At 45.4% G+C, this 138,496-nt stretch overlaps 1 protein-coding gene and 1 long non-coding RNA gene across 2 annotated transcripts; one reads left to right on the top strand and one right to left on the bottom strand.

Annotated features, from left to right (window-relative positions):
• The first annotated feature begins 22,253 nt into the window (after nt 1-22,253).
• On the top strand, nt 22,254-73,493 carry LOC121443031 (prefoldin subunit 1). Its single transcript, XM_041644719.1, has 4 exons — nt 22,254-22,378; nt 26,160-26,326; nt 44,754-44,838; nt 73,148-73,493. Exons 1-4 carry the CDS (start codon nt 22,346-22,348, stop codon nt 73,229-73,231), a joined length of 369 nt encoding a protein of 122 aa, XP_041500653.1. The 5' UTR covers nt 22,254-22,345; the 3' UTR covers nt 73,232-73,493.
• Nucleotides 73,494-74,540: 1,047 nt separating this feature from the next.
• LOC121443015 lies at nt 74,541-130,083 on the bottom strand. The gene is made up of 3 exons (XR_005973619.1): nt 129,939-130,083; nt 112,161-112,378; nt 74,541-75,015 (listed from the first exon to the last, which is right to left on the bottom strand). It is a non-coding gene; the product is annotated as an uncharacterized LOC121443015 (long non-coding RNA).
• Nucleotides 130,084-138,496: the final 8,413 nt, after the last annotated feature.

The following is a 138,496-nucleotide window of genomic DNA, read 5'->3' as shown; positions in this document are numbered from 1 at the left end:
CACCCAGTTCTGGCGGGGGGGCAGAACAAGTCATCCTCTGGAGGGCTGTCGTGATGGGTTCGGTAGGTGCCACAGAGGCCTGGCAACACAAGTTCAGTCCTCAGAGCCACACAAACGTGGAGAGAGAGAGCTGAGTTCACAGAGTTGACCTCTGACTTCCGCAGGCACATGTACCACATACACGTTATACAGTCGCACACATAACAATAAAAAGATCATCTCCAGTTACATACCAAGTACAGACCCAGCCTGAGTCACTTGAGACCCTGTCTCAAAAGAGCAAACAGGACCTGGAGAGATGGCAGTGAAGTGCCCTGGTTGTTCTTCTGGCTCTGGGTGCAACTACAAGATGCCACGAGGCCCCTAACAACCATCTTTAATTCTAGTCCCAGGGGAGCAGACACCATCTTCTGGTCATTAAGTGAGCTGCATGCAAGTGGTACACAGACTCACATGCTGGCTAAACACTCAAATTAGAAAGACACACTGGGAGCTGGGCTGTGGTGGCACACGCCTTTAATTCCAACACTCGGGAGGCAAAGGCAGGTGAATCTCTGTGAGTTCGAGGCCAGCCTGGTCTACAAAGTGAGTGCCCAGGTAGGCTCCAAAGCTACACATAGAAACCCTGTCTCAAAAAAAAAAATCTTAAAATAGTTTTTTTTTTTGGTTGTTTTTTAAAAGATGGGGGGTCTCTGTATAGTCCTGGCTGTCCTTGCTGACCTGGCACTTTCTCTGTAGACCAGACTGGCCTCAAATTCAGAGAATTGCCTGCTTCTGCCTCTTGAGTGTTGGAACTAAAGACATGTGTCACCATGTTTGGCAAAATGATTTTTTTTTTCCCTGGACAAGGTCTCTCTGTGTAGCTTTGGTTGTTCTGGAACTCACTGTTTATACCAGGCTGGCCTTGAACCCACAGATAAAAATGAAAACAAAACAACAACAGATGGGGTAGGAAAACATCTGACTCAATTTTTCTAAGGCTTCATTTGATTGCGGCAACAGCTCAGAAAGATCAGCATTATAAACGAGGATATCAAATGCTAAAAGAAACGAGAAGTGTGGTGGTTTGAATAGGAATGGCCGCCATAGGCTCAACACTTGACTGCTTGGGAGTGGCGCTACTTGAGAGAGGTTGGGTAGTGTGGCCTTACTGGAGTAGGTGTGGCCTTTTTGGAGGAAGTGGACCTGTCACTGGAAATGGGTTTTGAGGTTTCAAGGGCCCGAACCAGGCCCAGTCTCTCTCTCTCTCTCTCTCTCTCTCTCTCTCTCTCTCTCTCTCTCTCTCTCACTTCCCACTGCCCACAGATTTGGATGCAGAATTCTCAACTACTCTCTAGCTCCATGTCTGCCTGGGTGCCACCATGTTCCCTGCCATGATGATATTGCATTAAATCTCTGAAACTGTAAGCCATCCCCAATAAAATGTTTCCTAAGTGTTGCCATAGTCACCGTGTCTCCTTACAGCAATAGAACACTGACGAAGATGGTCTGCAAGGCTCATGGATTTGGATACTTGGTCTCCAGTTAATAGACTGAGAAGGATCGGGAGGTATGACCTTGTTGGAGGAGGTGTGTTACTGGGGAAGCCCATGGCATGCCTAGTCTTTCTGTCTCTCTGCCTCCAGATCAGGGTGAGTTCTCAGTCACCACTACACCATGTCTGTCTGTCACCATGCTCCCTGCCATGATGATAATGGACTAAACCTCTGAAGCTGTAAGCAAGACCCACTCAAACGCTTTCTTTTAAAGATTACCTTGGTTATGGTGTCTCCTCACAGCAAACTAGCTCTCCTTCCCTCATTACAGGCTTTAAAAAGGGGAATTCTCTATACCTGGTGGTGGAGGCCTAGAATCCCAGCTACTCAGGAGCTAAAGCAAGAAGTCCCAAAGTTCAAGGCCAGCATAGGTAACTTACTGAGACCCAGTCTCAAAACTGGAAGTAGAGCTGGATTGATGGCTCAATGAGAGCATTTGTTCTCTCAGAGGACCTGGGTGTGACTCCTGGCACCCATTGGTCGCTTGAAAACATCCCTAACTCCAGTTCCAAGGACTCTGACTCCTCTTCTGACCTCTGCTGGCACAAGATGCAAATACACACATACAGGCAAAACACTCACACACATAAATAAATGAACAGATAAATAAATACTTAAAATTATTTATTTATTTATTTATTTATTTATTTATTTATTTATTATGTATACAACATTCCTTCCATGCCTGCCTGCATACCAGAAGAGGGCACCAGATCTCATTATAGATGGTTGTTAGCCAGCATGTGGTTGCTGGGAATTGAACTCAGGACCTTTGGAAGAGCAGTCAATGCTCTTAACCTCTGAGCCATCTCTCCAGACCCAATACTTAAAATTTTAAGTAAAAAAAAAAAACCTTAAAAGTAAAAAGAATACTGGGGATACAGTTCAGTGGTAAAGTGCTTTGCTGAGTGTGTACAAAGTTCCGGTTTATCTTCACTACCACACACACATGCACACACAGGCACACATGCAAGCACACACACACGTACATACATGCACACACGCACACACACACATACATGCACACACGCACGCACATGCACACACATGCACATACACACACACGCACACACACAGGCACACACATGCACACAAATGCACACACATGCACACACATACACACACATGCACACACAGGCACATATGCAAGCACACACACATACACGCACACACACAGGCACACACAGGCACACACATACGCACATACACACACACACGCACATACACACATGCATGCACATGCACCCCCACCCCTCACATGTTCACACACACACATGCACACACACATACATACACACAGAGGAATTCACATAATACCCACATATAAAAATGCAAACAGTAAAACCAATATACCGGGCAATGTAGCCCCCAGCCTGGCCTTTGGGTTCTCCTTTCCAGAAGCAAATGCTGTGATCACATTTGTACCCAGGGTCTTCTTGTTGCTAATGTGCATGAAAGCAGAGGCATCTATGTGATTGGTAAGTGGCCGTCTTCTCTGTGAGACAGGGGAATGCTGTGTCTGTCTGTTCATTGCCTTCTCCCCAGTATGTAGCACATAACTAGTAATGTACAGGTGTTGGGTTGGGTGAACACCTAGTCTGCTAGTTCTTGTGCATCTTTTGGGCCCCATTGAGCACCCCACATGCTAGCTTTACTCATGGCCCTGTAAATACTTCATCCAGTGAAACTACAGTTCTGGTATCCACCTGTCTTCCGCCAACAGATTATGAATGAGCCTTGGAGGCAGGGACTATGTTTTCTCTTCTATAAGTCTGCACTAAGCATCCGGGAATGCCAATGAACACCTCCTAACTCCCTAGCCATCTGACCATTGGCTTCTTTGTATTTCTCTTCTCCAGCTCTGAGATTTGCAGCCCGCCCTTTGCAGTTCACCGTGGTTATGGCCCTAGTAAGGACTAGCATTTCCCTCAAAACCCCTTAGAGAGGTACTCAGCCCTACTGAAGTATGACTTCAGCCTCATTCCTTGTCTTAGTTACTGTTCTGCTGCTGTGAGGCAGGGGCTGGTGGATCTCGGTGAGTTCAAAGTCAGTCTCGTCTACATAGTGAGTTCCAGGACAGCCTTAGAATCCCTGTCTCAAAAAAACCCAACCAACCAACCAAAACAAAGAAAAGTTGGGTTGGAGAGATGGTTCAGTACTTGAGAGCACCAGCTGCTCTTCCTGAGGACCCAGGTTTGTTTCCCAGTACCTGTATGGTAGCTCACAACCACAAGTAACTTCAGTCCCAGAGAACCCGAGATTCTTCTGGTCTCTAAGCGCAATAGACACACATGTGGTATATAGACAAGCAATTAAAACACCCACACACATAAAAAATAAAAACCAAAATAATCATGCAAATACACTAATAGTGGGAGTTTGAGGGATGACTCATAAGTTAAGAGAATTTGTTGTTCTTACGTGGGACCTGAGTTCAATTCCCAGCACCTGAATGACAGCGCACAACCATCTGTAACTCCAGTTCCCAGGGACTTGACACTCTTCTGCCTTCTGTGGGCACCAGGCAAGCACATGGTATACAGGCACACATGTAGGCAAACACTCATACACATAAAACAAAATATTTAAGTATAAAAAAAGCTAACCTCCCCCAAAAACAACAATGATAGAACTGGGGTGGTAACTCAGTTATACTTGGTTGGTGGTGAGTATGCATCATGAGGCCTTGGATTCCATCTTTAGTTCTGCATAAAACCACGCATGTTGGTTCATGTCTGTGATCCCAGGACTTGGAAATGGAAGCAGGAGGAGCAGTAGCTCAAGGCCAGTCTTGGCCACATAATGAGTTCAAGACCAGCTTAGGCTACATGAAGCCCTGTCTCCCAACCCCCCAAAAATGTCATGAAGGAAAATCAGAATGTGTTTTTGAGAAGGCAGCTGGAGGACTGAGAGTCAGCTAAAGGTCCTTCATGAAACGGGTACTGAGTTGAGATCCACAGGTTAAGTTGTAAGGGGCCAGGCCAAACGCAAAGAATACTCTAGAAAAGGATTCAGTATACAGAAAACCTGGAGTCAAGAAGCTGCTTGACAAGTCCTAGGAAAGCAAGGGAAATGAGATGAGGGGACCACCAATGTGAAGGCCAAGATGTCTACAGCCAGTTTTCTAGGAATGAACCTGAGCCTATGATGGATGGTAAGGATGACAGGGGACTCAAGAGATGCTGTCTCAGGGCTGGAGAGATAACTCAGCAGTTAAGAGCACTGACTGCTCTTCCAGAGGACCCAGGGTCAATTCCCAGCACCCACATGGCAGCTCATGACTGTAACTCCAAGATCTGACACTCTCCTACAGACAAACATGCAGGCAAAGCACTAATGCACATAAAGCAAAGATAAATAATTTTTTTTAAAAAAGAGATGCTGTCTCCTCCACTGCTCGGGCAGTGCCTAGCATCTCATGAACACATTCTTGCCGCATGCGTAACCAAGCAAATTTAGTGCCATGAGTAGGTTTTGTTAAGACGTTGAGATTGCCGAGAAGTAATGGCTTTGTGTTAATGCTCTGCTGCCCACAGGCTGAGGATTTGCAGACCCCAGAGTGCCAGTCAGAAGCCTCAAGGGTGAGCTAAACACGTCAGCAGAAAGCTGATCTGCCTGGGTGTGGTCACAGTGCCACGTCACAGGGCCGTGACCGCCTTTTGAATACTTCTGTTTTCTCTAGGGTTTCTTGGGTTAGCTGTCTTTCCAAGAATTCTAATCCTCCTCTGCTTGTCATAAACCCTGGAAGTATTTACACCAGAATAGCTTTCGAGGGCCAGGCTCTGAGGTGATTTTGAATTCTCCTTGCTGAGAAAGCACCTCCGCTACTCACTATTGACCTCAACTACTGCAGCTCCCAAGCCTGGTGAACTCGTGAAACAGTAGAATCTCACCAGCCGTGGTGGCGGCACACATCTTTAATCCCAGTCCTCAGGAGGCAGAGGCAGTAGGATCTCTGTGAGTTAGAGGCCAGCCTGGTTTACATAGTGAGTTCCAGGCCAGGCAGCCAGGACTATAGTGAGGCCTTGCCACAAACACAAACAAACAAGGCAGATTCTCTGGACCCTACACACCTCCTGCAGATCCAGGAGGGGCTCAACACTTCTCAGACTCCTCTTGACCTTTAGACCCTGCTTCCTGGTCTGCCACAACGTGAGCAATCCATGTTGTGTGCCCTTGCTCCTAGGGATTCTACAAAGTGTTCCTGCATGAGTGGACTGCAGTCTCTGAAACTGACCCAAAACTGAACCTTAAAAATTAAATAAAATAAAATAAAATAAAAAAATAGTGCTCCTGGGTCAGCAAGATGGCGCTACAGATAAGCCTCTTGGCATTCAAACCTGACCTCTATTCCACTCCCCTGAAAATGAAAGGAGAGAACCAATTCTACAAACTTAATCTCCGACCTCTGCACACACACTGTGGCACTCTGTGCCACATGGACTGTGCCCCCTCATCATACACTTGAGTATACACTCATTGATAAGAATAATAAATAAGACTAAATTCTGTTGGTAATTTTAATAACGAATCATGTCCTTGGGAGCATCATTTTGAAGTAGTAATTTTAAACAAATTATCTTGATAGCTGGTGTATTGGTGAATGCCTTTAATCCCAAAACTCAGGAGGCAGAGGCAAGTAGATCTCAGAGAGTTAGAGACCAGCCTGGTCTACAGAGTAAATTCCAGCACAGTCAGAGCTACATAGTGAGACCTTATCTCAAAAAACAAAACAACGATTTGATTATTATTTTATGTATATGTAGTACATGTGTATATATGTATGATGTTCGTGCACCACACATGTGCCTCCTGCTTGAGGAAATCAGAAGATTCCTGGAACTGGAGTTAGAGAGGGTTATAAGCTGCCGTGTGATCACTGAGAATTGAATACAGTCAGTCCTCTGCTTGCCAGTGCTCTTACTTGCCTGCCGAGCCATTTCTGCAGCCCCTGAAATAATAACCTGGGGATTATTAGGACCTTTTTCAGATGGTAAGGAGACTAGGCCTGTGGTGGTTTGGATAAGATTGGCCCCATAAGTTCATATATTTGAATGTTTAGGGAGTGGCATTAGGAGGTATGGCCTTGTTGAAGTAGGTATGTCACTAGGGATGGGCTTTGGGGTTTCAAATGCTCAAGCCAGGCACAGTGTCTATCCCTCTCTTCCTGCTGGCTGCAGATTCAAATATAGAACTCTCAGTGGTGTGGGACAATGTTTTGTATTTTGTCAATTATATTTTAAATAAATGCTGATTGGCCAGTAGTCAGGCAGGAAGTATAGGCAGGACAACCAGACAGGAAGTAGAGGTGGGCCAATGAGAACAGGAGTATTCTGGCCAAGATCATGGTGTCTCTTGACAGTAATAAGACACTGACTAAGTCAAGGCCCACCCAGATCCAGAATAGCATCTGTAGGCACACACTTAGCATAAACTGCTGAAGATAACCTAACTAGGCTGGTGTGCCCACAATACTCAGAGTTCCCAATGAATCAGTCACCTGGTCTCTCTAGGGAGCTGAGCCCTGGAGTGATGTGGGATTCCCCTCTGCATACTGTGAATATGTTTTATTACCGTTGGTTAATAAACAATCTACTTTGGGCCTATGGCAGGGCGGAATACAGCAAGGTGGGAAATCTGAACAGAGATATAGAGGGAAAGTAAGCGGAGTCAAGGAGACACCATGTAGCTACTGAACCTTACTGGTAAATCACAAGTCTCATGGCAATACATAGATTAATAGAAATGGGTTAGTTTAAGATATAAGAGTTAGTTAATAAGAAGCCTAAGCTATTGACCAAGAAGTGCTGTAATTAATATAGTTCCTGTGTAATTATTTCTGGTTTGGGTGGCCAGGAAATGAACGAGCAGCCTCTGCCTACAAATGGCACCCAAACAATTGGGGCTAACATGCATGTTCTGCCATCCACTTCAGGTACTGTACGCCCACTCAGGGTTAGGAGGAAAGTACTGAGAGCACAGTAGCAGCTCAGCACTCTCTGCCTGGACATCTGGCCTGATCAGGTCTGCTAGGCATGCACAGGCAAGAGAGCGTGGCGGATTCCCGCTGCCATACACAGAGATATTTCTAGGTTGCTCAGTGCGCTGTATGGAAGATTTAGCTTTTACTCAAACAAAAAGGGTTTATGTGCTGCATGGTGCTTCCCAGAGTTGAGGTGATGAACACAGAAGTCCCAGAGCTGGCAGTAAACATACCTTCACCATATTGAAAGGCCAAGAGAGGTGGAGCCAGCATCCATGGCTGCTGCAACCACACTGCTTCCCATTTTAAATGTTCCTTGTCAGAGAAGGATTTCAGATACACAATAGAACAGATTCAGACATAAAAGACCTCTATATGAGACACAGTGCAGTTAAAAATGTACGTAGGCTTGGGAGAGAGGAAAAAGAGTATAGACAGTTATAAAGAGAAGTAAAGCTTTAGAGAGACAGTAAAAGTAATATAAAAGAGTACAGACAGTCATAGATTAAAGGAGTAAAGAAAAATAAGTCACATAAAGATACAATATACACAAAGAGTCTGAATTATGTTATTATTGTGTTTTCTTTGAATTTGACTGCAGAGAGACATTTGATTCTTTGTGTTGCCTTCCCCTGGTGCTCTGGGCTCAGGGTACTTACTGTTCAAGGTCCACTCATCTAAGTGCCATCAGTGGTAGGTGACTGCAAGTAGGAGCCCTCTAGACACAGACAGACTTCCAACTAAACTAATTTCTCGGTTGAGACAGCAGCCTCATCAAACCTCCCCCAAGAGAGGGTGGAGTACAAAGAACTCTGGAAACAAACCCAAGGCTCTGGGACTCGAGTCCTAACTCAGACATCAATTCTCTTTCTCTTGAGAAAGTGTTGCCTCACTCTGTAATCCAAGCTGGTTTACAATTCTCTGCATAATCAGCCCAGGCTGGCTTTGTCTTGATTGGCAATCCTCCTGCCTTGGTCTTCTGAGGAGTAGAATTACAGGCATAAGCCACTCAACCCTACCAGTTCTTTGAGTCTAGGATTCCTTTCCAGAAATTGCACATAGAGCCATATACTTCAGGGAGCAGAACACAATAGAACACAATGTGGCAAGGTCTGACATGGTCCTTGGAGAATTTTCCTCCTGGGTCTACATGGCTTTCTGTAAGACTTATGAGGTCACTGCGGGTATTTCTCCTCAGCCACTCAAGTTTGCCATCTTCTCAAACCCACATGGACGCCTTTGCCTTCGTTTCTGGGACAAAAGGAAGTGGAAACTTCCACCTCCCCTCATCAGCGACTGCCTCTGTCTATATACCTATATCATTTATATCTATATCTACTGTTTTTCCTCTGGGTTTTTTTTTTTCAAAGACAGTGTCTCTCTGTAGCCTTGACTGTCCTGGAATTCACAGAGTGTCTCTGTAGACCAGGCTGGCCTGGAACTCACAGAGATCTGTCTTACTCTGCCTCCCAGGTACATGTGTCCGCCGTGGCTGAAGTGTTCCAGTGTTTACCTACACTTGTTAGGGGTCACGTATAAGAATTAATAACAAGCCGGGTGGTGGAGGTACATGCTTTTAATCCCAGTACTCAGGAGGCAGAGGCAGGTGGACCTCTGTGAGTTCGAGGCTAGCCTGGTCTACAGAACTAGTTCTAGGATAGCCAGAGATACACAAAGAAACCCTGTCTCAACTCCCCACCAAGAGAATTAATAACAGAATTGACGGGTTTGGGGCTTATTTTTTAAAATCTAAATTTCTTGATTAGTAAGTATTAATCCCCCTCCTTTTTCCCCCCTTTTTCCAACTTTAAATGCTTTTATTTAAACACTTACAACTGGGGTTGGGGTATCTCAGTGATGGAGTACTTGCCTACTTGTAGGCAGAACCCCCATTACTGGCTCTCGCCTCTCGTGGGTCTCGTACCCTCACTTCTCTGGTGACCAATGGGCTAAAATCCAGTCTTTGCTGTACTCTCTTTCCTACCTCTCTTGCTTACACAGGCTTAATCACCAGGCTGATTTAAACACTAACTTTCTTTGGAATTTTCACAAGCAGATTGACGTGGCAAAATGCCAGGGAAAAGCCACCGTCAGTTCCTGTTGGTGACGACTCACTTCCCCTCCTTGCAAAGTTTCCTATGACTGTTTTATTTGGTAGGCACAGTGACAACCCCTTTCCGGGCTGAGACCTTGCCAGTCCCAAATTTACTTTGTCTGCTGGAAGGGCTAACTCATACTGCCTTAGCAATGTGTCACGTGAGAAGGGTCCTTCCTCATCATCTCTATGTCTTAGACTGTCAGAGAGCTACCATATAAGCTCGCAAATGTTCTCAGCCCTTGCAATCCCCTTCTTGGGCACACTGCCACATAGAATTCAGTTTCATAAGTACAGACTGCCCATTCTTTCGGGCTGGGCAGTTATGGTACCAGAGATCAAATCCGGGGCCTCATGTTTGCTAAGCATATACTTTACCAGTTAGCTACCCCCAGCTACTTGCCCCTTTCTTGAGGATATTGGTAGGTGGCCCTCTTGGGAGGTCTTACAAGCCTCAGTTCCTTGTAGTTCAATTCTGTATGACAGTGGCTACTCCCCGGCCACAGCACCACGTTTTCTTACTATTCTCGGGTGAGGTAACTGAGAGCTTGGAAGTGAAATGTCAACAAAACAAAAACAAAAATAAGAAAGAAACCAGGGGATAAATGTTCATAACAGCTATAATTTCAAGTTATTCACAGCAAGCTTAGTGTTGCAGACACCGTTCTAAATATTTAGCATATGTAAGTTTGTTTCGTTCCTACAAGGAGCATGGTAGCTACTACACTGCTGTTCCCACTTTTTCATACGGAAAAACTGAGGTGCAGAGCAATAAATAATTTGTACACCAACATGTATGCCAAGATGTCTGGCCTGAAATCTTCCAGAGAGTCTCTGGCCTCTGCCTCTTGTGCCATAGGAGTGCTGAGATTACAGCCCAGTGCCACTGCACCCCTTTTATGTGAGTTCTAGGGGGTTCATGGTTTCACAGCAATTCCCCCCAGAGCCATTCCCCAGCATTGGAATTCTCTTAACCCCTATACCACACTGCCCCTCCATAAAGAGTTGTGATGGGAATTCTTATGTAGAAATATCAGGAAAGAGCCGTGGTCATGGCGCATGGCTTTAATCCCAGCACTTGGGAGGCAGAGACAGGCGGACCTCTGTGAGTTCAAGGCCAGCCTGGCCTACAGAGCAAGTTCCAGAACAGCCAGAGCTACACAGAGAAACCCTGTCTTGGAAAAAAAGAAAAGCAAAGAAGAAAGAAAGGAAGGAAGGAAGGAATAATAGGAAAGAAGCTTAGTGTGCATGCTGGCTGTCATGGTTAGGTTCCTATTGGTGCAGTAAAACACCATGACCAAAAACTATGTGAGGAGGGAAGGGTTTATTTCATCTTACTGGCTACAGTGGGGCATCTAAGAAAGTAAGGGGAGGAACTTAGGCTGGAACTGATGCAGAGGCCAAGGAGGAACACTGCTTACAGCCTTGCTCACAGCTTGCTCAGCCTGCTTGTTCATACTACCTCCCACCACACCTACCCAGGGATAGCATACCACCCACAGTGGGCTGGACCCTCCCACACCAATCATCAATCTAGAACATGCCCCACAGGCTTGCCCACGAGCCAATCTGATGGGGGCTTTTCTCAATTGAGGTTCCCACTTCCCAAAGGACTCTAGCTTGTGTCAAATCGACATGAAACAAGCCAGCACAGCTTGCGTAAGACCAGCACTTGGGAAGTATGGGCAGGTTGGAGGGTAGCCTTGAGTATGGGCCATCCTGAGCTCCGTGGAAACCCACTTCAACAAATAGCAAAGTCATGTGTGTGCATTAGCAGAGAAAGCGTTTTATTCCTAATTCTTAAATAATGCTCATTGAACATTGGGCTGTGATAAAAATATCCTCACTAAAGGTAACTTAGAGGAGAAAGGGTTTATTCCTGCAACCGTTCCAGGTCCTAGCTGATCACTGTGGGAAAGACAGAAAGTTTACCCAGCTTTTCCCATCGCATCTAAGAGCAGAGACAAATGGATGCCCATGAGTTTGCTTGCTATTTTATTTTTGTCATCTCAGTTTCTCCTCTTTTTTGTTTGCTTTTTTAAGACAGGGTTTTTCTGTGTAGCCCTGCTGGAAGAACTCACTCCGTAGCTCAGGTTGATTTTTTGAACTCACAGAGCTCCTACTGCTTCTGCTTCCCAAGTGTTGGGGTTAAAAGCATGTGCTATTTTTTAAAAATATAAATGTAATTTATTTTGTTTTGTGTGCATTGGTGTTTTGCCTGCATGCATGTCTGTGTGAGGGTGTCAGATCTGCTGGAACTGGAGGTGTAGACAGATCTGAGCTGCCATGTGGGTGCTGGAATTGAACCCAGGTCCTCTGGAAAAGCAGCCAGTTTTCTTAACCAATAGGCCATCTCTCCAGCCCAGTTTCTGCACTTTATTTATGTTTGATTTTTCGAGACAGGGTTTCTCTGTGTAACAGCCTCGGCTGTCCTGAAACTTGCTTTGTAGACCAGGCTGGCCTTAAACTCATAGAGATCTGTCCGCCCCTGCTTCCTGAGTGCTGGGATTAAAGGTGTCCGCCACCACCACCCGGTAGTTTCTCCACCTTTTAAAAAATGTTTTTTAAATTTTATTTTATGTGTATCAGTGTTTGCCTGCACGTATGTTTGTACACCTTGTGTGTACTTGGTGCCTACAGAAGTGAGAAGAAAGTGTTGGATCCCTTGGAACTGGAGTTACAGACTCCATCATGTGGGTCCTGGGAATTGAGCCTGAATTTGCTGCAAGAGCAGCAGACAATCTTAATCCTCCAGTCATCTCTCCATTCTTATGCAGTTAAGAACACCCTGCCACTGGGTAGTGTGACACAAGCCTTTAGTCCCAGCACTTGGGAGGCAGAGGCAGGCAGATCTCTGAATTCGAGGCCAGCCTGGTCTACAGAGTGAGTTCCAGGACAGCCAGGGCTATACTGAGAAACCCTGTTAAAAAAAAAAAACCCGGAAAAAACCCCACCCTACCTAGGGAATGGCTGCCCAGAGAGGACTGTACTTTCCTATATCAATTAATGAATTAACATAATCAAGACAATCCCCCACAGATGTACACAGGCCAATCCAAACTAAACAATCCCTCATTGAGATTCTCTTCACATGTGATTCTAGGGCATGTCAAGCTGGCAATTAGTGCTAACCACCACGGGCCTGTGTATGCCAGGCAAGAACTCTATTACTATGCTATAGTTTGAGCCTGCTTTAAATTTTATTTTGAGTCAGGGTCTCAATAAGTTTCCCAGGCTGGCCTCAATTTGCAATCCTCCTGTCTCTACTTCCCCAGAATCTGGGGTTACAGACCTGTGCTACTGCGCTGGCTTAAGTTTTGTCCTTGTTGTTCTTATTAGTAATAGTAGAAGTATTTTGTGTGTGTGCGCGTGTGTGTGTGCGTGCGTGCGTGTGTGTGTGTGTGTGTACACGTGGCATGCATGGTGCCACAGTAGGAGAGTGGAGCTCAGAGGACAGCTTTTGGGGCGGGTTCTCTCCCTCCACTCACTGAGGCAGGATCTTTGTTTCCACCGTACGGCAGACTCCAGACTAGCTTGTCCAAGAGATCTCAGGTCAGTCTCTGATCTCTGTCTCCTGTGTGTGTGTGGTCGCACATGGCTTTTGAACATGGATTTCCAGGTGTCAGGATTTCCCTCTTAAGCACTGATACACGCTGAACCACTCTGCTCATAATAATTTCCCAATAATTTAAATCACGTAGAAGTGGTTGTGACAAGGCAAACCCGAAAGAGAACTAGCCCAAGAGAGCACAGGATGTTTGGAAAATCTGACGGCCCCTGGTGATAGCCTCTTCTTCACCTACCGTAGTTCTGGCCTCTTGGTGTCTGGGCAGTGCCCCAGCTTCTGAGATCTGGTTTCTCGTCTTCTGGGAATCACATTACACAAAGCACCTATGGTCACCTTTAAAAGGGTAATATGACCAGTGACCGACCTGCGCACAGCCTCTGTGCTGTCAGCAACACATGAGAGAACTCTAGCTTTTTAGCTTGGCTCGGAAGGCCCCCCCAGCTCTGGTCCTCAGTACCGATTTGTCCCTTCTCCTTAGAGATTAACATGTTCCCCTCATCCAGACATACCAAACCGTGATTGCCTGAGCCATGGTCTCACTGTGTGTACACGTGTGTATTGTGTGTAGTGTGTAGGTGTCATGGAACACGTGTGGAGATTTGTAGGAGTCACTTTTTACATTCAATCCTGTGATTCCATGGGTTCAAACTCAGGTTTCCTACCTGCCTTGGTGGCAAGGGTCTTTGCCCACTGAGCCACTGTCCCAGACCCTGGCTTGGAAATGCTTGTGGATTTTTCTCTTTCTTATTTGCTGTTTTGCTCTTGTTTAGTTTTGTTTGTTTTAGCTTTTACATTCACTTACTTATTTGAGTGCATTTATGTGTTGGTGTAAGTGTGGATGTCAGGGGCCCGCTTGTAGGAATTATAGGTTCTTTCCTACTGTGTGGGTTCCAAGAACCAGATTCAGGACGAAAGGCTCGGTGGCAAACACACTGAGTCCTGAGCCGTCTTGCTGGCTCTCAGGTGTTTCTTTGTGTCCCTGACTTCAGCAGTCAAATATTTCTCTTGAGTCACTGAAAACCGTAGCTGAGCATTGAGTCATCAAGACCTCAGTTGCAATAAGGGATCATTTAATCCAACATTTTCCTTACCTTTCCAGATCTTTCCATTCTTCAGTGTCTTATAACTTCCACGTCTGTAGTTCAGGCCCCCTGACTCACTGACACGTCCTTTGTGGCTTTAGACGAAGAAAACCCAGGAGCCTTGGAAATTCACTAAAATGTTCTGTGCCTCAGTTTCCCTACCATCACAGAGCCACAGCCTTCATGTTGTCGCCTCAGTCCTCAGGTCACTACGATATTATATATTCCATGCTGCCAGGCCCAGCACCTTTGCGACACCTCTTCCTTTTGAAGACATGCAGAAGGCTTGCCTCTGTCCCATCTCATCCACCCAAACATGGCTGGAAAACATCATTATTATTACCACAGGCAATTATGTGCCTAGCTAAGCATCGCAAATTCTGTTACTGTGACAGAGAAATTGAGGACGGATATGTAGTGGAAGTGATCAGTTCTGCTCTAAGTTTTCTGTTTATGAAGTCATTTCCTAGTTTACCGTGTAACTTGATTTCCACATTGTCCAACTATCTGCCCATGGCTCGTTCAGTGTGAGAGTAGTTTAGCTGAGTGGTAAGAGTGTATGTATCTTAATTTATAACTTACAAAAGAATTATTTAATTAGGGACTTACAGTTTCAGAGGGCAAGCCCATGACTCTCATGGTGGGGACCATGGTGCTGGAGAAGTAGCTGAGAGCTCACATTTGGCCCACAGACATGAGGCGGGGGTGGGGGGATATTGGGAATGGCAAAAATGATATGAAGATTCTTCTATATCAAGAAGAGGTGATTCCAGGAAATAGAAAACAAGGGTGTATAGAGAAAGGGTTCCCAGCTATCTTCTTGTTCTTGCAGGGATTAAATGTCTGGCTCATGGTAGGCAGACACTCAGCCACCAAACTATATAGATGCCTAGACTTACCCGGGAATAGTGCAGGAAAATAAGATATTTGTGACAGATAAAGGAGAAAGGATAGTCTTAGAAGAATCAAAGGCACTACAAGGGGCAGCTGGTCACGTGGTGTTCTCAGTCAGGAAGCGGAGAGAGAAGAGCGCTGTGCTTGGCGCCCTTTCTCCTTTTCATTCAGTTCAGAATCGACACCCATGAAATTGTGCTGCCCATGTTTAAAATGGCTCTTTGCACCTCATCTAACCTAATCTAGATAGTCCCTACTAAGCAGGCCTAGAAACATGTTTCTGTAGTGGTTCGAAACCCATCAAGTTTCCAATCAAGATTCACTTTGTGGATATAGCTAGTTGTTTGCTTATTTATTTATTTTGAGGCATGGTCTTATTATGACAGTCCTGGCTGACCCAGAACTTGATATGTAGACAAGGCTGGCTTTGAACTCAGAGGGAACCCCTTTGCTCAGCCTCTGAAATGCTGGGGTTGGAGGTTACACCACCATACCTAGACCATATCTATTCATTTCTTTTTCTTCTTTTTTGAGCCAGGGTTTCTCTGTGTAGCCTTGGTTGTCCTGGAACTCGCTCTATGTAGACCAGGCTGACCTCGAACTCTCAGAGATCCACCTACTTCTGCCTCCTAAGTGCTGGGGTTGAAGGTGTGAGCCTCCATTGCCCAGCTTGTAATTGTTCTAATGCTGTGAAGAAACACTATGACCATGCAACTCCTATAAAAGGAAGCATTCAATTGGGGTCTTGTTTACGATATCAGAAGCTTAGTCCCTAGTGACACACTTCCTTGAACAAGGTCACGCCTTCTAATTCTTCTAACCAATCAAAGAGAGTTTCATTCCACGGGGACTAAGCACTTACATATATGAGCCTATGGAGGCCCTTCTTCTTCAAGCTACCACACTCAGGAAGAACATATGTGCTCTTAACTTCAGATCCATCTGTCCACCCTCATCTGCTCATTTTTAAACAACAAATTTTTATTTTTATTCTATCTGCATTGGTGTTTTTCCTGCATGTATGTCTGTGTGAGGGTGTCAGATCCCCTGGAACAGGAGAGTTGCCATGTGGATGCTGAGAAGTGAAACTAGGTTCTTTAGAACAGCAGCCGGTGCTCTTAACCACCGAGCCATCTCTCCAGCTCTCCGTCTGCTCATTTTATTGTGGTTCTTCCTTATTTATTTAATGAATTTTAAAATTTTATATTAAAAAACATTAAAAATTACATTTAAAGAAACTGTGTGTGTGATGTGTGTGTGGTGTGTGCGTGTATGTATGTGTGTGGTGTGTGTGTGTGGTATGTGTATGTGTGTGGTGTGTGTGTGTGTGGTATGTGTGTGTATGTGTGTGGTGTGTGTGCGGGCAAAGAGATTAACGTGAAGATCAAAGAACATCTTGCAGAGGTTTGTTTTCTTCTACTGAGTAGATCTAGGGATCAAACTTAGGTTGTCACCTTTACCTGCTTAGCTGCATCATCAGCTTGCTGTTTTGTTTTTTTTTTAACTGTACAGACAAGAAAGAACTAAAATAAGGTACTGGGTCCCTCCCCCACTTCTCTGTGGGCCCCAGAATACACACGGTACACATAAACTCACACTGGCACACACACACATCAATTAAAAAAGAAAGAGCCAGTGTGGCAAATGCCTTTAATCCCAGCTCTCCAGAGGCAAAGGCAGGCAGGTCTCTGTGTCAGGATAGCCAGAGCTATGTCTGTGCACCATATGCTTGCAGTACCCACAGAGACCAGAAGAGAGCGTCTGACCCCCAGAACTGCAATTACAGAAGGTTATGAGCTGCCATTTGGATGCTGGGAATTAAACCTAGGTCCTCTGGAAGGGACCCAGGGCAGTCAGTGCTCTTAGCCACTTAACTATCTTTCCAGGCCCTGTAATTTAAAAACAAAAACAAAATACAGTTTGGGAGGAGGGGCAGGTTGAGACAGGGTCTCTTGTAACCTGTACTGATCTGGAACTTGCTAGGGATACAGCCTAGACTGACCTTGAACCTCTGGTCTTCTGGCCTGCTCTTCCAAATGCTGGAATTACAGGCAGGAGTCACTACTTCCTGCTTCTTTTAAAATATAATGCAGTTAAATTCCATTTTGTGCTTAATATCTGTAAAATCAGAATAATCTAAAAAGTCATTGAAGTTGAAATTGGTTTTAAAATAGAAGTAATATCTAACATAGACTGTAAAATAATTTTTGTTTGTTTTTTGAGACAGGTTTTTTTTCTGTGTAACAGCCCTGGCTGTTCTGGAACTCACGCTGTAGACCAGGCTGGCCTTGAACTCACAGAGATCCTCCTGCCTCTGCCTCCTGAGAGCTGGGATTAAAGGTGTATACTACCACTGCCCAGCATAAAACAATTTTTATATATTCAGCAATTTTATTTTATGCGAATTGTTTTATTTCTAGATTTGCTTTTTTTGTTTTTGTTTGTTTTTATTTTGTTTTGTTTTATCGAGACAGGGTTTCTCTGTATAACAGCCCTAGCTGTCCTGGAACTCACTCTGTAGACCAGACTGGCCTCGAACTCACAGAAATCTGCTGAGAAGCTAATAGAAGCTTCTCATGGTAGCTCTTATAAAGGAAACATTTAATTGTGATAGTCTGCTTACAGCCCAGAGGTTCAGTTCATCATGACAGGGGCCATGGCAGTGTGCAGGCAGACACAGTGCTGGCTACATCTTGACCAAAAGGCAGCAGGAAGTCAACTTACACACTGGTCAGTATCCCGAGTATATGAAACCTCAAAACCTGCCCTTACAGAGACACACCTCCTCCAACAAGGTCATACCTCTTAAAGTACCATTCCCTATGAGATTGTGGGATTATGGAATTATGGGGGACAATTACATTCAAACTACCACACCCCCCATCCCACTGCCAAAAAAGGAGCCCATTAATATATGCCATTTGATATAAAGCACACATCAAAATATAGTTTTTTTAGTTTTATCTATTAGCTTCTCATATTCTAATTTTTAACAAATCTAGAAATAGCTGGACAGTGGTGGCGCACCCCTTTAAGCCCAGCATTTGGATGGGCACACGCTGCCCTTTGCACACAGGTGCACATACACCCACATGCACACCTGCACATGCTGCCCTCTGCATACAGGTGCACATACACCCACATGCACACCTGCACACGCTGCCCTCTGCACACAGTTGCACATACACCCCCATGTACACATACACACGCTGCCCTCTGCACACATAAGAATTTGGAAATAAGCAATATGAAAACATATAGTGGCTTCCAATCACACTCAAAATGACATTCTAATCTAACCATACGAGGTCTTTCACCATCCAACCTCATCTGTCTCTACACTGATATCTTCTACCATCCTGCTACATTGATTCTTTTTATTTTCTTAACATGCCAACCTTGTCCCTCTTTAAACCGTGTTTGTGAGATTATGCGTGTATGTGAGTGATTGAGTGCATGCAGAAGACAGAGGACAATTCAGGGTATGGTTCTGTAGGTACCACTACACACACACACACACACACACACACACACACACACACACTTTTAACCATGTATGTTTGTGTCCGTCTGTCTGCCTATATGCCACATATATGCGAGTGTCTGTGAACACCACAATCATTAGATCTCCTGAGATGGAGTCACAAGCAATTATTATAAGTCTCCTGATCTGGGTGCTAGAATTTGAACTCAGGTCCCCTTAATTGATGAGCTGTCTCTCCAATCCCCCAACTTTTTATTCCTTCAAGAGAAGGTTTCTTCCTGGAACTCTCCAGATAGCCTGGCTGGCCCACAAGTGCTTAGTCTGTCTCTACCTTCCCAGTGCTAAATGCTCTGATTTATTATTTTCATTGATTCTGGGCACCAAACTCAGGTTCTTATGCAAGGCAAATTCACTTTACCAAATGAGCTATCACCTCGGTCCCAAATTCTCTGCTCTTTTCTTTTCCTCTGTCTAGAACGCTCTTTTGACAATTCTTTGCTGGCTCCATTTATTATTATTATTATTATTATTATTATTATTATTATTATTAATTTGTTTTTTGAGACAGGGTTTTTCTGTGTAGTCTGTAGTTCTGTCCTGGAACTTGCTGTGTAAACCAGGCTTGAACTCACAGAGATCCACCTGCCTCTACCTTCTGAGTGCTGGAATTAAAGGCGTGCACCACTGCCTTTTTAATATTTTTAATTTTTCATGTGTCTTTGTATTTCACCTTCATATATGTGTGTTTACCTATATGTGTCTGCTGATGTGGAGTTACAGACAATTGTGTGCTGCTATGTGCTCTTGACAGCTGAGCCATCGCTCTAGTCTCATCCCTACACCTACACACACACACACACACACACACACACACACACACACTCACAGACACACCTGATAAATATAGTCTGGAGCTCATAAATTTCAGCTGGGCTGTGGTAGCACATGCCTTTAATCCTAGCACTCGGGAGGTAGAGGCAGGCAGATCTCTGAGTTTGAGGCCAGCCTGGTCTACAGAGTAAATCCCAGGACAGCCGGGGCTACACAGAGAAACCCTGCCTCAAAAAACAAAACAAATTCCCCACCCCCTAAAAGAGGAAGCCATTCACAAAGATGTTTCTTTTATTCTTGTATTTAAACCATATCGCCCTGGATGGTCTGAACAAAGATTAAGCGGATCTATCTCCCCAGTGCTAGGATCAAAACATTCCAAGAGAGAGCCAGCAGATGTTCTCAATAAAAGAAGTCGCATCCAGGAAATCTCGGGTTTGGGGCGTTGTGAAGAAAATCTACAGCACTTACATTGAATATGCTCTAATTGCACTCAGTATAAAGTAATTTCGAAATTATGGAAAAGAGCAAATGGATTTGAAAATGACCAAGTGGAATTTTTTCCCCCTGATTTTTGAGGCAGAATTTATCTTTGTAGCCCAGGCTGGCCTAAGTAGAATTTTAGAAACTACAGTTTAACAGGACTTGGAGGTGCATAGCTATGATGCTGGTATTTGGGAGGCTGAAGCAGGAGGATTAGCTTAAGCTAGCATGGGCTACAGAGTAAAATTCTGTCTCAAAAGAACAAAATAAAAACTAAATTAAACATTAAAGTTTGTGGTTATTGAAGTAAAAACGCAATGGATGAGTGAAATGATAAAGGAGACACAGTTGAAGAGATAATCCTTAAACTGGTGAGGTGAGTTATAGGAAACCGTGTTCCAGCTCAGAGATCGGAAAGTACCCAAGTGTAAAGCAGAGGTTGGGAGATGTGGGTGCTTCAACATACTTCTCGTTAGACACTGGCTGTGTATTCGCTAGAATTATATAAGTCCTTACATTAAAGAAGTATATGGTGTGCCAAGCAGAGATGAGAGAATGACAGACAAAGAAAGCCAAAATATATTTCTGTATAAGATCCCAGTTGGTATCCTGCCCCTTTCTCTTTCCTGGCATGGTGTTCCAGCTTACACTGGCCTGGAATCATGAGCAGACTGCCCTTAAATTCATGGTGATCCTTCGGCCTCAGCTTCCCGGGATCACAGGCACAGGCTAGCATGCTTGACCCTCATCTGCTATTTTTTCATTTTTTTTTTGAGACAAGTCTCATGCAGTCCAAGCTGATCCCCAACTCTCTATGCTTCTGAGGATAACTTGAACTCTTTTAATTTTAAAAAGATTTCTTATTATTATTTTAAATTATGTATTTGTTATTTGTGTGTGTGTGTGTGTGTGTGTGTGTGTGAGAGAGAGAGAGAGAGAGAGAGAGAGAGAGAGAGAGAGAGAGAGACTATATGAGCACAGGTGCCTGCAGAGTCTAGTGTTGGATTCCCCTGGAACTGGAGATAAGCTCATTGTCAGTCTTCTGACATGGTGCTGAGAGTCAAGCATCAAGCTCTGGTCCTCTGGAAGAGGAGTACATGCTCTGACCCATCTCTCCAGTTCCTAGTTGTAATTTAAAATTTGCATTTGTTGGAAACAACCTAAATGCCCCTCGACCGAAGAATGGATAAGGAAAATGTGGTACATCTACACAATGAAGTACTACACAGCAGAAAAAAATAACGACATCTTGAATTTTGCAGGCAAATGGATGGATCTAGAAAACATCATATTGGGTGAGGTAACTCAGACCCACAAAGACAAATATATGCACTCACTCATAAGTGGTTTTTAGACATAAAGCAAAGAAAACCAGCCTACAATTCACAATCCCAGAGAACCTAGATAGCAGAGAGGGCCTTAAGAGAGACATACATGGATCTAACCTACGTGGGAAGTAGAAAAAGACAAGCTCTCCTGAGTAAATTGGGAGCATGGGGACCATGTGAGAGGGTAGAAGGGGAGGGGAGAGGAAGGGAGGGGATCAGAGAAAAATGTATAGCTCAATAAAATCAACAATAAAAATTTTTTTAAATTGCATTTATTTATTGTATATGTGTGTGCATAAGCCCGTGCAGGGGCGCAAACATGGAAGTCAGAGGATAACTTGTGGGAGTCAGGTCTCTGCACCACTTGGGTTCTTGGAATTGAACTCATGTAGGCAGGCTTGGGGGCAAGCACTTTTATTCCCTGTGCATCTTGCTGATCTGATCTTGAACTTCTGATCCTCCTGCCTCCACCCATTTAGCGTTTGGATCACAGGCATTCACCATCACGCCTATTTTATGCGGGGTTGTGGCTCAATCTCATTGTTTCACGTGCGCCGGGCAAGTACTCTGCCAATTGAACTGCATCTCCAGCCAGGAATCTGATTTCAACTATCAAATACGGCTTGTTTTGAAAAGTGCTGTGGTTAGAAGATCTTTGAGGAGTCTTTAGCAGAATTAAGTTTCGGTGATTGGAAGCTGGGGCCTTTATACATCCCTGACAGCACAGGGATTACCTGAAGGACTGTGCTTGATGGGTATGAACACACCTGTTCCAATCCCGCAGCTCAAACGAAGATATTTGCCTAATTGTGTGTGGAAGGTAACTAGGAGCCACACCTGAGCGGTTACACGTTTATCAAATTTTATCGGAGTTCCCAATGTTTAGAGCCACTTGTCTCATGACCGAGTGACGGAGTGGAGTAGATATACATTGTGAGAAATCTGGGGTAGGGTTTGATTTATACGCAGGCGCAGAAGGAAGCCTCGCAATTAAACCTGAAAGCGCCCTTCTCCCATCCCTTTCCGGCTTGCAGCTAACGCAGGCGCACAGAGTGCTCCAATATGGCGGCCCCCGTGGATCTGGAGTTGAAGAAGGTAACGGGGGCTTTTGAGCAGACAGAGCCGTCTGTTTGAATGATGAGGCGAGTGGGGACAAGAAGAGAGAGGGGCCCGGAGTCTCGCCGAAGCACAGAGACTGTAGGGGCGGGGGCTGGCTTCCGGAGTCCTGAGACGGGGTCGCTCCGCCTCGGCGGGCCGGGGTTCCCGGGGGCTCTGGCTGGCAGGAGCTGCTTAGGGCGGCTGGGTGAGTGGGCTGCTGTGTGTCCTCATGTCCTGAACGCCAGAGTCATCTCTCAGCCATTCGGAGCCGTCAGGGATCTAATTTAAAAGTAAGAGCTAAAGACAGCGTCTCCCACACATGCCCTTCAAAGTGCTTGCTGGAGCCTGGGCACCTTCTGTAATTCGGTTTCCTTACTTGATTTGAAAAACTACTAGTTCAGCCTTTGCTTTTAGGACATTTATTCTTTACCGTCCCTTGAAAGGCCCTTGTTTCTACACCTCAGAAAACCAGACACTCTTATATCAATGTTCTCATCAAGGCCTTAATCCTCCAGGGCCGTTCTCCTTTTTAAAGAACTCCCCCTCCCCGAGTACAGTAAAGTTTTCCAAATGAGCGGTCAGAGGAATTGGATTTTTTTTTTTGTTCTACCCTTTACTTACAAATGATAATTTGTTGTTATTTTGTTTCTTTTTTTAGAGACAGTATCTCAGTCTGTCCTAGATTGGCCTGGTACTTACTGTGTGTCCAGGTTGGCCTAGAACTCCAGGCTGGCTTCCTGCCTCAGCCTCTTGAGTTCTGGAGTTACAGTCTCTAGTCAAATGCTGGTTAATTGGAAACATTTTTGCCACTTAAAAGTCTTAGGACCCTAACACTACTAAGAACTCCTTTGTGGAGATTTGGCAATAATTAGAAAGCTCCCTATAATTCATTAAGTTTAAATCTACTTTTCTAGAAAGGTAACCTTCTAGTGTTTTTTTTTTTTTTTTTTTTTGGTATGTGATTTGTTTGTTTGGTTTGGTCAGACCCTGTACCCCTAATTTCTTTTGTGCTGCTACCTCCTGAATATTAGGGTAACAGATGTGTGCTAAGGTCACTGGCAGGAAAAGGCCTAAAAGATTGAACCCCAGGCAGCAAGATGGGTTAGTGGGTGAAGGCTTTTGCCTGTTTAAGTTCTGTCCCTGGAACCCATGGTGAAAGAGAGAGGAGCTCAGGGTTGTTCTGCAATGTCTCAGAGGCAGCACATTGGCCCGTACTCACTCAAACACACAATGTCTCAGAGGCACACCGCAGCACGCTGGCCCGTACTCAGGCACACAATGTCTCAGAGGCAGACCGCAGCACGCTGGCCCGTACTCAAACACACAATAATAAATTCATTTCAAAAGTAGCAGAGGCAGGCGGATCTCTGTGAGTTCGAGACCAGCCTGGTCTACAGAGCTAGTTCCAGGACAGGCTCCAAAGCCACAGAGAAACCCTGTCTCGAAAAACAAACAAACAAACAAACAAAAAAAAAGTAGAGTTTAGAATTTGGTATTATCATAACAGTATGTTTTCTAGGTGAGCAGCATATATTAAAATATTATATATTTTTATTTATGTGTGTGTGTGTGAGAGAGAGAGAGAGAAAAAGAGAGACATCTTCAAGTTGCTTAGGGGAGGTCAGAGAATAACTTATGGGAGGTGGTTCAGGTGGTTCCTGGGGATTGAACCCTGGTCATCAGGCCTTTAGGCAAGAAGAGCCTTCTCACTGACCCAGATTCTGCTTTTGTTTTGTTTTGTTTTCCCTTAAAGACAGGGTCTCATGTAGTCTGGGCTGACCTGGAACTTGGCTATGTAGTTGGCATGCAGCACTTACCCAGTCTCCCCAGTTCCAGGAATTGCACCCAGGGCTTCCTGCATTCAAGGCAGGGACTGTTCATCTTTTATTCTGAGATAAGGTCACTCACTGGGACCTAGGGATTGCCTCTTTGACTAGATTGTCTAGTTAATGAGCTTCAAGGATTCTCTTTTTTTTTCTCTGCCTCCATGCCTAGCATTCAACAAGTTGTATTTTTATGTATGTGGGCATCTTGCTTGCATGGATGTCTGTTTACCATATGTGTACAGCCCCCTTGAGCCTTGGATCACCCTAAAACTGTAGTTACAGGTGGTTGTGAGCTGCTATGTGGGTACTAGGAACCAAACCCAGGTCCTCTACAGGAACATTGAATGCTCTTAGTCCTTGAGCCCTCCCTCCACTCCCAAGCTCAACTTTCTTTGTGGGTCATGGGGAGTGAACCTTAAGTCAACTGACTGAATGTTTCCCGAGCTCCCAGTAACATATTAAGTAGCTGCCTCTGGTTAACCTCTGTTTAAGCAATGGGACAGCTGAAATAGCTGTTGTTGCTAATAAAAGAAGTCACTTGTTATTGTTCTGGGGATGCTAAGTATGTGGGTCTTGCTCTTTGCCATTCTCGACTTGAAACTTGTAAACTTAATCTTACACAGCATTCTCTCATGCTGTAAATTGCAGCTCTTTATTTATTTATTTATTTATTTATTTATTTATTTTGTTTTTCGAGACAGAGTTTCTCTGTAGCTTTGTTGCCTGTCCCGGGACTAGCTCTTGTAGACCAGGCTGGCCTCGAACTCGCAGAGATCCGCCTGCCTCTGCCTCCCGAGTGCTGGGATTAAAGGCGTGCACTATTTTTTTCTTTTTCCTTTTTGAGACAGGAACTCACCATGTAGCCCTGACTAGCTAGAACTTACTGTGTAGACCAGCCTGGTCTTGAAATCACAAGAAATCCTCCTGCCTCTTCCTACCCTTAGTGCTTGGATTCAAAGTGTGCACCTCTATCCATGGCATGTAAATCTCAGATGTATGTGAGTGTGGGTACACACGTCATGATGCTAGTGTGTGGTCAGAGTGTGAGGAGGTCAGAATATAATTTTGGGGAGCTGGTTTTCTTTTATCATGTGGATTCAGGTTCCAGAGATGGAACTCAGGTTATTGGGCTTGGTAGTAAGAACCTTTGCCTGCTGAGCCATTTCATGGACCTCTGTCTACCTACCTGACTGTCTGTTTCTGTCTGTCCATGTATCTATCCACCCATCTATAGATCTTTTTTTTTTTAAATTGCATTTGTGTGTGTGCGCGCGCGCTCTCAAGGGTGAGTGCTGATATGGTGTGCCAGGGTGCACACGTGGAGGTCAGGGGACAGCTTGAGGGAGTCAGTTCTCTCTTACCGTGTAGCACCCAGGGATCAAATTTAGGCCCTTAGGCTTGGTGTCAAGTGCCTTTATCTGCTAAGCCAATCTCACTGACCCTAAAAAAAGTTCTTTTTTGGGACAAGGTGTCTTATAGCCCAGATGGCCTTGGATATCTTGTGTCTGAGTCCTCACTACTCCCAATCCTCTGCTTCTACCTCCCAGCTATTAGTGTTACAGGCCTGAGACACCAGCTCTTGAGTCTCCAGCCAGGATTTTGAAATGATGTGAAGTGCTTTGAATTCTAGGTATATAATACAGATGTAGTGAATTGTTCCTTTTACAGTTCTTGCTTTGGATCTCTGAGCTTTATCCCCTGAGTATTTTATTTATTTTTATTACTCTTTAGTTATTTGAAATACGGTTGTTATTTAATGGACTTTTGCTTGTTCATTTGATCACGTTGTCTGAATAGGGTACCTTTAGAATTTAGCATAGTATTAGAATTCTGTTGACTCTCATTTGTGCTTATTTGGTAAGTTTGACAACTTTGGTTAGTGTGTTCTGTTTTAATAAATCTGGCTTTGACCTAAATGTTTCCTTTCTAAATCAGGGTCTTGTTTTCCTTAGGCCTTCACAGAGCTTCAAGCCAAAGTTATTGATACTCAGCAGAAGGTGAAGCTTGCAGACCTACAGATTGAACAGCTAAACAGAACGAAAAAGCATGCGCACCTCACAGACACAGAGATTATGACGCTGGTAGATGAGACCAACATGTATGAAGGCGTTGGAAGGATGTGAGTAAAGCACGGCTGTCGTCCTGCTTTCGTGTGAATTAAATGGTGGAATTGTTTATTTTAAAACTTGGGTTAAAACTTAGGAAAGCTTCCTTTTTTTTTATTTTCTTTTTAAGGACACGGTTTCTCTGTATATTCCTGGCCATCCTGGATCTCACACTGTGTATAGCTCTTTTGTCTGTCTCCCATGTCCATGGAGTTTTTGGGTTCCCTAGGAACTAGAGTTGTAGGTGTTTGTGAGTCTCCTGATGTAGATGCTGGGAACTGAACTTGGGCCATCTGCAAGAGCAGCTAGGACTCTTAACTGCTGAACCATCACTGCACCCCCTCTCCTTTTAAAAAAGTACTATTAATTATGTATGTATGGTGTGTCTGTGTATTGGTCTGTGCAAGTGAGTGCAGGTGCCCCCTTTGTAATAATTATCAACTATTTATTTAAAGAAAATTTAATGAGAGGAAATTGAGTTTGCTGAGAAAGGAAAAGCACTCACTTGCACTTGAGAATTTGAGTGGGCTAATGAGGGGGGAAAGGGCTTATTAATATAATTAACCACTATGTTACAATTTTTTTTCTATCACAAACATATTCTCCTTATAAGAAAAATTAAGTCTGCTTTATATTTCTGAGAAAATGAAGAATGGGAAAGCCCTTGTGTATGGGCCACATTCCATTACAGTTAGCTAAAGGGGAAGAGCTGATTTTTTTAAACTGGGGAGTAGGGGTTTCTGTGTCTGCATTGATGTTATGTTCTTACAGACCGTTCCTTTAAGTTTGGAGATCTTTAGAATGGAATCTGACCTCGGTCTCAGGATGACTTCTTTGTGATTGACTGGAAGCAAGCATAACATGTGTAAAATTCTGTAATGACTTTAGAATGACATCATGACAAGGTGACCCTTTCCGTGACAAATTCATTCTTTCTGCTAAGAGAGAAGTGATGATAAATTTTGGATTTGCTTTTTCAAATGAACCACATGCATTTTCTTTTATGTTCACATTTTTCATTTTGTCGTATTGTAAGAGAGTGTGAGTCCCTTTTGTGTTTTTTGTTTGTTTGTTTGTCTTTATTTTTGAGACAGTCTCACTCTAATTTTGTAGTGGAGGGTGACTGAACTCCCGGTCTTCCTGTCTCCATCCACCACGTGCTGAGGTTACAGGTGGAGGGGTGACTGAACTGTTCCTCCGGCCTCCATCCACCATGTGCTGAGGTTACATGTGGAGGGTGACTGAACTCCTGGTCCTCCGGCCTCCATCCACCACGTGCTGAGATTATAGGTGGAGGGTGACTGAACTCCCGGTCTTCCTGTCTTCATCCACCATGTGCTGAGGTTACAGGTGGAGGGTGACTGAACTCCTGGTCCTCCGGCCTCCATCCACCATGTGCTGAGATTGCAGGTGCTCAGTGTTGGCTCCAGTCTGTGAGGTTGTTAATGGTACTGAAAAGAATGAGAACAAAATAGAACCCTTGATTGTGTGTCTGTGTAGTGTGAAATACATTGCTGGCATTCACCGGAGGTAATTTTATCCCTCAATTTGAATATCCTTAGGTCTTAACAGTAATGCTAGCCTGTTAGTATCCTTGGATTTCACATTATTACTTTAGCCTTTGTTTATAACAGCCAAAGATTTTATTATTATTATTTTTTAAATGTTCTCTCTATGGAGCTGTGGAGTTCTGACTGGCCTGGAACACACTATGTACACCAAACTGTCCTTGAACTCACAGGGAACCATTTGCCCCTGCATCCTGAGTGCTGGGATTATACACGTACCCCCATGCCCAGCATTTTGTTCTTTCTTGAGACAGGGCTTCATGTAGCTGAGGCTAGCTTCCTGCTAGTTTCTGATCTTGTATCTTCCAAGGGCTAGGATGATTGGGATGTGCTGCCCTGAAATTAATGTTTGCAATTAAAAAAAGTTTTAATTGTTTTATGTTTGACTTAAAGAATCAAAACTAGGTGGGAAGTAGAAAAAGACAAGATCTTCTGAGTAAATTGGGACCTTGGGAGAGGGTTGAAGTGGAGGGGAGAGGCAGGGAGGGGAGCAGAGAAAAAGTAGAGCTCAATAAAAATCAATAAAATGGAAAAAAAAAAGAATTAAAACTAGGGCTTTATTCACGTCAGACAAGTCCTTAGCCACTAAGCTGCATCCTCAGCCCTGAAGTTTTGTATCTAATTAGAATAATGTCATTTAGTAAACATTCTGCATATGAGGTAGGAATTACTGTTTTCTCATTCTGTCCAAAATTCTACCGATAGGTTGTATTTCATGCAAAGAGTGTAAGGCTTATGTCTAAGTAGTTAATGATAGAGTGGTATTATTTCATACGAGCTCCGTTTCTTAAGAGAAATGTGTGGTTTTAGAGTTTTGGATGAGCCTTGGTTTTAAGATGAGCGTCTTGGTGATCTGCACTTGATGCAGTGTGAGTCTGCCCTGTGCTGCGAGGCACGTAGGGCGTGTGAGGTAACCGCATCTGCTGTTGGCCAGCGTATTGGTGCCTCAGAGCAGGAGAGACTTGCTGAGTGCCAATCTGGTCATGAGGATGTTCTCTTTCCTGATGCCAACCCTGGAATACCTACTTCTGAATTTATGGTCTTGAGTAATCTTGAGCCTAACATTGTTTTTTATTTCTTTAATCCTAGCCTTTACCTTCCTTTTGAATGCTGCTTGAGAATTCTAATTACATGGGTTTACCCCCATTTTTATTTTTAAATGATTTTAGAATCTAAAACTCTGCTTTTTTTTAGAGCCAGCCATAGGTTTTTCTACTTTTCTTTTAACCCACAACTACTATTTTTCTGTTTGTTTGATCTTTTTTATAGTGCAGTGTATTGAACTGTGAGCCGCATACCTGCTAGACAGGTGCTATATCACTGATCTACATTCTCAAGTTTTTTGTTGTTGTTGAGATAGGGTCTCTTGTAGCCCAGGCTAGCCTGAATTTATTATTGTAGCCTTGATCATGTTGAGCTCCTATCACCTACCCTTTGCTCCCAAGAGTGCGATTATGGGAGAACTAATCGTACAGTACCGCTCATCCTGTCTGCTGACATCCGTTCCTCACAGTGCCAGAATCGATCTTTCCTCGCAGAACCTTTATTTATCCTCTGTTACTGTGGGAGAAAGTCTAAACTTGTTAGCCTCACATTCATGACCATATATCCTGTTTTTTTGTTTGTTTGTTTGTTTTTTTTTTTTTTGGTTTTTCGAGACAGGGTTTCTCTGTTGTTTTGGAGCCTGTCTTGGAACTAGCTCTTGTAGACCAGGCTGGTCTCGAACTCACAGAGATCCGCCTGCCTCTGCTTCCCAAGTGCTGGGATTAAAGGCGTGCGCCACCACTGCCCGACTATATATCCTGTTTTTAATTGGCCCATCTAGCCTCAAGTCCTAGGCATTTCGTCTCATGGCCCTGCTTTTTTGTGTTATCTGTTTAGATGGATTTTGAGACTTTGTGGTTTTTAAGTATGCTCTGATTTAATTTAAAAAAAAAGTATGCTCTGATTGATGATTGATTGCTGATGTCTGTCATGGCTGAGGGTAGGAGAGCACTGGCACGTGTACCAGGCGTTTTTACCTTTGTTATATGGGTATTTTGGTTTTTTCTTCCATATATGTCATGTTTTTGTCCTTTTTTTTCGGAAAAGCTTTGCTCATTCTGTTTTTGGCTTTCATATTCTTCTTCCCTTTGTGAAAGGAGCTTGAATACAGCTCAGATCCTGGGATGTCTGGATTTACCCACTCTTTCATCAGCAACACCAGGTTTTTGTTTTGACTCTTAGTAGAACACACTGAGTGTGTCATATGATTTCCCCAATGAGATCAACTCTTTTAAAACCCTGTCCATAGATTACTTTTGACTTCTCCATTCTCTGAATAATGTTTGGTGCAAAATACATGTTAAATAAATATATATTGATTTGAATTAAATTGACTATTTTTCAGCCTAGGATTTTTTGAGTCATTTTTGTTTATGTTGATGTGGAATCTCAGATAGCCCAGGTTGGCCTTAAACTCTGTGTAGTGAGAGTGGTCTTGAACTCCTGATCCTCTTGCCTCTACCTTCTAAGTGCTAGGGTTACAGGCCTGTGCTGCTATGCCTAGCTTCTTGATTCTTTAGAGAAAAGTTATGCTTAAAAAGTGTGAGAGGTTCAAGAATTAGGGTTTATAATCCTATTTTAATGTATGATTTGGTCAAGATGAGATTATAAAAGTAATATGTAAAGCCATGTGTGGTGGTAAATGCCTTAAATCCCAGTACTTGGGAGGCTGAGCAGGAGGATTGAGTTTCTCGTCCAGTTTGGGAGACAGGGAGTTCTAGGCTCGCCTGGTTATACAGTGAGACTGACTTAGAACTGACAAAGGAATTGTTTCTTAGCATTGCTTGATCTGCCTTGATTACTGCTAGGATTACTTCTTTTGAGAAAGTTGACTAATTTTCATTGCCAGTCAGTTTCAGTGTGTCAAAACGGACAACAAAGAAATCCCTAAACCTTCAGAATTATGCTGTAGGCACAATTCCTGGGTAACAAAGGCTGTTCTATACAGTAAATTGCGTCTGACTTTCTTCATCTTCACATCGATGGAAGACAGAGTTTCCTTTTTAGGGTATGTGTGTATTTAAACAGATCTTTGCAATCCCACATGTCCTTCGGCTTATATTTAGAGAGATGGTTGACAGTGTTCAATAACTTCTATGTGGCTATTTTGGGGTTAAAGTCAGGAAAGTCAAGCTGCAGGGTCAGGGAAGAGGAATTCTCTTCACTGTAAGCTCTGAACCTCATTGCTCGAAGCTGTAGCTGTCCGTCTTTTGGGACGGTGCCAGCACATTTTCATTCTCTTACTTCATATTCTTTGGAGAGGCTGTTATGTAGCCTGATACTACTACCACCGATTCCTGGTTCTGCTGCTTAAGCTGTTTGTGAGCTGACCTCACCGCGCTGCTTTGAGAAGTGTGATGAAAGTCACAACTGTGGGACGGTCTGTCTGGAGATTTGCAAGGGTTTGTCTCTGCATCTTCCTAGTGTGCAAGGAGGAATCCAGATTTCAAATAAAAGGGATCTGAATATTTCTTGTATCTTTTTCACAAATAAGAAACAATTTTTAATGTGAGTTTCTTTTTTACTTATATAGGCTCAGGTGAGTTTTTAAAAATAATCTTAATGTTTTGATAAGAATTATATTTAAGTATGCACAAATAACACTTAGCCATGCTAGTGTTTGAAAAGACTGTATATTTATAAACAATAGGTGCAGTTCTGACTGTGGTTTGATGTGAGGACTAGCGTGACACACTGTTGACCAGTGCATAAATAACATTTCTAACTTTCAAAACAGATAAATTGGCCTTTTATTTATCTTTTTTTTTTTTTAACATGGGAGCAACTTGAGTAGATTAGCCTTTGAAAAGAATGATAAGTCCCTTTTTAAAGCTTGAAACTGACTAAAAATAACTTGGTGCCATATTTAGACCAATTTAGAGGTATGCTACCGTTCTGTGGGTATTTTTTACATTAGGAACTAAGAATGAACAATGGTATAAATCCACCAGCTGGATAAGCGTCTAGCAATGCAGAGGTTGCTGGTGGGGAGTGTGGCTATTTCTACTTGTTGAAGTAATTTTACGGTTGATCTTTGTTGGCTGAAAGATCTAGAAGTATAAACGCAAGTTAAATGCTGCTTAGGTAGGAAGTGAAATAGTAGGTGCACTCTTGATAGCCAAGAGATACTGCGTAAAATGCATCCAAGCAGATTTTCAGCTAATCAGGGTAAAGAAATCTAAACTCTTCACCGCCCCTTGGTCGATTTGCCCTTTGTCCAAAATTGTAATGTTGTTCGTGCTGTTGTTGTCTTACTCTTTCGTGTGACAGTTGACTTGTAATTTCACTTGTGACATCTGGTAAAGGTAGGATAGTCTACTTATGTTAAATATTAATAGGTAATAGTTGTGCTATCTTAGGATTGTAGCCCTTTTATAATTTCATGTATCTATATTGAGTTTATCTTCCAGTTTAAATGAGGTAATTTTAAAATTTAAGAAAGTAATATTTTACTTCCAGGAGATAAGGAAATAAAAATTAAAAAGTATCGCACAGCAAACATTGTTGGCATTGTTCATTCTGCTGTTGTGATATAATAAACACAGGCTATGCTATTGCTCTCACCAGAATCAGGTTAAGATATTTGTTTATTATTACGTTTTAAGATTTGTTTATTTATGTATTTTGTCTGCACGTACACCTCCACAAGAGAAGAGTGCATCAGATCCCATGGATCCACAGTTATAGCCAGTTGTGAGCCTCCGTGTGAATGCTGGGAATTGAACTCAGGGCCTCCGGAAGAGTCGGCTTTCCAGGCTCAAGTTTAGGTACTTGATGCTGAGTACAGACGGGGAAATGTGTAGATTACTTTTGGCAGGAGAGCCCTATTGTAAATACAGTTGTGTGACTTCCTTTTATATTCTTTCCTGAGGGATTAACCTGTATTTTAGGATTTAGAGGCAATGCAAAGATGATTTTCAGAGGTAATATTTTTGCTTTTTATCTTTTTGTGTAAAACATTTTTATTTTTAAGAGAGGTTCTTACTGCTCAGCCGCTTTTCCTAACAGAACACGGACTCGCCCTTCTCAGGCTTTTATACAGAGCCATTTAAAGTCATTGCTTTTCTCGCTCAGAGTTCTGAGGGAAGAAAAACAATTTTCCTGCTGTGTGTTTGGGAAAAATGACTTCAGTTTTGTTGATGTCGAATATGTATAGAACCCCAGATGGGCACATCTCTGGAGAGAGGCGACCTTTGAGTAATCTTAATTTTCTTAAGTTGCCAATGATTTAAAACTTGATGCTATTATGACTTGTTCTCCTGCTGTGTGCAGTGACATAATTGTTTTTAGGCTGCAGCGCTTAGCAGACATTTGCGTAAGACTCACATAGTCATGTTTCTTCTGCAGAAGATTCTTTAATAATTCCTTCCTGTCTTCCTCCCGAGTTCTCCAGAATGTGAACATTCTCACTGGAAACAGAACATTAACTTAGAAAATGTTGTGTCGTTAGAGTCAGTTGTCAGAAAAAGAAGTTTCTTATCTGAGACATGCTAAAATGAGTATTTATTTAATGTATCCTTGTTATGGCATTACTTATTTTTAGGCTTTAAGTTTTACTTGTTTTTTATTTTTTAAGAATCTATTGCATTCATTCTGTTGTGTAGCATCTACAGTTCCTGACACATACAGACCTGACCTAGTGCTTGGGAGCACTGGCTGCTGTTCTTCCAGATGACCAGGGTTCAATTCCCAGCACTTATGTGGTGGCTCGCAACCATCTGTAACTTCAGGGGATCTGGTATCCTCTTGTGTCCTCCATGAGCTCCAGGCCACATATGGTACACAGCCATACATATAGGCAAAACATGCCTACACATAAAATAATTAGAAATAGCTTTTTGAAAAAGACCTGATACGTGGTTGGTTTGTTTGTTTTGTTGTTGTTGTTGTTGTTTCCACAGAAAGGATTAAACAGTCTGCCTTTGCAGTCACTCAACGGCACAGTGCCACGGTGTGTCTAAGCTGATGGCAAACAGGCATCTGTACCACCACTCACAAACACTCGCAGCCACCCGTGTTGCTTTGTCACTGGGGAACTGTGCTCTAGCTGACTGACTTGAGAAGAAAACAGTCCATTTTAAGTGTACTAAAGAATTTTCTGATTTTAACTGCTGCTTGTGTCATCGTGACAGATTTAGGAGCAGCTTGCAGTCTGATCTGAATGGGAGGGCTGCAGTGCTGTGTCAAGGACTGTAGCCGATTCAATCAAACTCCCGAAAGGAAAGAACTGACCCAGGGTGTGAGACTAACGATTTGTTAGTATTCTTTTTTTCTTAATACTTGTATCAAAAAATTGCTGAGATCTAAGAGTGATGGCACACCCCTTTAACCCATTGCTGGGCGCATGGAACCGAGACAGAAGGATTGAGTCTGATGCCTGAGAGAGAATATCTCATTGTCTTGGTCAGGAATTCTTTTGTTGTTGTTGTTTTAGTTATTTTATTGTGCTATATATTTTTTTCCACTTCCCTCCCCTCCTACCCTCTCCCATGGTCCCGATGCTCCCAAATTACTCGGGAGTTCTTTCCTTTTTCTACTTCCCGTGTAGATTAGATCCACGTATGTCTCTCTCTCTTAGGGTCCTCTTTGTTGTCTAGGTTCTCTGGGGTTGTGAATTGTAGGCTGCTTTTTTCCTTTATGTCTAAAAGCCACTCGAGAGTGAGTACATAAGATATTTGTTGTCTTTTGGGAGTCCGAGTTCCCTCACTCAATATGTTTTCTAGATCCATCCTGGTCAGGAATTCTTATTACCTCTCTTGTTTAAAAAAATTGCGTGTATGTGTGCATGTGTGTGTGTGCGCGCACACGTGTGTCAGAACATGTTGTGTTCCTGCAGTTGCAGGTGGTTGTGAGCTGCCTCATGTGGGTACTGGGAACTGAACTTGGGTCCACCGAAGGTACAGCAAGCATTCTTAACCACTGATCCATCTTTCCAGCCCCTGTCTCTTTTTAAAATTAATGATTTTAATTAATTAATCTCTTGTATATGGGAACACATGTGGCAGTCAGAACAACATGAGGGAGTCACTTCTCTCCTTCCATCACCTAGGTTCTGGGCCTTGAAGTCCTGTGGCCAGACTTGGTGGCAGACTCCCTTACTGCTGAGCCATCCTTGTTTTGAGGCATATCCATTACCTTGAAATGGATCAGGTGTTTGGAAGACATTATCCTTTTGGCTTCAAAGAGGACTTAAATTATTCTGATATCAAAACTTTCAGGCATCTAGAGCCTAGTATTAAAAATCTATTTCTAAATAGGTAAGATCTCATGACTGCTGTCCGCCCATCTTTTTATGTTGGCCGAGAGTAAAAGATTTGGACGGCAGTGTGCATCCTATTTTTTGTTTTGTTTTGCTTCGTTTTGAGATATGTTCTCACACTTTAGCCTAGTCTGGCTTGGAGGAATTCACTATGTAGATCAGGCTAGTCTCAAACTAACGTTGACTTTCCTGATACAGATTCCCAAGAACTAGGATTGCCAAACCAGCTTCCAATAGGCATCCTGTATGTGTGTTTCTGACTGACTTTTGATGTGTGTCAAAAATAACTTTTTATAGGGGACTGAAGTGATGACTTACCCGTTAAGAGCACCGGCTGCTCTTTCAGATGACCCAGGTTCAATTCCCAACACCCACATGGCAGCTCACACCTGTCTGTACTTCAGTTCCACAGAGTCTTATACCTTCACACCAATACACATGAAATAAAGTTAAATAAATTATTAAAAAAGCTTTTTATGACTTTCTGCTCTTTTATCAATTTTCTTTCTGTATATGTCTTTCAGTACTCATAGAAGATTAACTTTCTTATTATCCTTGATTATACCTTTTCCAGTGTTTTAACCTCCCAGTGAAATAAAGATCATGTCTTAGATAAAAGAAGCCAGCTTTTTCACTACTTACTTCAGCATCTGAGGCTTGACAAGACCAGAATAAGAGTGGTCAACATCAGAGTGATTGTTTACCAGAACACTTAGAATGCCAGAGAGTAACCTAAAATAAACACCTGTTTTAAAATAGATTAACGTACTACAGCTTCCATTTCAGGTGCAATGGTTTTGACTTAAAAATAGACAATGTTTTTAAATTAGTACAAACTGAACCTTGCAGTGTTCGCTGCTTCTCTAGAACACAGAATGTTTGTAGGTGGGCTGGGGTCCTCAGGAGCGCGAGGTGGGTGCTCATGCCCTGCAGTGAGTGCTGAGTCTCCCCTGTCCCCGCAGGATGGGACGGAGTCCAGCTGTGCATTCCTTCTCGGTCCTACCATCTGCTTTTCTTTCACATCTGTAAACATTAAGTTGACTTTGGGTTTACTGTGTAGATTTTTTTTTCTCTTTTATATTTGTCTTACTGGAATTACCTACCTCTCCTTCTCTCTTTGGAGACAGAGTGTCGTATGTAGCCCAGGCTGACCTTGAATTTACTGTATAGCTGAGTGTACATGTTCATGTCTGCCTCTATGTGAAGATGTGGGTTCTCTGAAAGAGCAGCAAATGCCCTTAGCCACATGAGAACCATCTTTCTACCCCCCCCTTTTTTTTACATGACAAGATTTACTGAACCTAAAATTGATCAGTTCAGCAAGATTAGTTGGTCAGTTAGCTCTGGGAGCCTCCTGTCCCTGTCTGCCCAGCCCTAGGGTTACAAGGTGTGCACCACAGCCTGGCCTTTTACATGAGTGCTGTGGATCTGAACTTGGGTCCTTGTGCTTGCAGAGCATGCGCTTTACCAACCGTGCATGTCTCCTCTTGCCTCTCCGTCCTAAGTGCTGGGTTCATAGGCGTGCACTGCCATAACTGGTTTGTGGTTTGGGAGTTTGAACCCAGGACTTTTTGCATACCAGGCAGGTCCCTCATGACTCAGCTACATCACCAGCCTTCAAATGTCTTCTTATATATCGAAAAGGCCCACAGTTTTATCTTTAACTTAGTCTGCCTCCCTGAATGCTGAGCTTGCTTATCCACCTGTCTGGTGCACCTCTCTCTTGGTGCTCTAATATGTATCTCAGAGTTAGCTTGGCCAACATAAAGTTCTTGTTCATTATGAGTAAGCCGTGTTGCTTAGTCTTTCCCATTTTAGCAAATGACTTTTCCATCCTTTCAAGTGCTTCCAAATCTTTGGAGAGTTACCTTTTTATTTGATCTTATAGTCAGCCCAGTAGCAAATAGTATTGGTTTTCTGAATTTAGCCCATAATCTGAGCTGTTCTTAACACCACACCAGTCTAAACTACCGTGGATTATAACGCTTGCCTACTGTGTGGGCTCCATCTTACCATTATATAGCTGTGTTTCGTTTCCTTTCTTTCTTTCTTTCTTTTTGGAGGTTTTTGCTTTTTTTGGAGACAGGGTTTCTCTTTGTAACCTTGGTTCTCCTCTCCTGTAACTCTGTAGACCAGGCTGGCCTTGAACCCACAGAGATCCATCAGCTTCTGCCTCCTGAATGCTGGGATTAAAGATCCGTACCACCACTGACTGCTTTAGCCTTATTTTCCTTAAGCACTTTTTAAAAATATTTATTCATCACTTTATTTTATGTGTATGGACGTTCTGCTCACATGTATGTTTGAGCACTGTGTGCATGCCTGGTGCCCATGGAGGTCAGAAGAGGGTGATGGATCTCTGTAACTAGAGTTATAGATGGTTGCGAGCCACCGTGTCAGTACTGGGAATTGAACCCAGTTCGATTGTTCTGCATGTGCTTTTAACCACTGAGCCATCTCTCCAGCCTCTGTAGCATTCTTTTCAACTGAGCAGTCAAAAATGTAAGTCAGATAACTATAGTATAAGCCTTTTCATTAGACAGATTTTACTATGTAGTCCTTGGCTGGTCAGGACTATGGTGCAGTCCCTTTGTAGACCAGGCTGACCTTGAATGCACAGAGCTCTGCCTGCTGGAATTAAAGGTGTGTGCCACACGCAACCTGTTAGTGACACTTCAATACAAACATGCAATATGCAATGATTGCGTTAGGGAAATTGGCACATCTGTTTCTTTAGATATAATTTGTTTGGGGAGCTTTCAAAATCACCTAAGAGCTATGAAAGATTTCATTGTATGTTATTTCTCCTTATTTATCCCATAATAAGACATTTATACCATCCTCTGTAGAACTTAGTTCTGCCTTTGTGGAAGAGACAGTGGAAAGAACGGAAGAGCCTGAGTGTAGGGGAAAGGGCTGTGAGGCTGTGAAACGCATCTAGAGTGCTGTAGTTTATTTGTCCCCGTGGGGGGTGTGTGTGTGCGTGTGTATATATGTGTGTGTGCGGGTGCGCGTGCCATCAGGGTTAGGGACATGCAAGTATATGGAGAGCAAAGGATAACTTACAGGAGTTGCTTTTCTCATCCCACTAAGTGCATACCAGGACTGAGCTCAGGTTGTCAGTCTCCTGCTCACTGTCTTGCTAGCCCTAACTCTCTTTGTAGTAGAGGATGACCTTGAACTTCAGACCGCCCTTCCCTCCACTACCTGAGTGTTGGAATTATAGGCCCCAAACCTGGTTTATGTGATGATGGTGATTGGACCCAGTGTCTCTTACGTGTAAGGAGCTGTACCCCTAGCTCCAGTGCTCCCTGGCATGTTTTCTCAGTTCTCTGTGTAGTCTGGGCATTGATTCTTTGACTTGACAGTTGAAAATATTTTTCTCCCTCTGCAGATTGGTTCATCTCTGTTAGTTATTTTCTTTGTTGTGCAGATGCTTATTAGTGTCATGAAACAATCTCTTGTTTCCCATGTCTTTGGTGGGTCCTGTCTAGAAAGTCATTCTGTCTCTTTATCTTTTATTTATGTGAGACAGATGTCCTACTTATCACCACTCAGGTTGGAATTTACTAGGTATCCTAGTAAATCCTGGCTTCAAATTTATAGCAGTCATTCCTGTATCAGAATGTTCAAGTGATGGGATTACAGGGAAGAGTCACTATCACCAGGACACCCAAATTGTAATAATGCTTTGAATAATTTCCTCTGTTTACCTCCAGTAGTTTAAGATTTTTGCGTCTGTGATGCCTCTAGATCTTTGATGCAGTTTTGTATAGAGTAAGAGATAGGAATCAAGTTTGATCTATTGCGTTTGTATTTCCAATTTTCCCAGCACCATTTATTGGGTAGGCTGTCTTTTCTTCGGTATATATTTTTGGTGCTGTTGAGAATTAGTTGGTTATGGACAAGTGTAGTTCGTTTGTTTTTGAGACAGGGTAAGTATAGCCGAGGTTTGCCTGGAACTCTCTGTGTAGCTAGGCTGTCCTCAAACATAATCCTCTTGCCTTCCCCCTTCCAAGTGTTGGAGATTGAGCTCAGGATCTTGCACATGCCAGGCAGGGCAGGCACTCTGCCCTAGAGCTCTGTCCCCAGCCTTGGCACTTCTTTTGGTGGAAGAACTGTTTGTAGCATTCCTTATGACACATATTTGCCAGGATAAATATTCTCAGCCTTTGTTTGAATTTCTCTTTTATTTCTGAAATATATTTTCACCTTGTATATAATGCTGGTTAATACTGTTTTTGTACTCTGAAAATGTCATACCATTGTCTTCTCCTTGCATAGTTTGTTATAATTCTTATCTCTGAATATAATGTGTCATTTTTCTGGCTGCCCTCAAGACTGTCATTATCTTTGGTTTGCAGTAGTTTATACTTTGTTCTGTTTTTTTTTGTGAGTTTTCATTTTTGAAACTGGCTGGGACTCTGAGTGTCCTAGTGGTGGTTTAGGGTGGTGGTCTGTTTGTTTTAGAAAGTGCAAGTTCATGATCTCTTTAAAGGTTTCTTTCCTTCTCTCCTTTTTTTGTCCTAGGTCTAACTACATGAGATTACTTGAGGACTTATTTTTGTGTGTTTTATTACTCATTTTTTCTTGCTTGACATCAATAAAAGGTTGATTGTTTTTGTTTTTATTTAAATTTATGTATGTGTATGCCACGTGTGTTCGGGGCCTGCTTAGGCCAGAAGAGGGAGTTGTATCTCCTGGACCTTATTGTAGGTGGTTGTTAGCCATTGTGGGTGCTGGGAATGTAACTGTTCATCTTTCCAGCCCCTATGGTAGTCTTTTTTATTCTTTATTTTTTTGAGAGTGTGTGTGAGATGTACGGCAGGGAGTATGCAAGTGAAGAGACTACTTTGTAGATGGTTTCTCTCCCAGCTCAGGCCCTCGGGCTCCCACAGCAGTTGCTCCCCCCCCCCCCCCCCCGAGCTTTCTTGCCACCCTCTGGAGTGCATCTCATCTGCCTTTCTTGGCGTTAGCGTGGGCTGTGCCGCCTATCTAACTATGTCAAGTTTTGACTCGGCATATTCGGGGATCTGTAGTTGTCGACTACTTTGAGAAAGCTAGCTATGGTTAACGCATGGCCCATGACTGGGTGCTGGAAACCTGAGTGGGAGCAAAGGGAGATTAAGAAAGACAGGCACAAGTAACGTCAGGCTGGGCCTGGGCAGGCCTGCATCCACAGCTGGGTATTCAGTGTTTATTCTGTACACTGTGAAGGAAGAGGAAGGGGGCTCTGATCTTGGTCTCTGTGGGGGAGTGGTGGGGGTTGACCACGCAGCCATCCAGGAGGAGGAAGTTGAAATTGGCAGTTTTTGCATATACTGTTTTTACCTAAAGATTGGCCGGCCATCTCTCAGCATTTGTATTTGGACTGGTGGAAACCTTGCCCTCTGATGAATCTAAGGCATTGGCATCCTGACACAGCTGTGCTCACACAGAGGCACACTCGCTCACACAGAGGCACACCCGCTCACACAGAGGCACACTCGCTCACACAGAGGCACACCCGCTCACACAGAGGCACACTCGCTCACACAGAGGCACACCCGCTCACACAGAGGCACACCCGCTCACACAGAGGCACACTCGCTCACACAGAGGCACACTCACTTGAACTTTAGAGACCTGCCTGGCTCTGCCTCCCAAATGCTGGGATTAAAGGCATGCACCACCACAGCCCAGCTTAGATTAATTTTTATTACTTTAAATTTTGTGTTTGTGTGCTTTGAGACAGGGAGGTGTACACATGTGTCAGAGGCCAGAAGTGCTGCTCTTGGAGCTGGACTTAACAGGTGGTAGTGAACTGTCTCACATGGATGCTGAGAGTCAAACTCAGGTCTTTCACAAGAATGATATGCTGTCTTCATGACTGAGCCATCTCTCCAGGCCGTGTGTGTGTGTGTATGTGTGTGTATGTGTGTGTGATCTTATTTTATATGTATGAGTGTTTTGCCTGCATTTATGTATGTGCACACATGCATGTCTGGTGCTCTCAGTTTGGAAGAGGGCATCAGATCCTGCAACTGGAGTTGTAGATGGTTGTGACTCATCATGTGGATGCTAGGAATCAAACCCGGTCCTCTGGAAGAGCATCCAGTGCTCATCATGTGGATGCTAGGAATCAAACCCGGGTCCTCTGGAAGAGCAGCCAGTGCTCTTAGCCACTGAGCCATTGCTCCAGCTCCTGGGTCTATATTTTTTTTTATTTGTTTGCTTGTTTTGAGAGAGGGTCTCACTATATAGTTCTGGCTGTCCTGGAATTTACTGTGTAGACCAGACTAGCCTTAAGCTTACAGAGATCTGCCCACCTCTGCCTCCCAAGTTCTGAGATTAAAGGCATGCGCCTTGCACCTGACTTGTTTTACAATATTGAGGAGAGGCAGTGGATGTTTTTGAGTTCAAGGCCAGCCTGGTCTACAGAACAAGTTACAGAACAGCTAGAGATACACAGAGAAACCCTGCCTCAAACAAACAAACAAAAAGGAACCTCACCTGTCAGTCCTGTGCTATGATCTGGATCACAGCCTGTGGTGTCCTCAGAGGGGAGGAGTCAGGGAAGTATGTTATCCAGGTGACTGCACACAAATGAGGAGTTAATGCAACAGGTCACACAGGACATTGACTTCAGGTCTTTTGCAGAGCAGTGGCTCTATTACAGGTCATGTGACCCCAGCTGTCACCTGCACACCAGCTCCCCTCTTTTTTTTTTTTTTTTTTGGTTTTTCGAGACAGGGTTTCTCTGTGGCTTTGGAGCCTGTCCTGGAACTAGCTCTTGTAGACCAGGCTGGTCTCGAACTCACAGAGATCCGCCTGCCTCTGCCTCCCAAGTGCTGGGATTAAAGGCATGCGCCATCATCGCCCGGCCTCCCTTCATTTGTCACAGAATTCTTTCCCTTTTTTCTTTTCGGTACATTTTCGACTCCAGAATCTTGTTTTTTTGAGACAGGATTTCTCTGTGTAGCCCTGGCTATCCTGGAACTCACTCTGTAGACCAGGCTGGCCTTAATCTCACAGAAATTCACCTGACTCTGCCTCCTGAGTGCTGGGTTTAAGGTGTTCATCACCATCCAGCCTCAACTCCAGAGACTTTATTATCTATTTGTTTATGGGCACAATTAGGCAGGATCTTTGTGAAATTCTTTTAGAAGCTGTATGTTTAATACTTGTGAAAATAAGATACATCATCTCTAAATTATTCACTGCCCCTTAGGTCATAGATAAATTATCTCCTAAGGACTTTTCAGAAATACTAGCTTTTTGGAGGTCTTTCTAGTAGCTGTATAGAGTATCTGTGCCTCTTTTTGAATTGAGACTCAAACAACTTTCCATATATTTTGTATTTGAATTTTGTATGTAACAACCCTTTTTTTTTTTTGAGACAGGGTTTCTCTGTGGCTTTGGAGCCTGTCCTGGAACTAGCTCTGTAGACCAGGCTGGTCTCGAACTCACAGAGATCCGCCTGCCTCTGCCTCCTGAGTGCTGGGTGTAACAACCCTTTTTGGTAAACATTTGGGCTTATAAAATTCTCATCTTGTTTAATATCTGGATGGCTGAGATGTTTTGAGCTCGCGGTCGTAGACTGGCCTGTGAAGTTGGCCTGGCTAAGATAGTGACCTTAAGTGTGTGTGGCCATGGACAATGTGTTTCTGTTGTTTACTCTTCTTGCTTTCTAGTGACTTTATTTTCTGCTCAAGAGATTTAGTATCTGTTCAGATAACTTTCTTTTTAAAGGCCACATAAAGTAATGACCTCTAATCTTAGCCTTGAAAAATTCCCAGACCTATCATTTGAGAATACTACTCAATGGTAGGCAACCAGTGCTGTTAGAAAATGTGTATTTAATTTGAAAATTACTTCCCTGCCTAAAGGACTTTGATTAGCCAAATGGTACATGAATGGTGTAATTGACAGCTCCTGGGCTTGGCCTTGTGTGATGCTTTTCATGTCCTGTCACTAAGACCAGTGCAGCTCAGAGCAGCTCTTCCTGAAGAGCATCACCTGGTTCTGAACACCAACCCTTCCAGTGCGACACAGTCTTATCTGAAATAGCACTTGTCTCTTGGATCCAGTGAAAACGTTTAGAAATGATGGGTTCTATAGGGAAAGACCTACAATTAATGATTTTTTTTAAATGAGTGTGAGCAATATTTCCAGGAGATAATAAACAATCATAGTTAAGATAGCTGAACTAGGGGCTGGAGAGGTGGCTCAGACATTAAGAGCACTTGTTGCTCCTACAGAGGACCCTGGTTCATTTCCCAGCACCAGGTGGTAACTCACTACCGTTTTTAACTCCAGTTCTAAGGCAGCGATGTCCTCTTCTGACCTCCATGGATGCCAGGCACACATGTAGTGTACACAGATACACACAGGCAAAATGTTTATACACATAAAAGTAAAATAAATCTATAAAAAAGATATATGGGCATGGGATTGTATTACTATGTACGGTCAGGTCTATTCATGACGGAGAAGACATTTTCCCCGGGGTCAGGGCTCTAGTTGCTCTGGTGGACTCCTTCCACTTGTCCACTCTCCGTGATAACAGCTTCTCGGTGAGGTCCCGCCTAGGCACAATGTTGTTGCTTCAAAGTTGGCAGAGAAGATTACAAATGGTTATTACCTTGATTTGTTTGACTTTTTTTTTTTGTTAAAAAGATAATGTTTAGTTCTTTGCTGCTGAATCCTTAAGTGCAAAGGGGGAACCGTGCTCTTAAGTATTTGCAGCTGTTCCTTGAAATCTGTTTTAGCCTAGTTAGACAATCCTGAGAGTGGTTTGAGTAACGAGTTTTTCTGTGGTTCCAGTAGAAGAGAAATCCTTCATTCAGCCCTCTTCTTGAAGCAGTGAAATGGTTTGTTCTTCTTTTTCCTGAAGCAAGAATTATGAGCGTAACGCCGCAGAACAGACTCTTAATATATAAAGCTTCCCCGTATTTACCCTCAGCACTGGTAAATAATGTGCCTGACTGTGAAATGGAAAAAGTTAAAGCTTTCTATTTGTGCATTTTGAGCTTTTCAGAGGTATTACATACTCTGGGAATAATAATAAAAGATACTAGGGCTTATACAGTGCCTTTGTGTGTGGAGCTCATAGACACACTAAGGCATTGATCCTAGCACAGTACTTGATTGTGACTTTGAAAGGTCATGAGTTACGGCTGCTGCAGAAAACTCGAAAAGATGGAAGGACACTGCAGTTTACAAATACTGCTTTAAAGTCTACACAAAAGTCTACAGCTCAAAGTTACCAGGAATTTTGGTAGCTTATATGTTGACTTTTTGATAGATTTTTTTTTTAATGCTTTTGCCATTTTTTCCTATCCGTAAATATTTTCAATGTCAGATTGTCTTTTAAATAGGAACACAGAATGCACTTTTAACCCTTTCTTTTTCCTTGGCTAAGACAGCTTATAACCATTATGGTTTCCAGAGTATTTAATGTAACAGGGTGTTTTTGTTTTTTCTTTCTTTTTTGGTCCTGAATCTAGTGTTGAGTATTTGTGGGTGTGTAACTGTTGATCTGGAATGCAGTAGCCATGTGCCATCATTTTCAACGCTTTTGTTTTCTAGGTTTATTCTACAATCCAAGGAAGTAATTCACAACCAGCTGTTAGAAAAACAGAAAGTAGCAGAAGAAAAAATTAAAGAACTGGAGGTATGTCCACATGACAACAGCAGTCAGCTCGTAGGGAAAAGACGTGATAACTCCTTTGTGTTGTGTTAAATGAGAACATGACCGACAGAGTTTAGGTCATGGTTTCATTTTCTCTAATTTACTGTAATTGTTAAAACAGTATATTCATAGCAGTATTTGAAGATAAGAAACGAAACTTTTTTTTAAAACTGTAAGCAGGTTTTTTTGTAAATTTATTTTATTATTATTGTTTTATGTTCATTGGTATGAAGGTCAGATGCCCTGGAACTGGATTTACAGACAGTTGTGAACCGCCATGTGGGTGCTGGGAATTGAACTCAGGACCTTTGGAAGAACAATCAGTGAGCTGAGCCATCTCTCCAGCCCCCTGTAGGCAGTTTTTAAAGATAAGGTGTTGGTCTGAATGTGTATTCTCCATTGCCTTTTACTACACAGTTTCTTTAAAACAAAACAAAAACAAACCATAGACAAAAGAGTAGTGTGTTGTTTAGGCTGTGGCAGGTGGAGAGAATAATGGACAATAGTCGCAGCTGCCAGAGGGTCTTTCTATACTGTCTCTTTTACACGCAACTCTTTTATCTTAGATTTAGACAATAACAAAGTAGGGAGCCATAATTAATAAACAGTCTGAGTGATGGTGTGTGCTCCTACGAGGAAAACAAGCATCTTTAAAATGTGGGTAAAAGATAATAGATTAGAAAGTGGTGGGAAGCTCAAGCTTATTACAGTTTTCTTATGGTTGAGACCTTTGATGGGATTTTTTTCCTGGGGCTTTGGTGAAGGGCCGGTCCTGTACATCACAACAGTTAGATTGGCTGTTTCTTAGGTACCAAGATTTCCTGTGGCCGGGGTGGATATACTATGACTTCATAGGTCAGGTGACCTAATTTCTGTCAGTACTGTCGAGGCAGTGGTTTAGAATATGACTCAACCCTCTGCTGAATTGGGGAGACACCCCCTCTAGTCAGTGGGGGTTTCTCAGGGCACTGATTTGGCATAGCCTGGGAGTGTGGAAGAGCTTCTTAGATTTACTTTAGTTTGACTGATAATTTAAACTAACTTGATGTATTAGTGGCTTGGAAAGATGCAACGTAAAAATAAAACAAAAACCATAAGGAAAAAAATCTGTCAGCCTACAGTAACCAGTTTGTTGTTATAGCCTGTTCTAGTGCCTTTGTGCCTCAGAGCTGCTTTAGAGCAAATATTCTGCCTGTTAGTTTCACTCAAGAAAAAACAAAAATATCTGAAAAACCCAAATGAAACTATTTCATATAGATTAAACAAAAAATTGTTTTCTGCAGCTAAGTGAATACATTTGAAAATTGTTCTGATGAATAAATAGCAGAATGCAAGTTTTTTCCTTTGTGTGTGTGTGTGTGTGTGTGTGTGTGTGTGTGTGTGTGATGTGTTTGTGTGCATGTGGGGGCCTGAGGTCAACCTTGGTATTTTTCTCTGTCACTCTAGTTTTTGAGACAGTCTCTCACTGTAGCTGGAGCTCACTGATGTGGCTAGATTGGCTGCCCAGCACTCCAGGAACCCTCAAGTCTCTGCCTTCCCAGCTGTGATGGTACAGGTGCTGGGGATTTGAACTCAGGTCCTCATGTTTGTACAGCAAACACTTTACTGAGCCATCTCCTCAGCCCCACGTGCTTAAATGCTTTATGGAAACAAACCAGAACTAAAGTCGTTCTATGTGTCTAAATTTTGTTGTGTTATGGCTTTCAAGACTAAGTTTCATTTAGTTCATACTGGCCTTTAACTTGCTGTGTAGCCAAAGATAACCTTGAACTCCTGATCTTCCTGTCTCCGATTCCTAAGTTGTGAGGTTGTGGGTATATGCCGACACTCCTGGCTTTTGAATGTAAAGCTGTCTATTGGATTGTTAAGCAGGGTCACTGTATGGAAATGATGTTTTTCTTTCCTGTGGTGGTGGAACATGCATGTGCTATGGCTTGTGTGTGGAAGTCAGAGGACAACTCAGAGCTGGTTGTCTCCTTTTGCCCTGTGGGACCTACAGATTGAAGTCAGGTCATCAGGCTTGTTGGCAAGTGCCTTTACCAGAAGAGCTGTCGCGCTGCCCCCAGGTTTTTTTTTTCTTATAATCCGTGTTGAATAAGTTATAAATATACATTAACTATTTGTGCAAAATTTAATGTTTTTGTGTACTATGACACTTGAGCGGTGATCAGGGTCAGCTTTTGGGAGTTGGTTCTGTGGGTTTTAGGGCTAAAACTCAGGTGGTCAGATTTGGGTGGCAAGTGTTACACTCTCTGCTCTTATTTTTTTTAGCTTTTATACTTAAATATGCTCCAGGGGCCTAGAGAAGTAAGTGTTCATGAGTTTGAGCATGAGCAGCTCCCACAGGACACCTCTGTTCAGTCCCAGCACCCAGGGCAGCTGGCTCACAACCACCTATGGAGTTCCACTGCCCTCCTCTTGCCTCTGTGGACATCTGCATTCTCCTCTCTCTCACTCACTCTCTCTCTCTCTCTCTCTCTCTCTCTCTCTCTCTCTCACACACACACACACACACACACAGGTTACCAAGGTAAAATTGCCATAGATGATTTTAGCATATTGCTCAGTTCTAACGAGCATAAGGGAATTTACTTTGTAGAAGCTTTTCTTTCAGATCTCCCAAATACTGCTGGATATTTTGTTTAGTAGAACCAAGTTAGGGCCTTTGGTGCCTATCTGAAAGGCTAATTAAAGCTACAGAAAACTATCAGGGCTAAATAACATCTACTCTAGGCAGTTAATTTTCTTCTTTCAGATCTTTAATTTTATATGTTATTTATATTATAAAAATTATACATCTACACCATAAAAAGCAAAAAAACTCGAGCAATAGAAAAAATTAAGCATGGAAATATAATCTCCTTTTTTTCCTGTATCCCTCCAAATGTTAGTGCACAATTTGATATGTATTGTTTTAAACTTTGTTCAGTATAGATATTTTTATACATAATACATACATACATACATTTAAAAATAAAACATTATTCTATGTCATTTGATAATTATTGATGGCTTTCTGATTTAATAATGTAAATTTCTATTTGATTTTTTATTTTCCATTCCTCCTACCTTATGTCTGCCTTAGCATACAGACAAGCCTTGAAGATATCCCAGATTTTGGTAACAATAAAGCATGTATTTTTAAGCATATATTATAAAACTATATTATTAAGGCTAAAATGATTTTTTTTGTTTTCCCAGTACTTACAAGAGTTGTGTTTGCATTATACTTTACCCTAACGAGCATCCTATATCATTTTATTTAGAAAATGCATATGGCAGACTCCCTATGAGAGAGGCCTTACCCTTTTGGAGGAGTAGCTGGGAGTAGGCTGGAGGGAGGCAGGGGTGGGGGAGCAGGAGGAATGAGGGAGTTTGAGGTATCCCAGAGATTACTACAATATGACACAGACAGAAGTTAGCGTACACTGTTGAAGACATGCTAATGGTATATGTGCCCAACACTGGCTTATAACAAACCTATGAGTGTTAAACGATGCTGTTTCAGTGAGATGGTAAAGGTGATTGCTGCCAAACCCGATGGCAATCCCTGGAACACACAGAGAGACAGAAGAGACCAATTCTGAAGTCGTTCTCTTGATCTCCATGGTGCCCGTGTGTGTGAGAGTGCACTCTCTCTCTGTCTCTCTCTCTCTGTCTCTCTCTCTCTCTCTCTGTCTCTCTCTCTCTCTAATTGTAAAGAAATGCCAGTAAAGAACAGAAATGCAGTGGCCACAAAACAGTGGTGTGAGCCACCTTCACTTTCCATCTCTGCCTGTGACCTCTGGTTTTGGTTTTTCAAGACAAGGTTTCTCTGTGCAACATTCCTGCTGCCCTGGAACTCACTTTGTAGACCACGCTGGCCTTGAATTCTCAGAGCTCTGCCTCTTTTGAGTGCTGGGACTAAAGGTGTGCACTACCACCACCTGGCCAATGACCTCTGTTTTTACCATCAGCCTACACGTGCAAGATCTTTTTCTTTCCTGAAGCAAATTTTCCTGAAAAAATCCTTATGAGCTTTTGTTTTGATTTTGGATTTGGGTTTCGGGTTTTTGAAACAGGGTCTCTCTGTGTAGCCCTGGCTGTCCTGGAACTCACTCTGTAGACCAGACTGGCCTCAGAGATCTCCTGCCTCTGGTTTCACAGGGCTGGGATTAAAGGCGTGTGCCACCACAGCCTGCCTCTTAGGTGTTTTTTTTTTAATTGCACACATTAATCGTCTGTTCCTGTACCTGAAACCCACTTGGGTACTAGAACAGACTCACATTAATTTTAATAATTCTCTCTTCTTATTTTTCTTCTGCATATTCAGTTAGTGATGAAAGATTGCTGGGATCTCCTTCTCTAAGGGTATTTAGGAATGTGTCTTTCATCCGCCAGTCTAGTGGGCAGTGATATTAGAGGCTGTGCGGGAGTAAGTGTCCATGGTTACTGCATGCACACTTCAGGGCATACGCTTTTGATTTAGGGCTGTCTCAGCTCTTCTAAAAGTAGCTTCCCACTTATTTCTAGCATCCGCTGTTAGAGTCGTCAGTCCAATTGTTGTTAATTTGTCTCCTGTGCTGTTCTGTGTTTCAGTGGAGCTCTTTCGGGGTCTCTGGTTGGTGCACTGTTGAGGCTGATCCCCATCGTGGTCTCTCTGCTTTTAGGCACATCTCTATGCTCTTCTGCCACTTCCTTTTCCTTCTGTGTCCAACAGGGTTACCACCCTTGCCACCACCCTGGTTAGCTCAGCAGTGACAGAGTAAGAGTGAGGAAATGCAGGCCTCTGGTCCTTGGCTTTGTGCCATTTCTGAGCAATAAAGCGTTGCAATATTAGGGTTGTTGAAATATTTCCCCAGCCCAGGCTATACGTAAAATCCAAAACATTTTATTAAATTCTGAAAGTGGAAGAGAACTGATGCAGGAACCAGATAGGAGGCATCTGTGATGCTACAACTGGCTTAGCTCTGATCCCTGATGAGAACATATTTTGGGGGAATACCTACAATTTAAGGAAATTTTACTCTCCCCACTGAGGATAATTTTTTCCAGAGCACAGGTGGCACTTGTGGTGGATGTCCAGTTTTGCTGTAAATATTTCATTTTTGAGCTGGCAGTGGTTCTGTGATGGGACCTGTCTTTGGAGGTCCCCAGAATGCTTTAAAAACATTTAGCACGAGGGCTGGAGAGATTGCCAGTGCTTAAGAGCACACACTGTTCTTCAGCAGGCCCTGCGTTCAGTTCCCACAGCTCTCCTCAGGCTGCCCACACTGCCTGTAACTGCAGCTTGTGGGCTTGACACCTCTGGCCTCTGCCACAAGCTGCACCAGCATGCACACCCCCATTATAATAAAATAATTCTTTAAAAATAACTCAAAAATCTTAGGCATGGAATATGCCCATTTCAGCTGCTTGAATAACTCAGCTTAGAACCCATTATAATTTTAGTCTAATTAATTATTTTGTAATGACATATGGAATTCAAAGAAATATGTATTAAATATAGTTTAAGAATTATAAAGCAAATACTGATAATAATTTTAAGGCTGAGAAATCAGATATGGGCAAGACACCAGAGGTGCCAGAATGTTTGTTTTTCACTCCCTGGTCACACTGCACCCCCCTTGCCCCTCCCCACAGGCAGCTGCTCTTTTTGAGACAGGGTCTCACTATAGCCCTGGCTGGCCTGCCACTCATTATGTATATCAGACTGGTTTCAAACTCAGAGATCCTCCTGTCCCTGCCTCCCGAGTTCAGGGTTTAAAGGAAAGTGCCACCATGCCTGACAACCATCTCACCCTATTTTCCCCCTTTTATTCTCAAGACAAGGTTTCTCTACATAGCCCTGGCTGTCCAACTCCTCTGTAGTCCAGATGGTCTTGAACTCAGAGATCTGCCTGCCTCTGCCTCTCAGTGTTTGGATTAAAGGCATGTGTCACCATGTCTGACTTTTTAAAAAATTAATTGGTTAATTATTTTCACTACCCTAACTTTTGAGGTAACCATTTAATTTTTCAAAAAAGATTTGTTTTGAGGCTGAAGAGATGATCCAGCACTTGCTGCTCTTGAAGAGGATCCAGGTTCAGTTCCCAGACCCACATGGCAGCTCACAGCCATTCATAAGTCCAGTTTTAGGGGATCTAACATCCTTTTTCAAATTCCAAAGGCACCAGGCATGCATGTAGTACACATGCAAAATGTTCCTACACAAAGATAGTTATTTTTAAAAATCTAAAAAGATTTGTTTTTAAGTTTTATTTTATTTATACGTGTGTGTGTGTCTGTGTGGGTATGAGTGTGGGTTTGTGTGTATGTCAGTGTGGGTGCGTACATGAGAGGGCAATTGCCCAAGGAAGCTAGTGTCAGATCCCCTGGAGCTGGAATTACAGGCAGCTGGGGGGCTCGGAATCAAATTTGTTTCCTCTGCAAGAGTTGTCAGTGCTTTTAGCAGCTGAGTCATCTTTTCAGCTCTATTTTCCTCTTTATGGACCCAGAGAGATAGTTCAGCCATTCAGAGCACTGGCTACTCTTCCAGAGGACCCAGGTTCAATTCCCAGCACCCACAATGGCAGCTCACACCTATATGTATCTTGTTTCTAAGGGATCTTGTGCCCCCTTCTGGCTTCTGTGGGCATCGGGCACGTGGTACACAGATATACATCAAGGCAAAGCACCCATAGAATAAAAGTATTAATATTATTACCTGCAAATGTATCCTAAAAATAATGTAACTTAACCTCTTTTTGGACTTTGTTGTGTGTGAAGTGTTTGTTATCCGAGGTGACTTGTTATCCTCCTTGCTGTCTAGTATCACATTGTATAGAAGTTCTAGGGCACAGTCCATTCCTATCCTTACAGACCTCAAAGTGCCTGGCAGTTTATAGCATACTCATGCTGAGAAGGGGACTTCTTTTTGGAGACTACCTTTATCTTCACTCCAGCAGAACTTGAGTCCTAGAAAGGAATATATGTCAGAAATTGACTCCACAAACTTCTAACTTTCAGTACTAGCTAGACAGCAAGGCACTTATGACTTTATTTGTATTTTTTAATTTTTTTTTTTTTGAGACAGGATTTCTCTGTGTAGCTTTGGTACCTATCCTGGAACTAGCTCTTGTAGACCAGGCTGGGCTTGAGCTCACAGAGATCCACCTGCCTCTGCCACCAAGTACTGGGATTAAAGGCGTGTGCCACCACTACCTGGCTATTTTTTTATTTTTAAAAAATGCAAAGACCAAGTTTCCAGCCAAGTTCCTTTGTTTTCGCTTGGAATTTTGGGCCATGTGATGCTTTTTTTTTTTTTTTTTGGTTTTTCGAGACAGTGTTTCTTTGTGGCTTTGGAGCCTGTCCTGGAACTAGCTCTGTAGACCAGGCTGGTCTCGAACGCACAGAGATCCGCCTGTCTCTGCCTCCCGAGTACTGGGATTAAAGGCGTGCGCCACCATTGCCCAGCCATGTGATGGTTTTTAGTGCTTCATACATTGAGATTTCATACATGGCTGGTTATTTCTTTATGGAGTTCATTTGCATTCTCAGCATTTACAAAAATGTTCATTTTAAAATAGTTTTTGGTTGTTAAAGACGTAAGTGTAAAAGAGCCTAGTTGATGGTGAACTCTGTGTGATCCCCGTGTCCTGGTGTCATAGGCGGAATGTACTTCATGCTCACCTGGCCTTCAGAAATAGTGTAGGCATCGGTCCCTCAGTGCCCACATGTGTTCTTGTTCTAATCACGTGTTCCCTGCATCATTATTCCCAGTGCCTTAGTGTGCATGTGTTGTGTTATAGTTGGTAAAATTTGCCCAAATAGAAACTTTGGTATATTTCATATCCTCAGTAGAAATATTTTTGGTCTGAGGAGAATTTAGATGTTAACAGTTCAACGGACTGTTCTTTTTAACTAGTCGACTCTATTATTTATCTGTCTGTAAAACACACATTACAGATACTTTATATATGCTCATCCCTTTGATTGGCTCTACTCTCTGGTGGTAAGCCTTCATTTTGCTGCTAGGTTTTCCCTTCAGTAACTACGTGTGCATCGCAGTGAACCCAGAGGTGGTTTCCTGCATCTTGGCTCAGTTGTTCTCTTCTCACGGATCTGAATCTGGGTGGCCTTGTTGCTCCTCTCGTACTGTTGGTGCCACAGCAGTCATTCTGTTGAATGCTTCAGAGGATTATTGACCTCAGCCTTGGCTGCTACACACTTTATATGTCCAGTCATAGATACAGACTCCTGGCTTCCTGGGCCTCAGGTCTTTTTTGGGCTACCTAGAGGCTTGTTTCTTTTGATGAGTTCCTTTTTAAATTTTCCTTCATGATAGTGAGCAGCTCCTTGGTGGTGTAACCATGTGGACTTCCACTTACCCTCATTCTCACTCGGTCAGTTGCTGTTCTTACAGTACAGGGGATCGCCAGCTTCAAGCTACAGATACTGACCAAGCAGGTGCACTCTGGAAGGTAGAGGCAGGGGGAATCAGAAGTTGACGGTCTTCCTTTGTTATGTAGTTCCAGGCCATCCAGGACTCCATGAGAACCTGAGACAGACAGAAAGGTGCTGTCCAGGAAAAGCCAGAGTGTTCATTCCTCAGTGAGGAGAAGGCTCTGTCTGCTTTAGTGAGCGCATCTGTGGCAGGATGGTATCTCCCTCCATAGTTTGGTGGTAACTTAAGTCAGAGGTGTTCCTATGATGGTTTAAAAGTAGTTTGTAATGGGGCTGGAGAGACGACTCAGCAAAGGGGGTGCTCATTGTTCTTGCAGTGGCTGTAGTTGGGTTCCTAGCCCCTTCGTCAGGTGGCTCACAGCCTGGTGTGTGTGTGTGTGTATGTGTGTGTGCGCACATTCTCACATGAACCCATGCACACTGAAGTACACGGGCAGAGGTCAGTAGATGAGGGGAAGTCAGGTCTTTTCCACCATGTGGGATTTGGGGTTGAAGTCAGGCGTAAGCAGCAAGTGCCTTTAACCACTGCTGGCTAGTCCTAAGTTTTTTTTGTAAAACAATTCAGTTTTATTTACTTCAGCTTTGTTTGGTTTTTGAGATGGGGGTCTCTGTAGCCCTGGCCCTTATGAACTTGCTAAGTAACCAAGACTGTCCTTGAAGGCCTGGTCCTTCTGTCTCAGCTTCCCAAGTGCTGGGATTACAGAGATATGTCACCACACCCAACTTCTGCTTTTGTTTTTAAGAAAATAGATGTGAGCGTGGAACAGAATTCCAGTTCAGGAAACCGTATCAGTTTCCACTGGTTTCTATACTGCAATACTATTTTTATCTGTGACTCCAAAGGTTCAGATTGTGTGATGCTGCAGAGATGTGGGAAATGGTTCTCTCTTGTGGTGACTTGGTTGTTGTTTTTTGCTGGTAGTTTTTGATAATCCCCCTCCCTTTAGCTATTCTAGGCCTGTTTAGTTGTCAGGCGTCTCCACTAAATTGCTAAAATAACAAATAAGGGGAGGGAGTTCTAAGGCCTTTGCTGATGAGCTGCATAGGATGGTGCTCAGTTGAGTTCCTGGGAAGGAAGGTGAAAACAACCTGGTGCCATTCCCATAGGATGTTTGTTTAAAATACTGACAAGACCGTTGAGTGCTCCTTTTTCTCAAACCCCATAGGGCTGTATACTCACATCCATTTACAGTGGAGAGCCAGAGCCAGGGGCTCACAAAGCTTGCTGTGACTCCGTCTGTGCTGGAGATTAACATGCATTTGTGGTCTTGTGCCTCTGGCTTTTGATAGTGGGGATGCACTGCGAGAGCGTGTGTGTTGGGAGAAGGCAGGCAGAGGGTTGGTGGTTCAAATGGGAGAGCTAGTGTCTGAGAAGGAGATGCACTTAGCCCTAACCAGGTGTTTGAGTCAGGTTGATTAAAGAAGTTAACCACACATGTGCCTCCAATACACCTTCCTGCATTTAATTTAAAACTTGAAACATTATTTATTTTGTATGTATTTGTGTGTGATCATGCACAGGCGCCTGCTTGCAGTCTGAAGACAGCTTGGCCGAGGAGTCAGTTCTGTCCTCCTACCATGTAGGTCCTGGGGACCAAAAGCCAGGCTTTGCTGCAGGCACCTCGACTCACTGAGCCATCTTGCTGGCCCTTCCTGTATTTGATTTTTTTTTCTTTTTCAGCAGGTTTTAAAAATTAACTAATTATTCTTAAACCCTGGCCACAGTTTCCCCTCCCTCTTCTCGTCCCAGTGTGGGGGGAGGCGGCGAGGGGCCCCCATCCACTCCTCCTCCTTTTCTCTTCAGAAAAGGGCAGGCCTCCGTGACTGTGGACAAAACACAGCAGTAGACTAAGCACCTCCCCATGTACTAAGGCTGGGCAAGGCGACCCAGTATGAAGAATAGGGTCCCGAAAGCCAGCCAGAGAGTCAGAGACAGCCACATGGAAAACTGTGCCTGGGTTTGTCTGGATCTCTGCTCTCCATTTCTCCTAATCAAAATAACGCTGTACAAGAGACCCAGCAGTCTGTGTCTGTGAAGCTGTTGAAGGGTCCCCGCATGTCTTCCTGTCCCCCGTGTGTCACAGAGAGAGGTGAATTGGGTGAAAACCAGGAAGGCTTTGTTAGGCTTCTGGTGTTCTGAGTTTTTCTTGACTTGACTGACTGAGGACTTGCTTGGGTTTTCATAGTCTAGGTTGCTAAAGTCTCATCTGAAATCCTTTCTTTGCATAATTCCTGTTTTGATTTGGAGTGGGATAGTGTCTGAATCTGACCATTTTAATACGAGAGCCAAAAAATGGATTGTTTTCTTTGCAGATTTTTTGGACAGAAGGCTTGAGTGTGTCTGAGGGAAGCCTGGTGTTCACATGAAGCTTGGATACTGCAGGCTTTGGGAGTGTTTGCTTTACCACCCCCCCCCCCATTTATTTATTTATTTATTTAAATTTGAGACAGAGTCTCACTATGTAGCCCCGACTGTCCTGGAACTCGCTATGTAGACCAGGAGTGTTTGCTTTACCACCTCCCCCTCCATTTATTTATTTATTTTTGAGACAGAGTCTCACTATGTAGCCCTAACTGTCCTGGAACTCACTATGTAGACCAGGCTGGCCTCTGAGATCTGCTTGCCGATTACTAGGACTAAAGGTGTGCACCAGCACGCCCAGCTTTTACTCATCTCTTACGTCTCCTGCTGGCCTCAGCGGATAGTTTGATGAAGGCTTCTGTGCCATCCAGGTGGTAGGTTCTGCCATCTTGGACTGTGGCGGTGGCAGTGGATAAATATGAAGGCAGAGAAGATGACTGTGTCTGAGCGCGGAAGAGAGGAGTCAGGCAAGGCTGGGATTTTGTCCTGTGTCCTGGAGTCATCTCTCCCTCCTGCACTTTACATCCTTCTCCTGTTGGAGAGGGTCTGGGACAGGTTCACAAGATGGAGACATTCTCCAACCTTTAAGATGTGGTGGAAGTTTTTGGTTTTGTGTTTTGAAGCAGGGTCTTGGGTAGCCCAGCCTGGCCTACAGACTCACTGTGTAGCTGAGGAAGACTTGAACTCCTGATCCTTCAGTCTCTACCTGCTGGGATTATAGACATATAGACAATTGGAACTCTGCACACACAATTTAAGCACTCTGGGGAAAGTGTCACTAATGGACTGTGGGCTGGCTGTCACCTCCCCACAGCTGGGGGGCTGAGATGGAGGGATCTGAATCACAGATGATGTGGGCAGGGCCGTGTCAGAGTGGAAAGGTCTAGGAGAAGGGAGCTGAAAGGAAATGCCTGGCATTACTTTCACTCGCTTGGTCTGAGTTCTACTTCTGAGTAAGTAGCTGTTCCTGGTGCCAGTGACTCATTCGCTGTGGTTTGCATACACTGTTCCATGTGCCCTGGGCTCCCAGAGGTGATCCACTGTAGATAGTCCACGTGTTCATAGGAACAGATGTTGCTAACCTCTGTACACCAGTGTTTCCTAGTCAGTCTTGAAGTTTCAAAACTAATTTTAAAAGTACTAAGCCTTGCACATGAGTAATTTATTATTTACTTATGATATGAGCCCGACACCTGTTTTTTGTTTGTGTTTTTTTCCTTTTTGATTTTTTTGAGCCAGGGTCTCAACTAGATAGCCCTAAGTGTGCTGGAACTCACTATGTAGACCAGTCTCAAACTCACAGAGATCCACTGCCTCTACCTCCCAAGTATGGGATCAAAGGCGTGTGCCACTGTACCTGTGTACTGATCATGCGTTTGCCATCAAATGTTTATAAAAGTTTTGTTTTTAATTGGAAAATCAGGGCATAGAGATATGCAAATTTAAACAGCATTTGGGACTGGGATGTAACTCAGTTCTCAGTTTGGTCAGCAGTGCCACGTAGACCAGGTGTGGGACACAGGCTTGCAATTCCAGCACTCAGGAGGAAGGTCAGAAATTGTGATGTTGAGAGAAGCATGGGTCATGTGAGACCCTGTCTCAACCAGCAGACGTGTACTCGTCACCCAGAGCTAACAAATGAAAGCTTGATTGTTCCCTCGTGGCAGTACCGGAGATTGAACCCTGGACCTTGCACAAGCTAGGCAAGCCATTCCCCAGCATCTAGCTGTAATTTTGGTTTTTACAGAAACCAAAGCTAGATGCAGAAGCACACACCTTTCAGTGCTCCGGAGGGGGAGGCAGATCTGTTGAGTTCGAGACCAGTCTGGTCTACATAGTGAATTCCAGGCCAGTCAGGATTACATAGGGAGAGAACAAAATGACCTAAAAAGAAACCCCAACAACCCCTCCACACACACCAGCCCGCCACCATTGCCACCACCGCCATCACCACCACCACTGCCGTCACCACCACACAACACTGATGAGACTGGAGTCTGAAAAGCTCTCTCCCCAGTGGTATAGCCTCGTTGTTGTTAGCCAGAAGCAGCTACTGTCAGGAAGGAGACCCCACAGCCCCTCCTAGTTCATTTGTTTGTTTGAGTGGCCAGGGAACACTTTTGTTGGCTGTGTTGATGCTGTAGATACATGATGGATGAAATGCCGTTCAGATCTCTGAACGACTTTTTTTCCCTCAGTAGCAGTTTTAAAGCCCTGTCTACATAAGTAGATGTAACTTGTTGACATTAAACTGTTGTAGTAAATTCCACAAGAAAAAGTAACTTTCTGTATTTTGTTTGAAGAATCTACTGTTGAAACTATAGTTTACCTCACTTAATTGTGCCATGGGGCCCTGAGACTCCTCCAAGAAGGATAAACTCTAGGGCTCGCTGCTGGACTGGAGGATATAAGTGTGGTATCTGGTGCTCTGATTTCTTTACAGCCATGGAGAATGGAGAAAACCATCTCGTGAATTGGTGTCCTTTGCCCATAGTTGGGAAATAAAGATCACATGTGCTTGGCAGGGCTAGGACCAATTCAGAGAAAGAGAGGACATCAGATGGGAAGCCAGAATCCTGCCACCAGACCCCAACGCATGCCATCATTCACTTTGGCTCTAAAGAATGAAAATTATTCCAAACATTTCTCTCTCTCTCTCTCTCTCTCTCTCTCTCTCTCTCTCTCTCTCTCTGTGTGTGTGTGTGTGTGTGTGTGTGTGTGTATCTTGGTTCTCTCCTTTCTCTCCTGCTCTGGGTTCCAGAGATTTGTAGCAAGCACCTTTCTTTACTCTGAGTCCTCTTACTAGCCCAAGAACTGGGATTCTTATGGAATGCTTGAATGTTCTAGGATTTTTGATCTTTTTATAAAATTATAATTCTCTTAAAACTTCAGCTCTGAGTAGAGATTATGAGTGGTTTCTCCAGAGCCTGGCACCTAGGGGTTGAAGAAAGGGCAAAATGAAACCACCCCTTGAATCATGCTTGCATAGAGAACTGTGCCAAGGACGCTTTTATTACTCCCAAGTCATTATAAATTTAATTGGTATTATGTCAGCTATTTAGATCAGAGCTAATAGCATATGAAACTGCAGTCTGTTTACACCAGTTCCATGGTAGCACGGTGGGTGTGGAGCTGGGGACAAATGACAACTGTGACGTTTGGTCCATGAATGATTTCATCATGGTCTGAACTCTGTATCAATCACCCTGGACGGAGAAGTGGGTGATGTGGATCTGGTCTTTCTGTCAGAGCACTTGGCTGGGAACAAGGTCTTGGTTGCTTGTCTAGCCTAGAAGTTTAGTTTAGAGACAGCAGTGTCTCCTGGGGTGATACGGACAGGTATAAGTGAGCCTCCTTCCCTTTCTATTTGATGAAGCAAAAGCCAAGGTTTTTGGAAAGCTTTATAAATAGCCCTTTGATATCGGAGTCGATTTGTAGTCTCAGTTCTGCCCTCTGTTGACCCACACAGATCAGCCAGGCGGTGCCTGTGACTCATGCATCTGTGCCGTGGCTTTGAGCTTGTTTTCACCGTTTCCAGGTCCTTTTATGGGCTTCCGGTGGCCATATCTCTATTTTTTCAGTTGTATAAATATGTTAACTCAATTGGGAAGTAGTAATGTGATCACATGGAAGTTTCCTTGCCTTTGTTTGCTCATTGCCTCTCTGAGTTCCCTATTAATTCATTAGTCTAAATGCTTAGAGTTTCTGCTTGCAGTAGTAAAGTTAATTTTCAGAAATCAGCGTGTCGGTTTGTCTTCCCTGGCCACTGTGTGCGTGGTTCCCTTAAATTTCTGGGTGGCTGCAGATTGCTTGGGGTACAACTGGGGTGGCATCCGCTAGGTGCTCCTTCTCTGTTGCACCTGTTCCAGACAGAGGCTGCAGCACAGTGCCTCACCTGGATGGTGCATCGGTTTGAGAATACCTTTTTTAATTGAGATAAAATGCATCTGAGCTAAAAACTGTTGTATAACCGTCACTACCGTGATTCCAGAAGTCTTCCCAAAGGAATCCGGCTTGCATACTGGTTACAGTTTCCCACCATTGAGTCTCCATTGGCAGCCATTCATCTGTTTTCTGTTTCTAGATTGCCTGACTTTCTTTAGAAATTTTCATTACACTTTTATTTATTATGTGTGACTTATGTGTAGGAACACTTGTGCCGTAGCATCTGTATGGAGTCAGAGGACAGCTTTGGGGGTCTGTTCTCTCCTGTGGTGTGGGTTCCAGGAATCAAATACAGGCTGTGGTGGGGCTTGGCACCAGCCACCTTTACCTGCCAAGTAATCACCATGGTCCTAGATTGATTATTTTTGTTGTTTGTATAACATAACTTTTGGGGGTTAGCGTAATTATTTTCAGGGATTATCTGTGATATAGCATTTACCAATACTTTCCCCCTCATTTTGTCTGCATAGTAATCCATAGACTGAATATTCCATAATGTCTTAAACACTCATGGGCATGCGCACTGTTCCTGCCTTGGCTAAGGACAGTCCCAGCAAGCACCTTGGGTTTCTTTCTCTTGGCATCACCTTCCTGTGAAAGCTGGCAGGTCATATGACTTACTGTCTTAACTTCTCCCCAACTGTTGCCCATGGTATCTGCACCCCTTATGTTCTTGCCATCAACACAGAAGGTTCCAGTTTTTCTGTATCCTTACCAACACTTGTTATTTTGAAGATAGTGAAATGACCTCTCATTGTGATACTAGATGTTTGTGGTATTTGCAATTTTGTAATAAATAATGATGTCGAATTATTTTTTCATGTGCTGATTGACCATTAATATGTCATTTTAAAAAGAAAATTCTGTTTTCACATTCTTCGATTTAACTTAACTTTTAAATTTTGTTTATTATGTATGAAGGTGTGTATGTGTTGTGTGGAGGCCAGGGGACAATTTCCACCACGTGAGCTGGGATTGAATTTAGTTCATCTGGTTTGGTAACAAGTTAGTGCACTACCCACAGAGCGGCTCCCCGCTCCCTTTGCTTGTTTTTGTTTTTGTTTTTGTTTTTTTAATTGCTCTTTTTGCTATTGAGTTGTAGGAAAACAGCAGTTCTTGATTTAGTTGGAGCAGAGAGCCTGGCCACAAGTTCACACACCTGCGGGAGTCCTGTCCCCAACTGAGCTGAGTCAGTCACACCCCCGCCTCTAAGAATGTGAGGTGTTGGCCCTGCTTCCTCTCCCAGCTGGGCACACCCTGTGCACTCTGCTTTACTGGGCCTTCAGGCCAAACTCTGCCGTGAACACTTGATTTCTGGCTCCTGCTAAGACGGGCAGGGTGCACACGGGCGGCCACTGCTCTTGTGTTAGTGGAGTGAGAGTCCTTCAGTTCCTTTTACTGAGATCCATGTTTCCTTCTTTTTAGAAACCTTAAAGCAATTGCTGTGCATATGTGTCTGTGTGTATGTGTAGGTGCCCAGGGAGGCAGGAAAAGAGCGTCTGAGCCTCGGGGGCTGGAGTCACAGTAGTCACCAGACAGTGTGGGTGCTAGGAACTGAATTGAGTCCTGGAAAGACAGAAAGTGCTCTTAATTGCTGAGCCATCTGTCCAACCCTATGAACCGTTTCTTAATCTTAGAAAAGCAAATATAATATATATTAAGAAAATCCTTGATTTTTTTTTAAAAGTGTGTCTCCATATTCTTGATTATATACCAAACCCTTGTATTTTTCTCCTGGAAAGAGACCTGTGGTGTGTAGGTTTGTAAAGTTTGTCAGCTGAGACAGGCAATCCCGCAGGGTTTCTGTGAGGATACTGGTGGTTCTCTGTGCTGCCTTTTGCTGATCTCCAAGTACTTAATGGGATTCTCAGCCTTGGCCTTGGATGGTCTCTGAGGACATCTTCTTGGCTGCTGTATTTCCTGAGCAAGCACTTCTGGCCTTCTCGGCACTTCTCTGTCTGGTTATGAGCATGCTTCTGCAGTGGTCCTGAGTCTGACAAGGCCCAGGGTCTCTCAGGGAAACATTTGACAACTACAATATTGCCTCATTTCTTTCATGAAACATAGGGGTCAGGCCTCAAAGTAGAAGATATCCTAGAATCTATATAGCACCCTCCTTTCCCACACAGCCCATCTTCCCTCCATCCATTCCTCCTTCCCTCTTGTCCCTCCTATGTGTGACCCTACTTTCTTCCTGTCCCCACCTCCCAGAGTGTGTGTGTGTGTGTCCGTTCGTCCCTACCAGGCACCGCCGGTGACATTGTCACTGCTCCTGTCAGATCTCGTGTCTTCCTAGGCCACTTTCCTCTTGTTTTTTCTCCTCTTTAGCCTGTTAGTTCCTCATCTACCTCCAGTCAGAAGCTGTTGAATTTCTTTAAGGTTAATCTTTTATACTCTATAGTGTCATCCTTTCTCGTGACTTCCAATGTCACTCATATCTTAGTTTGCAGGAATGGGTTCTTTTCTGTCATGTGAGTCTTGGGAATCAAACCCAGGTGGTCATGGTGGCAGGCACCCTTACCTACTGAGCCATCCTACTGCCCATAATCTATAGATATGTGTGTGAGAGAGATTTTAGTTTTTCTCTTTTGGTGGTCCTGGGAACTGAATCCCGGGCTCCACATGTATTAGGTAGGTACTATGTTCTGAACTACATTACATCCTCAATCTCCCAAGTTATATTCTCAGCTTTCTGTTTTTTTGAGACAGGGTCTCTTGTATCTTGCTAGCTGGAAGTCACTGTGTAGCTCAGGCTGGTTTCAGACTCACAAAGCTCTCTCACCTCTGCCTCCTGAGTGCTGGCGCTAAAGGTTTATGTTTTGTTCACGTGTGTGCAGGCGCTTATGTGCATGTGGAGGACAGAAGTCAACTTTGGGTGGCATTCCTTGTATTTTGGACAGGGCCTTTCATAGGTCTGGAGCTCTCCAGGTAGATAGGTTGGCTGGCTTGTAAGTAAGCCCCAGGGGTCCACCAGCTCTGCCTCCAGCTTTGGGGAGCGTGCCGCTGTCCATGGTCTGGCCCACGGGTGCTTGGATTGGACTTGGGTTCTCAGGCTCGCACAGCAAGCAGTCCATTAACCACACCTTCTCCCCAGCCCCAAACTGATGTCTCTGCCGACTTGAGGTCCAGTCTGGTTTTCACCTCACATCCACCTAGGGCGTGTTATAGGTGCCTTATACACAGTATGTTGAAAATAAAATTTGTAATCTTCCCTTGCAATCCTGGTCCTGGATTCCTAAGCTCAGTAAAAGGTGATGCCAGCCAGCCAGCATGCAAGCCCAAGCAAGGTGGGGGGTCTGGAGAACATTCCTGTCCCGCCCTCTCCCCCAGCATCTGATACCTCATGCAGGTTACAGCGAAGGTTTGGGTGAAATTCTATTGTTACTCTTCCTCACGATGTTCCTTAAAATCTATTTTTCTGTTTTCTTTTTTTAAATTTTATTTTATTGATTTTTATTGTGCTCTACATTTTTCTCTGCTCCCCGCCTCTCCCCTCCCCAAATCTCTCTCTTCTTTATATTTACCGTTCACTGTCACCACTAGGATACTGTCCCTTTTTTGTTTGTTTTTGAAACAGGGTTTCTCTGTGTAGCCCCAACTATTCTAGAATTCCTTTATAGATCAGGCTGGACTTGAACTCAGACAGAGAGCCTCCTGTCTCTGCCTCCTGAGTTGCTGGGATTAAGGTGAGCACCACCCCTGCCTGACTTGGGGGAGGGTACGGGTAAGACACTGTCTTTTAAAGACTGCTGCAGCGCCCTGGTAAATTCCCGCACTTAAAATGTGTGGTCTGTAATCCTGTACTTCACAGCATCTCTCAACCATAGAACTCAGACATTCTATCTGCACATCGCAGATAGGTCCAAGATGCTTAGCCATGACAGCAGCTTCGCTGCGGACAAAGAAACACTGTCTTGAGCACACCTGTTACCTGTTTATGACTCATGGCCTTCTGAGGGAAGCTGTGTTTTCATTCTGAGCTTTAGTCAGAAGGAGATTCTGTGAAAAGATTTGACTTTTCTTAGAGTTTAAAACCTTGTGGCTTTATTTTGCATTTAAGATAAATACTGGAACTTTGGTGGCTTAAGTCCCTGTATAATTGGTTGGGCATGGTGATCTATGCCTTTGATCCCAGCACCCTGGAGACAGAGACAAGTAGATCTGAGTTCCAGGGTAACGGGCTACATAGTGAGTTCTGGTATAGCCAGAGCTATGTAGATAGACCTTGTCTTAAAAAACAAACAAATAAGAAGACCCTGAAGCAATTACTTTTATTGTTCTGTTATTAAGTAAAGCTCATGGGAGTTGGATATCAGGGTAAAAACCTGATTGACCAGAGAAGCGACCAACCAGTGGCCTTCCCCCACCCTTGGTCCAAAAAAGGCCTGTGAATCATTCTAAGCTCCTCCTACTACTTTCTGTGTCTTTCTTTATGTCCTGGGTCCTCCAAAACCTCTAAGACTAATTCTGGTCAACTAGTAGCTAACACTGCCCTCGGATTCAAGGTAAACTTTATTGGTAGTCTCTGGAGTGTCAGAGTGTAAACAAAATACCCCACACAAGACTCTGTCTAAGACTGATTCTCATTTGCCCATCTCTGTGCTCCAGTTTTGTTGATACCCAGTTCTCTGAACACATCTGCCCTGGTCTATGTTCAGAAGCACCTCTGCAATAGTCTTGCTTACCTCTGATGCTTCCTCCTGTGGACTGCTTTTCCTCAGAAGCCTATTACATTCTGTGTGGTTTTAAATAAGAAATGGCACACATAGGCTCATATATTTGAGTGCTTAGTCGTCAGGGAGTGGTACTATGTGAGAAGGATTAGGAGGCGTGGCCTTGTTGCAGGAAGTGTGTCACTGGAGGTAGGCATTGCAATTTCAAAATCCACACCAGGTCAAGCATGTCTCCACCCCACCCCTCTTTAAAACATCTTTAAAATTCACTTTTATTTATTGTGTTTTGGAGAGTCATTATCAATACCAGAAGTTCACTGTTGCTTAAGTAGGAGACTGATTTTGATTCCTACAGAAAGGAAGGGACGCTGTCCGTCTTAATAGTGGGGAGGGTGCATCTCACACATGGGTTCATTAGATTCAGCAGCAGAAAGCATTGATCGTTAGATTTTCTTTCTTCTGGTGAGCTGAGGGAGACTGGAGAACGAGATTCAAGAAGACAGAGACAACGAGTATGAACCAGTTTTGGAGCGTAGACAGGTGGACACGCTGAGGACTTTAATAGGGTTTCTGGCCAATGAGTATCCGTTGAGGGTCATGGTCTGTGGAACTGTTCTGCACATTGAAACGTTTCTTCCAGCAGTACCTAGCCATTGCAGGCATGCATAGGTGATTGCTTTAACATAGGCTAGTATCTTCTAGGCAGCTGCAACAGAGGGAGAGGGCAAAGGAGAAAGGGGGGGCAATAAAGTTGTTTTTTAAAGATTTGTTTGTTTATTTTATGTATGAGTGCTCCATATGCTTGTGCACCTTTAGGCCAGAAGAGGGCATCAGTTCTCCTGTAGATGGTTGTGAGCCACCATGTGGTTGCTGGGAATTGAGCTCGGGATTCTGGAGAGCCCCCGGTGTTCTTAACTGCTGAGCCATCTCTCCAGTCCCATTTTTTTGTTTGTTTATATTTGAGACAAGGTTTCTCTGTGTAATAGTCCTGGCTCTCCTGGAACTCTCTTGTAGACCAGGCTGGCCTCAAACTCAAAGAGATCTGCCTGCCCCTGTCTCCTGGGTGCAGGGATTAAAAGCGTGCGCCATCACACCCAGCTTGTTTTTGTGTTTTTGAAAATTTAAAATTCCTTTCTGGTCTGTGGCATATAAGCTAGGTAGGTAGGGAAGGGACAGGGTGGCACACTGGACCGTGAGAGTGACTGAAGACGTGCTGGAGCAGACGCAGGCACTGGTGTCCGGGAGGTCTCGAGGTGGTGGTGAGAGTCCAGCCTGGAGGGGCACAATCACTGAAGGTGTGGAATCTAGTGGGTACCCCGAGCTGTGTGGAATATGGGGGGGTGTCAGTGGGTTGTCATCTGCTTTCCAGTTGAAGTCACTTGATGATGCAACCTCCGTAAGCAGAAGGCAGAGAGCCCCCCAGTGAATGGGGCCTCATCCAGGCAGCTGGGAGTGGGGTGCCGTGAATGTCTGACACCAGGACATTTCCAGTTGAAGGAAAAAGTCGGGAAAGCTGTTCCATGAAGCGAGCTGAATGAATGAGTTCATGGAAATGGTCGTGTTTGTTAGTGTTCATTGATTAAAGTCACTGTTACTCCACCTGCTCTGCTCATTCCACCCTGGAAAGCTCCGTCTTTTTGAGGAGAGAGGCTGGCAAATTACAGCTGCCGAGCAGATCTGAGCCTCAGTCTGTTTTCCAAGGCCTGCTGTGCCGAATGGTGAGACCACCCCACTGACTCACACACTGTTGGTGGCCGCTTTCGTGTTACAGTAACAGACAGCCCCATACAACATAAACTATTTATTATCTGGCCTTTCATTGGAAAATTTTCCTGGCTCCTGATTTGGAACACTGGCTCTCAGGATTCAGCAGGTTTTGGAATCACCGGATGGCTGTAAAAATACAGATTATCAGACTCAACCCAGGGTTTCTGATTTAGTGAGTCTTGGTTGGGGCCCAAGAATGCGCATTTCTGACAAGTTCCCTGCTGATGCTCTGCTTCTGGGGTGGAACCACACGAGAAACCACTGCTCTCCGGGTCCCTTCTCCCCTAACCTTTGCTGAACCAGTGTCCCAGCCTGTGTCAGTGCCTGCCAGTGGACAGGATTTCTGGGCTTTCATCCTCACTTTTAAGCCAGTGTTGCCTGCTGCTGATGACTGGGTGAAGCCTGCTCATTGCCATTGCTTTGGACAAGCTGGCTTCCTGGCCCTGCACTCCTTGTAAGCTTTCCTTCACCCTTGCCCCCCAGCTTTCTTGGAGCTTAAATGGAACTCTTAGGCAAGGCAGCAGTGTTGTGATGAGGTCGCTTGTTGGTTCCCGACTGCTCAGCCCCAGAATAATCGCACAGAAACTGTGTTATTTAAGTCACTGATTGGCTCATTAGCTCTAGCTTCTTATTGGCTAACTCTTACATCTTAGTTTAACCCATCTCCATTAATCTGTGCATCACCACGAGGTCGTGGCCTATCAGCAAAATTTCAGCGCCTGTCTCCGGCTGTGGCTCCATGGTTTCTCTCTGACTCTGCCTCCTTTCTCCCAGCATTCAGTTTAAGTTTTCCCTGCCTACCTAAGTTCTGTCGTATCAACAAGCCAAGACAGTTTCTTTATTCACCAATGGTATTCATAGCAGTAGAGGTCACATGACCTCAGGGGGACCTAGGGTCTAGCCACTGGTTTGGAAGAAGAAAGCCCCCCCCCCAATCCCGAGTTTATGCTCTGATATGCTGGAGTATAACACGAAGGGGGGCTGCTTATTGGGGTTTCTGTCCCGCCCGGTACCCCACAGCTGGCAAGCCCCAAATAAAATCACACGGGGGGGGGGGCTGGAGAGATAGCTCAGTGGTTAAGAGCACTGACTGCTCTTCCAGAGGTCCTGAGTTCAATTCCCAGCAACCACATGGTGGCTCACAGCCATCTATAATGAGACCTGGCACCCCCTTCTGGCTTGCGGGCACACATGGAAGGAATGCTGTACACATAATAAATAAATATTTTTTTTTTTTAAAAGAAAATCACACAGGAATCTCTATAAGTTATAAAGCTGATTGGCCCATTAGCTCAGGCTACTTATTAGCTCTTGTAGCTTATATTAACTCATTATTTTGATCTATTTTTTGCCATATGGCTCGGTAGCTTTTTCAGCTGGTAGGTCACATCCTGCTTCCTCAGTGGTCTGCACAGGACTGGGAGGAATCAATTCCTCCTTCCCAGAATTCTCCTGTTCTCATTGCATCATTTCTACTTCCTGTCTGGTTTTCCTGACTATACTTCCTGCCTGGCCAATCAGCATTTATTTAAAACATGATTGACAGAATACAGACAATTCTCCCACACCACTGGAGCAGTGTAGCAAGCGCTTTGTCGTGATGGGTTGAGTTGGACAGGGAGCAGAGGATCCAGGTGGCTTGGGGTATGACCCCAGATGGGAGCAGCATTAGCTTCTCTGCAGGAAAACTACAGTCTGTGTCTACTGAACAAGTTATGGGCTCCTTCCTGTCCTTGAGCAGAATGGCCTCTAAAGGCTGTTCCTACTGTAGTTTCTATAAGAATGCAGGCACCGTACCCTGCTAAGGTGCTTGTTCTCTTTGAGCTTGTCCCTCAGAGCTGTGGTTCTACAGTCACCGTGGGACCAGCATCTTCAGTGGGAGTTCACGGGTGGTCGGTACCTGACTCTTCTATCACATCCTGACTTTTCCTGTCTTTGTTACACTCTCTTCACCAGGTCATCAGACATCCTTGCTGTCCCAGAGATGCTCCCACTGCCTCCTAACTTCCTGTCCTGCCTGTCGTCTTCCTTCCTTTTTCTTCCTCTCCCCCTTGCTTTCCACATTGGCTTCCTGTCTGCCAAGATAGACTCCCTTACCTTTAGTATATCTTGGCCTTTTTCTAGCTTCATTATGGTGGGCACTGCCCCTTGGACCAGCTACATGTCTGACCGAGAGTGGTCAGAAGTCTGGGCTGTGCTTTGTGTGCCTGTTTGTGCGTGTCCTTCAGTGTGAGAGACTGGAGGCCAGAGGTCTACATGGCGTCTTTACTAGCTGCTCTCCACCTCCTCCTTTGCAGCAGGGCCTCAGCAAATCTGGCCAGTGGGACCCAGAGGCAGTCCTGTGTCTTTCTCTCCCACAAGGATCGCAGGCATGGGCCACCACACTCGCTTTTTAAGTGTGTGCTGAGAATCCACACACCACCAACAGAGCCCCCTCTCCAACTCCGTTTTTGTTATTTCTTTTTCTCTTCTTTTCTTTTTTAAAGTCACAATTGGGTGCTGGGTTATGTATGGTAGGCATGAGCTGTCATACTGTTCTTTGGACTTTTAATCTGGGATGTCAAGGGACAGAGGAGGAAGAGATAGTCTTTGCCTTCAGTTTTCTGAAGCTGGCGAGGGTCTAGAGAAACTAGAAGCTGGGGTTCACTGTGAGGAGAAAGTAGATGGCCAGAATAGGTCAGACTCAACAGAAGGCCTCTGAAGACATGGATCTCACAAAATATCTCAGGCAGACAAGACAGCCCTGCCTGTTGTCTCTGCAGCCTGGATAGGAAGCACAGGGCTAGGTGGAGGCCTACTGTGGCGCCGAGGAGAAGGGGCAATTTGAGAGGCATATTCAAGGGACACATGGAAAGAGCCGAGGAGCGAAGAGGGGAGCTTATAGTAGCTGGTGTGGCGGTACACAACTGTATTCCCATCATGAGCTCAAAGGCAGCCTGGGTTAAAAAAAAAAAAACACAAAAAAAAAGGCTACCTTGTCTTTTTTTTTTTAAAAAAAAAAAAGACAAAACAAAAATCTTCCTTTTTAAACCCTAAGGCATGACAAACAGGAAGGGGAAAGTACAGATTTAGAAGAGAGTTCCTGAGAGAGAGAAACCTGGAGAGTCACGGGGTGAATTACCTCAGGAGTCTATCTGAGAGATTGTGTCATGTTGGGAAAGTTCTGAGTACTTGAACCTTGTCCCTCTGATGAGACTGAAAAGCCAGCCTCAGACTATCTCCCAGAAAAAGAACCTTGGATCTGTGAGCGAGAACTCCAGCAATATCACGTCCCTGGCCATGCTGAACCCACAGGAAGTCTCAGAAATTCTTATCAAAAGAAGGTCCCATAAGAATGTCGCTGCACCCACAGCTCTGTGGTTTGGTGGAACCAGAGGATTCCCTAGGGAAAGGGCTCTGAGGGGAACTGGAGAGGCAGGAGGCAGCTGCTGTGAGGGACAGCACATGCCTTTCCCAGGACTGCTGCTGGAAGGGGTGGGTTCCGGGGGCTCCCATTGTCCAAGTTCACAGAAGCCCCAAGGCAGGCACCAGATAGTGAAGTATCTTCCAGACTCCAGAGTCTAGAACCTGGGGACTTGGAACGATTTGTTTCCTAAGCTATAGCAGTTAACTTGACTTGAGAGGTCAAGGCTCTGATGTCCCTGTTGGCATCAGTGAAGATTTAGTTTTAAATCTATATATATCCAGGGGCAAAAGGTTAGGGACTAAAACCCAAACAGGAAAGGCATTGTGAAGAATGATCACTTTCTGCCTTTGCCCCTTCTGGTACGTGTTCCCTGTTTGTTAAACTTGGAGGGGAGAAGGAGCAGAGAGTGTGCCAGGGCCCCGAGACGTTGGCAGCAGGAGCTGCTGTGCACCAGCCATTCGAGACTCTAGGACCCAGGCACAGACAGGACCAAGTTTGCCCACTGGATGTGTCTTCCTCAGATGAGCTGACACTTGATAGAGGCCTGGAGCTGGGTTTGGGAGGTCATCAGGTCATGGGGGTGGAGCCCTTTGAATGGGATTAGTGTCCTTATAAGAGACCAGGGAGCTCACTTGTGCACTGCTAGGAGGAACTATTGTCTGTGACCAGGCAGTGCCAACCAGATCCTTCATCAGCCTTGGTCTTCGCCCCAGCCTGCAGAACACTGGTATTTAAAAGCCGCCCGGGCCATGCTGTTTGGATTTATCAGCCCACAGACAAAGTAGCTTTGCCTTTTCCTCTAAGGTGGGAAGCTATGGAAGAGAAGGCTTTGTGGAAGGAAGACCCCAGCCACCGGGTAGAGGTCAGGAGCAGAAGAAAGATACTTCAGAGACACTTCAGGAAGTTCCAGATACTTCTGAGGCAGGGCTCACAGGTGTGTGGACAGTGCCTGCGTTTGCAGTGTCACAGCCAGTTCAGGACTGGAGCTGACTTCCTGACCTCTCAGGAATAAACTAGTCGGGAAGTGGTTAGCTAAGTCTTGCTTCCTTCGTTTTCTTTATCCTCTCCTATGGTTTCATTTGTATTTTTGGTTGAGTTTCTCACAGTTGTTTTTGAGAGAAGTATGATCCCAGCATTTAAATGTTCAGAGGCATTTCCCAGTTGATGCGGCCGGAGGTGTGACACATCAGGAGGTCCTCTCGGCTCAGAGGAGACTTCGGTATGGACTGTGTCTGGGACACACATCTTCTCAGGTGCTGTGTAGATTTCTTAGCTACATAAGAAGTCACCACAAATTCATAGATTTAGGACAGCAAAGCAACAATTTGTTTCCCATTTCTTGGTGGCTGAGTCCAGAATTAAGGTACAGTGGGTCTGCCCTTCCTCTGGAAGGCCTCAAAAAGTGCTTGCTTTGCTTTTCCAGCTTGTAGGCAAATCATTCAAGTCTCTACTTAGAGCACACATGGCGTTCTGCCTCTGTGTGGGACCTGTCTGCACTTCACCTTCTTTCAAGCACATTAGCTGGATTTAGAATCCATAACGGGATTGAATCTGGAGACTTCGGGGTGTGTGTTCAAGAGTATGTTCATGGGAGACAGGGCTGCAGGGAACCTTTTGTGAGAGCTCACCTCTCAGCAGGTGCCATGGTCTAGGTTGGGTGTCATTGGGCTTAGTTGTACTTGAGGCTGAGACAGAAACTATTGAGTTAGTGGTTGGCTGTTTTTAGAATTGCCCATTAAATTTATTTAAACTGAAGATTGAAGGGCTGGGTTTGATGGTGTGCACCTATAATATCAGCACTTGCAAGACAGAGGCAGGAAGACTACTACAATACACTGGTAGCCCAGGTTACACAGGGAGATCCTGCTTCTAAAAATAAAAACTAGGGTGGTTGTGGTATACGCCTTTGATCCCAGCACTTGGGAGGCAGAGGCAGAGGCAGGTGGATCTCTGTGAGTTCAAGGCCAGCCTGTTCCACAGAGGAGTTCCAGGACAGCCAGTGCTACACAGAGAAACCCTGTCTCAAAAAGGAAGTTAAAAAGAAGAAACAACAAAAACCAAAACCAGCCAGCCAAGATTTAAAGAGAGAAAAGCTTATTTGCATTATCTTTTAAAAAGATGGTTGAAGGAAAAAATGCTATGGGATAAAAACATTTCAGTGCTGAGGATTATGACCCGCGTTTGTTCAGATGCCTGGGAAGGGCAAGGATGTTCTAAGTTTATGGTTTTGCCATCTGTGACTTCAGTTTGTCGGAGCAAAGGCAACAGACCCAGGTCCCTAAGTGCTAGCTGTGGCAGGGAAAGCTCTGCTTTCTCCACGGCCTGGTCTGTACTTCTGTGAGGCTCGGCCCCAGGTGTCCAGGTGGTGTGTGGCACTGTGACCAGCTCTACGTGGGCACATTCTTCAGTCATGAGCCAGCAGTTATCAGTGTGTGCCTCTTACACTCAAAAGTGAACTCTAAGGCTTGTTTATCAAGGGAAGTTCAATCCCCACTCTATCAGTGATAGGTTGTATCAGGGTTAAGCAGTGTACTTAAGCAAAATTCCTTAGCAACAGTACACATTTGGGGCCGCTGAATTGTCTTAGTCCTGATGGCTTTTATGGTGCTCCTGGTGTTGTAAGGAAGTGGGTGCAAGTTGGCAGATGGGAGATGAGTCAAGGGACTGGGGTTTAACTGGAAGGTCAAGCTGGAGGCAGGCTCACACAGGAACTGGTACAGATTTGTGTCACTTCTGCAGAGCCTTGGAATGCATTGTTCCATAACTAACTGGCCATATGGGAGAAGTTTAAGGCAGAAACCTGCAGACTGTACATCAGAGGTTTGGTGCAAATGACCACCTTGTAGATATGCTTTTTCCTTGTCTGTACCTTCAGTTTCCAAGCAAGCGAGGGCCTGTTGAGCAGGTCGTAATGTCCCTGGAAGCACGGTGATGTGTGGCCCGCCTGCTGTCTGCCTTAGATTTTCTCTGGGTCATGTAGGCACTTTGGGTGAAGGCAGTGGTGGCACCAAACCCCAGTGGGGCTCTCTCAGTCATATGTACCTAGGAGGGGTGGTTCTGAGTATCCTCAATGGGCACTGTCATGTCTACTAAGTGGAAACACAGCCACAACTCTGTTCCCTGGACATGAGCACAGGGCAAATAGTGTACACACGTCATTTCCTCTGACTAATCTTTGTGGTCCTGGTCTGTCTTCTGAAAGTAGTTATGTTTCTTTGTTGAAGTTGAGATTTTTAATTTAGGACCCAGATGGGACAAGAGGCGAGCTTCCATAAGCCTGCTTTACTAAATGGTGTGTCATTGTTCTGGATCGTGGCGGCATCAGATTCATTAGAAAAGCAGATTGCTCCCTGACTCAATCTGCCTGCCTGAGCTGTGTTGCTGCCACTGCTGCTTTGGGCTCGCCGCACAGTGCGTGCATGCTGTCTGCCCTATACACCAGAGGCTGGGGGTGCCTGGCTCAGGCCATGGAAAACCCTCAGAGGAGACAGCCCAATGTGGGGCAGGAGCTTTGTCCTGGAATTTTCTGGCCTTCATCTAGTGTAACCTCATGTACTTCATTCTGGGGGAAGGGTGCTATGGCCTGCCCTCTGCAGGGCATCTGTGCTTCCTGTACCAGGCTAGGTCTGCTGCCTCTGGGGAGCCATCATAACCTGTGGCTGTAATACCTACGCCGGCTCACTTTGGTCCTAACCCTTCTTTCTCATATTACAGCAGAAAAAGTCCTACCTGGAGCGGAGTGTTAAGGAAGCCGAGGACAACATCCGAGAGATGCTGATGGCACGGAGGGCACAGTAGGAGCTGCTGGCAGTGTCCTCCCCTCCTGACCCCTGCTAGCCTGCCAAGGCAGGGGCTCTGCGGGGTTCGGCCCCACGGTCTCTCCAACACCTTGAGCCCCCTTCAGGCCCCACCTGAATGTTGGCACCCCTGCCCAGGACACTGTTCTCCAGGGGGCAAGCCAGGAGCTCTCAACAGAGGGAAGTCTGGAGGGCAGGTGGAGATGGCTGCCCGAGCCTGTCAGTAGGCATGTGGGTTAGACCAATAAAAAGCTGTGTCTTGCTCTGTGACATCTGCATTTCTCCAGCTGAGGGAGAGAGTAAGTGTCTTCCTCAGCTCTTATCCCTTTCCTCTTCTGGTCCTTACGGGTAGCTCACGGGCCTCTATGTAGGGCACAGGAGGAAGAAGAGAGTTGACAGGTGAACAGAGCCACAGCTGGCCTCAAGATTTCTTCCTTGTTTCCTCTCCAAATTCCCAAACCAAGTTCAATAGCAAGTAGCATCTCCAAGGCTCTCTCTTGTCTGGCCATGGTGGGCCAGTGGTCCTGCTTTCTAGCACCCCAAAGGGGGCAGTGGTTTGGGGGAGATGGCTCACACATTCTCGGGACAGCTCATTCATTTTGTTCAGCTTTCAGGAATTATATTGTACGTCAGTTAAACACAACTATTACTGAAAACTAGGTGTAGACTTAAGTATTTAGAACAAAACAGTAAACATTAGAATTCATCCCTTCCTATTGCTCTACACTTGGCCACTGCAGGGATTCAAGATCAGTTGCTGAGTCCAGGCAGGGTGTTAAACAGGGTGGTGGGCTTTGTGCCTCAAATTGGGGGTATTGATGTTGTGTATAATGATATAAAATTGTGGGTTGTTTCTCGGAGATATGATCTCATCTAGCCCAGGCTAGCTCATACTCACTGTTTAGCCAAAGGTAACTTTCACTGGAAGCACATCTCCCACCCCACCCTCCACTGCTGCTCTGGGCTGCCAGCAGCCAAGGAAACTCTTGACTTGTTTTTTGACAGCTTAGCGACACCCTGTGGCCAAATGTGAGGTGAACAGGTTGGCAACTAGTTTAGGAGGGGAGGGAACAGGAAGGCCCTGTGATTGTGGACTAGAGAGCAACCCTGGGCAGTCAGTCACCCAAAAGTCCCTTTCCCAGGGCCCCGGGCAAAAGCAAGTCTGAACTGTGTTGGTGAATACGCCTGCCTAAGCCATCTCTGAGGAGGTAGCTAGAATAGAAGAAAAATTCTTCTTTATGGTTCGGGCAGTGGTCACAGCTGACATGCTTACTTCTTAAAAGCTCTGGTGGATGGAATACAGCAGAGACCAGGTTTTGGACAGATTTATTGAAACATACAGGGTGTGAGCAGAGATATAGTGGTGTGGCACACATTGCCATTACCTTGGAGTGTATAATTTAAACATTATAAATATATATTTCATAACTAAGCCTTTGGCCAAAAAGTAACATTATTTAGCACATTTGTTAAGGATCAGTAAGAAATGACTTTTGAACATTAAAAAGATCAAGTCACTGAATTAAATAGCAGTAACCTTTACTAATCTAAAACTCCATAGGATTCAAGGTAGCGGTGTCTGCGCAGAGCTAGCCACGTATTACAGCAATCAGAAGAGATGGGAGCAGGCACACCTGTCAGAGGTGCCACAGAAGGGCCAGCAGGAGAGCTGGGCTCATCAGGTGAGCATGTCCCAGAGGCAGCAGCAACAGAGAGCTGTCCAGCAGGCTGTGAGGCAGGTGGATGGGCCCAGGTCATCTCTTCTTTGGTCTTCCACCACATACACTGGAGAGAGAACAGAGAGGAGAGTGAGAATGGTCTGGTGTAAACCTCCAGGACCAGTGCAGGGTGTCAGGGAGGGGCTCTGCAGCCTGCTTCTCCTGCCCACTACTTCCTCTCCCCTATCACTCAAGGGGACAGCATTCTTCCTCCTAGGATGAACACTAGGACACTACAGAATGACCCTAAACCAAGGCAGTGAAGCTGGTGGACCTCAGGCAGCTAAGAAGACAGGAAGTGCTGTCCCCTGCTCTACAAAGGTTGTGGGGAGGGGCACTCCTTCAGATCCAGCTAAGCCCAATAGAATTCAAATCTGTGCCTTAAAGAAGTAATTGGGAGTTTAAAACAAACAAGCAAGCAAGCAAACAAACAAAAACTTGAGAGCTGCTCAGCAGCAAACTACATTGTAAAGCAAGCAGGGAGGGCAGCCAGGTCAGGTGGGGGAGATGGCTGGAAGCTTTCAGAATGGAGTTGGATCTAAGCCTACAGTAGGCACAGCTCGGTCTCTCTCCCCATGGCCCATTCTAAACACTGGGGAGCAGCTGCAAGCTACTTTAACCTTAGAACTCATCAAATCCATAAGCAGTAAGGACTTCAGACTTGCAGAGGAGTACGGATTTTATGAATTAGGCCAGCTCTCCTGCAGCTGGCCTTCAGCTCTAGTCCTGTGTTTTCTATTTTTATATCTTGGCCACTGGAGCTGGTATAGGAGAGTGCCCTGGCTTGCTAAGATCTGGCACAGGTTTAATGCTAGACCACTTGGCCCCATAGTCTCCAGCTACATCCATTGGGTAGTTGCTCACAATGCCAAAACTTAAGTCAAAAGCCTACCGCACAATGCCATCCAACCTCTACCTCTCTGAGGGGCAGACATGGGGCACCAGGCACAGGGCCTTCCCTCCTGTGGGGACCAGTGGACCTTGAGCTTGCTCAGCTAAGTCAACACAATACCAAATCCTGTTTCCTTCACTGCCGCCTTCTCCAGATCAGCCAAGGTCATTCCTGCCAGCTCTCATTTCTCACTAATTCCTAGAAACCTGGTAACCTAAAGATTTCCAGACCATTCTTCTCAGACTGCTGACGGATGTCAAAAGATGCCCAGGGCACCCTTTTCCAGAGGACAGAACCTTCCAAAGCCCTTCTGACTGCCCTTCCCTCACACTGAGGCTAGGAGGACCGGGATGGGGACAGGGTGGGGTCTACAGGTCTCCTACCCACCTCTTTCTTGCTTTCAAGTTAACGAAAGCAGCAGTGGCCCAGGAGTAAGTCTAAAGGAAGTCCTTCCAGATCCTTGTAGCATGACTGTGGGCCTAGAAACGGTAAATCTTCCAACAGTTACCTTCTAGACGCCCACCTCCTCATGGGGCTCATTGCATTTCCAGAGGGTGGCTCCTGTACTGAATAGCAAGGCCTGGTCTCTGCCTCAGGATTTCTGTCCACCTAGGGGCCGCGTGGCTCTGTCTTCCATGTTGCCACTGTTCCTGTCACCTCTGTGAGGGAATCTGCCTGAGAATCCTCACATCTTCCCAGTATCGAATCAGTCACGTATTCTCTGCTTGGTGGGCACTTACTGAAGCTGAGCTGGGAGTACCAGTCAGTCATACAGAGATGGCTCCAGCCCAGATGGACTGTCCTGGTAGCTGCCTTCTATAGCCAAAGCAGTGCGTGTGTGCTGCTGCTGAGAGCCTTTGTAAGTGGTGTTAGCCCTGTGGGGTTCTTTCTTCCACACCCCTCTCAGCCTTTCTTTTCTAAAGAAGAAAAAGGGGAGCTGGGGGTACAAAGCAGTGGGCAGGCTGCACCTGGCCCGGAAAGGTGCTGGCGCTGCAGAGCTTGCTCGGCTTGAGAGCATCCTTAGAGGTCAAGTGCTGCCCCCTGGTGGCCAGACTTGAGACAGAGGCTGGTTCTAGGTTCTGTGTACATTCACATCAACCAGAGTACTAGCCTTGTTCATTCAGTAGGGACAGAGATCATCCTGTTCGGCCATTAGTAGAGCAGGAAGGGTCTGATGATCAGGCTGGGGTGACATCGGGTCTAGGCTCCTTTACTGCTTTGCCTCTTTTGTTGAAGCCATCCCTCTCCCTTGAACCAGCTGTCAGTAAGTATTCTCAGCCCCAGCCTTGTATGGGGGCTGCAAAGGGACAGATACCTAGAACTTTGCAATCTGGGTGCAAATGCAAGAGTTGGTGCTGAGGTAGACCAGAATGGTCAGAGCGGCCCCAGAGGCCTGGTGCAGAGCACGTGGGGTGGGGTGGGGGTGGGGGGGGCTCGACTGTTATGGGAAGCGCGGTCACCCACGTCTTGTCTTTGTGCTACAAGGAAGGTCAGTGTTCTACTCACCAATCCCTGGGTCTTTCTCCAGGGCCACCCAACACCTCATACCAGAAGTCCCTTGGTCCCTGGATAGTCTACAACCTCACAGGTGTCCCTTACGAGGGCAGGAATGAGTCACAAGAACGAGAACAGAGGCCTTCTCAGGCGATGGCAGCCTGACATCCGAAACCTCACTTGCTCTGCTCTGCCCTTCTAAATGATTAATCAGAGGCTCTGGTTGCTGCTAGAGTCTACAAGTCCCCATGCATGCCTGTGGGCGCATCTGAGCAGACTCAGACAGTCTGCCCTCACGCAGGGTTGATGCTGCAGGCCTTTAATACAAGAACATGGACCTGCAACAAGAAGTGAGACTGTACCTTGATATGTCATGTTTCAGACCAGGGACAGGCTGGGGGTGTCCTCAATTTTAAGGACCACATAGCCACAGTATCTGCTAAGAAGCCCCACCAGTGGAGTCTCAGCTGCCACCATCCCACATAAGGCATCTAGATCAACAGGAGGCCCCTAAGCAGCCCAGCCTTCTGGGGTTTACAGGAGATGCCCGAACGCCTTTCTACTGCGCAGACCACGAGGCAAGTAAAGGAGACAGCCTATGCATTTTCATTATAAATAGAACCTCAAGCCGTCACAGGATGGCCTTCACCCCTCATGCAGGGAACGGGAGGGCACACAGCTTCAAGGGGCTCTGCTCTGCCTCACCTTTTGGAGGCTATCCATTCCAGTGACATCTTTTGCTTTCCAGCACAAAGGTGTCCTATTGCTGACAGCAATGTTGTGAACAATGTTCACAGGCACCTGCTTGGCCACAAGTATGTGAGCAGGTGGGGGCAGGGTGACCAGGATTGTGGAGGGACAGACTCAGCTTTGCCCCACCCCACCCCAGGCTCAGCTGGGCAGCTTACGTCTGTAATGTTTACCCTGGACAGGAGAGGTTAGGAGACCCTCCCACACTCCTCTCTGCCTCTCCCGTAGGATATGGTGCTGTCAGGACTTGGCATAGCCTCAGCCAGGTTCTGTGACCACAGCTACCTTTGCCGCTGAGCAGGACTGTTCCCAGCCTCTTGTGCCTTTCCAGCCCCTATATTTCCTTTTTCACTTATATACCAACCACAGTCTCCCCTCCCTCATCTCCTTCCATCTTACCCCCCCCTCCCATACATCGCTCCTCCTGAGATGCCCTCAGAAGCTTCAGTTCTGGTCTCATGCTCTCGTCTATGAAACATAAATTTCTACCCTCAGTGTAAAATACCTGAGGTAGAGCAGGGAGTCCTCTGACCATGAGTGTTCGTGGACTGGTCTGGGAAGGTAAGAGTGCTGATCTGGGCATGGGTCCTCTGCCTAGCTTCAGTGAGTGCAGCTGCCACTATGGTTTCTGAGAGGCTGAGGAAACAAACCTAGTGAACCCCTGGGTCATCATTCAGACGAGCCCCAAACAATCTCACCTTTGTCCAAGGCTCAGTAACAAGCTCAGCCTGGTAGTTAGCAGTCCACCTCAACACTGAGCAGAACACAATGGCCTCACTTCTGGATGGATAAGAACACTGAAGGCTGGATGGCAGCACGTGCCTATACGCTCAGCACTCAAGAGGCTACACACGGAGCCCTAGCCAAACCCCTAAGCCACAACTGAGCACTGTGCAAACAGTACTGGCTTAATATGTAGGACTGCACCACCACCCTCTAGCCAAGTATGAGGACAGGGCTGGCTGCAGAGTCTCAGGCAGCGGGAGCCTCCGAACCAGAGATGCAGGTGTAGAACTGAGATCACTTTGGCCAGTCATATGGATTTGGAGTGTCACACAAGAAGTCCGACAGGAGCCGGGCGGTGGTGGCGCATGCCTTTAATCCCAGCACTCGGGAGGCAGAGGCAGGAGGATCTCTGGGAGTTCGAGACCAGCCTGGTCTACAAGAGCTAGTTCCAGGACAGGCTCCAAAACCACAGAGAAATCCTATCTCGAAACCAAAAAAAAGAGAGAGAGAGAGAGAGAAAACAACAGAAATAATGAATTAGCCAAATAAAAAAAAAAAAGAAGTCCGACAGGGACTCCACAGTGAGTTAAAGGTGGATCCTCGCCTGTCCATTCCACCCGACTCCCTCCTAAACTTGGGCTCCGCACGTCAGGATGGCTTTCCTCATAAGACAAGCCATCTTGCTACATGGACTATTGCTCTTGTGACAGGAGAAAGCTGTCTCCTTCCTGTCTCCCTTTGAGGCCAGCATGGTGGTCAAGATCTTGCTAGTGCCCTGCTCCAGAATGCTTGAGTCAGCCACAGAGAAACCCTGTCTCAAAAAAACAAAACAAAACAAATACACCCAAAACCAGGATGCTTGAGTGGGGGCCCAAGACCTGCTCTAGCAGTCACCCATGACAGTAAATTTCCTAAGTGCCTGGTGAGTGGATACCCTGCTGGCCCTTCAAGAGAACTTGCTTAGCTTTTCATCAGCTTTTCCGACTCCTCATGGCTTGATGCTCTGGAATAGTGGTTATGTGCATAGGTTCCAATCCCAGTCCTGACTCTGCCGCTGAGTCACTAATGACACAGAACAAGTCACAGTGCTGACCTCACAGATCAGAAAGTAACATAGGAAGCCGATTATCACAAAATGAGGAGGTAGAGTGTTTGCTGGGACCTGGCATGGGGCCAAGAAGGGAGGACATCACAAGGAGCTACAATGAGGTGACACTCTATGGGACAAATCATGAAAATACAGGTTTTCTTATCCTGGGTCTGTGAGGGGAGGGGCTCCTATCAGCCTATATGAAGGTGTGTTTGTGAGTGTGGTTCCATGTTATTAAGGACTAACAGCAGTCTAGGCACAAGATGAAGCAAGTGTGTGTGTTGGGAAGGGAACATACATGACCTGCAGTCATCCTTTGTGTGCCAGGGTAGCAGGCAGGTACATACAGCTTTAGCTAGTAGATCCTGCAGGGACTGGGAGGGAGGAGGACTTCATAGACACGGGACAACATTTTCCTGGCTGTGGTGAATACAGATATCACTAACACGCCAATACTGGAGTTGTGAAGAACACAGGAACCCAGGCAGTCGACGTCAACACTTAAGGGGCAGGCAGCTGGCTCAGCTGGCAAAGTGCTTGTATGTGGGGACCCAAGCCAAGTGTGATGGTGGTATGTGTCTGTTATCCGAGCACTGGAGGAGGAGACAGGACAGTCTAGAGCGCATATCCCTCAGCTTGTTTGTTTCACCTTAGTTCTTAATCAGGGTCCTGCTGCACCTGAAGCTCACCAGGTAGACCAGATGGGCAGGGCAGTGCACTATAGAGAGTCTCCTGCTTCTACCTCCTCCCCAGTGCTGGGTTTGGATTACAGCTGTATGCTACCACACCCAGCTTTGTGAATGCTGGGAATGGAACCATGGCCTTCATGCTTGCAGGGCAAGCACTTTACCGACTGAGCTAGCTATGAGTTTGGTTTTTTGGGACAAGGTTTCTCTGTGTAGCTTTGGAGCCTGTCCTGGAATTAGCTTTTGTAGTCCAGGTTGGCCTCCAATTCACAGAGATCCACCTGCCTCTGCCTTCCAAGTGCTAGGATTAAAGGCGTAGGCCACCACTACCTGGCTTAGCTATTTTTCAAAGGTTAATCAAACTTGAGTAGTCTGAATGAGAATGTAAAATCTCAGCAAGCCTTAAGTGTGCAAGAGGCTGAAGTATCTGAAGTTCTTCCTGTTCTCCAGTAAAGATGACATTCTTCCGCGATAAGCAGGTGCTATTCCATTTAAACAGAGAAGGTTAGGGCCTTTGTTGGGACGTGGGGGACTTGACAGGACTGAGTTGAGGTCCCAGACTTACTCTTCTCTGAAAAGCCTCTGCCTGCTCTACTGTGAATGAGAGGACAAAGTTGTGGGAACTACTGCCCAGGATAAAGATGCCGCTGAAGAGAAGGCAGTACACAGCCTCCCTGAGTGTCTCAGTCTTCTCAAGCACCTTTCACAGAGTGTCTTTCTTTGTTTCAATTATTTTTTTATTACATTTTTAAATTCTGGGAGTAGGGTGTATGCGCCCCCCCCCCCCCGGTGTGTGTAGGTCTTACCCACTGAGCAACCTTGCCAGTCCAGAGTGGCTGTATTGATCTGGTAGACATTACACTGTTCGGCCTGACATACTGGAGAGTGGAGGCCCTCGGAGCAGCACAGTACATGCAAATCTTGGCCTTGCAAATTCTGCAGCCAACACCACAGCAAAGCCCTCACGGTGCCACGCCCTGTGCACCAGCTGCCCGGGACCCTAAGCAGATGTGTGTATAGAATGAAAGCTTATACTCTTGACTTAAGTAAAACAAAGAATCCATTTTGCTTTTGTAAGCCTGAGAGAATTTCCCATGCTGATGAAAGAAGGAAACACGCCACAAAGAGAATCCCAAATGGCCACTTCCTGCTCCAGCCTTGGCCGAGCACTCTGATGTGCCCCAAAGGGAAGAGACATTTAGTGAGACAGAGACCCGGCTTCCTTTGATCCTGAGGTCAGCCAGAAGACTTCACGGGAGGGACTGGGGGTAGAATAGCAACTCCTCAGTGCCTTCTGGACCACAGCTGACACTCAGCTCAGACTGGAGGAAATGGGAGTGGGAACTGGGACCATGTCAGTGTGAGGAGCAGATGGAGGGGGCAACAAGTAAGGAAGGCTCCAGAGTGCACTGGGAAGAAGACAGCTTGTCCAGTGCTGGAAACCCACCACAGGGACCACTGCACACGGCAGAGGGTCAGGGTCTCATACAGAGGTCCTAATTCAGGAATTGTGTTGGTTTGGTTTTTTTTTTTTTTTTTTGAAACAGGGTCTATGTAGCCCTACTGAACTGCCACTGTGTAAACTGACCTTGAACTCACAGACGTCTGACTGCCTCTGTTCCCCAAGTGCTGGGATTAAAGGCTTGTGCTACCACACCTGGCTCTGAAGCAGTTTTTAGAGATAATTGTGAATGTGTCTGTTAGCCGTAGGCAGAGAACACTAGAATCCACCCTGCTCATGCCTACTGCACCACAATTCTGTCCTGACCACAGTGAAGACTTCAAAGTCTGCATGGACCCTGCACCTCAGGTGCTTCCAGGTTTCAACAGAAGCCTGCGTCATCGAAGTGGGGGGGGGGGGGGCTCTGATTCCAGCCACCATGCACAGCAAGTGAATGAACGAGCTGCCCGTGTCATATAACAGATGAAAGATCCACTTAAGTACTAGCCCAGCTGGGGTCTCAGCCACTGCCACAGAGAGAGACCCTGTCTCAACAGCTTGAATTCTGCAGGAAAATGGATGGAACTAGAAAACATTATTTTGAGTGAGGTAACCCAGACCCAGAAAGACAATTATCACTACTCACTCATAGGTGGTTTTTAACCATAAAGCAAAGAAATCCAGCCTACAAACCACAATCCCAGAGAACTTAGACAACAATATAGACACTAAGAGAGACTTACATAGATCTAATCTACATGGGAAGTAGAAAATAGAAAAAGACAAGATCTCCAGAGTAATTTGGGAGCATGGGGACCTTGGGGGAGGATTGAAGAGGGGAGGGGAGAGGCAGGAAGGGGAGCAGAGAAAAATGTAGAGCTCAATAAATATCATGGAAAAAAAAGACCCTGTCTCAAGTAAATAAGTAAAAATAAGATCAGGCTCCACGATGATCTAGATTTAATGCTGTTCCAACAAAAATCACAAGACACTTCATAGATAAATGTAAGACAAGCAAGAAAACTGATGATTAAAGTACAATTCCCTCCAAAGTTACAGTAGTCAAGACTGTTAACTATACTGTACTGTCTCCCTCCAAAGTTACAGTAGTCAAGACTTAACTGTTCTCTACTGTGGCTCCACAGATCAAAGGAACAACAAAGAACAGAAAGACTGGCACCACTTTGCCTACTGGCTCACAGATATGTAGAGCAGGCTCGAGGAAGGGGGGCTTTTTCATAAAGAATGCTGAAAACTGGAATGCAGAAACCAAACAATCCTAAACTATCTTAGTGACTGATTGATTGATACAGGGTTTTCCGAGAGTGGCGTTGGCTAGAGGGAACTTGCTCTATAGTCTAGGCTAGTTAGAACCCAGAGATTCACCTGCCTCTGCTTCCATGCATACCACACCTGACCCCACCCCCAGAACTAAAACATTACATTTTATTTTAAAAATTAACCTTAGCTAGATGGTGGTGGTGCACGCTTTTAATCCCAGCACTCTTAAGTTCGAGACCAGCCTGGTCTACAGAGCTAGTTCCAGGACAGGCTCCAAAGCCACAGAGAAACCCTGTCTTGAAAAACCAACCAAACAAACAAACAAAAAAAAACCACAAACAAAAGATAGAGGCAGGTGGATCTCTGGGAGTTGGAGGCCAGTGAAGTCTACAGAATCAGTCCCAGGTCAGCTAGGGCTACACACAGAAACCCTGTCTCAAAAAGAAAAAAATGAAACAAAAAAATTAACCTTAAATGGATCATGAATCTAAATATATAATAGGAAAATTTTAGGAGAAAACAAAAAAATCCTCATTACCTGAAGTTAGCTTAGCATTATCTATAAAATAAAAATTGATAAACTGGATTTTATCAAAATTAAAAGCTGTTATTAAATAATACACTGTTAGGATAAATGATAGACATGACCTATAATCCCAGCCTTTGGGGGTAGAGGCTTGGATAGCAGAGTTCATGGTTACCCTTGGTTCCATCACCAGTCCAAGGGTAGCTGGGGCTACATGAAACTTTCCCCAACAAACATACACAGGAAAGAAAACAAGGCTGGATGATGGTGCAGTGTTTTTAAGAGCCCCTGTTCATGGTGGCTCACAACCATTCACAGCTTCAGTTCCAGGGGACCTGAAGCTCTCTTCTGACCTCTTTGTAAACAGGCATACACAGTTGCCTGTTTGTGTAAGTGCAGACAAAAGTTACTCATAAAATGAATTTAAAAAAAAAAACTTTTTTTTTTTTTTTAAAGCTGGGCATGGTGGTACACACTTCTAATCCCAGCACTCAGGAACAGAGACAGGTGGATCTCTGTGACTTCAAAGCCAACCTGATCTACATAGCAAGTCCTAGTACAGTCAGGGCTTCAAAACAAGTAAATGAAGACCTACAGCAGATCTATGCCAAACGGATACAGTTCAAGGTCTTGGTCAGGTTCCTGTTTTCTTCCAGTTAGAGAAATTGAAAAGAGCCAGGAGAGCAGAGACCACACCATTTATAAATGGGAACTTGGTAGATAGCAAACCCATTTCAAATTAATGGGGGAGAGATGGCTGTGATATTTATAGACATATGTTTTGCCTGTAGCTTATAAGTTCTTCCCAGGGTAGCACAGACACTGGGATTTATCTTCTTCAAGGCAAGTCGGAGACGCTAACCTCTGCCCCCCACCACCACTCTGCCCCTGGTCTGGAGCTGGCCATGGAGAGATTCTATGACTTGCCTTGTCTGAGTAATAATTAGAAAGGAAGGAATTCTACATGGAGAGTCCCAGGCAGGAAAACAGTGAAGCTTGACTGCACAGTGAGAACTGAAGGAACAGCAAACCAGATGGACAAGAGTGCTCACTGCACGAGGACCAGAATTCAGATCCCAGCACTGCTCAGGGCACAGGCACAGGATCCCTAGGCTTCCAACTCAGAAACAAAACCAAACCCAAACACCAGCTCAAGTTCAGACAGAGTACCTACCTCAAAGAAACAGAATGGCTCCTCCAGCCTCCACAGAGATACACATGCACACACACACATACACATATACACAAACACACAGAGGGGGAAGGGAGGGAGGGAGGGAGAGAGAGAGAGAGAGAGAGAGAGAGAGAGAAACAACATAAGATAACCCAATGGAAGACAATTGTAAGCCTGTAAGCTTATAAACCAAACATGTATCAAAAAGAGACTTCTCAGTTGGGCATAGTAGCACACACATTTAATCCCAGCACGTGGAGGAGGCAGAGGCAGGTAGGTATCATCCGTGAATTTGAGGCCAGCCTGGTCTACAGAGTAAATTCCAGGACAGCCAGAGCTACATAGTAAGACCACATCTCAAATGTTTCCTCCTGCAAACAAAGCAAACCAGGCTTCTCTAAAAAATCAGTAGGAAAAGACAAATTAATAGGAAAAAATAGTCTAAGAATATATACTGGAGGCCAAAGAGATGGCTTAGTGGGTAAAGACACACACTGCCAAGTTCAGCTCCTGGAGTCCACATGGAGAGTGGGAGAACCAACTCCTAAGCCGTCTCATCTCCATGTGTGTATCATGGCACATGAACACATGGGTACGTGTGTACACACACAATTTAAATATATTTGGTATTTGTTCAAGGTCAGTGGTAATCTGGAGGGCAAAAGAGAAATACCAGTTCACACCCATTTACAGGTGCTAGAATTTTAGTCTGCAGATTAGCATTTTTTTCCAAAGAAATAAAAAAAAATTTGAGCCTGTGTAACACTGGTTGTTTATTCCAGTAGCAGGAGCGGCGGCTGCAGGAGAACTGGATTCTGGCTGCTCAGTCCAAGCTGTCCAGGAGGCAGCAGCAGCAGAGCGCAGCCCAGCATGCAGCCAGGGCTGCCTGACAGCCGCCAGCCGTGTCCGTCTTCCTTTCCCGTTCCAAAATGTACACTGGGAGGGGCGGGCGGGGAGAGAGAGACCAGTTAAGAGAGCTTTGGAGCAGCACTTACCACACTGCAAGGTTCACACAGAACCGTCAGCTCCACGAGACAGCACAGGGGCCACTCCGTGTCTGCGCTCAGCAGGAGCTGACGGACCACTGACGTGGTCCGCAACAACCCAGTTACAGCCTCTGCCCTCAGCCCAGGTCCGAGGCTTTGGGAAAGCTTTACCCAGTCATTTAATCCTCACAATCAGTGTTACTATCGGCTTACTCCCTACCTGGGGGCGGGGACATACACAATGGGAAGGGGAATTTGTAGGAATGGGCTACAACTACTTTGGCTGAGAAAGAACCATTAGTATCAGGAAGACAAAGCACAGAGTAGAGCAGCAGCCTCTAGAGAGAGCTCAGTAGGTCTCTAGTGGCCGGTAGTGTAAGGAGGGATATAGTAACGTTTTCATATTATTTATATGGAAAGGGTTATCCATGCTTCTGACACAATGTAAGAAACTTAAATGCCAGGGTATGGGGAAGAGTAGCGGCTTTTACTTCCCGTTTTTCACCTTTTCTTAAACCTAAAGCCACACACATCAAAGTGAAAAAGGGAGGGAAGTGGAGAGGGCCCAGCTCCAGCAGGAAGGTAACTGTGATTCTGGCTGCCTCGGACCTCTCTGTCCTCTCTGTAAGCGCTAGTCCTGGTGCTGACTGACCTGGACTGCTTCTCAAGTCCCTGTCAGCTACAAGTCCCATCTGGCCTGACCCTACCTGACCTATGCCCCCGCCCAGCCACACTGCAGCCTCTGATGCCAGGCCCCAGGTATCCAAAAGCGGCTACTCTAGTCAGATTCCTCTCGCCCTTGCTGCCTATGGGCCCCGGATGAACACAGGGCTCAGGCATTTGTGATATTCTTAGAGCTGGGCCCCTGTGAGTACAAATACAACCCCGAAAGGCCATGCCCCAAACATGTGACCCCTCCTCCGTCTCACCACAGCGCTGCTGGCTTTACCATCACCTCTCAGAACTGTGTTTTTCTAGGAACTGAGAGCTCGGCTGAGCTGGGTCATGGAGGAGGAGGAGAACACAGGAAATGGTGTCTGCTGAACGCCCAGGAGGATTCCAGATCTTGGATCCCCTCGCTGCTCACCTCAGTGTGTTGCTTATGCTCTTCCCCCATCCTGAGTCCCTGTGTCTCAGCTCTAGTGCTCTCCACTGCTGCGGCCTGGTTCCTTAGGGCGCCCTATCAGGAGAAACTCCAGGGCCTACTCACTTCCCATCCACCACACCAAGGATGTGCTCAGCTGCTGCAAATATCTCCTTTAACACTCCTTCTAGGTGGCCCTCCAACAGCTGAGCAGGATACAGAACTGAAGCTTCCCAGTCAGCACCCCTGCCTGCATCTCCCAGACATGGCCTTCATAATTCATCATAACCATCACTGGGCCCAAACCCATGAAGCCCTGCACATCTGCAGGTGGCCAGCATACTGTGATTCACTTCATGGAGAAGGAAACCACTCCAAATAGTTACATGATTTTGTCCAAAGCCAGCTGCCAGGTAATCTGCAGCACCTTCTTACTGTCCCACACTTTGCCCACCAACCACATCACTCGTTTGCTCAGGAACCTAGGCTCCTGCCACAGCACTTGGTCCTTTACTGCCCGAACTGTGCATAGGGCCTCCGAGCCAAGTGCTCTTCCTTGCACTCGAGAGACCTGGATTTGACCTATCTGTCCCCAAAGCAGGCTGCTTACCAGCATAACAAGAGCACAGTCCTTTAGGGACGCCTTGCAGTGATCACGGAAAGCGGGCCCAGTAAGAGTCAAGGAACCTAATTCCAGGCACGTTGCAGCGTAAAATCAAGTACCAGGCTGTGAATGACCCAAAGAGAAGTACGAATTTCACGTGATAAAATTCTGTCTGCAGCACCAAGGCCTGTATTTGGTAGCTGCGGAACTCTGCGGAACTCTGGTCTTTGGAAGCCGGGTGAAGGGAGGCAGCCAGTATGCTTGGGGTTTATATCAGAGAAATTAAGGCAGAGTCTGCCAGACAGGCTGGCATGGCTCACAGGTGCCTAGCATGTTCCCCCATGGCCCAGACCAGCTCTAGGAGCAGAGAACACCAAGTGCCTAAAACAATCTACCCTATGCCCCAGGAGGCACTACGCAAAAAGGCAGCCCCCTAACTACATTTTCAAGACTCCTGTCCCTATCTCTCCAGCCCTTCTCCTTACCGCAGGAACCTGAGGCACAGCAGGAAGTAGTGTGCAGGATGGAAGGGATGGTAGGTTCTGCTGGACTCTGGTGATGGAAGTCAGATTAAAACAAAACAAAACAGAGGAGGCCTTCTGTGTACAGAAGGAGGTGAGATTCTGTTATTTAGTTCTTGTCTCACGGTCTCTGGCTCCTAACTACCTCCAGAGACAGAAACTGGGCTTCTTTTCCGAAAAGGAGATCCACAGAAACACAGAGCCTCCTCCGCCTTTCTGTCTTGGGACTGGCTATAAAGAATGAACTCCCTTAGGGCTGGACGTGGTACACCTTTAATCCCAATACTTGTGAGTTCAAGGCCAGCCTGATCTACACAGTGAGTTCCAGGACAGTCAGAGCTACATAGTAAGACCCTGTTTCAAAAAGCAAAATAAAACAAAAATGAACTCTCTGGCCTACCTCGAAGTAGGTCAGAAGACCCTCCTCACTCCCTGAGGGTCCTGCTCAATACCCTGGAGGGAAGAATGCGGCACTGACAGCCCTGCCAGGTTCCCCTGCTCTGTGTCACCTGTCTCTCCAGTCCAATCCCAGCTGCATGGCTGCCTGGCAATATCTCCATAAAATATTCCAAAGGGCAGAGTTTGGGGCTTCTGGGCAACCTTAATCTTACGGCAGTTCTTAGATGTGTCAGACTGGAGAGGGCACAGAAGTCTTCCACGTTCTACACCTCTTCACCCCGTCTCCTGTACTGGCTTTTTTTTTTTTTTTTTTTTTTTTTGGTTTTTTCGAGACAGGGTTTCTCTGTGGTTTTGGAGCCTGTCCTGGAACTAGCTCTTGTAGACCAGGCTGGTCTCGAACTCACAGAGATCCGCCTGCCTCTGCCTCCCGAGTGCTGGGATTAAAGGCGTGCGCCACCACCGCCCGGCTCTCCTGTACTGGCTTTTATAATAAACCAGCAAACCAAAGTGTTCCCTGAGCCACTCCAGCAAACACATGAACTAGGAGAGGGTTGTGGGGACTCCTGTTAATGGTAAGTTGATTGGAACCACAGGCCAAGCAAAGAGACCAAAACCAGCATCTATCTAGAAGGAGACTGAGCCTTCAACCTCTGGGATCTAACGCTATTATGGGTAGACAACTTGAGAAGCAGATAAGGGAACACCCAGGCTGGCATCTGATGCTACATTACTAGATGCTTGCTTGTTTGGTGGGAGAGACCGCCATGTGTTAGAGGTCACAGAAGTCTGTACTGACAGATGATAAGGGGACATATGGAAAGGGGGGCTTTGGCTTCCTTGGGTATCCTAAAGGGATGATGTGTTGATTGTTTTTGTCAACCTGACACAAGCTGGAGTCACCTGGGAAGAGGCCTCGGTTGAGAAATTGCCTGGACTGTTGGCTGTAGTGATATTTCATTTGTATTTTAATAAATAAAGCTCGCCTAAAGGATCAGAATGCAAAACAGTCACGCTGGTCAGCCATACAGGCCAGGCAGTGGTGGCACACACACTAGTTAGCCATAGTTGAAATCAAGGTCTTGCCTATTGTCTTCCCTGGCATCAGCTCACACACAGCTCCACGCAGTTCCCGTCATTTTTCCTTTGGCCTCAATATAGTGGAGTCCAAAGTCCAGGTCCCACCTTTGGGAAGTCCAACTCTTAGAAGCCCAGGTAAGGCCCAGGTAGAGTACTTCCAAGGGCAGTCAGTGGAGGGGATCTTACATATGGAGCCTGAAACAGAGGAAACCATTGGGAGGGCAGTCCAGGGGCTATAGCTCAAGAACACAGACATAGCTACAACCGGACTGACAGGTTGTAAAAAATGTACCTCACCCGCTGAAGGCCTGGAGATCCTGGGCACCCCAGCAGGAACCCTGCTCCTCCCATGGGTTTCACCTGCACCTGCCCAGACCACCTGCTAAGCCTCAGCCTTTCAAAGACTCAGACTGGGCAGTAGCACCTGTGAGCAAACATGCCCGTCCACCTCCAGGAACTGATGGGGCCACATACCCTTTGAATAACTCTTCTTTCTTCTTTCCGTGGCAAAGGAATGGCCTGCAGGGCTCAGGGCAGATAGTACCCTGCTCTGAGTCAGCTCCCAGACAGCTGCCTGATTCGTTAGCTGGCTCTGCCCAAGTGGATTCCAAAGACTCAGTTCAAGGTTGGGTCACCTTGTGAAAATACCCTCCTTACCCTCTGCCCCCCCCCCCATGAGACCTCTAGCATTCAAGACAATAGCAGGGCATAACCTAGGCCCTGGCAGGTCCGTCCCTGCCTGATACTCCTTCCTTCCCCAGGTCAGGCCCTGGTTCAGCTCTGTTCCTAACTTGGATCCTCCTCTTTTTACCTCTCAGAACTGAGACTAGTGTTTTGTAATGAGTGCCCGAGATGAGACTGTCTTGTCAACAGAATACCGGAGGGTTATTCTCCATCTGTCCCAGTAGCCCCGTGCCAAGAGTCAGAAAAAAAGGCCTCTGCTCTCCACCACCCAGGACCTACAGCTCATGGGAGGAGCCTTCCTTGCCATCTCCAGCCTCCCAAGGCTCTTAGGGGCCTGAGACTCCTGCAAGCACATTCACTTGCAATGGTGCAGAACCAGCCTTATCAACTGAGCACCAAGGCAGAGAGGGACTACTCCAGGCCAATCCCAGCCGCACAGTGCATGGGCAGGAACACGTGAGTTAGAGGAATACAGACTAGAGCTGGTGATCTTCCTTCCTACTCGGGTCATCAGAACAGCAGAACAGGTCCAAGCTGTCTTCATACATCCCAACTGGATTCTGAGTTCCCTGTTCACACGCTGCCCACATTGGGCCTGAGATCCAGGGAAGGGTAGCAGTGACAGGGGCTGGCAGGATCCCTGCATATTCACATGAGCTGCATGGCCCACAACCTAGGTCCTTACCTTGTGTCTGTGGCTATGCAAAAGAAATCTGGTTGGCTCATCTATGGGTCTAGAACACCAATGAGCATTAAGAACACAACTTCATACAACCAGCCATCTCCATTTCTAGTAGTAACGCCAGGCCAACATAAAGGGACGCAGGCCCAGGAGAGCTGCAGCCCACTCCCATGCAGGTGTGTCATTAGTTGGTACAACCAGTCCAGTGACAATTCCCGATGCCAAGGAACTTCACGAGTGGACCAGATTTCCCTAGGGGACATCTCCATATAATTCCACGATTCGCTATGTTCTCTAAGAACCAGCTGAAACAAAAGCAGGTTATCCACCTGGGGGACACTGGCATGCCTACACAAAGCTGCCATGAGCAGAAGACAAGAATCATCAGGCTTCAGCACCTCATGGCTTCAAGTCCCCAGATGGAGCCATTTCTAGGAATAAAAAAATCAAAAGATAAGCAGGGTTCTGTGTAGCCCAAGACCACCCACTGGATGTCAAGAGTACTCCCACGGTTGCAAGGACATCACCAACTCGAGAGCTCTCCATGGAAGGTGATAGGTAAAACTACAGCCATAGCCTGTTGTGAAAGCCGATCAAATATCAAAACGTAGCGTGATGCTGAGGTGACCACTCATGGGTATGTATAGTCTAAATTTAGAAGGTGAGTAAAGCTGACTTTTGGTCTGAAAGTCAAGCCCTCAGCAACTAATCTTTAAAGATATCTTGCTTTAATACCCTCATCCAAATAACTGAGTGCAAGGACCTGAACAAATATGTATACCCATGATCATTATTTGCACTATTTGAAATTACCTAAAATGGCTGAAAGGTGAACACAACTCAGTATCGACCATGAATGAATAAACTCAATGTGGAATATATCTTCAATGGAATATTATCCATCCTCAAAAAGAAAGAAGATTTGGACACATCTTGTAATACAGATAAACTCTAAAGACTCACTACATGAAATCAACCAGTCACAGAAGGGCAATACTATATGATTATATGATTCCATTTATCTGAGATACATACAGCAGTCAAATCCATAGGCAAAGGCAGGTTGTCAAGGGCAGAACAAAGGAGAACATGTGGATCTGTTATTCAAGAGATACCAAGTTTCAGTTTGGGAAGAAAAGTTTTGGAGACAATGTCTGACCAACCATGTAAATGCAGTTAATGTTGACCATGCCCACAGACAAGGGTAAGAACAGATTTGATGTTACAAATATGTAACTACACACATCCTTTCAAGGAGCTTGAGTGGATCAAAGCCTACATTCTTTAGTGTTCTACTGACTCATGAGGCTTCCAGGGCTCTTCAACATCAGGAGGTGAGGACACCACAGCTTAGTTCACAGTGGCAAAACTGGTGGTCCAGCGTCATTGTGTTTCAGCAGCAGCCTTGATTCTCCTCTGGCCTGTACTCCCTATGGTTAGCCTGGGCTCCAGTCAGTCAGAGACAGGTGGTTACCAGAAAACCAAGTCTGCTCTGCCTTCTTCGACGCTTGCCTGTTCTGATTGTCGACTCTTACAGACTGCTCCTGTCCCAGCACCTCCCAATGCTCCAGGGGAGCCCAGCTGTGACTGTTGACACTTGGCTCAGTCTCCCCCTCTATGCCCACTTCTCTCTTCCTGACACAGCCAACCCTGGAGGGGAGTCTAGAAAAAGAACACACTGGCTAACTTGGGGAGTTCACAGAACCCTTTGGGAGAAGAAACAGATGCTGCACACAGGCGCATGCTAGGAGGAACAGGCAGAATCAACAGGAAACACAACTGAAGTCCAGAGTCAGGAAAGGGTCCTTTCACAATGAGCTGAGGGGGATGGCTGTCAATCCTGGATCACTTTGGTTGGCCCCATCTTCTTCTGATCAGTACGGCCCACATGGTCTGGTGGTCCCACCCTCGCAGGATGACATGGTGGTGAGGGCGGCTAACACATGACCTGTTATACTGTATATAGCAGCAGCAAAGATGTTTGGAACCAGAGAACCAAAGAGGAGGAGGGGGGTGTTCAAGAGAAGTAGAACAGAAACCTAAAGCGAGCAAGTCAGGCCTGGTGGCTGGGGAGGAGGACTACTGAACTCAAGGCTTGAACCTGGATTTTAGACTAGCCTGGGCAGCTTTGTGAGACCCTGTCTCAAAATTTAAAAAATTATTATTAGATTTTTCAAGACAGGGTTTCTCTGTGTAGCTCTGGAGCCTGTGTTAAGAGGACTGAGTTAAGAGGCTCAGTAGTAGAGTTTGCCCAGCCTCCAGGTGGCCTTGAAAATAAGATGCTACAGGGCTGGAGAGATGGCTCAGAGGTTAAGAGCATTGCCTGCTCTTCCAAAGGTCCTGAGTTCAATTCCCAGCAACCACATGATGGCTCACAACCATCTGCAAAGGGGTCTGGTGCCCTCTTCTGGCCTGCAGGAATACACACAGACAGAATATTGTATACATAATAAATAAATAAATAAATATTAAAAAAAAGAAAATAAGACACTACAATGATTTTTTTCGAGAGCTAAACAGAAATCAGAGAAACGGTCGCTTTCTTGGTTTTCAGGTCCTGGGTTACAGGAAAAGGGGAAGTGGAGAGGTTCCTTTGAGGGGAGCAGGCACTTTGGGCAGAGATCGCCAAGGAGGAAGCTGCTGGCTCTCACTGCTGGTGCCCAGGCACAGAAAGGCACAGGCGACTATTATCAGCAATGTCAGCCTGACTCATGCGTTGTGCCAGCCCCAGGAGTCTCATTCAAACAGTATCTGCCACATTCTCCAGGAGAGCAAACACAACCGTATCATTTCTAGTGAACACAAGGCAGGTTTTATCTTAGGTATATAGACCACAACTGGCTTCTACCAGGAACAGATTTCCAGGTTACTAATTAACAGCTCCCACAGATGTATTTATGCAAAAACACTCCAGGCTGTTTTCTTCCTTGGCCAGCAGACATAATTATATGACAGTAAAAATAGCTGCTTTCTCCTGGGTGCAGTGAGAGCGCTGAGGTCAAGAACGGGACAGGACGACATTGCCAATGGCTATGACGGAATGGACAGACCTCACGAGTAAGAACTGATGGGCACAAGGCCGGGAGTTAGAGAAACGAAGATTACCCTTGCACGTCTGGGAAGATCAGTGTGGGGAGCTCTGTTAGTCACAAATGCTGTTGTTTTCCTAAGCCGCGACAAGCCAACATCCACCTGAAAGTCAATGACAAAGGGTCCTGAAAACCACTCCCTTGCTCACACAGACACACTGTTTGTCAAAGGAGAGGCCCGAGGTTTCCCCAGTGGAGAAAGGGAGAGAGGCAGTGTTGGGCTTTTTGACTGGAACTCTTCTAGCCCAGGAGACAGAGCCAGTATTTAAGAGAAACACCTTCTCCCATGATCAACACAATCATCTGGCCAGCTAGTCACCGAGGCAATCAAAACAGCCACCACCATCACAGTTCCACTGAAACAGGCTACCAGTCTCTGCCATAAAACCCTTTGGCCTTGGAGGTGAAGTAGGTAGGATACATGGAGTCTCCGCTCTGCCAGGAAGGCTTGGCTCTCACACACTCATGAGGACGGCTCAGCTGCCCAAAGCAGTGGGGTTATTTATAGTCCCACCCATTTGGTACAGGGAAACTGAAGACAACAAAAGCACTCTGGGGGAGCTCGGGAAGCCCACCATGCCACACACTCACTCTGGAGCATACTCCTGGGCACTGTGCAGCTGTGTCTGCCTGTGCACAGCAGACCAGTATCTATCTCACTGACAACCGGCCCTGCCAAGAACACTGCAGAGAAAGGAAAGAAGCCTGGAGCGGGGCACCCCACAGCCAGCCTCAAGGCCACTCTGAGGAAGCAACAGTTTTTCTCCTAGCTTTAGTTTCTAATGTAAGAGGCAGAGTTCCCTTGCTGAGTTAATCCACATAGGCCAGTGTCCAGTACACATCAGTGTTCAGTGATCAGCTGCTATTGCTATTCCCCAGACAGACACCCAAAGAAAGAACGGCAAAGGCCCCGGGGCTGAGACTTGGGAGCAGCGTGGGCATTACATAAAGCTGGTAGAGCTTTATGTAAATACTTCAATACAACGAACTAACTTGTTTTTGAAGAACCAACAAGGGACAAGGAGACAGGTAGAAAGGAATGAATGCCAGGCAGCTGGATGACAACCCAGAAAGGCCAGGAGTGCTGCCTCCCAATAAATAAAATTCACAACTACACACAGTCATCCTTGGTACTTGAGCCCACAGTACCAGAAGGCTGAAGTTAGCTGACATTACGAACCCTTCCAATACTCCTACCCTCATCACTCTTCTCTCAGGACTAAAGGAGGCAATGATCATACTTAGGGATCCCTTTTGACCTTCAAGAGGTGAGCCTCTACCTCCTAGTTCTACCTGGATAAAACTGCTCAGGTCTTTAATGCCATTACCATTCTTTGCCCATACCCTGCCGTAGGGAATTGAGGAGGCCTAGCACACAGAAGACACCAAGTGAATGAATAAGCAATCTGCTGTGTGTCTGTTATTGTCGCTGGAATAGCTGCTATTCCAGCTTCACTTGGAAGCAAGCTGCAGGTATAAATTTAGCTGGTTGCTCTCTGAAGAACTATAAATATTAGGAAGAAAACACCAAAACCGATCAGCCACAAGTACTCAAGGAAGACAGTTAACCATAAAACTTTTTTCTGAGACAGGGTCTCTTTATATAATCTAGGCAAGGCTCAACCTCACAATCCCCCTGCCTTAGCCTCTAGAGTGCTGAACTACAGGCAAGTGCTAGCATGCTCAGACAAGACCTGGATAACTGCATACCTAACGTTTCTGTAAAGGGGCTGACAGCCATCCCCGGCACCAGGACCATCACTTTAGACTGCAGAGAGATCTTGGGAGAGGATCACGCAAGCAAATGGAGCTCAGAGCAGTGGTGGTGCTGAGTTGTTGGCCAGGGAGAGCAGGCCTTGAGCCACAGAACGCACCTTCCCATGAGGGTCTTTTTGGAACCTTTCTTTTAGTTCTATAGCCCAGAATATCTTGCCCACAGCTCTAGGAAATTCATGGTTACTCGAAGGCTCACAGAGGGGTTTGGAGAGGAATTTTAGGGGACTCTTAGAGTAAGGGAAATGAATTGTAGTCCTTCACAAATAACCTATGATACACGTGGTACATGATACACTCAAAAAATCATTCTGCTCATTTAAGAACTCACAAATACAATCTTATGGAGTTGTTATTTGTTTATTTTTTGAAACAGTGTCTCACTATATATAGCTCTGGCTGTCCTGGAACTCACTATGCAGACCAGGCTGGCTTCTTAACTCACAAAGATCCACCTGCCTCTGCTTCACAAATACCCAAGTGGTGGGATTGTTGGTGTGTGCCGTCAAGCCTGGCTTTCCTAATTCAACCTTACGCTCCCTCTGTAAAATCCTCTAAATTGGGCACGTGCTTGAGAGTCGGTGATGTGGTTGTGTGGTAAACATATAGGAGATCCTGGGTTCTACCTCCAAAGTTTAGAAAGACTATTAAAAATAAAATAAAGACATAAGGAGATTCTACCTTCAAGAAAAGTACAAATGAAAGGCATAAAAATCTTTTCTAGGGAGCTGGAGAGATGGCTCAGTGCTTAACATCACTGTGTAGAGGACCTGAGTTCAATTCCCAGCACCCACATGACAGCTCACAGTGACCTGCAACTTTGGTTCCAGGGGATCTTTTGCCTTCTTCTGGCTTCTTTGGATACCAGGCATGTACATGTTGCACATACATACATGCAGACAAAACACTCACTCGCATAAAATAAATATAAATATTAAAAAAAACTTCTCTAGGCTGCTCCTATGGTCTCTGGGAAGAGATATCTTAGTCAAAGGGGGAAAGGTCTGATGCCAAGGATCCCAAGCAGGAACCTGAGCTGTATCCCAAGAATAGGAAATTATGAGAACACGTGCAGTCTGCCCTTCCCCCATCCTTCAAAAGCTCCTAATGTCTGAAATGCCAAGAGTGAGTCAGACCCACCCTAGGAGGGGGATCTTTTCCAATCAGTATCCCAATCTAAATGCATAAGCCAACCCCCCACAGCAGGGAAGGAAAAAGAAGAGAGTACTATTGACCTCTCAAAACCTGGTGCAAACAGGTAAGCCTTACCCTAAGAGTTGATAGGAAAATATTCCCTGGAGAGTACACCCACTCTTCCAGAGAGCCAAGGCAAAACAAGAGGATAAAGGCATGACTCGAATATTGTCAGAGTCCATTCACTGGGTGTGTTTCTGTGAACCCCAGGTCCCTGCCAGCTTTTCCACTTAACTCAGATGGAAGGCAGGCCTCATCAGTTCTGTATGCCCAAGGTCCAGCTCTTATAGACACAAGTTCACTGGATTTAGGTTATGCTTAATATACTTGGCATAGTCCATTGAAGTCAAATGCAAGTCCCTTATCCCCTCTGTGGCTCAGTTTCCTCTCCTGAGAAATGGCTGCACTTATAGCAGCAACCTCTTAGGGTGACTATATGAGTTATTCCTTCACAAGCAGTTAGTGCAGTGCCCAGCACACAATGGAAGAAAAATCATGACTGTTACTGTATTATTCTTTCTAAATTAGTCAAGAGTTAAAAGGAAAAGCAATCTTTTCATAGTGTGTTACACTGCTTTGTGATTAAAAAACAAAGAACAACTGGTCTTGGGGAATGACTGAGTCAGTAGGGTACTTGCTGTGCAAACAGGAGGATATGAATTCAGAGCCCCAAAACTCACTTAAAAAGCTAGTCAGATGGTATATGCCTACAACCCCAGTACTTGGGGATGGTGATGAGCAGACAGATCCTGGGGGCTTGCTGGCCAGTCAGTCTAGCAGAAATGGTGAACTCCAGGCTCAGTAATAGATCCTGTCTCAGATAATAAGGTACAGAAACAACTGGGGATGACATCCCAATGCCAACATCATAGGTGAGGCACTTATTAGACTGGGGTGGACAAAAGCATAGCACGGAGTCAGTAGAGTAAGGTTAACAGCTGAAATGGAGACCTCGGTATAAACTGATACCCACTCCTGAAGGCTCACATTCTCAGGGGCTAAGATGCAGTCAATGTCATCCTTGACAATGTAAAATGGAGACAGGAACAAGAACATCAAACACCCAGAATGCTTCTGTGGAGTACAGGATTAGTTTCAGATATATCCCCTGGATGAAGACCATGTATTAGACAAATTTCAAAAAGGCCTGCATCATGAACTAGAGAGAGGGCTTGGTTAATAACACCTGTTGCCAAGCCTGACAGAGTTCAATTCCTGCGACTCAGATGGCAGAAACAGTGCATGCTAGTCAAAGGCTCTACCACTGACCCATCCCAGGCTCTTCCCCAACTCAGTAACTTATATAGTCATCTTAAAAGACTGATTTTTACCATTTTCAATTATGTGCATATGTGTGTATCTGTGTACATGGGTGTGAGTGCACAGGCCCATGGAGACTAGAAGTATCTGATGGCCCTAGAGCTGGAGTTGTAGTAGCCACCTTATATGGGTGCTGGGAGCAGAACTCAGCCCTCTGAATGAGGAGTACTTGCTCTTAACCACTGAGTCATCTCTCCAGCCTCCACAAAAGTATTTTTTTTTAAATGGCCAGGTTTCTTAATACAAGAACTGAGGCCTGCCAGGCCATAGTGGCACACATTTTTAATCCCAGCACTCAGAAAGCAGAGGCAATGGATTTCTGTAATTTCGAGGCCATTCTGGTCTACAGAGCAAGCTCAAGGGCAGCCAAGGCTACACTGAGAAACCCTTTCTTGGGGGGGGTGGGGGATGGGGGACCCAGAACCCAGGCCTAACCAGAGGCAGAAGCCCTGGGTGTTAGGAAAGCAACTAAGCTGGGCTTTGAAAGAAACCAGCTCTTCTGGCCACAGGGAGTTCTGGATTTGGTTTTTACACTGCTACTGTCTGCCAGGCTAAGTCCTCACTCAGCAGTGCCGACAGCAATCCTTGCTGTTTCCTCCGTCAGCAGCCCAATGAGAATCACCCTGTGGCAGAGCCCAAACTGTAGAGCATCTCAACTCCGGGGAGCCATGAGACTGGTGGAGGGCAGAATTTGAACAAGGCATCATTTCCTGGGGAGCCACTTCTCCTCAAAGTGACTTCCATGAAAACCCAAGGGAGACTTCAGTTGTAAAGAGGTCTTCCTCAGGTTTCCAATATGGCTAACCACACTGACCACTGGGCGGATGGTGCTAGGTGGCTTTGGGCATTGTGCCACATGGGCAGCTGGTGTGACAAGAGCCACATTGCTCAGTGCAAGCCCGCGAGCAGAGGTCCTTGCAGTTCAGCTAATGCCTTATTGCTATTCAGAAGGAAGTATCTAGGGGAGCTTCCTGTCACCCTGGGTCCCCAGAACTAATGACCTGAAGCACTGGTCTTGCTCAATAGAGTGAAGCTTGCAAAGAGAAATTCCAACAGTGTGTGCTCAGCCAGTCTCCTGAGACTTATCCATGCCATCTAGCCCACAGCTTAAACTTCCTTGTTTATGACTTGTTTTTCTTGCCCACCAAGCCAGCGTCTGCACTGTTTCTACTGGCCTAACTAAAAAATAAAAATAAAAATCTAGGTGAAAAGTGAAGGATATGTGAGCCCTGTGTTCTCAAGATAAGGCAGAGTAATATTTGAGCAGAAAACCCAGGCTGTGTGTGGGTAAAGGGAGGCTGGGAATGCAGTGAGCAAACTGGTCTCGGCAGCCCAAGCCTGCTTTCAGCCGGCAGGCGTGGATATACCCATCCGCTAGCCAAGGAAAAGGAGTCCGCAAGGGCAGTTGTGTTTTCATACTCCATTACCTCCGAGTGCTGGGCAAAACAAGAAACACGGGGCATTGTGTATAAATAAAGTACAGGACTGAAGTACAGCGTGTCTCTGCTCCCCCAAAGGGGAAAGAGAGCCCATCTTTAGGAGTCTGTGGTCTCCTAAGGTTCTCATAGCTAGACTATCTTTTTTTTTCTGTTTGGAGACAGGGTTTCTCTGTGTATCCTTGGCTGTCATGGAACTCTCTGTAGATCAGGCTGATCTTGAACTCAGAGGTTCACCTCCATCTGCCTCCCAAGTGCTGGGATTAAAGTCCTGTGCACCAGACTTGACTGCCTTCACATAACCCACAGGTCTAAGAGACTCAGCACGCTTACCAAGGAGACCACCCTTAGAGTGCTGGACCTAGTTGGTGCTAAGTCCTTAGGAGACTCCTGACGGCCATTCTCACTGTCTTTGTGAAGTTGTCCACTGAGTACCACCAGAGAGAACTCACCAACAAGTCCTTTACAACTAATAACACATAACACTGTTGCTATTGCTAATGCTGTGTTTAAAGACTATTCCTTTAATGCAAATGGGCCTAAATGTTTTTTGTTTTTTGTTGGTTTTTTTTTTTTTATTTTTTTTATTTTCGAGACAGGGTTTCTCCGTAGCTTTTTTGGTTCCTGTCCTGGAACTAGCTCTTTTAGACCAGGCTGGCCTCGAACTCAGAGAGATCCTCCTGCTTCTGCCTCCCGAGTGCTGGGATTAAAGGCGTGTGCCACCACCGCCCGGCAAAAGGGCCTAAATGTTAACACAGCTTGAAAATGGACAGATGCAGGTTCTGAATCAGGCTCAGCTAGCTACTATGTCAACAGACCAGGAAAGTCATTTCACTTTCTCTCTCCTCTGGGACTGCTATAGCTTAAGGAAGATGATGTCCACAAAGCACTCAAATAAGGTCCGATTAGACACTAGCACTTGTCACTGACCCTGAGTGACAAGATGCATGTAACCGGTACCTGCTGAAAGAGTGGTGGTGCCAAGGTTATGCGTTTTTTAATCTTTTAAATTTTATTTATTTGTGTGAGTAGTGGGGGACCTTGAGGAAGTTGGTTCTCTCTACCATACGGTCCTGGGGCTCAGACTCAGGTCATCAGGCTTGGTGGTAGCACATTCACTCACTGAGCCATCTCCTCCATAGTTTTTGTTTGTGCATAGGAGGCCACATGATACATGGAAGCAAGTGAGGCTTTTGACCAGAGTCCCGAGAGACCACAGCACGACCTTATAGCTTCTGTAAGTTTCTGTCTCCCATGGATATTGCCATGTGCCCCGAAGGACTGTGAAGAAATCAGAAATTAATCTGTGAGACTCTCAGAACCAGGAACTGCAACAGGTGCTCAGTGAAGCAGCCACTGCAGAGGAGCCCAGGCTCCCGACTCAGACCACTGGGACTGGATCTCAGCTCCACCAGACCTTTGCTGCCCAGGGACATGCTGACCCTTACACGTCTACTTATCCATATGGCAATGATAACAAGAAGGCTTACCTCACAGAGTTGCTCTTAGGACTAAATGAGTTTGCATATAAAAGCGGCCAACATAAGTAACTAGTCAGCAAATATTTGCTCTATTATTTAGCTAGTATTTATTATTTAATAAAAGAACTACTTAATATTTAATATAAAAAATGAAACAAAAACACTGGCCTGAAACTTTTTGTTCTAATAACTTTAATATAGGAATTGATAGCATCTAGGTCTCTAACCCCAGGTTTCATAGAAACTGAGAAATGAAGCCTGTCCAGCCCAGAAGTTCTACATAGTTCCAAATTCCACCATCAGGTCAGCAGGCCACGTCCTGTACCTTTCAGGAGCTGACAAAATGGGTTAGGAAGACCTTTCCCTTCTCTGGGCTCAAAGGCAAAGATCCACCACAATTTTTAGTGATTCTGACTCTACAGCAGTGTTCTCAGGGGAAGGTGATGCGGAGCCTTGAAGAAGGTTTGGTAAGCTCTGGAGACATAACCAAGAGCCTCTGCGGCAGCTGGCAGCTGGAGCACAGGGAAGCCGCTGAACAGGCGGCAATGCCGCAGGAAAACACCCATAAAGCATTTCTGGTAGAGGGGTCAGTAATGCTGAGAAACCTGCCCTACAGGAAAGCTGCTGTAACCAATACACAATGGTGCCCACGAGATAACAGCCCACTGTCAGACACATACAAAGGACATGTGAATGGAAGCGAGAACTGCCCAGGAAAAGACATGAAAATGAATGGCGATGATGGGGTATCTGGAGCATAAGTGGAATTTTTTAAAGTTCTGAGGCTATTATTAGTATGTTATGAGACTGAAGATAGTGGGAGCTGGAACTCATGGGATATGAATGCCCCCAGCTACACCTCTGAGCTCAGATTCCTCAGACATTCATGACTGCTAGTGTCTTAACAATGCTCTCAGACCAAAAATGAGTAAGGGAAGGAAGGAAGTGTTCAGTGTTTTCTGCAAAATCAAGCTGGGTTTAACAACTTGAAAAGGCTCCTCCAGTTTCCCTCTGCGCTGTCCTACATTACATTACTCGTCCTCTCTCTGCATATTTTTAGATTTTTTGAGACAGGATTTTTCTATGTAGCCCTGTTTGCCCCAGAGCTTGTCATGCAGAGCAGGCTGCTTCTGCCTCTGCCTCCCTATGCTGAGATTAAAGGCATGCACCACCATGCCCAGCTAATTGCTCATTTTAAAATCACTTTCAAATAGTTACCAGGGAATCTGATGGTCAGTTAAACTGGACATGATCTACCATGGTGCTTTTAGATCAGTGAAAAGGATTCTATAACTAAAGGCAAGGTTATAAAACTCTGAATGAAGACAGCAGAGTGAAGGACAGAAACCTAACTCCAACTTGGAGGTAACTACAGTCATACAAAGACCAATGCCACAGACCCCATGGGAAAATGCAAAGCCTTCCCCATTCCCAGGCTCAGAATGGCAAAAGCCTTTCTCTGGTCCAAGTGTGAATGTTTAGGAAAATTGACCAGTGTGTGCAAAAACTACCAGCTATTGCTTCTTCCTCCAGATGTTTACAAAGACTAGCCAATTCCTCTCACTGTGCTGTATACAATAACCATGCCGAGGTTCCAGGTTGTGTGGTAGTTGGAGCCATTATATCAGAGTGTACTTAGTCCATCTGACCACAGCATTGCTGTATATACTTGTCTTTTCTTCATTCCCAGTCAGGATATGACCACAAAGAAGTCACAGGGGCTACCTCTATCCAGCCAGTCAGAGAGGGGTAAAGGATATCTCAAGCAACACAGAGGAAACGGTATTTGTAAAAGCTCAGTAGGAATGGGTGCCTGGTGAGACCAAGGAACAAAAACATCCTGAAGCAGGATAGACCAGGACGGGTCTTGGTCTTTTTGAATGCTGGCTATTACTCTAAGATTAGAAAAGAATTTGAGGGAAGACTTAAATGCTGTTTTATAGTCACCTCCTCCCACCTGTCACACACAAGTCCAGGCATTGGGTGGAGCCCCCACCTTAGGAGGGCAACGGAACACTGCAAGAAGGAGGAAGAGGGCTTCCTTCCACATCCAGGACCAGCAAGTTTCTCAGGTGGAGAGGAAGTTTCCGAGATGGCCATAAGGATGAGCTAGGGTCGGAGCCTCTACCAAGTGCTACAAACCTGGGAAGAGCCCATAAGCAATCTGTCTTCTTCCAGTTGAGAGGCCAGAGCAGACTGTCCTGGTGGTCACCAGGAGCTTCATGTCTCCTTTCTAGCAAAAGGATGTGTCCAGACCCTGTGACGTGCCCAGATACGATCTTAAGAGATGCTGTCTAGGCCTATATAAGACCCCGGAGAACTTTCCCAAAGGATTCTACTACTATACCATTTGAGCACTGGCACACTCGAACTGATGTCCCTGGATAGGAGTTAAGATATTGGAAGGCAAGGGCCAGAGAGATGACTCAGTGGTTAAGAGCACATAATGCTCTTCCTGAGGACCTGAATTTGAGCCATCAGAGGGATCTGACAACCTCTGGCCTCTGTAGGTACTCACACTCATGTGCACAGACCACTCCCCATACAAATAACTAAATAATAAAAATAACTCTTTTAAAGAGAAAGAGAGAGGGTGTCTTCCCAGACTTCTACCCAGAGTAGCAGAGATGTGATCGAGGGAAGAATTTTAAGGATCCTGAACATGATAAACTAAGGATCCACTACAAAGGGAAATTTGCCCAGCAGCCAACTCTTGCTATTGAGAAAGGGACCAGGATGAGCTAAGAGGCCAAGGAGGAAGCAGTGCTGGAGGCACAAGGCACACCAAGTGCAGCCCACAGCCAGATCTGGAGTAGGAAGGCAACAATGGAGTAAGCAGAGTCCAAAGGAACTGGCGGCCTATCCTGGAGGGGGTGGAGCAGCCAAGGCAGTGTCTACAGAGAGCAGGCTACAAGCCAGATACTGCTATCAGATGCCTGCTTTGCCCCTGCTAGCTCGCATCTTCACAAACCAGCTTCTTCGCGAGGCTCCACCTTCTACAGGTTTAACTGTCATGCCAATGAAATGATAAGGATATGTATGCAGCGTTCAGCACCAAGCCTGATGCATGATATAACCCAGTAGGCTGAGTCCAAATAAGACCAGAGGAAAAGGGAGGCCTGAGAGAAGAGTGCACAAGACACCCGAAGATCCAGCAGTGACCCTGGCATGAAGGAGCCCCTGCTGGGTGTGGTGGCACAGGCTTTTAGGCCAGCCTAGTTTACATAGTGAGACCCTTTCTCAAACAACAATGAAAACACACACAAGGCCTAGCCTTCAAGGAGCTTATATTACATGGGGGAAGGGGCAGCCATGAACCAGTAAACAGTGTCAGAAAGGGAAACAGGTGGACAGACAGGGACACTAGGGCTAGTCTGAGTACTGTACACAAAGGACTAAGGGAGAAAGAAGCAATTGGAAGGCCTTTCTAGCCATAAAAGGTCAGCAAGAACCGAGAGAGAGCAAGGTTATCTGGCAGAAGAAGCTGGGTGATGGGAACAACCTGTGCAAAGGGTCTGTAGTGAGGCCTGGCAAGTGCCCAGGGTGGCCCCAGAAGAGGAGAGCAAGCAGCAGGCTAAGGCGTGGCAGCAGCCAGCTCACAAAGCTGGGTACCCTGCAAAGACCCTGGCTTTCACCTAAATAAAATGGAAGCTACTTAGGGGTCTTGGTAGGGAATACACATCAGGGGTACAAGGGAGGAAGGCCAGCTAGAGGCTATGATTACAGGTGAGGTGACTTGGGACTACTCCCTTTTCCCCGGGCCAGTGGATCCTGTAGGGTGATGGGGAACCAGCAACTAGTCTTCCCTCCTGTTTTGAGCACTCCCTGCTCTTCCCCACTTCTGTTCACCTACAAACAAAAGTTACACTGCCCACGGATGTGTCATATGCTGTGGAGGGCGCATTCCTTTATTTATTTTTACCATGGGCCTATAATCCCATTTTTACAGGATAGGAAGCTGGCGTCCACAAACTAGATAAATGCTACTTGGAGTACTAAATCAATGTGGCTTTTGGTGTCACGACTCAGTGTCCTTGCTGAGACATTCTGTCATCTGACACCTGGCCAAAAAAAAAAAAAGGGCCCCAGACTGTCCAGGCTGAAGAGGCTTCTCCGGGAACGAGCAGTTCCCGTTAACAGAAGGCATGAAAGCTCTCGCCATGCAGGCTGCAGCCCCACACCCAGGATGATCAGCCAGCGATGTCCCTTCTCTCCTCACACTAACTGACGAAAGCAGGCGAGACCTCAAGAATGGAGCACACGAAGAAAAACACGCATCTCCATCACTCCCCACAGCTCTGACTCACTTTTTATTAGCCTGGAAAGGCAATCCCAGAAAATACACTCCCTTTCCTTCCCTCAGATTACAAAGGACCGAAATGGGGTCAATGTGAGGTTCCCAACTTAGAAACCTAATTCCAGGGCCAATTGGGCTTTGTAGTTCCACATGGCATCCCAAAGAATAGTGCTGTAAATAGAATCCTTTTTAAATAAGCACCCTGTCAGATACCATAGTCCTGTCCTAGAAGACTACATATAAAACCAGGTCTTGTGGTTACAGCAAGGGAAGGGTGGCAGAAAGAATGGGGAGGGCCAGACACCCGCAAATTCACAACCACCTTCGGAAACATTTCCATTCACCCAACACATATTTAGTGAGTGCCTGTATGTGCATGTAGAACTGACATGCACATACACATCTGTGTACAACATGTACTCAGCCCTTTTCTAGAAGAGACAAAAGAGGAAAAACTGCCTTTTTAAGACTTCCAAGTGGAGGCAGGGCACAGTCAAAGACCAGGGAGTTTAAGAAACTCACCTGGATTTTAGTATTAGTAAGGGAATACGAGTCTCGTTTATCAGATGCTGATTTATTTCTGTGTCAGGAAACTAATAGCTCCCATGGTGGTGCACGCCTTTAATTTCAGGGTTTGTGATGCAGAGGCAGGAAGGATCTCTGAGTTCAGGGCCGGCCTGGTCTACACAATGAGTTCCAGAATAGCCAGGGTTAGTTACATGGTGAGACCCTGTCAATCAATCAATCAATCAATCAAGAGAGGGAGGAGGAAGAAAATAAGGAGAGGGAGGAGGAAGAAGAAAAGGAGGAAACTACTGGTCTATTAATTACGAGATATTTTTGTTTTATGTTTGTGTTTTGAGAGACAGATTAGAGAGAGAAAAGGGTAAGAAAAATAATTTCCTTTGGTGGGTGCTTCAGAATTTCTGGCAGATCTGTGTGGGATATCCAGAGCACAAGGAGGAAATGCGCTTGGCTTGAAATCAAAGCCCTCTGTCTTAGTCAAAACTCTTAGCCAGGAGTTATGATTCACGCCTTGCAATCCCACCAAGCAGGTGGAGAACCAATGCCTCAAGTCTGAGGAAGCCAGCCTTGGCTACAAAGCAGGACCTTGTCTTAACACAACCAATCCTTCCCAAACAAAAGGACTCACTAACCTTGGCAAATCCCTAATGGTTCTGAGGCATCAGTTTCTCTAAAAAGAGGGAGTTGGCTTAGTAAGAAATGATAAATGGGTCCATGTGAAACTCAAACTTAATAATGGCTGCCTAGCACGCTTGGGTGAGGACTCAGAAGTCGAATCCACACACAACAGAAAGATCAATATGGATTAGTGATGTTTGCTGTGACTCAGAACCTGAGCGGCCCTGCTGCTGTGATTACCCTGGGGTCACATGAGCAGGACTCGTTCCTCTCTCAGCACTGACGTACCTGAGCAGGAGTCATTTAATCTAGTGAAGATTAAAATCCCTTTTCATGATCTAACAGTTACAGAACTCTCCTTAAAAACAGAGTGCCTATTTTTCAGTAGCCTTGGCAGGCCTCAAATGTGAGCCTCCTGTCTCAGCTGCTCAGGCAGTCAGAATGGCAGACATCCACTACCAGGCCTGGTACCTGTTTTCTGATACAAGATTAGAGAAACTGTTACGTTCAGTTTTTCACCCAACTGTTTCTACTATTGCATGTTCATAAGAATTTACATCTGTGTGGGGTTCACCTGCCACTGCCAGAACTGTGTTTCCAAAGACCTCCCATCCTGCAAAATGACGCCACCATCCCTCCCCAATCAAGGAGGGTTTAATTCCTCTCCCTTGGAATGGAATATACACTAGAGAACTGTGACTGCTTTGACTAAAAGAGTGGATGAAGGCAAGTATAAGGGTGTATGCCTGTAATCCTAACACTCAAAAAGGAGAGGCAGGAAGATTGCAGGTTGAAGACCACCTGAGCTACATATACATAGCAAAAGCCTGCCTCAAAGAGTATGGAAGAGAGAAATATCATTTGAGGGACAAAATGAACATTACAGACTATTGCACTGGGATTAAATGTGGTTTGGGGAAATCTGGGTGATCTGTACCACTTTTGCAATGTTTACATACATCTGAAATTATTTTAGGATCAAGTTAAATGAGTATTTTGTTTATTTTTAAAGGAAGATTTGGGACCTAACCACCCTGAAGCTTCCCACGAAGGGAAGGAAGGGGAGGGGAAAGCAGAGGGAGAGACACCCTGCACCCAAGTGTTTCAAACCACTCAGCTAAGATAGTTGGTCGGTGACTACTTATGGAGTTCTTGTTAAAATGAATCAGAAGTACAAATTCTGCCCAAACTAAAAGGCTTGACAGACAGAATATGGCTGAACTGAATGAAATCTTTAAGGAAACTGAAGAAGTCACGCACAGCGAGTGAGAGTGGAGAGCCCAAGGCTGGCGGGAAACACAAGAACAAAGGCCTCTGGGTCCAGACTTAACAAGAGAATCTTCTTAGCAGCCTCATAGCCAGTCTGCCCCCATGCTTCTCTCCCTCTCAGCCTCTTGAAGGGACACCGAAGAGGAGCAGATGCACCTCTTCTCCGCAGTGCAGGGTAAATCAAACCAAAGCACGACTTTATTTTGATGCAAAGTTAGCGGGAATGTTTATGAAACTTACGACAGGACAGAAAGGGTGCAGTGGTGCCTGGCATGGCCGTGCAGGTCTATAATCCAGCATTTGGGAAACCAGGGAATTAATAAATTCAAGGTCATCCTCAGCGACACAGTGAGTTTGAGTCTAGCCTGGACTACATGAGGCCCTGTCTCAAAACACAGGTAGGGGTTGCCAGAGAGCAAGCACACTGTTATTATGGTCTGTGTCGCGCAGAAAAGAGCTGAACTAACCTTTCCTACAAAGTTCTATTGAAATTACAATTATAATCTTTAATTTAATTGCTCAGCTGACCACAACTTTCACTGGTAGCAGAAAGCCTTAAATTCTAGCCAGCAGGATCTGGCTGCCACAGCAGTCTCATATGTGATCCTGTGCGGGGTTGTTCCCATTCAAGGCTAAGTGGTGTCTCGAGCTTCCCTTCATCCCGCACCCCTGCTCTTATTCATCTTCCCAGGAATCCTGAACATATTTCAGGGTTCCTTCCCTCTATGTTGTAGGAGGGCTTCTGCTCCCTGAAGCCTCTGCTCCCACACTCCCTTTTTATCTTGGAAGCTGTCTTTCCTCTGGGGGGGCGGTCTCTGTTGCTCGTTAGTGATAAGGGCTGAGGTTCTGTCACAGGTTACCTTACAGTCTGCAGGAAAACAGTGAGGCTACTTGAATATGGGTGCTGAGGAGCTAAGCTGGACATAAAATGAACAATAAGTGAGTCCATTCGTGCACATACGGGAGGAGGAAGTTCTCCTGGAGATGTGGCAGAGGTGATGACAGGTTTCATGCAGATGTTTTATTTTGATCTGCAGATGTGTAGGGCAGGATGGAGCAAAGTGGGAATGAGGGGTGAGTGTGAAACAGAAGTAACAAGTCTAGTCCACATAGAAACTACTTCAACGATAGATTTTTTATTTTTATTTTTGCTGTATGTATGTCTATGTACCATGTGCATGCCTGGTGTCTGCAAAGGACAGAAGGGGGTGTTGGATTCCCTGGAACTGGAGTTACATACAGATGGTTATGAGCTGACATGTGACTGTTGGGAATGGCACCTGGGTCCTCTAGAAGAGCAGCCAGTGCTCTTAACTGCTGAGAGTTCCAAACCCTCAATGGTGGACTGTTTAAACTAATGTTGTTATTGGCTGAGATGCCTGGTAGTCTTGGATATGAATCTATTTAATTCATGGGAGAGAATACGAACAGCAAAATATATCTCCTTCCAGGACTGGGAGCTAGTCGACCCAATGACGAGAGATGCTACAGAGTGGTTCGTGCAGGCAAACCAACACTCTATTCGTCAAAGTGAGACCATCTTGGACATCCTGGACCCAGCCACACTGACAGCTGGGTTAAATCACACAAGTGACCCCACAAGAGATAACGTGAAATAAAAGAATCTCCCTGCCTGCCAACACACAGAATAATAATACAACCACTGTTTTAAGTCAGTGAACTTTGGGGTGTACCGTCATTAATAAATAGTTAAAATATTACCTTGATAAGCCTCAGACTCTACCTCTTCAGCGTAGGGCTGATGTTACAGGTTTGTTGTCAACACTACACGAGGCTGACAGTGAGCACAATGCACAAGAAATACTTGTTATAGTTAGGAAAAGTCGTGAGAGACCCTAAACACAAGTTGCTGGCATGCCCTTTGAGAAGCCTTATTCCCACAGGTACTTCCATTTATGTGATTTCCAAAGGTTAGGCTTCTGAGACAGATAAAAGGTTTTGTTTTGTTTGTTTGTTTGTTTTTAGTTTGGGTCACAATTTCTTACTAAAAATCTCTTTATTATTTATTTGTGTGTGTGCACACGCCACAGTTCAAGTATATGAAGATAAACGGACAGCATGCAGGCGTGGGTTCTGGTTATCAAACAAGCTGTCAGGTTGGCAGCAAGCTCCTTTGCCCATGGAGCCATCCTGCAGACCCTTTACTACAAGCCTGAAAAATGAACTATGTATCATAAACAGATGACCAAAGAAAGTTCTTAGGTTAGCTACTTGGCCACCCACGAATCACATGCATATTAAGCCCTTAATAATTACCAGAAGTCGATTAAGAATGGCCTCCTTCCTTTGAAGGAGGAACCATTTCCACCTGTGCAGCTATTAACAGAAGGAACTGAGTACACACTTGAACTTCAGTAGGAAGAGCTGCAGGAGATAAACCTAAAATCTTCTAACTGGAGACGAAAGGCTTAAATTTCCATGTGAAGCTCGGATACTTTAATAGGACAGCATATGATCTGACTGGAGATCTCAGACACAAGGCCAAGAATGAGGAGTGAACCAGTTCCCCAAAGGTTCCCTCTGTAATGAACGCCTCCCCCAGAGTGCGAGTCACAGACGGGGCCCCACCTGAGAAAAGCTGACCAGCTGGCAGTATCTGCTTTGTTTGGGCACACAATGAATGCAGGTAGTTAATGATTCACAGTCGCGGAGAAGGATGTTAAATAGCTTCCAGCTGCATTTGTGAATTATGATTGCTAACACTAAACTAAGAGTCCTTTAATCTTAGGAATAAAGAAGCTTTCTTTTCTCAAAATGGCTGACATCAATACTAATTAAATGAACAAAAGAGAATCAAATCGGCATTTTCTGCATGAAGTTCACCAAATCTAGGACATGCTTGCTCTAGACAAACTGAATATTCTAAATTCTAAAATCATCAAATGCACACTAGAGGGTAGGCCTGGAAATGGCACAGACGACCACGAGTGCCCTGGGTGAAGGATGAGATGCCGGACAAGCACTGGGCAGAGGCTACCAGACAAGCCGGACCCTAGGCTAATTCCTTTCCATAGCCCAGTGAAGTGCAAACCCCTGACTGGACACCTTGGAGAGTGTATATCTGGATTAACCCTAAAGCGTGCCGGGCAGGAGGTCTCTCTGGGGCAGAGCACTTGTCTAACATACACAAGGCCCTAGTTTTGCTCCTGGAATTACTGCAAGGATTAAATGCTGATGGACATAAAGCTTTTGGGAAATCATTTGGCATAAACCAAGAAGTTGGTAAAATTAATTATTTTTAAAAGCTGAAACAGCTATGAATAGCTATAAATAGCCACGAGACATGTATGCAGCACAATGCTTCTCACCATGTTTTATTTCTAACCCTGCACTGACCGACAGCTTTCGTGAAGTGTGATTACATGCTTGACTGTCGGGAATATCAAATTATTCTTTTTTTTTTTTAAGCATTTGCTCTCACTTTCTGTCCTCACAGGCCACTAACAGTTCACTGTCAATAAGTGAACTGCCTTGAGTTGCACTGTTCTCGCATACACGAAGGACTCAGAACAACTGCACTCTCAAGTCATAGACTAAACAGACTTAGGAAAACCAACTCCAACAAGCAGGATGACTTGAGGGCCAACAAGCTAACAGATAAAATAACCCCAATAAGCTAAAACAAAACAAAACACAACTGGAAGAGAGAGATACCAGTCGGTATTTTCCCCATCAGTGCTGTAGGACAGTGGTTCTCAACCTGTGGGTCTCGACCCCTTTGGGGTCTCACACCCTGCATATCAGATATTTACGTTATGACTTATCAATAGCAAAATCACAGTGATGAAGTAGAAATGAGATGATTTTACGGCATAAGGAACTGTATTAAAGGGTCTCAACATTAGGAAGGCTGAGAATCACTGAATGGGAGGTAGGCCCTAGAGAGCAAGTAGCCCAGAAGTCATCCACACAGAGGGTCCAAGGGGCACAAAGGAGAAAGGTAGAACTGACTGGGGGCCTCAAGTTTCTCACTCTGTGCGTCAGCACCAAACATCAATCAGAAACCACAAAGGTCAGAGTTTCTTCTTTGCCAGCACTCTCTGGTGGTGTGGCACTGAAGACACGCACATTCCCACAGTCACAGACACCCACCTGTGGTCTTGGGAGGCTCCTGAGGTCCACCCTGCCAGCCGTACTGCGGATATCCTTGATAGGGGTATCCCTGAGGAGGTGGGTAGGGGTACCCCTGAGGAGGTGGGGCTCCCATAGGCCCCATCGGCTGTTGTGGATAAGGTGGGTATGGGGCCGTTGGGCCAGGGCCCGGATATGGTGGAGGGTTCTCTGGATTCATCAGGAACCTAGCAATGCACCTAAGAGACAAAGGAAATAAAAATTATTTGCATATGAAAATCATTAGGAAACATTTTCCAGCTGATGAGATCATTTACCAAATGCCTTAAAGGTGTCTCAAAGACTGGAACACCTCTGGCCGTGTCCATCTGGGTTCATTCTCACCAGAACCACAAGGCTATTCTCTTACATGGCTGCATGTTTCCCCTTTGTCTTCCTTTCTGTTCTACAGTCAGCTGTGACAATGGATCAATCAAGTCAGTTTGGGGTCACCACCATGTACCTGCCTAGTACCTGTGGTCTCTTAAATAAATGTGTTGGATGATAACCAGATCTTTTGTTTTTAAATTCCCTGAAATGTCCATGAATGTGGTGGACAGCTTTAAGAGAGTAGAAAATCTAACAGCACCACAACCAGAATAGTAGATGCTGCTCCACTAGAAAACCCTCCAATAAACAAGGTTAGGCTACAGTAGTACTAAGAGCTGGCACTGCCAGCAGTGACCAGACACATCCCTGCTTTGGGTTCTGGGATAATATGGTTCTTTCCAGACCCACTGCTCTAAGCAGTGAGCTGCCCATGGAGTACACCAAGAAAAAGTTTCCCCCAGGCTTCCACACTCTCGGGATTCTCTGAAAGACTCACCAGTTCACAAGTTCCTGCCCACAGTGGTTTGTTTCTATGAGGGAGGCTACACTTCCTAGCCCCCGAGCCTATTAAATATTCTCTTGACTGGACTTGAAGCTCTGAGGGCCAACATATTGCTTCCATCATCGCTACAATCTCCACAGTGCCTGGCACAGAGACTTCCAGATTAAAAGCAAACAAATCATAACTGGGGAACAGGCCATACTCCACATGAGTCACAAAATGGCATGAGATCTGCGATACCGGACTGCCTGACTGTTAAGCATCTCCTAGACTAATATTTAACTTTTCACCTATTTGAGTATCTTCTAACCCCAATTAAATAGTAGGAAAGAGTCAAATAATCACAACTTAGTCATCTCATTATTAATTCTTCTCCAGAATATGGAATCAATATTAAGTGATTTCCTGAAGGCCAGAGCTATGAAGGTTCCCTAGGGGTTCTGGATTAAAGTAACATATTTTTCTGGTTATCTATTTAACGTCCATATTCTTCCTTCCAAATAGTTACCAGATTCCCAGTTAGATGCCATCAGTTCTTCCTATAGCTCATGCGCTTCAAGAAAAGCTCATCTTGTCCCAGCTCCAGGAGGGAGCCTCCACGGCCAAGCCAATCATGGTCGGCATCTCCCGTTTTCATCACAAATGATTCAAGGAACCCGGAACTGAGCGGATGATAAAAGTCATTTCCTGGTCACTGGGACTGGTGACCAGTCTGCAGTGGTTCAGTCAGTAGAAAGCTCTAGCATGTTTATCCAAGCTCCCCTGGCCACTAATACAGACACACAAAGTCTATGAAAACTATGACTGGCAAAATAACTGCCAGCCAATCAGCAATTGTGTCAGCCTTAAGACACAGTGGGCATTTCACACAAGCAGATCAAAAGAAGGTGGAGTTCCAGACGACTGTACAACAGATTATAAATTAAAGACTAAAGTCCAGCCTCCCTACGCTGTCTGTATAGGGTTTCTAGTCCTGGGAACCAGTGATTACCTCATTAAGTAACAAGCGACGATGTGTAAACACACACTAGGAAGTGGGCTATAGTGGGGAGTAGATATCAGTGTGGCTCAAATTCTTCTCTTGGCAAAGGGTTGGAAGACAAAATGACTGCTAGAGTAAAGGCATAAACCTAGCGGAGGAAGGACAGGGAGAGGGAGAGGCCCTTGAAGGAAATTATAAATCAGTGTTTGTTTGGAATCAGTGTTATAAGGGAATCATCTGCATTATGCCTCCCACTTTAAAGTCTTACTTTTTCAGGGTCTGATAGGGACTCAAAAAACAACTAGTGGGGCTGCGGGGATGGTTCGGCGGCGAGTGAAGGACTTGCTGCTTTACTCAAGTGTGAGACCAGAGTTGTACTCTCCAGAACCCACATAAAGTCAGGCTCAGCAGCACATAAATGTCTGTAATCCTGTTGTACACAGCCACAAACAACAGAGAATGTCCTCCACACACGCATCATGGCAAGTGTGTTTGTATGTGCACACACGAATGCACGCGCACACACATCCCTCAAGAACAAACAGTGAAAACCGTCGATGATTTTTCCCATTCTCTGACCTCTGTTATATGCCAACACGACATCCCATCCTATGCTAGGAAGCCTTTGCCCACAGTGACTACTCTGACAAGCATTGCCCGAACGTAGACATAGGGAACACTGAGCGCTTGTGCAGTTTGTTTCTTCTCTCCTATCAGGAAGGCCAATTAACCTAGAAATCAATCTCATTAACTCTCATATGCCCATGCCTTTATTATTTAGTTAGTTAGCTAGTTAGCTAATTAGTTAGCTAGCTAGCTAGCTAGTTATTTTGGTTTTTCGAGATAGGGTTTCTCCATGTAACCTTGGCTTTCCTGGAACTCACTCTGTAGACCAGGCTGGCCTTAAACTCACAGAGATCTGCTTACCTCTGCCTCCAGAGTGCTGGGATTAAAGATGTGTGCCACCACTGCCTGGTTCCCATTATTTAAGTCATCGAAGTAGAACATAGTCAATGCAACTACTCTGCCTGAAATTCATTATATATGACCTAACTCCATTAAAACTGTGTTTTAAGCTGATCCATCCAGCAAGCCTACGCTGTAATTACCATTTTCATCCCAGGCAAAGCCAAAGGCTATCCTTCCCCAAAGACATGATTCTGAGAACAATGGGCAGTGTAGAAGAAACAACGAAGCGTGCAGAACTGTCACACTCGGAGCCTGCTGCCGCCACACTTCCTGACTACTCTCAACCCATTTGTCTGTTTTCACTCCTCGCTGTCCTGTGCGCTTCTCTCCCTGAGACCATCAAAACACTATTCCAAATGAATGTGCCCTTGCCCCTCAATCACGGCTCCTTTTAGTGTATGCCTTTCTCCCTTTGTTCAAGCAACAACAAGTCTAAAGAGGAAACAAAATCATCTGTTCTTGGAGACACGCACAGAAAGCCATACGGCTCCGACAACCATGACTCCCTCCCGCATGAGCCTGCGTTCCCCAGGCAGCCATCTTACAGGGACAGAGATAGTTCTATGTTCAGTTTCTTCTAAGCAAACACGAACAAACAATAAAAACCCACTCACAATGAAAGAACAGCCAAAGCCAGAGAGAGAGAATCTAAACTGGAATCAAGGGTCTAGAGCTAGGATTTGAAAAGCAGGACTTCACTTAGGGCAAACCTATTATTGTCCAGCCACTAAAGAAACAAACTGACCTGACCAAGATCCCCTAACACAGACACATGAATTACAAACCATGCTTCATTCATTAGCAAAGTACTAATTTTGAATCTGAGACACTGGACTTTGTTACTTGACTGGTTTCCCTCATAAATTTGGTAAAACATGAGCTTTGCTGAAAGTAGAGCATTACTAAAGACGAATGTACACAGTATGAAGTATTAAAGACAAACTGGAGCTTCAAAGGGAAGAGCTGAAAGGGTGCCACAGCAGGATCCGGGAATGGACTAGACTATCCACTGTTCTCCCCATCTCATTCAGGACGCACACAACACAGCCTCAAGATCACCGTCATTCTGCAGTATGATGAGATGGGCAATAGCTGTTTGGGAAAGTGGTTCACAGAGACACTGTAAGGACTCATCAAGGCCAAGAAATAAAAATATGATAGTTTTGAAAAATGCCATTGTTACAGTCTACCTGGTAGCTGCCGGCACTGCCCCTATGGGCAGTATGGTGAATACATTTCCTTCAGAAAAACTGAACAAGCCGGGCGGTGGTGGCGCACGCCTTTAATCCCAGCACTCGGGAGGCAGAGGCAGGCGGATCTCTGTGAGTTCGAGACCAGCCTGGTCTACAAGAGCTAGTTCCAGGACAGGCTCCAAAACCACAGAGAAACCCTGTCTCGAAAAACCAAAAAAAAAAAGAAAAAAGAAAAAAAAGAAAAACTGAACAGTGGTAAAAAATTAGATACCAGCCAGGCAGTAGTGACACACGTCTTTAATCCCAGCACTCAGGAGGCAGAGACAGGCAAATCTCTAAGTTCATGGCCAGTCTGGTCTACAGAGTGAGTTCAAGAACAGGGCTACACAGAAAAACCTTGTTTCAAAAACAAAACAAATCCAACACCAATACAGAAGAGGACAACAAAGAAATGACTTCTCCAGTCAACTATGGTAAGGCCATGCACAGAGAACTTCTATTTACTGCTTTATATATTAATGAATGGACAAAGATTATCAGACACTGGAGGGTGAGGCCTTCAACATAAAAACCAGAAAGGGCCAGGTGGTGGTGGTGCTGCCTTTAGTCCAGCATGTGGGAGGCAGAAGCAGGCAAGCCTCAGTGAGTTCGAGGCCAGCCTGGTCTACAGAGTGAGTACCAGGACAGGCTCCAAAGCTGCACAGAGAAACCCTGTCTTGAAAACCAAAAGCAAAACAAAAACAAACAAAAAGACCAAAAAGGGGTCGGCAGAATGGCTTGGCAGGTGAAAGAGCTTTCTTCCGGGCCTGATGACCCAAGTTCAATCCTTGGGAAAAAAGCACTGTCTTTCACAAATTGTCCTCTGACCTCCACATGGGTACTACATAAAGCAGGGAAAAGAAATCATAATCCACACACCTATAGAAGAAAAAAGATACTCCGGTACATCCATCTCATTAGTTTATCTATTAGTGGGCTCTGTTTTCATTTCTGTGTGTATACGTAGGGGTCCAGTGCTGAAGATTCAACCCAGAGCCTCACACATGCTAGGCAAGCACTCAACCATTAAACTACACCCTTAGCTCTATGCTCTCGAAATACAACTGAATTCTGTGCGGCAGAGTTTAAGAGTTGGAGAGATGTCTCAGCTGGCAAAGAGTTTACCAGGAATACATAAAGACCTGAGTTCAATCCGAGAAGCCACATAAAAAGCGGAGCATAGCAGCCATTGATGTATAATCCCAGTGCTGGGGAAGAGCAAAGGGATCCCTGGAGTTTCCTGGCCTGCTAGTCTAGCCAAAATGACGAGTTCCAGGTTGAGAGAAACTCTGTCTAAAAAATAAGATGAAAATGGACAAGAGGAGACTTTGAGACAGGCTAACAGGATGTGGAAAAAAAAAACTCTACTCAATATGTGTGTGTGTGTGTGTGTGTGTATACACAAAACTGTCAAAGTTAAAAGTAAAACTGGGCAGTGGTGGCTCACACCTTTAATCCCAGCACTCAGGAGGCAGAGGCAGGCGGATCTTTGTAAATTCGAGGCCAGTTTGGTCTACAAAGTGAGTTCTAAGACAGCAAGGGCTTACACAGAGAAACCCTGTCTCAAAAAAATAACATGAAATAAACAAAGAAGACTAGAAAAAGACATCAACCTCTGGCCTACCTATGTACATGCACACACACACATATGAAGAAAAAACTTGAAAGCTATGTAGTCTGCACAATTCCACATTTTGCTAAAATAAAAACTAACAAAAAGATCAATGTAATACAACAGAATAATCCTGGGCTGGAGAGAGCACAATTGTAAACAAGGTGCCATGCAAACCTGAGGAACGCCACATCTCTCCCTTTCTCTCTCCTCTCTCTCTCTCTCCTCTCTCTCTCTCTCATACACCAAATTCAATTCAATTTTTATTGTAATTATCCAATTTTATTATGTTTGTTTATAGCCGGGCGGTGGTGGCGCACGCCTTTAATCCCAGCAGAGGCAGGCGGATCTCTGTGAGTTCGAGACCAGCCTGGTCTACAAGAGCTAGTTCCAGGACAGGCTCCAAAACCACAGAGAAACCCTGTCTCGGAAAAAAAAAAAAAAAAACCCTCTTATAACAATGTGCAACACACAGTATGTTTGTTTATGTGTGTGTGTGTGTGTGTGTGTGTGTGTGTGTGTGTGTTGTGAGCATGAGTGTACCATGACACTTATGTGAAGACGAGAGGATGACTTGTGGGAGTTGGTTCTCTCCTTTTACCATGTGGGTCCCAGGGATTGAACTTGGGTCATCAGGCTTGGTGGTAGGTGCCTGTAACTGCTGTGCCATCTTGCTATCCCCTAAATTAAACTTCAAAAAAAATTAATAGAATGTCAAGTCCTAACACAAATTCACAGTACAGTGACTTAATTTAACAGAAAGGCACCTCTGCAATTCAGAAAGGAAAAGACTGTGTTCCCAATAAAATAATCTAGATTAATGGCTGTGGGGGGAGGGGTGATTCCTAGCTTTATATACAAAAATAACTCAACACATCACAGAACTATAAATAAAAGCTAGAGCATCACACTTTTAGGAAAAAGCATGTCATATGTTCAGTTTCTCTTCTGACTCAGCAATTCTCTTCCCTGATAACCAGTTATGCCTCCCTTAACTATAGGGATGCTTCTGAGGAATCGGAATGGCTACAGAGTCCTGCTTTAACTACAGTATTCATTCTGAGGATTCCGTGGAGCTATGTCATTGGTGATTTACTTGCTGTGCAAGCTACAGAATCTTTTAACAAACTACAACTCCTGCTGTATCACCACTAAGCAGTTTAAAGGGACCACTTTTTGGTGTATGCAGTGCAGCTGGTGGCCCATGTGTTCAGCATGTTCCTATATGCTGAAGGGAAGAAGCTCGAAGGCCATCACAAGACACATACCCCAGAGTAGCTGTGAATTATAATTGCTCCACACTGGAAACAATCTGTGGCACAGCAGTATAAACTATGGTACGTTTATACAGGGCAAACAACGGCCACCCAGAAATAATAAATCAAAGAACCATCACTGTGGCAACCCGGTGACTCTCAGAGACAAGTGAGCACTGTCAGCCAGATGTTGTTCAAGCATCACCACTGATGTTCATTCATCTGAGGAGCAAGAGCCACCAAGACTTCAGAACACTCAAGACAGACAGAAATGATCTGATCTTGAGCTGAGTCATGTTCTCATAAAAACATACAAATCCACCGAGTTGAACAGTCAAGTTTTCATATTCTACATTGTAAAGCAAACAGATAAATACATAGCTATAAGGAAAAAAATCTACCATTGTTGACTTAGATGCTGAAATCACAGGTGATTTTTAAAAATTATACTTCATGTGGCAGCCACTGTTAGTAAGCTGAGGAAATCACGTTTTCTTCATGCTTTCTGAGATATTTATGCTGCTTGCTCTTTTTAATGACCATTTTGCCTCTTAAGACTTGGCCTCTTCTGATGAGTCAATTTTCCTTCCTATTTCCAATCTTCCCCTTATTAACTATTATCCTGTGTCTGTCCACTGCTGTCTCTCTGCTTTGGCTTTTGTAGCTGTGACTTTTTGTGGTAACTAGGAAGATTTGGCTGGGTGAAAACACAGGGATAAATAAGATTTTGTGTGTGTGACATTCACACTTTCCCACCTTTGATCTTATTGAAGCCTGAAGTCAGGATACTTCTAGTCTAAGAATCCTTCCGGCAACTTGTATAATTATCTTTAAAGTTGAAAAGACACGAAGACATGATCTTAACCTAAAGGCCTCCATGTCTTTCAGCTGCCCTTTTAACAGGATATTTGTAAACAGATTGTTTTATATTCTAGGCCCTTCAACTTTTTTTTGGATCTACACCATAATTTTATGTGTAGGATTGTTGAGCTTTGAAAAAAAAAAAAGCTCTAGAATGATTGATTTTGCGCAGCCATCTATCTCCCTGACTTACAGCTTTCACTAAAATAGTCTACGTCACTGTAACTTGGGTATGCTAACTCACATCTGCCATTTATTCAGCCCATGAAAACTTCCGGAACATCAGCTGTAACTCCACTAGAGGTTCCCGCACTACTGAGACAGTGTGGACAAGACTCAGTTCCTGTTCTGACTACAGAGACAGCAGCAGCAGCAGCAGCAATCACAGATCAACCTCTAAGAGGGGACACGAAGAGCACAGCGTGCAAGAGTAGACAAGTCAGTTTCTAAGCAGAAGTGATGATCCTACTGAGAACTACTCCAACTTCACACATTAGTCAGAGGCAACAATCTGGGAAATACCAAAGAAAAAACGAAGTACATTTCAGAGCTGGACGGGGATCACTATGGCAAGAGCCTGTTGTACAGAATGAGGCTGAAGGTGAGCACCGCTGTGCTAAGGACACCACTGTGCTAAGGACACTGCTGTGCTAAGGACAGACTTAGGATGCTCTTTTATATGCCTCCCTTTTTATAATTACCCTTTACTGTTTTCAGAAAGAATCTTAGGGCCAGGCGTGGTGGTGCACGCCTTTAATCCCAGCACTCAGGAGGCAGAGGCAGGTGGATCTCTGTGAGTTCGAGGCCAACCTGATCTATAGAGTGAGTTCCAGGACATCTTTGGCTAAGAAGATGAGAAACCCTGTCTCGAAAAAAAAAAAAAAAAAAAAAAGAATCTTAGAACTTTATTCACCTCTATTGAGCATCAGGACCCGAGCCGGACAGCAGAGAAGAGTTCTAACACTAGCTTAGGCTTTAGCATCAGGACCAGAGCTGGCAGCAGAGAAGAGTTCTAACACTAGCTTAGGCTTTAGCAACTTCTCTATTAGTCTATTATTTCCAGGAAGGAAAATCTGCGAGATTTCTAATTGCAAAGGTCTCATTAAGTGGTCCAGCTACTCAGATTAGACAAACTCAAGTTAGAAGGTCCCGGAGCCACACCTCAGGGCTCTACAAAGTCCCTGAAGATGAGGTACAAGCAGAAGAGCCCTCAGTGGGAAAGTCAGGCCGCAACAGTGGATGGGCAGCTAGTTGAGGAAAGTGAACTCAGATGCAACTCCACTCAGAAGCAGTGTTTACTGAAGGACGCCTGCTCTCCTAACATTCCTTCCTTCCTGACATCTCCCTATGTTGCCCAGGCTGGTCGTAATTGAGTTCCTCCTGTCTCAGCCTCCCAAGTACTGGATTACAACTGTTTCTCACTGTGCCCGGGTCATATGTAAAATTATATCCCAAATAAATAAACGAACATTTTATCTATTGAACTGGCAGACCTACTTTTAGGGGGTTCATCTTACAGATAACATACTACAGCAGTATGCTAAAAATTTAAAATTTTATATATACACATTTTTATATATTCATAACAGCAACATAACACGTACACAGGGTACATAGTATTCTAAAAGTCCATCATTATGAGAAGGTAAAATAAACCCAAGTACTCCCAAACTATAGAATACCACTGAGAGCCTTCAAAACAATGAGACAGAATTACATGACCGATGTGATTAAATAACAGCAACAAAGCAAAGCAGAAATTTGCAATATAGCGCATTCACTTAGCTATTTGGATTTAAAAATAAAGTTTTAAGTCAGGCATTAAAATCCCAGCATTTGGAAGGCAGAGGTGAGCAGATCTCTGAGTTTGAGGCCAGCTAGCCTGGTCTACATAGTAGATTCTGACCAGCCAGCAATAAGCAATAAGATCTTCTCTTAACCAATCAATCAAAAGTAAATAAATAAAAAATTAGGTTCTGCCAGGCACACACCTTTAATCCCAGCACTCGGGATTAAATATGCCTAGCCCATATGGCATATTTAGCAATAAAGGTTCACAATGCCTACTGATTATCCCTGACTAAAAGTCACATGGATTTTAGGGAAAAAATTAACTTATGTCTTAATTTATTGAGAAGAAAAGGCTGTTTCTAGATACTTCCAAGTACAAGGAAAATAGAATTTGTTCCACTGACCATGCGGGAACACCTGGCTCCAAGGCAGCACCCATAACTGTAAGCACCTAGCAGGTTTCCAGGCCACCAGGCTGTTTCAGCCTTCATTGTGTTTGGTCCTCAGGCAAGAACCACAGGTTGTCTGAATGCGGGACTCCCTTTTGCTTTGAGCTTCCAGAAGGAGTCTCTGGGGGCGCAGCACAGCCCCTGGCCTGACAGTCTAAGAACAGCAGGCAAATCCACACCCGCTTCATACTAGGCCCTACTTGGAGCCTCACTCAGCCAAGCGGTTCAGCTCTGGTCAGCAGCCCAACAATGCAGTTAGCCAAAAGCCTATGGCTGGCTGCTCCTGCAAAAAACAGCCAGTCACAGGACAGCACCGGAACTCTGGGACTTCAAACAAGGCAACCCTCAAAGTGGAAACAGAGAAAATGAGGCCCAGCAAGAGAAAGGATCAAAAGAGGGGGCAGCAGTGAACAGAAGGGAAGGGAGGGGGAAGAAAGCTACTAACACAGAGAGGAGTTAGGGAAATGAACGGGGTTAGTGCATAGAAAGCAGGAGAGAGGAAGAACCCTGCCCCCTGCCAAGTTGAGAGGACACATTAGAAAGGGGCAGGGCCACCCCTCCCAAGGAGCCTGAGAAAGCTACTTCCCAGGTCAGGTCCCCCACCAGCACAGCCCCTGAAAGGCAGATTCCACAGCCTCCCAGAGCATTAGAGTAGGCTTTGTGGAAAAGTTGACGTCTTGATGGCTTAGTAAAAGGCTCCTACAGCTTAATGTGATGGCAATTTAACTGAGCTACTGATGAATACCCAAAGGGCCCTTTCTGCTCCACCATGAAAGCTCCTTTTCTAGCCCTCAGAGAGAGCCACAGCTCTGTCAACACGGCAGGTAACCCATGACAGATAATAGTAAATTTCAGTTCACACCTGCAGTGCATGGATACCGACCACATGGGGCTCCCAGAGATCACACCACCCCAACAGCACGGCCCAACCTCTTCTGGTCTAGGGTATGAGCGGCATGGGTAACAAAGACTAGAAGAAACAAATGCTACATGACAACGTTCCGTCACTGCTGACACCTACAAAGAGCACTCCACATGCAAAAAGATGAAGGACTCAAAGCAGCTGAGTCAAAGGAGTCAAATAGCCTAGAAACTAACAGGACTGCCCTCGCCACCGGGGAAAACCTGAGTTTCGCGGGGCACACCTGCACAGAAAGGACAACACCGCACTATGGCATCAGCCAAAGCCAGGCCTGAGCTTCCGGCCTGAGTTAACACAGAGCACACCGTCACCACCTCTTAGGCCTCCTTAAGGCAAACTGCATCAAAATGGCAGCGGTAAAAAAAAAAAAAAAAAACAAAGACAGAGGTTTCTATATTATACTTGTCTTTTCTGGGAGACAGTCTTGCCTGGAGCTTGCAATCCTTTTTAGCTCAGCTTCCTGAATGGTAGGTCTGTAGGTGTGTGTTACCATACGCAGTTACCTATTCTCAGCAACTAGGTTCTTCATTTTGTGGCTTTCTTAGTATCAGACTGTCATACAAGTTTTAGGACAAGGTTTAGGGAGACTTCTCTGAAAGCCCGCCTACATAAACCAGCTCTACCATCCACCTACTGCCACCTGGAAAACTCACCATGGGTGACTCATGTATGCACTATGATTTAGAGAACATATACAAACAACTCTATTTTAGCTTATAATATTCACCTTCTATTTATGGCAGCAGGTACAGTACTTTTCAACTTAAAGGCAATGATAGTTTCCCTTGTAAATAAGATTTCAAGTTAAAAAAATCTTTACATTTATTGTGTGTGTGTGTGTGTGTGTGCACTCCAGCACACATGTACAATATGGTACACATCTGGAAGTCAGAGGGTAACTTGTGGGCGTCAGTTTTTCTCCTTTTTTTCCCCACCAGGTGAGTTCTGGGATAAAAATTTGAAGTTTTAAGAAGATGAAATGAGAGCTGGTTACCGACAGCTGCACTAATTAAGCCAATTAAAGGGTATAAGAGTTGGAAGTAGGGCAGTGGTGGCACAAGCCTTTAATCCCAACACTCAAGAGGTAGAAGCAGGTGGATCTCTATGAGTTGGAGGCCAGCCTGGTCTACAAAGAGCAGTTAGGACAGCTAGGGTTACACAGAGAAACCCTGTCTCAAAACCCGCTGCCCCCATAAAGAGAGTGTAAGAGTTGGACTGGAGAGGTGGCTTGGTGGCTAAGAGCACTGGCTGCTCTTCCAAAGGGCCCAGGCTCGACTCCCAGCACCCACAAGGCAGCTCCTGTTCCAGGGGATTCAATGCCTTCCTCTGAACTTCACGGCATCATGCATGCATGTGGCACAAAAATATACATGCAGGCAAAACACCCATACATATACGAAATTTAAAAATGAGAAGTGTTTTAAAAAACAGCAAGGAAGGCATGGAGATAGGACAAAAATCACACATATGGAACATGAAGCGTGAGAAAGACTTGAGGTTTCTCTTCTTCACCTGAAAACTTTAGCCCCACCGGGGTTTTTTTTTTTTTTGTTTTTTGTTTGTTTGTTTTTCCTTTGGTTTTTTGAGATAGGGTTTCTCTGTAGTTTTGGAACCTGTCCTGGAACTAGCTCTTGTAGACCAGGTTGGCCTCGAACTCACAGAGATCTGCCTGCCTCTGCCTCCCGAGTGTGTGCCACCACAGCCTGGCGCCCCACCAGTTTTATAGCCACCATCAGACATTGAAGAGCACCAAGAATCTTAATTCAAGAGTCAGCAGAGGCAGAGGGCTGCAGCAACTGGGATCTACCACTAGCTTAACAGTGGCCTTTGCTGGAAAGACTGAGTAAGTCCACAGGCTACTGGGGACATCAGGAAAGTAGCAAGAACAAGGCTTAAAGGAGACACGAGACAGGCATGTTCCTATGTCTGCTGCTCACACGCCTCTCCAGCTGCTCCTACCTACAGTCCTGATGATGAAATAAACAGGGAAGAAGTCTAGGCCATTCCCAGGTCTCCCTCTCCCTGGATATTTCTGCAGCTCAACTGTTCACCATCCTGCCCTCCCTCTTGCCACTGGGCATGTCTAGGTAGTTTTCAATGTGATATATTTCTGGCAATGCTCTTGGGACTAGCTAAAAATTCTTAAGCATAAGTCATCAGGGAACTAGCGATAGGCATCTCTGAATAAAGCAAGCATTTACTCCCTAACGAGGGCATCAGGTAAAGCAAACCTTCCTCCCACCACGACTGCCAACGCTCCCTTAAACCATCTAGTTAAGAGTACAGAAAGCTGTCAATCTGCCAGCTACCCGCTGCTCAGAGGTCAGACTCAAACCATTTGTCTCCCTTGCTTTAGATGTGAGGACCCTGCCAGTTACACACATTTGTCCCTCTATTTATGGTGGAGTTACATTCAGACAAACCCATCATAAGCTGAAACTATCATAAATTTAAAAAATGTGGTTAATATAGTAAACACCATAGCTTAGCTCAGCCTATCTTCAATGTGCTTGCAACACTTAACACTAGCCAACAGCTGTACAAAATCATCCAGAAAACAAGTACATAATGAAGTACTGGGTGTCACGTGCCTCTAATCCCAGCTCCTGGGAAGCAGAAGCAGCAGGATCAGGTGTTCAAACCTTGCTTCGGCCATACAGCAATTTGAGGCCAGTCCGTGCTAGAGGAGACCCTGCCTTAAAAAAGGTGGAGAGAGAGAAAAGAAGAGAGGAAAGGTGGCATTGAAAAGAGAGAGGGCATTGAAAATCTGTAGTTAATTTATTGAACACTATACTGGGAAAAAAACGAGAATGGTTATATGGGTAAGACTTTGTACCGCTGAAAAGTAGAACCCTGGTAGATCAGGGTAGCACTTTTCCACACTTCCCTAAAACTTCCTGTGGCTACAGTTCTCAAGGTGGCATGAACCTTTCGCGGGTGAGGCTGGAGAGCTGGCTCTTAGTGCCCTGGCTTCTATCCTGCTGCTTTTCATTGCTGACTCCCATTTTAGAGCCAAGCCAATTAGCTGACTTGGACAAATGTGGGGAGCTCTGAGGTCTGGGACACAGCACTTGGCTTAGCTTGAGGAAACAGGAAGCCTCTTCTGTCTAAATTCCCTCAGGTAAAAAAGATTTACTCAGGCAACAAAGTGAGAGGTCTGAGGGCTGATGTCATAACTCCACAGAGTTCCTGAAACAATAGCAAACACCTGAATTTCTCTCTGGTCAGACTTGTGGCCGAACAAGATAGGGAAATTTCAAAGATAACTATTCTGATCTTTATCAATATAGTGAGCAGAATTCCCAATTTCTTCCTTGGAAGAGCTTTAAGGACTAACTCCTCACAGGCTGAGACAACTTCCAGTAACAATCTTACCATCAAAGGATTCTGGGTAAGAAGTTGCCCAGCCTCAGTTTGCTGCTACTGGCTTACTGCAAGTGCTTGAAAGAATCAACACCTGGTAATAGAGAAAGAGTATAAGATAATGAAAAGTGTGCTTATTTTTTGCACATGAAATACAAACAGGTGTTTAATCTCAGGCCTCCAGGTCTTGATCATTAGTAACTAAGTCCATAGAACTATAGGGCAGGGTGGGGTGGACAGCAAAAAGGCCTCTAAGTGTAAATGGGATGCTAGCAAAAGTGTTTGCAACTTTTACCTCTTCATTTTTAAACATTTTATTTTTATTTTATGTGTATGGGTGCTTTGCCTGCATGTATGTCTGTGCATCATGTGCCTGTCTGGTGCCCAGAGTCCAGAAGAGGGCATGAGACAGTTGTGAGCTGCTATGTGAGTGTTGGGAATTGAACCCAGGTCCTAAGGAAGAGCAACAGCGCTCTTAGCCACTGAGCCATCTCTCCAGTCCCCCGCTTAATCTCAGGCTTCCAGGCCTTGATCATTGACTGATTCCAGGCATGGGGTAAGGAGTAGGGACGTGGGAGGGGCAGAAGGTGTAGGGTGGGGTAGACAGCAAAAAGGCCTCTAAGTGTAAATGGAATGTTAGCAAAAATTTGTAACTTTTACCTCTTTTTAAAAAAATTCCTACATCTCAAATACACCATTCATTCAGGAATATTAAAAAAAAAAGTCTTGCTTTGGAGCAATCTGAATTTCATATAGCTTCTCATTAATTCTTGTATCTCCGTGAAGAGGGCACCGACCACAAGTAGGGAGTGGCAGAAGTGACAGAGATGAAAGCCTCAAAATATACCAGGCTAAGCCTCTCACCTCTGCCCAATTCTTTTGATTATTTGGCTCAAACTCAGTATGTAACCCTTGACGGCCTGGAGCTCGCAATGTCCCTTCTCTGCCTCTTAAATACTGGAATTACAACAGCAGCCAACTCTTCCCACTTTGAGGGTGAGATAGACCCCGTGTGGGTCGTGGTGATGCTTGGCAAGACTCCAACAGTGAGTCCTTGGCCCCGGTCCATGTAAGGAAAACCATGGGTCTCGAATGCTGGAAGGCCAGCCCTGGTGTTTATCACAGCTTGTCTTTAGGAAAACACACTAACATTTTTTTTTCCCCTGACAATGAACTCTTAAGTTCTCTACCAAGGAGAAAAACACGTGGGAGTGGCAAGGGTGAAAGAAAATGGAAAATTTCCAAAGAAATTCTCAGTCTATGTATCTGTCCTGACAACTCCCTGCGACCTTGTCTGGGAAAGGGGGATGGGAAAGCCTGTTTCTTTCCAGAGGAGGTGGAATTAGCTGGACATCTGAAATACGATCAGAAACTGGGAAAACTTTTAACAGGAAAAAAAAAACTGATGTGCTAAAGCATCTAATTTCTAGTCATTCTTTTTTGTTTGTTGAGACAGTTTCTCTGTATGGCCCTGGCTATGCTGAACTCGCTTTGTAGACCAGGCTGCCCGGGAACTCAGAGAGATCTGCCTGCCTCTGCCTCCCACTGCCCAGCAATTTCTAACCTTTCTTAAGAGATTCCTGCAGAGACTCTTGAGAACCCCTTCGGCCTAGCTGGGCAGTGTGGTGCTTGTCTTTAATCCCAGAACTTGGCAGGCAGAGGCAGGTGAATCTCTGTGAATTCTAGGCCAGTTTGATTTACAGAGCAAGTTCCAGGACAGCCAAGGCTACACAGATTTGGAAAACCATTAAAAAGCAAACCCAAAGAAAAACCCTCTGAGGCCTTTAGGCACGTTGCTGTTTTGTAGTTGTGTCTGTTTTAACATCACCTATCTTAGGGATTCTTTTATGGAGCCTGATTTCACAGCTGGCTGGAAGTTCATTTTCCTCATCTCAACCACTCTAGTTAGGCTCTCCAGAGTGCTGGACTAGTTTTTGTATTTACATGTAAATCAGCTGAGGCCACCTCCTAAGTTCTTACCAATTCCCTAAACTGCTTTTTACGATACAAGATCCCTGGAGGTCCAATTTTGTTTTCTGGAGTGAAACAAATACAATACAAATCGGTGGGAAAGTTTGATCGTTTCAGTTCTTTACAGAAAACAAAAGATTTGATGCTTTAGCAGCATCGATATATTTCAGAAACACAAAATATATATACATCACCAAATCATAAACTCAAAATACATTTTTCTGGTTTCTTGGGAAATCAAGAAAAAATAGTCCAATTAATATTTAAACAAAGCTGGGTGTTTATGGTGTGTGCCTGTAAACCCAGTACTTGGGAGGTAGAAACAGGATAAGAAGGCAGAAGCCAACCTGGACTACATGAGACTATCTCCTCAAAATCAGAACCAAAACCAGACACACAGGCACCATCCACATATAAAGTTAAGCAATCTCCCTCTGAGAAGACCAGAAACCGAGGGAAGTTGAGTAGGAAAAAATTGTGAGCTGTTTCACAATTTACACCTTCCTCAACATTCCATAAGCTTGGTTTGGTGCTAATTCCCTTTAGTGACTTCCCACATTGAAACGCCTGCCAATCAGTTCGGTTTGGATTTCACCCTAGGGATAGGGGTATTTTTTTGCAAGACGTGCTGAGGTCTCTGAAGGGCGATGTGCTGGGAACATTCCAGACTCTATGCAAAACGAAGAAAGCCTATCTCTCTCACGAGTCACTCTACCCAGTCAAATGGGATACAAGAAAATAAGACACGGTTGGGTACGACCCTTCTAGAATAAAATGTAAATGTGCTGAAGTGTTCCCGGCACTTAGGCTGCCTGAACCCTCACCAGAGTTCAGGTGTTGTCAACTATTCGGGAATCACACCAACCACTTCAGTGCCTCCCCATCACAGTGATCTCCCTTCCCTAACCCAGTTTTCATGGCCCCCCCACTGCAAACGGTGCCTCAGCTCGCTCAAGCTTTTTTCCCAACAAGTCCCAACTTAATGCTCCAAATTCTCCATCCCAGATAGGTCCCCTCTCTCCTTGCCCTCAGTCAGGACCCTCTCCGGTTTCATCTCAACAGGTGTACACCCGGATCCCGATCGGGCGCCCACAGCAGGCGGCCGGGGTTCCCTGCGCCCACACCTTCCGCTCCGCGTCTCCCTAGTCCTTTGCAGCTCACTCCCCCGCGACCGGTCCCCCCACTCCCAAACAAGCTCGACCCGAGCACGCGTCGCCCGCCGAGCCGCAGAAATCGCAGCCCAAGGCGAAGAAATCCAGCAGCTTCCCGCAGACGTCCCCGGAGACAGGGTGGGGCGAGCCCGCTCCGCTCCCAGCCCGCGGACTCACTCGGACCCCACAGACCACGGGAGACTCTCAGTTCGCCACAGACGACGGGCGGTGGCACCGTGGAGTCCCCTCCTCCTCAGGAGTCGCTCGCCCCAACCCACCACGCCGCGGGTCCCGCCAGCTCTGCCCGCGCAGCCGCCCGCGCCTCCCCGCCTTGGGCTGGCCGCCCCGCTCCAAACCCACCACCCTCACCTCTCTGCTCCACGCCGCGGCCGGGTGCTGACCCGGTCTTGTTGAAGAAGACAGGACCCGACTACGCCAACAGCACCGCACCTGCCGCGAGCCACTGAGCCGCAGCGGCGCGCCTGACGTCACCCGCGCCTCAAGCGCTGGAAGCCCCGAGTCACCTGATCTCCTTGGCAACGAGCGAGGGGGCGGGGCCAAGCGAGGGCGGTGTCATAGCGCGAGCCCCGCCCCCTCCCCCCGCAACGCGGTAGGGTACACAGCCTGGCGCTTGGCACCTTGGTCCCAGGCTGTCTATAGAGTTCCTCTCCAACTCGTTGCGGGCAGCCTGCCTCACGTCGCTGAGGCTGAAGCCTGAGAGAAACGGCAAGGGCTCTGGGGTCTGCTCGGTGCAGAGTTCGTCTGGTTGTGAGCTGCTGCCGCCTGGCCTCTTCTCCGCTGCTAGCTAGCTAGGTTCAGGAGCCTACTTTGAAGTTGTCGGGCTGAAGCGGATGACTAAACTTGCCATAAACCTTGCTGCAGTAGTGGGTGACCAGTGCTTGAGACTGTAACGAGACTAACTGCAAAACTAGGAATATTTATGTATCCGGCCAGGACCTCCGGATCCTCAGGGTCACCTATTCCCACAGGAAAAGAAACCGCTGCGATGCTCCGGGAGAACACCCTATAACAAGTTTCCTAGTACTACTTGAAAAAAAAGATGAGAAAAAGAAAAACAAACTTCGATTTTCATTTTGGAAACTGATTTTTCGGGGCTGGAGTATATTTCAGCACGAGCAAGGCCAGATTGCCTCCCAAAACTGGCAAAGGAAAGGGGGAAAGCGACCCAAATTCCTCATCTTGATTGCTACACTGGTATCCTTTTTTTTTTTTTTTTTTTTTTTTTTTTTTTGGTTTTTGGAGAGAGGGTTTCTCTGTGGTTTTGGAGCCTGTCCTGGAACTAGCTCTGTAGACCAGGCTAGTCTCGAACTCACAGAGATCCACCTGCCTCTGCCTCCTGAGTGCTGGGATTAAAGGCGTGTGCCACCACCGCCCGGCCTGCTACACTGGTTATCTTTACACCTCGGTCACTATCCAGTCTTTCCAAACAGACTATGAAAATGTAAACAAATGAAATGAAAATGAAGCACACCCCGGGGGCCTCGTTTTGAGAGCCTTTCACTTCTTGCTGACTTCCATTTCAGTTTTAGTCTCCCACTCCCTGAACCTCTACCAAGGCTTTCTGTATGTCCTCCCAGGCTTTCACACAATAGGATCTTTGACCAAGAAGTTAATTTACAACTAACCACCTGAGTACCCTTTGGGGCCAGGCTGCTTGAGATACAGCATCGGAAGATCAAGAATACATAGATAAATAACCTGACCATAGTTCATAGCTTTTAATGCCAACATTCAGGCTGAACCTGAAAGATCTGAGTTTGAGGCCAGACTGGGTCACACAATAAAACCCTTTCTCAATAAAAGAAAACATGCATACATACGTGGGGGGGGGGGGTAATGGCTGCCTCACATCTAACTACTTGTTTATTGTAGTACCATTTTTTTCACGTGTATTTTATTATATATTTATTTTGAAACAGGATCTCATGTTTCCCAGACTGGCTTTGAACTCTCTGTGTAGCTGAGGCTGGAGAATTTCTGATCCTCCTGCCTCTGTCCCGAGTGCTAGGATTGTGGGTAAGTACAACTGTGCCTGGTTTTATTTGATGCTGAGAATCAAACCCATGCTGATGCTAAGCAAGAACCCCACTAACTAGTATAGCACATGAATGGAAGACAGCAGTGGAAAGCAGAGAAGCATTGCAACTCTAAGGAAGAGCTAAAGGAGAAGAGGGATTGGAAACACGAGAGTCTGGAAGGTCCTAGGGTGAGAGTGTGCAGTAATGGGGTCACAGAAGGCTCAAGGTCAGCCTGCGCCACAGAATGAGACCCTAGTTTGTTTTTGTTTTTGTTTTTTGTTTTCCCTGAGACAGGGTTTCTCTGTGGTTTTGGTTCCTGTCCTGGAACTAGCTCTTGTAGACCAGGCTGGTCTCAAACTCACAGAGATCCACCTGCCTCTGCCTCCCGAGTGCTGGGATTAAAGGCGTGCGCCACCACCGCCCGGCTTTAGTTTGTTTGTTTTAATGAAAAAAGGAAACTTGAACCCAGGCAGAGAACAATGGAGAGAAAGAGAGGCTGGAAGGCCTGAGACGTCTGGCAGAACTGAGAAGACCTCCATCTAGAAAACAAATCCGAGTTGGGATAAGATAATAAGTTGGGTGGGGCCAGGATGAGGTTTGCTGGATCCTGAGGTAGGGGTGGGGAGAAGGGAGGAGTGGGCAGTGGTTTTGGAAACAGATTTCTGAAAGGGAAGACAGAGCAGAGGCATATAACAGCATCAAAAGACGGAAGTCCAAGAGACTGAAAGAGTGAGGCTTGGAAGGAAGGAATGGGCCGGGAAGATGACACCACAGAGCACCTGCCCAGTTATGGCTTCAGGCTGAAGGCAGGCTGACAAGAGCAGCCTTGTTCTTGAGCCTCCGAGGACTAGAGGTCATCCACATGTACCCCCACAACTATCTCTGGAACATGGCATGTTTGAGCCGCCCTTTACAAGCTGTGGCACACAGGGAACAGCAGATATGGGTGCATCCATAACTACATCCTGACAGTATTCATCAAGACAGGCTCATCTGCACTGGTGGTGCACGCCTGTAATCACAGCCCTCTGGAAAGGAAGGAAAACCTTAAGTTCAAGACTACACACCAAGACTCTGTCAAAAAAAAAAAAGAAAAGAAAAAAGAAGAGGGGGCTTTGGTTTTGATTTTTATTTATTGAGACAGGGTTTCTCTTTTTTTTAAAAAAAAAAGATTAATATTTCTTGGACTAGGGGTATGGCTGTCTTGGAACTCACTCTATAGACAGGATGGCCTCGACTCAGAGATCTGCTTGCCTCTGTTTCCCGAGGGCTGGGATTAAGGATGTGTGACAGCTATTCTTGGTTGTCAACTTGACTACATCTGGAACTAACTAGACCCCGAGCAGCTGGATACACCTGTGAGGGATTTTTTCTTAATTAAATCATTTGAGTGGGACAGTACACCTTTAATCTGGGTATATAAAGGACAGCGAAGGAGGAAGCTCACTCTGCCTGATTGTTTTCACTGGCAAGTTCATTTCCTGAGCCTGCTTTGGGATTCTGGCATATACTGGAGTCAAGCCGAGACGTTCAGCTTTATGAGCTGAACTACTACTAGATTTTCGAACCTCCCATGGGATATATTTCTTCTGTTAGTTCTATTCGTCTTGAGAACCCTGACTAATACAGGCTTTTTCCTTGTGTCTGGACTATTTCTAGGCCCTTGCTAACGAGTCTCCTTGTCTCGACTCTGGGTGAGCAAGGTGGGGATGAGGCGGAAAGGTAATTGCTTTGAAAGAGAGAAGAGCCTATGGCATCTGCTGAAGACCAGGACATATGGGGGCTGCCCTGGGGAAGAAAGGAAGCCAATGCATCTTTTCAATAAATCCCAGCTACCCCCCCCTTTCCTGAGTTAGTAGGGGTGACCATGAAGGAATCATTATCAAAGGAGAAAAACAAACATCCCTTCCCCTGCCTCCACTGCTGATGGACAAAGTGGCGTCCTGTGAGTAAAAGCTCACGGTTGCTGCTGACAGGTTCCAAGAACGAGTGATGTGGCTAGCGAGCACAACCACATGCCTCTACTCTAGGATCTGACATGTCCCAGGACTACGGGCCTGGGTAGAAGCTGCTGGATTTTCATCAGATCTTTTCACAATGGCAATGAGTTTCTGTTCGAGGAAACAACGTGTGGTAAGGCGTATTTTCTGGGAAGTTCATGAACCAAAGAAGTTGCAATGAGTTTCAACATGTGTTCATCGGTAAGAATTGTCCAATGATGTGGTGACAACATGGTACAATGAGGGGAATCTATGCTTTGGGCAAGTCTTACTTCCATCAGTAAAACGACGAGGCTACCTCACAAGATAATCATACACTCTAGGGGCCCTGCAGGGCAAAGGAAGAGCCCACATTCTTAACTTTCTATTTTTGTGGTGCCAGGGATCAAATCTGGTTCCTCACACGGCTAGTCAGGTGATCTCTCACAGAACTACACTCCCAGAGCCTTCATAGTTTTAAAAGTCTACTACGGAAACTATGGGCCTCACGCATGTAAGACAAGCAGTTTTTGTTACCTAGCGTGGTGTAAATCAGGCATGGTGGTACATGCCTGTACTCATACCAGTTAGAATATAAAGACAGAAGAATTCAAAGTTCATTTGAAGCTATAGAGAATTCAAGGTCAGCATTTTTGAAAAAAAAATAATGTTTCTTAGACTAGGGTCTGGTTACATTGGTAGAATGTTTGCCTGGCATGCATGAAGCCCTAGGTTAGATTACTCGGTGCCACATTGGGAATTGTGGATTTATACCTGTAGTCAAGGACTTGGGAGGTAGAAGCAGAAACACAGGCATCCAAGATTGTCCGTCAGTTACAAAGCAAGTTCAAGACCATCAGGGAATATATAGACCTCTATCTATATAGAGAGGAGAGAATTAATTTCTAATCACCCTGGCTGGGTCTTCCAGACACCCAACTCCTGCTGAAAGACCAGGCAGCATGGGAGTTTACCAAGCCACAGTGGAACTGAACTGTAAACTGCCGCATCCTTTGCGCCCTTGTTGTCCGTAGTATAAACAGCATGCCAGTTACACTGGCTATGGTACACTCTAAGAAAGGGAGGGTCTAGGTCAAAGCCCTGAAACCTAGGCAGAAAGTGGGCATTCTGGCTCACAAAGCATCTGAACCGGGGCTCTGTGAGTGAACGGATGAAGGAATGAGCAAAGGTAACTGGGAGTTACCAGGTAATGTGTAAGATCAGCCTTATGTGCTTTACTGAGTGAAGGAAGGAATGGATGGATGAGTCAACATATAAGCAAAGACGATAAAGAAGAACGGTAGACACCCATAAAACCAACCTAAGCTGACTGAAAACCAGGAAGTTCTGGAAAAGAGAGACAGAAGGAGTGTAGGAGTTTTTGAGATAATGGATTCTTCTGGTAGGCACACAGGGTGTGGATCCGGACCGGCAGGATTGCAGTGGGACTCTGTGATTTACTGGTCACATGACCTAGACCAAGTGACTTAACTGCTGTGCAAATAGATCCTTCAACAATGGAGATAAGATTGCTAATTGCTTTACAGCATCCCTGAGGATTAAGAAACTGTGGAACCAAAGCCTGGAGCCCAACATACAGTTAAGTGCTTCAAACTAAGAACTAAGCAGAAGAAAGTATCTTGAGTCTAGAAATGAAAAGGAACCACTCAAGTTCCTTGAATTGAGGAATTGGAATGGAATACATTGTTTTGTGAAAAAAAAAAAAATGTTTGGGAGCAGAATCCAGGTTGGGTCCATAGAGCAAAGGTGCAGCTTCTAAGGGTTAAGGGCCTGTCAGGAGCTAGAGCTGCCACTCCCAAGAAAGAAAGCCTGCTCTCCCCACCCCCGCATGTCCCTGTGTGGGAGATGGAGCCTGGCACATGGCATCCTTGGTAATCCTATTAGTGAATGTCAGTAGGCACACTAACAGGACATCTTTTTGTAGCTTACAGGGCCAATGGCATATGCTAGAAAATTCTCTTCAGTCAAGCACAGCAAATTTTTAAGTTTTGGAGAAATCTACTAAGACTTGGCTCATCTCAGTGCCATTCCCGCCCCCACGGTAGACAGAAGACAGATGTGACCATGACCAGACATGCACAAAACCCAGGGAAGAATGGCTAGCGCCTCCTTTCATGAAGTGGGATTGAAGAAATGAGGGAGAACCAGGTGGTGGTGGTGCAAACCTTTAGTCCCAGCACTTGGGAGACAGAAGCAGGTGGATCTCTGTGGGTTCGAGGCCAGCCTGGTCTACAGAGAGAGTTCCAGGACTGCCAAAGTCATTGCACAGAGAAAACCAGGAAAAAATTAAGAAAGAAAAAGAAACAAGGCTGGATTGGGGCTCACTTCTAAGCTCACGACACACATCTGTAAACACAGCATTGGGAGATGGGGACAGAAGGACCAGAAATTTAAGGTCAGCCTCAGCTATAGAGTTGAGGCCAGCCTGGGTTACATAGCCTGTGACCTGCCTCAAAACCAAACACAAACAAAACTACTGTTTCCTAGTCCAGTGCTCTCATGGAATTTACAGTGCGTGTGAAGGGAGAAAGCTCAGTCATTTGTCAGCCTCTGGCCGTGGTTTCCATCTGAGCAATGGGTCTCAGCTTTGTGCCTTTTTCCTATGTACGTTTTTGAATTGAGATTTGTGAGTAGGGATGGTCTTTGCTGCAAGCGCTAGTCAAAGCACTTGAGTTCATATGAACACTAGGTGTACCTGGATCCAGGGGAAAGCCGACGATAGGCATCTTTCTGGTTCTGTTTCCTCCACGCGTCTTCATTCAGGACTACTGGGAAGTCAGTCCTTCAGTGCCCCAGTGCCTGCTCCCCGCTGAAAGGCTCAGCACACCCGAGGCTGTCAACAGCGCTGGGGAAAGCCCCAGGATGAAATCTTGGGTTTGGATAACATATGGAACTGGCTTTCTTCTGAGTGTAGGGTTGTAGGCAGGGGTGTGAAGCCTTGGCTGGCCCTGTGCTCACCTCTGGAGTGAGAAGTAAGCTCATTCTCCTTAAGTTCCACAGGAGGGAAGGATGGCTTCCCAAGGAACGTGGAAGTTTAGTAAGGAGAAGTAGGAGCTGACCCCTACTGGCCACCAACACCAAGAGTGTAAGTTTACTGAAAGTTCCAAAAGGCTGATGTCATAGAATATTCTAGGAGGCTTGAACTCCCTTGATAATCACTCATCTTCTTTGGTGTTCCAGCAAAGGAACATCTAATGAGCAGACAACTCTGGTACTCAGAGTCCAGCCACCGAGAGCACTGGCCTTTGGCTTTACGGCAACAGACTTCTCTGAAAGCCCGGCTTCTAAGGAAGGTGCTTCAAGGAGCACTTAATGCCCTAAGTGTGTTTGTAAAGCTTTCAAAGGCAGCACGAAAATGCATGCATTTCTAACTGATTCCTGCCATAGCTTGGCATCCTGAAAGTGACCTCAGAAAGCCAGCCCTAGAGCAGAGGCCATTTCTCTCCTGGGCTGGGTCTCTGCTGACGATGACAAAGAAAGCCCCGACAACCCTGAAACATCTTCCTGCCTTTCAACCTTTTAAAGAAGAACAAAAGGAAAACCAGTACACATGATTTGGAAATAATGAACCTACCAGCTCTTCTGCATTTTTTTTTATAAAATAGGACAAGGAGAATTTAGTATGTGACACAAGAGTTAGGGAGGCATTAGAATTACATATCTAATACATTTGCTGATAACTACCACGGGTCAGGGGTTATATCAGGCTCTGGAGATGTAGCAACAAGGAAATATTTTAGCCAGTCAGCACTGGGGAAGTGGAGAGATCAGGAGTTCAAGACCATCATCTGACACGTACCGAATCTGAAACCAGCCTGGGAAACATGTGACCCTCGTCTCAAAAGACAGAGAGGCAAATTTCTGTTCAGGGGAACATGGAGATTAAGTGGCAGGAGTGAGGCTGAAATCCACAGGCCCATATCTGCCTTTAGCATGAACTTACTTCTAGCCTGTGGGTGGGAAATGGTTGGGAGTGGTAGCGTCCGTAGTGAAGCAGGGAAAAAGCTTTATGGAAAGGAAGCAACTACTCTATTCAAGTAGTAGCAGTTTGTCATGGGGAACACAGCTCAATGTGGCCAGGCTCTCTGATTTGTTTTGGTTTTTTTGAGACAGATTCTTACAGGTTAGCCCTAGCTGGCTTGGAACTCAGGATGTAGAGCAGGGTGGCCTCAAACTGTTGACCTTCCTATGCCTGTCTCTCTCTCTCAGGGGTTACCATGTCCCACTCAGATTTCTGCTCTCTCTCTCTCTCTCTCTCTCTCTCTCTCTCTCTCTCTCGTGTGTGCTTGCCATGTGGAGGTCAGAGACAGTCCTCCATGGTCGGTCTTCATCTTCCACCTTGTTTGAGATGGGGCTGTGGACGTTCTCCCATGCACACCAGCTTAGCTAGCCCATGAGCCTCTGTTGCTGCCTCCTGTCTCACTGTAGGAGTGCTGGAACTGTGGATGTGTGCTACTCCGTCCATCTTTACACAGGGATGTAAACTCATGTCTCCATGCTTGTGCCGCTAGCACTTTCTTTACACACTAAGCCATCTCACCAGCTCCCATTTTATTTTCAGCAAAACCCAGCAAGCAACATTTCAATGGAAAAACAAACAACAAACAAACAAAAACAAAGCAAAATCAAGTTTCAAAATACTGTAATAGTCAAACAAAATCTGCTGGGTGTAATCTGGACACAGATCTGTTCCTCTGTTTGAGGTCGCACTGGACCCACTGGGTCCCTGGGAAGTAGAATTCCGGACTGCAACCCCAAAGCTGGCTATGAGAAGAAGCCTGCAACTCTGGAATGCTCACATCTCTTAGGTTGATTTTTTTTTTAAGACTAAGGTAAGAAAGTTGAGTCCTTATTTACCCAAGAAGCAAAGGGCTTTGGAGAAGGCACA

Source organism: Microtus oregoni, unplaced genomic scaffold (assembly GCF_018167655.1).
Source record: "Microtus oregoni isolate MIOR12 unplaced genomic scaffold, Mior012 000098F_ref0000018, whole genome shotgun sequence".
Classification (NCBI taxonomy): Eukaryota; Metazoa; Chordata; class Mammalia; order Rodentia; family Cricetidae; genus Microtus; species Microtus oregoni.
This window is presented reverse-complemented; position numbering and strand designations above follow the sequence as displayed.

Bases quoted from the DNA above. Each gene is read 5' to 3' on its own strand.
- LOC121443031 (XM_041644719.1), top strand. From the start codon at position 22,346: ATGGCGGCCCCCGTGGATCTGGAGTTGAAGAAG. The intron at 22,379-26,159 runs GTAACGGGGGCT...TGTTTTCCTTAG, and splicing joins TGGATCTGGAGTTGAAGAAG to GCCTTCACAGAGCTTCAAGC. The intron at 44,839-73,147 runs GTATGTCCACAT...CTCATATTACAG, and splicing joins AAAAAATTAAAGAACTGGAG to CAGAAAAAGTCCTACCTGGA.